This window comes from Bos taurus, chromosome 9, assembly GCF_002263795.3.
Source record: "Bos taurus isolate L1 Dominette 01449 registration number 42190680 breed Hereford chromosome 9, ARS-UCD2.0, whole genome shotgun sequence".
NCBI classification, from domain to species: Eukaryota; Metazoa; Chordata; class Mammalia; order Artiodactyla; family Bovidae; genus Bos; species Bos taurus.
The window spans coordinates 36491685-36635863 of record NC_037336.1 but is presented as its reverse complement, the minus strand read 5'-3'; the positions used below and the strand labels follow the sequence as shown (position 1 = coordinate 36635863).

Below are 144179 nucleotides of genomic sequence, written 5' to 3'. Positions count from 1 at the left end.
ACTGACAGTAGTATTTAGCTACAATTGGAGAAAAAAAAAATGCCTCTTAAAAGATAAATATGTAAAGTAAATGACCACTAGTTTCATTCCCCTGCCACAGAAACGACAGAGCTTGCCTATTTATCGCTCCTGTTTGATGGTAGGCTCCACCGACTACAATTAGTGAATGCAGTTACCCTGCTGGAAGAAAGGCACTCTCTTATCTGGTAGTGCTTGCACAATGAGTCCCAGGAGCAGGCACTGTGGTTCCACCAGAGGCATGCTGGTAATGTCAGCCACTCCAGAGCCAGGAACATATTTTCAGGCCTCATCCTGAGCTTGGTCAGCAAGCAGAAAGGTTTCCACACTCCTGCCATTATTATTTTCTCTCTGGTCCTGCTCCACTTGTGTTCAGCCTCACAGGTTTTCAAATACTAAAAGATTTCATTAATGAACATAACCATATTTCAAATCAAAAATCATATTTCAAAAGATATCAGTCCTCTCCAAAATCAAATGTTATTCAATGTCATTAATAATCCCGATGAAAATTCTCAGCCACAGAAAATTCATAGTTTAATCAAGACCTTAGAAGGGTTGTGTGTTAGTCACTCAGTCGTGTCCAACTCTCTGTGTGACCCCATGGACTGTAGCCCACGAGGCTCCTCTGCCTATGGAATTCTCCAGGCAAGAATACTGGAGTGAGTTGCCATTTCCTTCTCCAATTAGAAGGGTTAACATTTTCCAAAAAGCTTTTTTCCCCACAGGGTAAAATAATATCTTCTCTGCTTAGTTGCAAAGAAACATTATTTGAGACATACTCAAATATCTCTTTTGTTACTTATATTCATGACTTCCCACTGGCCCAACTTTTCATTGCACACCTGTGCTAAGAACATGGTTATATGCCCTCTTGGTGAAAAATTTTAGGCATATTCTATAACTTTGCTCAATCCGATTCTTCTGTCATGTTCCCCAAACCCATCCCTGTCTGCTAGTCATAACCTGACTTATCACATCAAATCTTCTCTTAGAGCTATCTGCCTACATATTATTCTCCCCTACAAGACTGACAACTCTTTAAGATAGAAACAGTCTTCCTTACCCTTGAACCTTCTAAGTCTTATATTAGTATACTGCCCTGCTGACCTTCAGGGATGCTGTGGAAATCATGGAAGATACAGATGTGAAAATATTTTGAAAATGGGAAGAAAATCTCACTCCAAAAGCAAGATACAATATTAATCTATAGATAATAAACAATGCAAACTGCTTTCTTGGAACAATTTTTAATTTTTAAGGATGATTTAAGTTAGTTATTATAGCTCTGTATTGATGACTTAAATATATTCATCAGTATACAAAACAGCATGAACATTTCTACAAACCTTTCTAAAAAACTATACATGTCACAGATTAAAGACACAGAACTGATATAGGATATTATGTCCTGGTTCATGTTATATGAATCTGAATAAACAAAATTAGTCAACTAGTAGCATGTTAGGTAGCCAACAGTTTTGTGATAATATGGAGAAACCAGCTGTGTGTGCATGCTCAAGTCACTTCAGTCTCGTCCGACTCTTTGCAACCCTGTGCACTGTGGCCTGCGAGACGCTTCTGTCCATGGGATGCTCCAGGCAAAAATATTGGAGTGGGCTACCATATCCTCCTCCAGGAGATCTTCCCGACCCAAGGATTAAACCTGGGTCTCCTGCATTACAGGTGGATTCTTTACTACTGAGCCACAGGGGAAGCCCAGAGAAACCAGCTGTGATGGTTAATTTTATGTGTCAACTTGCCTAGCCACAGGCTGCCCGAATTAAACATCATTTCAGGTATGTGTCTGAGGGTAGTTCCTGGATGAGAGCAGTATTTCAATTAATAGACTCAGTAAAGTTGATTATGCTCCCCAATGTGGGTGGGCATCATCCAATTCATCGGGGGCCAAAGGCAGAGGATAGAGGAATCACTCCTTTTTCCTGCCTTTGTGATTGAGCTGGGATACTTCATCTCATCTTCTCTAGCCCTTAGACTGGGCTTTATCCCATCTACTCCCCTGGTTCTCAGGACTTCAGATTCAGCTTAAATTATAACACTGACTTTCCAGGGTCTCCCGCTCACAGACAGTATAAATCACAGAGCTCCCCAGCCTCCATAATTATGTAAGCCAATTCCTCATAATAAAAACCTCTCTTCCTTCCTCTCTCTCTTGCTCTCTCTCCCAGTTTTTCAATCAACACTAAGCTAGGTGCTTCTATGAAGGGATTTTGCAAATACAATTAAAGTCCCAAGTCAGCTGACTTCAAATTAATCCAAAGAGAGATTACCCCTAGGGGACCTGGCTTCATCAGCTGGAAGGCCTTTAAAAGAAAACTTACGACTTCACTGAGCTGAAAGACTTCAAAACAGCAGCTGGCTGTCCAATTCCTCTCCCTTCCCCCAGATCTTCCTTCCTGAGTGCCTGCTGCCTACAGACAAGCTTCAGCCTGTGCTCGCAGGGCTCCAACTTGCTCATGACCTCTCCTTCCTGCCTGCTTGTATTGTGGACTTCAGGCTTGCTAGTGACCACCATGAGAGCATATGTAGGTCAGTTTTTCATAATAAACACATACACATATCTTATACATACATACACACATATATGTATGTGTATATATATATATGTATATATAAATATATATATATATATATACCCTTGTTTTCTGTTTCTCTGGGTCAACCCTGACATGTAGCAAGTGTTCAATGAATACTTGTCAAATGAAAAAAATAAACATAATAGAAAACTAGAAGAATATTCTACTACTTATCTACTGTATAATGAATCATGCTAAAACTTAAGGGCTTAAAAACAAAAATCATTTAGTATCTCTCACACTTTTTATAGGTCAGGAATTTGAAAGGAGCAGAGTTTGCAGTTCTTACCTAGGTTCTCTCATGAGGCTGTAAGCACATGTTAGCCAGGACTATAGTTATCTGACTGTTTGATTAGGGTTGGAGGAGCCACTGCCAAGGTGGCTCACTCATGTGGCTGGCAAGTTGATGTTGGCTGTTGGAGGAAGGGCTCAGTTCCTCCCACCCTGGGCCTCTCTAGGGATGCCTGAGTATCTCCAAACATGGTGGCTGGATTCCCAAGAGAATAAAACAGCAGCTGTGGTTTCTTTAATGGTATAGTCTCAGAATTCACACACAGTCACTTTCAAGTGATTTTAATGCTCATACTGACTAGTCTGATTCCACAGGGAAGGAGGCTACACAAGGATATGACTGTAATGAGGTGAGAATTGTTAGATGCCATCTTGAAGGCCAGGAACAAATATATAGCAAAACAATAACATCAGATATCTCTGGATATTAGGATAAAGTGTATGCTTTTCTTCTTTGTGCTTTTCTGTCTTTTTCCTAAAATCTCTACACTGAACAAAAATTTTTTAATTTATTTTTATTTTTGGCCAGGCTGGGCAGCTTGCAGGATCTTAGTTCCCTGACCAGGGATAGAACCCACGACCCCTTCAGTTGAAGCCCAGAGTCCTAACCACTGGACCAACAGGGAAGTCCCATACATATGTTATTTTTAAATCAGAGAAAAATATGTGCTTTATCTATGGGCTTCCCTTGTGGCTCAGCTGGTAAAGAATCCACCTGCAATGTGGGAGACCTGGGTTCAATCCCTGGGTTGGGAAGATCCCCTGGAGAAGGGGATGGCTACCCACTCCAGTATTCTGGCCTGGAGAATTCCATGGACTCTATAATTCATGGAGTCACAAAGAGTCAGACACGACTGAGCAACTTTCACTTTCACACTTCACATGTATATATGCACATACATATGTTTATTTGTGTGCAGGCACATTTATCTTGGAGAAACTCGTCACCATCAGGTCACCATCTATACTGAGAAGCCAGGTAAGATAAGTTTTCTAAATTCTTATATTTAGGACTGAATTTCTAGAGGTCTAAATGTAAATTTTCATTCATTATAATGTAATCAAATCAAGTCAATTGGAAGAGAATTTACCTGGTTGTGTTTTAGAAAATTAAATTGTTGAAATAAAAAAAAAGTTTCAAACATAAACTCATATTTTAAAGTATGGAGTATTTTAACAATAATATCATTGGTACTCACATAATTAGACAACAATATAATTAAGAAAATAATTGGGTAGTGATGTGGGAAATGGAGATGGAAACATTGATTTAGAAGCAAGACACTAATTTTCAAGTCTACAAAGACATTAAAAATAATCACGTTAAAATAAGCTACATGAAAATTTCTTTTACTTTGAGAACTTTATCTTGAATCAATTTTTTGAGTTTGAATTCATTTTAGAAATCATTTGTTATAGACTGATTTGTGTTCTCCAGAAATTCAATAGGTTCCCTGATGTTACTGCATTTGGAGAGAGGAACTTTAAGGAGGTAATTAAGGTTAAATGAGGTCTTCTGAGTGGGGTCCTAACACAACAGACTAGGGTCCCTATAAAATGAGGAAGAGACACAAGATGCTGCGACCACAGAGAGGAAAGACACAGCAAGAAACGGTGGTCTGCAAGCCATGGAAAGAAGCCACAAGAGACACCAAACTTGCTGACACCCGGATTTTGGACTTCCAACTCCAGAACTGTGAGAAACAAATTTCTGGGTTTAAGCCACCTAGTCTTTGGTATTTTGTATTAATCCTAGAAGATTTATATACTGTATAAATTAAGACTTACAGTAACTGAGCAATATCTTCAACAATAAAATATTTTGAGTACTGGTGTCAGTCACATTAGTCTTGCTCTGAAAATTTTGAAAATTGTGAAAACAGAAAAAAATGTTGAAGTCAAGTCATTTACAATCCACCATCTACTTCTCACTTTATAGTATTTCCTTCTTTCCTTTTCCCATGTATATACATTTAAAAAAAAAACGACTGGAGTCACCCCATTATGTATGTTTTTAAATTTTAGTTATACACATATATAAGCTTTGGATGGTCTTCCCAGGTGGCACTAGTGGTAAAGAACCCACCTGCCAATGCAGAAGACAGAAGAGACGCGGGTTTGATCCCTGAGTCTGGAAGATTCCCTGGAAGAGGGCACAGCAACTCATTCCAGTATTCTTGCCTAGAGAATCCCAAGCACAGAGGAGCCTGGCAGGCTATAGTTCAGAGTCACAGAGTCGGACATGCAACATAGCACACATGCATGCTTTGTATATTTGTGTATTTATATGCATATATGCATATGTATATATGTATATATACACATATATATAATGCCTATGTACGTAATGAGCATAAAATGATTCTTTCCTCTAGCTATACTCTTAAGAGAGGTGATTTAGTAGTTATGTAGTATTTCACAAATGTATGTACATATAGATTATCATTTTAAATGGCTGCTAAGTGTTCACTGTATAGATAAGCAGTAAGACATGCCATTTATTTATATGTATTTGATTGCACACACTTCTCTCCTACTACACTAGATCCTTTAAGGTAAAAATATGACTCTCTTCCTTTACCCCCAGCATATAAACTGTTTCTTTCCACAAGGATAGCACTTAATGAAGTCGATCTGAGCTGAATCAGATTATGGTTATCTTCTTAAGAATCAGTGTTTAGGGCCTTGCGATCAGGGGCTCAACCCTAATTTCTTCATCTCACTTTAAGGAGGTGCATCCTCAGCCCGCGAGACACACAGAGCACATGGGGCAGGGCCCTGCAATGGTGCTAAGAGAACTGAGACTAGAGGGCAAATCTGGTCACACAACTTCTGCCAGTTCCTCCCATGTTTCATCATACTTGTCCTCCAGAGAAGAGCTGAATTACTCTTCCAGATTCAGTTCAAAAATGCCCAAGAGCAAACTATGGGAAGGAGCAAGGTCCTTAGCTGAGACTAGGGAAGGACATTTACCAGGAAAAGGGGAGCTGATGCTAAAAGGGATGGAAGCTGGGCAGAATAAAGAGTATGTTCCCCTACAGGATATCTGGACAGGATGATACATGAGGGCCTCTTGTCCCTAAATGGTCTTTCAGTTCTCCTTCACATATTACCTGAAGTTCTTACCAACTTTCCAGTTCAGTAAATTGAGGATGGTTTAATGGTTTTTGACACTACTAAACTAAGAGCATCAAGCACAGAAGGAGAAGAGGGAAGGAAATTGATTTCGTTGACAGAGTGATTCCTCTGTGGAAAAAAATATGCTAAGATTTTTTCAATCTGGTTTTAAGTATAATTTTATTGATATTTACTTAATATTGAATCCAAAAGTTGGGCTCAGACCTTGACTGGTAATAGACAGTGGGATCAGGTACTGAAGTTGGTTTGTACCTGTTCTAAGAGCCAATTGTTAAACTTTGGCAAGAAATATGATGAGCCAGTCGTTAAACACAGGTATTATTAAAACTGAAAAACTACACAAACTTATCGTTAAACAAATGACATTAAAAACAAAGGTAACAAAATAAAAAGCTTGTTGATTTTCAGGAAAAATATCAAAGGTAGATAAAAAGGAGCTTGCCTGGTGGCTCAGTGGTAAAGAATCCACCTGTCAATGCAGGATACATGGGTTCAATCCCCGATCCAGAAAGATCCCACATGCCACAGAGCAACCAAGCCCGTGTGCCACAACTATTGAGCCTATGTTCTACAACCCAGAAGTTGCAATTACTGAGCCCAAAGTGCTGCAATTCCTGAAGCCTGCACACCCTAGAGCCAATGCTCTACAACAAGAGAAGCCACCATAATGAGAAGCCAGAGCACTCAGCTAGAGAGTAGTCCCAGCTCTCTGTGAGAGACACAGTGGATAAGAATCTGTGGGCTAATGCTGGGGACAAGGGTTTGACCCCTGGTCCGAGAAGATTCCACATGCCGCAGAGCAATTAAGCCCATGCAACACAACTACTGTGTCTGCACTCTAGAGCCCAGGAGGTGCAACTACTGAGCCCACGTGCCGTAACTACTGAAGCCAGTACTCTTAGAGCCTGTGCTCTGCAACAAGAGAAGCCACCACAGCGAGAAGCTGGTGCACCACGACGAAGAGTAGCCCCCACTCACTGGAACTAGAGGAAGCCCCTGTGAAGCAATGAAGACCCAGCACGGCCAAAAATAAATAAATAAAAATAAAGCTTCAAAAAACAAGAAAAAAAGAAAATCTATGAAGAAATTTGGGGTGGGGGGGCTAGAATGGCCTGCTGCTGCTGCTAAGTCGCTTCAGTCGTGTCCGACTCTGTGCGACCCCATAGACGGAAGCCCACCAGGTTCGCCCGTTCCTGGGATTCTCCAGGCAAGAACACTGGAGTGGGTTGCCATTTCCTTCTCCAATGCATCAAAGTGAAAAGTGAAAGTGGAGTCGCTCAGTCGTATCCGACTCCTAGCGACTCCATCGACTGCAGCCAACCAGGCCCCTCTGTCCATGGGATTTTCCAGGCAAGAGTACTGGAGTGGGGTGCCATTGACTTCTCCGAGAATGGCCTAAAACAATCTAAAATGATTCAAATTTATTACCTCTATTCTCCACTGGTCCAATTCAGGGCAATTTGAACTCTAAAATGTCCAAAGGAGATTATAACACATTAAATAAAACAATTGTTTAGAAAGAATCTACGGTACTAAAGTATAGAATAAAGAAAGAGATAAGATTATTATGCCAAAGAATGCAGCTAAAAAGCGTAAAAAAACAGGACAGAACTAGAACAACCTCCATTTTGTAACCATCACTGTAATAATTGAGTCTCAGGTACAGATCATTAATCAATGTTAAAACTATCACTTATTAGAGGACATTATATTCATATGATCATCCTACAGATTATTGTTTAGCTTCAAAGAGAGAGCGATCTGGTGAAAATATCTTAGCCAAGGGATCAAGCTTAACTTCACCAGTAAATGTACACAGTGATATTATATAATGCAACACATATAACTCATAGTATTTTTGCAAAAAATGTTTAACCTGAACCTAATTATGAGGACTTAATCAGAAAAATCTAGGCTAAGGAACATTCTATAAGACAATCATTTTAGATCTTTCAGAATATCAATGTTATGTCAAATAAAAAAAGGTAGACAGATTGTTCTTGAATAGATTAAAGGCAACTAAGGAAAGAGCTAAATGCATTATCTTTGGATCCTGAAACAACAACAAAAAGTATAAAGGAAAGTTTGAGACTCATTTGGAAAATTTGAGTAAGCACTCTATAATTAATATTATTGTATCATATTTTCTAAAGAGTAATCACTTTATTGTGATTTTGCAGAATTTTTCACATCTGAAAAACTGCTGAATGCTGAAGTAACATCTGCGACTTAAGAAAGTGTATGTGCCTACACACACACAATGCAAATGTTGCAAAACATTAAGAATTGGTGAATCTAGGTGAAAGGTATACAGATTTCATGATATTCATCATTCATCTTACTTCTCTGTAGAACTGAAGTATTTTTAAATTAAAAGGTAGTAAAATACACAAAGTGGGGGAGTTCCCTGGTGGACTAGTGGTTAGGACTCTGGGCTTTCAGTCATGGGTCAGGTTCAATTCCTAGTTGGGGAACTAAGATCCCACAAGCCATTTGGCATGCTCCCCCACCAAAAAAAAAAAAAACCTCCCACACACAAAGTGGGAGAGAAAGAGAAGAAGGATGAGGAGGAAGTAGGAAGGAGGGAAGGAGGCAAGCAGGGAAGGAGAAATGAAGGAAAGGAAGAGGGAAAGATTCAGTAAGGAATATCTAATGATGAAAGACCATTAACCTTCAAAACAAGATACTTAGAGATATAAGAAAATCTACTCATGATTATAAAATGTGAGATTAATCTTAATATTTATAGATTCAATATTGGTATATTCATTTCATGATATGTAATTTTATACATATCATGATACTTATACTTGCCTGGTGTATATTGTCACCCTGCTTATTTAACTTCTATGCAGAGTACATCATGAGAAATGCTGGACTGGAAGAAAGACAAGCTGGAATCAAGATTGCCGGGAGAAATATCAATAACCTCAGATATGCAGATGACACCACCCTTATCGTAGAAAGTGAAGAGGAACTAAAAAGCCTCTTGATGAAAGTGAAAGAGGAGAGTGAAAAAGTTGGCTTAAAGCTCAACATTCACAAAACGAAGATCATGGCATCCAGTCCCATCACTTCATGGGAAATAGATGGGGAAACAGTGGAAACAGTGTCAGACTTTATTTTTCTGGGCTCCAAAATCACTGTAGATGCTGACTGCAGCCATGAAATTAAAAGATGCTTACTCCTTGGAAGGAAAGTTATGACCAACCTAGACAGCATATTCAAAAGCAGAGACATTACTTTGCCAACAAAGGTCCACCTAGTCAAGGCTATGGTTTTTCCTGTGGTCATGTGTGGATGTGAGAGTTGGACTGTGAAGAAGGCTGAGTGCTGAAGAATTGATGCTTTTGAACTGTGGTGTTGGAGAAGACTCTTGAGAGTCCCTTGGACTGCAAGGAGATCCAACCAGTCTATTCTGAAGATCAGCCGTGGGATTTCTTTGGAGGGAATGATGCTAAAGCTGAAACTCCAGTACTTTGGCCACCTCATGGGAAGAGGTGACTCATTGGAAAAGACTCTGATGCTGGGAGGGATTGGCAGCAGGAGGAGAAGGGGACGACAGAGGATGAGATGGCTGGATGGCATCACTGACTCGATGGACCTGAGTCTGAGTGAACTCTGGGAGTTGGTGATGGACAGGGAGGCCTGGCATGCTGCGATTCATGGGGTCGCAAAGAGTCGGACACGACTGTGTGACTGAACTGAACTGAATATCCTGAAACAATATGTAGCCACCCAACACTTTCTTAAAAAGTAATATAAAGGAAATAGAATAACACAATGTAATTTTAGTCAAAAGAGCAGTAAATAAAATATTATATCATCTGCATTTACTACAGCTTTATTAATACAATAAAATGCACAGATCTTGGGTGTTCAGTTTTATGAGTTTTGGAAATTGCACACACTATTGTAACCATCCAAGACAAGAAATAGAGCATTTTCATCCACCCCCTAAGATTCTATCCTGCCCATTTCCAATCAATTCCTTTCCTCCATTGTCACCAGGCAACAATTTCCTTATTTCTATCTCTATAGATTAGTTTTGTCAGTTCTTAGATTTCATATAAATGAAATCATACAATGTTTATTCTTTCGTGTCTAGCTGCTTCTGCTTAATAATTAATTACATTTATAGTTACATTTTGAGATTCATATTAGGAGTTCATTCCTTTATATTGCTAAGTAATATTTAATTGTATAAATACACATTTTGTAAGAATTCCACTGTGTAAACTTGTTTTTCCTTCTGCCTGTTAACAGACATTGGGCTGTTTCCAGTTTTAAGTGTTTATGAATAAACTTAATATTCCCATGTCTAATGCTTTTTGTGAACATATATTTTACTTCTCTCAGGAAACTATTACAAGTGGAATGAGTTAAGTGTAAACTTTATAAGACACCACTAGGAAATTCATCAAAGTATGTGACTATTTTACACTCTTGCCAGCAATGATGAGAGCTCCAGTTGCTCTGCATCCTCTCCAATATTTGGTGTTGCCAATCTTTTTCATTTTAGCCCACCTAGTGGGTTGGAATAGTATTTGATAGTGGTTTTAATTTGCATTTATCTAACAATTAATGAAGCTGACCATTTTTGTCCCTATACTTACTGCTCATTTATATGTATCTTCTTTTGTGATGTGTCTGTAGTGATTTAAATTTGATACTCCTCCATTCAAAAAGTGAAGCCTAACTTCTTAAATCTTAAGTCCAGATTTATTGTCCAATTATTATTGCTTCTAATAAATTATGGTGGAACTGATGGCATGGATGTCTAAATTAGAACATAAAAGGCATGGTGACTTTCTCCTTGCTCTTTCTCTTGGATTGGTCACTCTGGGAGAAGACAGGTGCCATATCAGAAGGACATTAAGGCAACCTATAAAAAAGCCAACGCGGCATAAGAACTGAGGTCTTTTGCTAGAAGCCACATGAGTCATCTCTTGAAAATGAATCCTCCAGTTCCAATCAGACCTTCAGCTGACTACAGTCCCAACTAATACTTTAACTGCAGCCTCATAAGCAATCATCAATTAGAACCACCCAGCTAATTTGCCCCCAAATTCCTGATCTTCAGAAAGTATGAAATAATGTTTGTTGCTTTCAGCTCACTTTAGTGATTTGTTATACAGCAATAGTTACTGTATAGTATTATTTTATTATTGATTTGGGGGGTTCTTTATATATTCTGGGTGTAAATGTAAGTATTTTGTCATACCTATGTGCTGAGAATATTTTTGTCCCGGTTTATGGTTTGGTCATATCTGAATGATGACCTCTAACAAGCCAAGAAAATTTGCACAATTCAATTAAACATTATGTCTCTTGTGGTTAATGGTCTTAGTGGGTTTTTTTCCATGAAATTTTTGTCCCAAGATCATAGACTCCTTTTATTCTTCTCGAAGCTTTACGTTCCCGGGTTTTTGGTTTTAAGTTTAGTCTATGATCCATCTCAATTAATTTGTTGTGTATGGAGTGAGATATGGATCAAAGCTCATTTGTTTTCCTCTATATGGATACTCAGTTGTTCCAGCAGCATTGACACATTAGTTAATACTGATTTATTTTTTAAAAAGATAATATATATGTAAAAGTGTTAAAAGTAATCCTAAAAATTTTAACAATGGTTATTACTAAGTGGTAGAGTTAGAAGTGGTTTCTTGTCTTAGAGTTTTCTGTATTTCCTTAATTTTTGACCATGAACCTGTAATATTGTGTGTGTGTGTGTGTGTGTGTGTGCTCAGTCATGTCCAGCTCTTTGCAATCCCATGGACTGCAGCCTGCCAGGCTCCTCTGTCCATGGAACTTCCCAGGCAAGAATACTGGAGTGGGTTGCCATTTCCTACTCCAGGGAATCTTTCCAACCCAAGGATTGAAACTGAATGTCTTGCATCTCCTGCATAGGCAGATTCTTTACCACTGCACCACCTGGGAAGCCATTTGTAATACATTATACCTAAAAATAAATAAAACATTTAATTTTCATTTTTATATGTTTATTTTCCCTTCTTTAACTGTACCATAAAATATGTAAAATTATAGCTTAAATAATTTTAAGCTTCCCTGGCTCAGACGGTAAAAGCATCTGCTTACAATGCGGGAGACCTGGGTTTGATCCCTGGGTCGGTAAGATCCCCTGGAGAAGGAAACGGCAACCCACTCCAGTACTCTTGCCTGGAAAATCCCATGGACGGAGAAGCCTGGTAGGCTACAGTCCATGGGGTCACAAAGAGTCGGACATGACTGAGTGAGTTCACTTTCACTTTCTATAGCTTAAATGCATGTAAATAAGTGTATCTTTAGAAAATTTGTGTACAAATACAAATACAGTAATATCTTACAAATTCAGATAAAAGTTCAGCTGAATAAGTGAACACATTGTAAATAGTATTATAAAAGTTATTTGATATTTAAGTTAAATGTTTATTACTTTAATTTATATTGAATAATTCTGAATGTCTATAAAATTTGCCAAGTAAAAAACTTTGGACTCTGCTTTTAGATACGAATACTCTGTCCTTTTGATTTTGTAATTATTTATATTCAAATTATTTCTGTGCTGGTAAAGTGTTTTACAAAGGCCCAGAGATTCCTTTTCTCTTACAAGGGCTGAACATTTATCTCACAAGCTGATACACCATTCTTTGGAAACTCTTTCTTGTCAGTGCAAAATTAAACATCAACCTTTATGTGTCTGAGTATCACAAATGTAGTTAAAATGAAAGTGGTTTTATTGTAACATGGTATTACTCCTGAAGAGATAAATATATTCTGGTAAAAGAGGAAGACAAGCTAAGAATCAACAGTAAAAATGTGTAACTCATCAGTTTCCATCAAAGCAAAGTCACATAAAACTTTCTTCTTTCTGTTTTGAATCAGTTTTGGATTCTGTTTTACTTGAGGTTTAAATTTCAGCCTTAAATGATCAAACACCAGTTCTTTCAGCCTGGCTTTCTCACTTTTACAGCAATTCAAGCCAGCTAAGAAAATTTAACTTAACCAAAATATAGTAAAAAAAAAACTTGGAAAAGTCTCAACACCTGGCCTACATTTGAGCTGCATGACAACCTGGGTTTCAAGCTTCACTGCATTAATTTGTGGCACAACAGTTAACCACAAGCTTCTGAGACTGGGGGTGGGGGGTTGTATCATCCAAATGCTGAGAATGGGGGTACAGTGAGGGAGTATAACAGTAGTTCTTCTATGTAATTAAAACATTCATTGTTAAAGTTATTGTGCCAATTGAAATGATATTTATGTACTGATGAAACGGAATAGAATATTTAAAAACTACTGTATGGAAAGCAGGACTGTCAGAAATCTATCTAACAGGAGGACCCTTGCAACACGGAACAAACAGTTAACATGAATAAACACTGAGGGGAAAAAGAACCCTGGAAAAGCAATTATAAAACTGCAAAACGACTATTTAGGACTGAAAGATTTCATGTGGAAACTTTTCTGCAGCTGTGACCGTTTGTCAGTATTAACAACAGACCTGTTTTGTTTTGTTTGGGGATTTGACAAATTACAGTATCCTGTGCTGTTCTCCTGTCTTGTGGAAAAATAAAGGGAAATGTAGCTCTATAGTTTCTTCATCCTGTATTTTTCTGTTTTCCTCACTTTTCCTGAGCTCTCCCATATCTGTAGACTAGATGAGAAAGCCCTCGACCTTCAATTGCAAAGTCAGAGGAAAAGGTTTGATCTTGGCGGCTATAAGTCAGTCACTAATGGAAATGAAAGCTGTTTGCTCTGGAAACCCTGGCTTCAGTGCTGGGGGATCATGTGCAAACTGCAGAGTAAGTGCTGAGGCTGGAATCTGGACCAGCATTCCCAAGCCTTTGCCCAGTCTCCCACCCCCACAATTTCCATAACTGCTTATCCCAACCCTACTTCTTTCCTTGATCTCATCCAATACAAATTTATATTTTCATCAAAAGTATTTAAGTGTCTAATTGGTGAAGAAGGCCTGGTACTACTAAAAAAAAAAAAAAAAAGAAAGAAAGAAACAGTTCCTTCTCTTCCAGGACAAATGTAAATGAAAGAAAACAAAAATCAGTTCAGAAAGTGCTACCTTTTAAAGACTAATAGATGACAGCCTTGTGCTTTTTGTTGTTTTCTATTTTATTCTTTTGAAGCGTAAGGAGGATTTGGTATAATTTAGGCAGAAAGGAGAACATTAGTGCTTGACCCATGCCTCCTAAAACATATGCACACATACACGTGTCTTTTTTTTTTTAAGAAGAGTTTGTCTGTGGATGATAACCGGTTTACTAGAAACAGAGAATGCATGCCTACCACCTTCTATTCATTGTTATTAAATGGGATTCAGAGGGCAGAACAGGAGTTTCTGCCCCCTTCCTATTTCTGTTTATGAATACCAGCTTTATTTTTCCCATAGTCACTGAGGTGGGTTGAAGAGTGGCCCCCAACAGGCTACGTCTGTGTGTTTACCACCAGAACTTGTGACTGTGAACTTATTTGAAAAAAGATTCTTTGCAGATGAAATTAAGCTAACGGTCTCAAGAGGAGATCATCCTAGATAACCCATGTTGGCCCCAAAGGTAATGACAAACGTCCTTAGAAGAGAAAGAAGAGAAAAAGGGAAAATGGAGATGGGATGAAGTGACTCAGCCACAACCCAAGGAAAAGCTACAGGCCCCAGCATCTGGAAAGACAGAGGAAGCCTCCAGAGAGTGTGTGGCCCTACTAGCACCTTGATTTGAAACTTCTAGCCTCCAGGACTACAATAGACTAAGGTTCTGTTGTTTTAAGCCACCAAATTTATGGTAATTTGTTACAGCAGACTTAATATGCTAATACACTCACCCAACGTCTTTATCAGTCGCTGCTTCTTCAATCTGTTATTCATTTATTTGTTCAGGAAACAAACAAGAAACATGTCAGTTCAGTTGCTCAGTCATGTCCAATTCTTTGCGATCCATGGACTGCAGCAGGCCAGGCCTCCCTGTACATTATTAACTCCCAGAGCTTGCACAAACACACGTCCAAAGAGTCGGTGATGCCATCCAACCATCTCATCCTCTGTTGTCCCCTTCTCCTCCTGCCTTCAATCTTTCCCAGCATCAGAGTCTTTTCCAATGAGTCAGCTCTTCACATCAGGTAGCCAAAGTTATTAGAGCTTCAGCTTCAGCATCATTCCTTCCAGTGAATATTCAGGACTTATTTCCTTTAGGATTGACTAGTTATATCTCCTTGCAGTCCAAGGGACTCTCAAGAGTCTTCTCCAACACCACAGTTCAAAAGCATCAATTATTCAGTGTTCAGCTTTCTTTATGGTCCAACTCTCACATCCATACATGATTACTGGAAAAACCATAGCTTTGACTAGATGAACATTTGTCAGCAAAGTAATGTCTCTGATTTTTAATATGTCTAGGTTGGTCATAGCTCTTCTTCCAAGGGACAAGCATCTTTTAATTTCATGACTACAGTCACCATCTGCAGTGATTTTGGAGCCCAAGAAAATAAAGTCTGAGTTGGAAAAATAATAATTTTGTTCTCAAGAGGTGGTAATCTGATAAAGAGAATCAGACACATAAACTAAATAAATACAGTATAGCTGATGTCATTATAATGTGTGGCCACAAGAAGAAAGTGGTCACTACTTCCTGGGATGGTCATTAAGAGTTCAAAGAGGAGGGACATATGAAAGGTGAGAAGATGTCTGCTGGCTAAACAAATATGAGAAGGAGAGAATTCCTGGAAGAGAATGGAACATGAACAGAGATGCGGAGGCATGAAATCACACAGCCTCTACTGAAATTTGTTGTTTTTAAGTCTGTCTACTAAGATTCCAAGGAATAGCAAGGAGAGATAAGAAAGCCTTCCTCAGTGATCAGTGCAAAGAAATACAGGAAAACAAAAGAACGGGAACGACTAGAGAGCTCTTCAAGAAAATCACAGATACCAAGGGAATATTTCATGCAAAGATGGGCACAATAAAGGACAGAAATGGTATAGACCTAACAGAAGCAGAAGATATTAAGAAGAGGTGGCAAGAATACACAGAAGAACTATACAAAAAAGATCTTCATGGCCAAGATAATCACAATGGTGTGATCACTCACCTAGAGCCAGACATCCTGGAATGTGAAGTCAAGTGGGCCTTAGAAAGCATCACTACGAACAAAGCTAGTGGAGGTGATGGAATTCCAGTTGAGCTATTTCAAATCCTGAAAGATGATGCTGTGAAAGTGCTGCACTCAATATGCCAGCAGATTTGGAAAACTCAGCAGTGACCACAGGACTGGAAAGGTCAGTTTGCATTCCAATCCCAAAGAAAGGCAATGCCAAAGAATGTTCAAACTACTGCACAATTGCACTCATCTCACATACTAGTAAAGTAATGCTCAACATTCTCCAAGCCAGGCTTCAGCAATACGTGAACCATGAACTTCCAGATGTTCAAGCTGGTTTTAGAAAAGGCAGAGGAACCAGAGATCAAATTGCCAACATCTGCTGGATCATCGGAAAAGCAAGAGAGTTCCAGAAAAACATCTATTTCTGCTTTATTGACTATGCCAAAGCCTTTGACTGTGTGGATCACAATAAACTCTGGAAAATTCTGAAAGAGATGGGAATACCAGACCATCTGATCTGCCTCTTGAGAAATTTGTATGCAGGTCAGGAAGCAACAGTTAGAACTGGACATGGAACAACAGACTGGTTCCAAATAGGAAAAGGAGTACATCATGGCTGTATATTGTCACCCTGCTTATTTAACTTATATGCAGAATACATCATGAGAAACACTGGGCTGGAGGAAGCACAAGCTGGAATCAAGATTGCTGGGAGAAATATCAATAATCTCAGATATGTAGAGACCACCACCCTTATGGCAGAAAGTGAAGAAGAACTAAAGAGCTTCTTCATGAAAGTGAAAGAGAGAGTGAAAAAGTTGGCTTAAAACTCAACATTCAGAAAACGAAGATCATGGCATCTGGTCCCATCACTTCATGGGAAATAGATGGGGAAACAGTGGAAACAGTGTCAGACTTTATTTTTCTGGGCTCCAAAATCACTGCAGATGGTGACTGCAGCCATGAAATTAACAGTTATGACCAACCTAGATAGCATATTAAAAAGCAGAGACATTACTTTGCCAACAAAGATCTGTCTAGTCAAGGCTATGGTTTTTCCAATAGTTATGTATGGATGTGAGAGTTAGACTATAAAGAAAGCTGAGCACTGAAGAATTGACATTTTTGAACTATGGTGTTGGAGAACTCTTGAGAGTCCCTTGGAGATCCAACCAGTCCATCCTAAAGGAAATCAGTCCTGAATATTCACTGGAAGGACTGATGTGGAAGCTGAAATTACAATACTTTGGCCACCTGAGGCGAAGAACTGACTCACTGGAAAAGACTCTGTTGCTGGGAAAGATTGAAGGCAGGAGGAGAAGGGGACAACAGAGGATGAGATGATTAGATGGCATTACTGACTCAATGGACATGAGTTTCAGTAAACTCCAGGAGTTGGTGATGGACAGGGAGGCCTGGCGTGCTGCAGTTCAGAGGATCACAAAGACTTGGATATGACTGAGTGACTGAACTGAACTCAACTAAGATTCCAAAGTAGGCATGATATAAGTGGAAAGAGCAGATAAGAACTAGATTATAGAGAGCCACATTAGCCAAGCCAGAGTTTGGAATATATCCAAAGGGAACAATGGGAACAAATGGGAAGCTACTAAAGGATTTTAAGCACAGTAATAAATATCCCCACCCTTGTATTTTAGAAAGATCACTGGTAGAAGTGGGAAGGGAGACTAAGAGATTCGAGGCAGAAAGATTGGTTAGATGAGCCCTAATGTGGTCTAACGTAACATGATAAGAGGCTGAGGTCAGGCAGACTTTTGAGATTAGAGCATGGGGTGGATTAAAGAGAAACTTTTACAGGAATCCGAGACAGAATACAGTCTGAGTTAGAGAAGTAAGAAGGAAACAAAGAAAATACTGCTATCGTAACCAAGAGAGATGGCGGTATCAAGAGCAGAGTAACAAGTCAGAAGCCACTGAGAAGCCACGTAAGACTGAGAGAAGTCTATTGGATTTGTCAATGAAGAGACCACTGATGACTTTATCAGAGACATCTGAGGGCAATCGTAATCAGCAATATAAATTTCTGGCAAGTCTATGAGTATTAGCAAGATGAAGAGGTTGGTTAATAGATTAGTGGTTGTCAAAGTGTTTTTCCCTGCACTTTCCCCAGCATCATCTGACAACTTAGAAATGTAAATTCTTAGGCCCCACTCCCATTAACTCTGACACTCAGGTGTAAAAGCCAAAAATCTGTGTTCTAACAAGGCTTCCATTGATTCTGATACTCCCTAAAATGTGAGAACCACCTTCACACACCAAACAAGGCCTTACTACTGAAAATGTGAGCTGTAAATTGGCAGCATCGATGTCATTTGGAAGCCTGTTACACAAGTGTAACTTAGAACCCAACATCTGACCCCGTGAATCAAAATATGCATTTTTAACAAGATTCCTAGGGGTTTAGATGCACATGAAGTTCAGGAAGCACACTCAAGAATTTCAACTCAATAGTTTCCTTGCCCAACATCTCAGATTACTTATTACAGAAATACTGTAAATCACTAATCCAAAGAATGGGAAGAGAATTCAATATAACACAACAAAATATCCTCCTTTCAAATGGGATCATAAATAAGTGATAGAAAATGGGCTATAGTTTATATGAGACCAGGAGAATTCCAGGTGTAATCATAGTAATATAGGTATTTCTAGTTTTTTGGCATTCAATTCCAGATTATAGATATACATGTTGTTCTTTAAAAAGCTAAAAACCCTACTGAAGTTCATTATATCATTCTGATGGAAAACAACATCGGGCCACTAGGACTTCATTCAAAAAAAAAAAAAAATCTACTGGTATCTTTGAAGAGACAGTATATGGGAAAAGATAGATCTTTTTATGACCTAGTAGTGTGCAACTTCAGAGAAGGCAATGGCAACACATTCCAGTACTCTTGCCTGGAAAATCCCATGGATGGAGGAGCCTGGTAGGCTGCAGTCCATGGGGTCGCTAAGAGTCGGACACGACTGAGCGACTTTACTTTCACTTTTCACTTTTATGCACTGGAGAAGGAAATGGCAAACCCACTCCAGTGTTCTTGCCTGGAAAATCCCAGGGATGGCAGAGCCTGGTGGGCTGCCATCTATGGGGTCGCACAGAGTCGGACATGACTGAAGCGACTTAGCAGCAGCAGCAGCAGGGTGCAACTTACATTAGGAAACCAAGAACATCAATATCTGTGCTATTTACTATATATAAAATATAGCTTAAAAATGCGCTAAAAGCTATTTATTTTTTGTAAATACTGTTTAACGCAAAGGTTCTGTGTCCACAGACAAACAGCATCAGCACCACCTTTGGGCTTGTTAGAATCTGCATTACTGGGCTCCACTTTGAGCTCTTGGATCAGAATCTGCCAATGGGATCCAGCAAACTAGTTTAACAAGTCCTCCAGGTGATTCTAATGGACATTAAAGATTGAGAAGACAGGTTTAAGCATCAGAGACACTTCATATAAAACAGTCTCCTGTTTGTCTCTTAAAACTCTTTTCTCCATTTAAGTGTTTTCATTTATCTTTCATGTCCTTTCATGGCTCCTTTCTTCCTTCCTCTTTTTTCTTCCTCTATCTACCTATGTCTTTCCGTTCTACTTTTTCACTTCCTGTTTCTTTCCCAGCTCACTTTAGCTTTGAGCTGCCTCATTCTTGAAGATGTATACAAATCTAGCACTTCTGCTCACAAAGTTTGCCAACCTAAGCAATTCTATCAGATACCCACGCTCAGCATTATGAAAGAAACGAAACAGAACATCAGCTGCTTTGTTCTTCAAACAATGCAGCTTGCAGAAACGACAATATAGAATCACTGTACATTTCTTTGGTATTAATGAGACTTTAATTAGCAAGAGCACTCATGACAGTCATGTGCTGTCTACAAAATGTCTGGGGGCATGGAAGAAGACAAGACTTTCAGCCTTACCAGAACATTCGGCCCTTGTTTCAGGGTTATGTGTTCATCCCTTCACCACAGGAGGTAGCTAATAACCACAGCAGGAACAAATATTAGTATTAATAATTAAAATTTTTTAAATGTTAAGAAATACGTTTTTTTGTTTAACTGAAATAGCATGTCTTTATTATAAAGCCTGCTGCTCATAACAGTAATTTCTCATAATTATTTAGTGTTAAATATGGTCCAGGCCTTGTTCTACAGGCCTTACAGTTATTAATATATTTAACTCTTTCCACAACCTAGACAGTAAAGAATCTGCTTGCGATGCAGAAACCTGGGTTCGATCCCTGGGTTGGGACGATCCCCTGGAGAAGGCAATGGCTACCCACTCCAGTATTCTTGCCTGGAGAATTCCATAGATAGAGGAGCCTGATAGGCTACTGTCCATGGGGTCGCAAAGAGCTGGATACGACTGAACAACTAACTTTCACTTTTTCACAACCCTATGAGTTAATGGTATTACCTTCTGCATTTTACAGAGAAGCAAATAAAAGCATAGAAAGGTTAAATAACTTGTCAAGGGTCACACTGCTGGGAAATACTAGAGATGGGATTTGCATAAAGGCAATCTCGATACACATCCTAGATCAGATGCACTCTGTTAAGCTGCTTCTCAAGCGAGAATGAGTTGACTCATACAGGATGCATTTGAATTTCATACTCCTTCATAGTTCGCACTAAGGTATTTATTAAGCAGTTTCATGTCCTAGCACTTTCAGTTGGAAAGACTATAGTGTCGTGGAATTTAGCTTGATGATTATGGAGAAACTCACAGTTTTAATCTCAAAGGGTTACAATTTCTTCTCTTGTGAAAAGAGAGTGCTAGACTTCATTAGATTATATTTATGGTGCACTCCAGATCCAACATTCTATGAATTCTATGAATTCCCTCTTTAACATATAAGGACCCTTGTGATTAGATTTATGCACCTGGGTAATCCAGGATAACCTCTCCACCTCTACATAAATCCTTAATGTAATCGTATCTACAAAGTCTTTTTGTCATGGAAGGTAACACATTAACAAATTTCAGGGATTAGGACATGGGACATCTTAGGTTGGGGATATTACTCTGCCTACTCTGGGGATATTTTATAGTTCCCCAGGAAGACTTCTATTTCATATATTTAAAAACAAATGTGTTCATAACAAAAAGGAAAAAAATATTTAATTCTGAAATATTATAACATTAATGAAGTTTACATTAATTAAGCAACAAACTGCACAAGTCCCTTTACTATTTCCTAGAGTTGCTATTGTTTTGAGTACAAAAGAATGTTAGAGTCCCAAAAGACCACAGAGACAATCTAGGGAAGTCAAGCCTTCTTATTTTATGTACAAAGAAACAAGGGCTCAGAGAGGCTAGTGACTTGCTAGTGAGTGAGAAGTGACCCTAACTAATACTTCCTGGCTTGGTTCCCAGACCTAAGTCTCTTCCATGATACCTTTAGGCTGCTTTTCATTTTTTCAATATACCAATAATTTCTAAGACTTCTGCATAAAATTTCTTAGCTTAAGGAAAAATCCTAGCTAAATATTCTTTGGCATTTCAGGGAACTCAGACACTCTTTTGCAACTGATGCTAATGATTAGAACAGGCCTCACTCTTCCTTCTTCTTTGGGGAAGTATGCGCAAGAGTAAAATATTGCAGAAGGAAAAAGAGTGTTGGTCTTTTGATTGCCATGTGACGATAAAGAGTAGGTGGAAAGCTATGCTGTGGTAAGGAAAGTAGCTAAACCACAGATGAAGAGCTCATTGAAAAAACATTTTATAAATACATTTTCTTACCCCTAAAATGATGTCAAACCAAATACCTTAGATGTCATTGCTAGTAAGGAGATTTAATTCCACTTGGGCTTTGATAAAGCAAAAACTATATTAAACACAGAAAGTCTAAGAATAACAACAAACTTAGTTGACTCCTTAATATATGCTACAGTCTTCCTACGTCAAATCCTTGTTTTGAAAAGTAAAATCTTAACTTCTGCATTGCATAGAGCAAAGAGAGGGCAAACCCAGACCTAACACTGGCAGCGTGGACAGCACTGTCAGCCTTCCCACTCCAGTTTCCCCTTCCTTAAAAAGGAGAAACTTTTAGCTTCTCCTTGAAGAAAGACAACAAGGCCATTCTGAAACACTACTGTTAGAAACCCTACCATTCGGAAACTACATTAACAAATTAAAGGTTAAAGAGTATCTGATGATTTCAATAGATGCTAAGAAAGCATTGTTTAAATACAAAATCCATTCTTACTTTTTATTTCATCTTAGCCAACTAGTAATTGAAATAAATTTTCTTAAATAAATGTGCTGTATAGAACCTACCAGAATTCAACAACAAAAATTATCATGGTGAACCCCATGTTCCAGTCATTCCAGTTAGCTTTTTAGTGACTCATTCATAATACGAATGAAGAGTCAAGGATTCTTAGACATTTGACTAAAATCTCTAACAACAGCAAAATAAAAGCACACAGGGAAAAAATGCAGGGAGCAGAAGAACAATAAAAGGATTAAAAATAGAGAGAGAGAGAGAAGGAGGAGGAAAGAAAGAAGGAAGGAAGGAAAAAATAGGGAAGGAAGGAAGGGAGAACAACAACCTTCAGAGAACATAAAAGAGATTTGGAAATTTTAAAATATATATGAAAAGCAAAACCAATAGAAAGGTTGGAGGATAAAATTGAGAAAATATTCAAAAAATAAAGAAGAGAAAGATAAAGGGTTTGAAAATGGTAGAGAAAAGATAAAATTAATTAGAAGATAGGATCTGAATAACAGGAATTCTAAAGAGAGTGCAGAGAAAATGGTAGGGAAAACATTACTAAAGAAACAATATAAGAAAACTTCCAGAACTAATGTACATGGGTTTCCAGATTCAATGACAAAGCACAAAGGTATACCAAGGCATATCACTCTGAAATTTCAGAGCACTCAAGACAAAGAGAAGATTCTGAAAACTTCTAGAAAGGAAAACAGGTATGTTAAAATGTCAATGGACTTCAAATAATATCATTGTCAGCAAGTAATTAAAGAACTGTCTCCTAAATTTTGAAGGGGAAACATTGTTAACATAAATACCTGAATTCAGCCAAGTTATAAATCATATCTAGTGTGACATATTTCAACATTAGGGTCTCAAAAACTTTATTTTCCATGAGTTTTTATAAGGAAGCTACTGAAGAATATGTGCCACCAAAACAATGGAGTAAAATAAGAAAAAGACTTGAGATTCCAAAAAATAAGGATGCAAGAAAATGAAGAGATCAAAGGACTTCCTAGATTGATAGCAGAGGCAAAGCATGGGATGGCTGAAGTTCAGCTTGCAACAAAGCAGTTATTTTCAGCAAAGGAATACTGTTGACAGTCAGTACAGGGTAAGTTATGCTGCAGTAATACACAACCCGTCCCAAAATCTCAGTGAATTAAAACATCAGAGGTTAACTTCTCTTTCTACATGCCCATTGTAGATTAACTTGGTTAGCAGACAATCTCTGCTTAGGATGGAGATTTAGAAATTAGGCTAAAAGGGAAGATTTTTAAAAGAAAAAGTGAAATATACATATTACTTAAATTGAACATACTGAAATAAATTTTACAGCTTTGTTGAGAAGTCTGAGGCTTAATTAGTAATAGGTACACACACACACACAAAAATCAGCAAAAAAAAAAAAAAAAAAGATTGTACAAAAAGGAAATGTATTTAAAGTATACTGTTTAGCTTAGCTCTGAACAAAATTTTACAATCATGTCAATATTGACACCAAATGTTAAATATTATAACTTTTAAAAATTTACAAATTGGATTTCATTAAAAAGCATCAACCATAAAAAAATTTATAAATTAGACTTTATTAAAACTAAGAATTTCTGTTTATCAAAAGATAACACGTAGAGATAAAAGGGTAAGTAATAAACCAGAAGAAGAAACTACATGTCTAATAATTGTGGACTTGAATCCATAATATATAAAGAAATATGAATCAAAATCAGAAAGACTGACAATCCAAAAAAAAAACAACAACAACAGACAGAAGCACTTCATAAAAAGAAATTTATGAATAGTCATGAAGCCTACAAAAAGTTTTTCAACATCATTGGTCACCAAGATAATGAAAATTAAAGAGAAAAATGAGAATCTACTAGATTAAACCTATGAGAAGATGATTGCATACAGACCAATCTGATAAAATATGACTAAAATTCAAGGAATGACCATACCAAATATTGATGAGGACATAAAGCAGCTGAAACTCACATACTGTTATTCCAAGTAAATATCAATGTAACCACTTTGACAAACATTCTGGCTATATCTACTAAAGCCAAGCATACATACAACTATGTCCCAAAGTTCCACTCATGGCTATAAATCCAAGGATAGTAAGGGCTACTGTCTATCAAAGGGTAAGTACAGGAATGCTTATAGCAGAAACGTTTAATAGACTAACACAAGAACCCATATGTGCATCAACTGTAGAATGGAAAATTGTAAAATGGTCACATAGTAGAATGGTACATAGCAATGAAAAAGAACAATATTTTTACATACAATGTCTTGCTCATAGAATACGGGGTGAAGGAAGCCAGTTATAAAATAATATGTTTTATATGATTATTGTATGATACAAGTATATGACTGTTGAATTGTACAAAACATACTATATAATTTCATTCATTAAGATTTCAAAACAGGAAAAATCGATCCAGAGTGGTAGAGAAGAGAATACTGTGAACATTGGCCAAAAGTGAAAGGGATAGTCGCTCAGTCATGTCTGTCTCTTTGCAACCCCATGGACTGTAGCCTGCCAGGCTCCTCTGTCCATGGGATTTTCCAGAATAGTAGAGTGAGTTGCCATTCCCTTCTCCAGAGGAGCTTCCCAACCCAGGAATCGAACCCAGGTCTCCCTCACTGCAGGCAAATTCTTTACGTATGAGCCACCAGGGAAGCCTGAGCATGAGAAATGCAGTAACATTAACTAGAGACAAGGTATAAAGGGATTCTACTGCAGTTCTGGAGATGTTTTATATGTTGATCTAGGTGATGGCTATGTGTTTATGTAAATATATAATAATTTTGCATACTAAGTTAATTTACTTTGAGGATTTTAGATAAGACCCCCATAATATGTATGACAAAGGATACGAAAATATAAGTCTGAGAAAATATACTTGTAAAACATAATTGACAAAGAATTTTTATGCAAAATTCATGAAAATTTTCTATATATTTTAAGAATATAAATAACCCAACAGAAAAATAGGCATCATTGAAAAGAAAATAGGAATGTATCCAAAAAGTACAAAAAGATATTCAATCTTGTTAATTATCATGGAAATGCAAAATAATATCACAAATACCATTTCCATATACCGGAAAAGCAAAATTTTAAAGTTCATCAATATCAAGTGTTGGCAAGGTATGGAACAATCAGAACTTAAAACACTGCTGCTGCTGCTGCTGCTGCTAAGTCACTTCAGTCGTGTCCGACTCTGTGCGACCCCAGAGACGGCAGCCCACCAGGCTCCCCCGTCCCTGGGATTCTCCAGGCAAGAACACTGAACACTGCTGCTGCTGCTGCTAAGTCGCTTCAGTCGTGTCCGACTCTGTGCAACCCCAGAGACAGCAGCCCACCAGGCTCCCCCGTCCCTGGGATTCTCCAGGCAAGAACGCTGAACACTGCTGCTGCTGCTGCTAAGTCACTTCAGTCGTGTCCGACTCTGTGCGACCCCAGAGACGGCAGCCCACCAGGCTCCCCTGTCCCTGGGATTCTCCAGGCAAGAACACTGGAGTGGGTTGCCATTTCCTTCTCCAGTGGCACTTAATTATGATCCCTGTTTACATCAAGTTGAAAAAACACACAATACTAAACCACATACTGATCAGGATAATGTCTTATATTTTAAGCTAGACAGAGTACACATAAATTTGTTATTTTTCACAAATCTTTGCACTAAACATCTATATTATGTTTATAATAAGAAAAAATGTCTGATATTTTGTTTTGGTTCAGAGCAGAACTTAGTGGTCTCTAAAATCTCTTTTATTTCTAGTAAATCAAAGGATTTTGAAGTTTTCATTAAAACTGTACCTAGATTTAATATTCTGGTTATTTGTGCGTTCCCAAATTAGAAGCCTAAGAAGTATTATTATCCAGGACATGGGCTAACAGGCACTCTTTCTTTTGTAACACAGTACTTTCAAAAACATTATTTTGTATCTCTGCCTTTCTTCAAAGGATGTGAACAAAATGTTCAAGGTCAATGAAACAATTTACAAGTTTTACCAAACAGAGTAGGGCAGGGAGAAAGAAAAAAGAGAGATAAGGTTTGATTCCCGAGGACCTTTTGATGTATCGGAAGTCTGTTGGAAAATCAGTTTCTTTATAAAGTAAATAAACACTTTTGAAGTCAGTCCATTCTGCTGGTGTTTCCTAAGTGAAAGACAGATTTAAAGGGAGGGAGAAATGAAACTGACCAGCTGAAGCAGCACTGTCCTTTCAGATTGTCATTTTCTTCAGACATTACATATTTAGAAGACAAACTCTAAGAAAATAAAATTTAATGTCACAAAAATGTACTTTTCCACCAGCAGCTATAGAGACATTACCAAAAACTCATTTTACAAAACCTTTGGAATTATAAATACCTCTGACTTGAGCATAATATTAACCAATGGACTAAGAAAACATGCCACAAACAATAATTCAAAGTCTTACAAGGGCACTCTGATTGGTATATACACTTAATTTTTGTTTAAAGGCATAGTTTAGTATAGGGATCTTATAAAAATTGTCTGTTTCTGCAAGATTGTTTACCTTTGATATTTCATTGAATATTACTTATATCTATCATAACTCATTACATTGATAAGTCTTAATATAATGTATATTATTACTTTTCCCCCTCCTTCTATTCTTTTAGCCTCCAGACTAGAAACTCAGCTAAACTTGTAAATCAGATATTTATGTACATTTCACTTATAGATTTTACCTAAGATTTATTCCTTACACCTTGAGTTTCTGTTAAACATTTACTTGCTATGTTGTTTGAGAGAATCAGGAGAGTCAAAAATCTTACTGCTTTTTTAAAAAGTCCCATTAACTAGTCCCTTAATAGGATAATTCCTTCTCTCTCATACCTCATAAACCTGAAATCATGTTCCTTTCTCAATTGTTTTTCCCCTTGTTTTTTTCACTTCTGTAGCAATGAAGAGAAGAGGGTGGTGGCTGGTAAATATTTGTGAAGGCAAAGATAGCTTACGGACAACTTGACACTTCCTGGTTCCCAGCACAGAGCTGTGGCTCCCCCAGATCCGACTCACAAGGCCAGGCAAAGGAGCACGCTCACTGAAGGAGTTATCATCCGAGGATTTCATTAGCGTGGCCCAAACTATCATCTTGATCCAGCACATTTTCTATTACTTTATCTCATTTACAGTGTAAATGTGGCTTCTTGGTTAAATCATAGTCATTTTTCTGTCAATTTTGGTGCCCTTCTGCTTAGCCATTTTGACATTATACTTTAAAATGGAGAGTTCTCTGTAAACAAAAACGGAATTTGGAAGAACAGTGTCCTCGGTCTTTCTTGATACTTACTGAGAGGGAGAGAGAGCTAGTGGTGAGGCCCCCAATATAGCTGAACTGTATAGATGTTGAATAGAAAAAAGAAAAAATGCTTTTGATCTCCTTGAAAATATCTATCTAGGTGTGTATCACATTTATGCTTTATTATTAAATCTTTAATTTCAGTGTTTGTTCTAAAATCAATGGGGAATTTCAGCTATAGATTCATGTAAAATAAAATAATTAAAAAATAATTGTAAAAGGAAAATCAAAGTTGTAGAGTAAAACAAAGCTATTAAGTGTATTTTCTGAAATGCTAATTATGTTCTAGTATAAGTTAGACCTACCCTCACCTCCCTATGCCTTGGAAATTGCATTTTAAATTACACTATTTCGAAGTAGGCACCATAAGGGTAAGAAAGTGGGACTAAAAGGGTAAATGTAAAGGCAAAAGAGAAAAAAGCTGGATGGCCTGATTAATCCACTTTTGGTGCTCATTATATAGTAGACATCTAGTTCACACTACAGTTTTAAATAAAGTCATAGAGTTTATAAAATATTAAATACAGTATGATTCAATTTTAGTTTTAAAAATCTACATTTCCATGCACAGGAAAATATCTGAAAAAATTATACCCTAGATATTTTTGGTTATGGGATTATGTACATGTAATCTTTTTTTCAATTTTCCAAAGTATATAAATATATATATGTAAATATATACATAAATTATATACATGTGGTGGTGGTTTAGTTGCTAAGTTGTGTCCGACTCTTTGCAACCCCATGGACTGTAGCCCACCAGGCTCCTCTCTCCATGGGTTTTCCCAGGCAAAAATACTGGAGCAGGTAGTCATTTCCTTCTCCTGCGGATCTTCCTGACTCAGGGATCAAACTTGGGACTCCTGCGTTGCAGGCTGATTCTTTACAGACTGAGCCACTATATATATATATAGTTTTATAATATATATACATAATCACATATACTACATTTTGTACATATGCATATAATATATATATAATTATATATATAATGTCTGTCTATATTATATATACTATTATTACTAATAAAAATTATTTTTAGCTTAAAAATATATTATTTCATTGTGACCTAAGAGGTTCCTAAGTTAAATCTGGAGAAATCTGACAATTCACTTCATTTATTCGAACATTTAAAACAATATATTTTGAGCATTTACCATACATCAGACCCTCTTACAGGGGCAACTTAGCATCTAAACCACCACCACCATATGTATATAATTTATGTATATATTTATATACTTTTGAAAATTGAAGATTAAATGTATACTATATGTCATATTACATATGATAGTGACATATGACTGTTCTGTTCTCAGACAACTAAAAGTCAAGTTCCAAATCCAAGGAATTCAGCTGTCTCCCAACACTGTCTAGATTATTTCAACAAATATTTGTTGAGCCACTCTGAGATCCTCAGAGGATGAAAACAAAATTGATTAGGGAGACATATGCAACCTTAGACTATAATGTGCAGTGAAACACTGAATGGGGGTGAATGATAAGAGTGAATACATAAGCAGTGCTCACCCTGTTAAGCACTGCTTAACACTAAGCACTTCATGTGCATAAACTCCTCACGGCAGCCTTATTAAGTAAGGCCTGTTGTTATTATTCCCATGTTATATATGAAGAAACAGGAGCTGAAAGAGATTAAGTGTCTTCTACAACATAGATTAGCTAGTATATGGCAGAGATTGAACTGGAACCCAGGCAATCTGGCCCCAGCACCCAGGCTCTAAACCACTACCCAGCCTAGGTGCTGGTTTGGCAAAGAAAAAGAAGGAGTACATTCCGGAACAGAGAAAAAGATGTTTAACACATTTGGAAGTAAACCTGTGGAAGGAATGTGTCCAACAGTAGGTAAGGCTTTATAGAAAAGATACAAGCAGCACAATCAAGATATTTAAGTAGTGGGAATCTGGGAGCTTTGCCCTGAAAATTATGTATGGATAAATCAAAGATCAAGGTAAAGATGAGAAACAACTGATGAAAGATTCTGAAGCAGGTGGGCGCAAATATAACAGAGAGAAGAGAAATTTTTGTTATGAAACATTTTGCAGTGATAAGAGTTGAGAAAGCTCAGACCAGGAAACCAAGTAAAAATATCTAGGTGTGAGAGAACTAAGAATGGGAGGGTGCTGTCAGAGGCACAAAAAGGCTAGAGTTCTGGATCCACCAAGTGAGAACAGCTAAGCATTCTAAGAAAGGCAGCCAACTACAGGAACTGAGTAAAGTGAAGAACTTTCTGTGGAAAACAATTTGGACTGTGTAGACTGAACTGTCAGGCAGCTGTTATGCAGCAGAGGCCAGAAGTCTGATGGAGCAGGAATTAGAGAGATGGACAGATGTTTGGATGGTGCTGCAGTCACCAAACCAGGAGGATGACACTGCACAGTAAAGAAACTGTGCAAGGAACAGAACGTGGACTCACACTGGAACCTCATTCCATAAACGGGAGAATGTCTCCAAAAGAGGAGTCAGGGAGTCAAGAAGGGAAAAACAAAGAGAAACAGAAGGAGAAAAAAATCAATGCCATGACAGCTCAGATACAAAGACTTTAGAGAGCTTTTAAAAAATCAATACTTAACATTTGTTTTCACATATCTTCCATAAAATCTGAAATACGTCATTTCATTTTATTGTGATCTCAAACTATATGCATTGCCCATGCTAAAAGTGAGAAAAAGTTGAATTCTAAAGTAGATTGATTTTTTGAAAAAACTGTCATTGCAGTTATGTTAATCACAAAACAAAAGTATGACAGTAAATTATTCTTGGAGATTTTTGATGTCAAAATACACAAATAACATGACTGCTTTTTAGACTCATATGCAGATCTATTTATGAAACTGAACCCCACAGTTCAAAGGTATTAACATTAAGCTCCAAGATCATTTCTGCTCTGTGGAAATACCAAGCAGTAGACTTATTCTGATGCTTAACATGCTCCAGTTCTCACTTGTACAAATGGGTCTGTAGGAATGAATGTGACTGGGGAGCAAACACCTATTGGGAAGCATCCCCTGTACTCTTTGGGAACACAAAGAGCCATCACATTCAGGATAAGATAAAAGAGAATCCTTTGGGGATAACCATCTCATGGTCGAGCATCAGAAAAATTAGTTACTTAAGAAATTTTTATTTTTTAAAAAGCCTTACCCAACAAGAAAAGGCAGCAGGGAAGAACTCGTTTCATAGGTACAAACTTCAGTCTGTAGTCTTCCCTATCTTTAGGATTATCACAGGTACACAAAAAAGGTATCAAACTTTTAGTTGTTCCAAAGAGTGATCTTTCCTCCCTGCAGCAGTTTACTTACTGATCATCTATAAACAAGTCTGTAAAAGTGTTTATAAAAGGAAAAGAAGGTGTATTGACTCTCCTCTGGCACAGTTTCATTTCAAAAGATGCTGGTGACCCAGCAAACACCATCAACTATCCCTTTAACATTCCCCAAACAGACACCACAACCCTTTCACTCCCGAGAGACCATATTCTTTGTAGCCTCTGTTCTGTAGGACTTTGGATGTCTGCTAAATTGTTGTCTGTTACAAAGCATCCTTTTGCTGTGACAGATGCCCCCAACTCCTTCTCTCCGCTGAGCTCACAGAATCACAGCTGTGTTGTACCACAAGTACAGTGTTGTCAAATCTTCACTTTGTTTAATTATTCAAGTTGGTTCTACCACAGAATTAAATTGCCTGGGGATATTATGGAATTTTAGCACAAACAACACACATGACCCTATAGATGCCATCCTTTGCCAAGTATCTACACAGACCCCACTGCTCCCTCACAGTGGTAACTGACAGCACACCCCCTAACAACCAGAAGCAAAGCTAGATGGAGCAGTTTAATCCAAAGCCAGTTTACCTCCTTGCTGTATCACAGTCCTTCATGCTGTGAGCCCTTGCTTGTTCAACGCCAGTATAAATCAGAAATTCAGCCTGGAAGTGGTTACCTCCCCAGAATTCAAGTTCTGGCCAGTTTATGAACACTACTCCAAGGCTGTAGTTCCCTGAATTTAATAGAATCATCAGGATCAACTTCATCCTCTGAACTTTATTTTTTCTTTACTCGCTTCTGCCCAAAGTACTTTAAAAAGCATAAAGAAGTGTTTATCTGTGGAATAGGCATTGCCCAGTGCTCCAGTGGGATTATGACAAGACTAACTTGGAATGCTTATTTTCTTTCATCCCATAAAATTTTTAAAAACTACAGTATTAGGAGAGGAAATAGGCTTTAGAGATCATCTAGTTAGAGTTGCTCATTTTGTGAAGAGGAAATGGAGATAGAGTGGTAGAGTGATTTGTCAAGTATCTCACAGCCAGAAGGAGTAGACATCCTGTTGTGTCCTAATCCAGGGCTCTGCCACTGAAGGCTCTGTCACCAAAAGAAGGCCCTTCTCTACTATCCTATCCTCCTTCCTTTCTCTGCACTTCAGCCAGGGTGAGTGTCTCTCTCTTGAAAAGAGAAAGGACAGCTGCTGTCTCTTTGCTGTGTTATGGTGTAAACTGGAGGCTGGACTAGCACAAGGAGGGGCAACTCTGAGGAGGATATATTTATAGGGAAGAGGGCCTCCCAATCCCCATAACATCCTGGTGCCTCAGTGTCTACGGGCTAAGAAATCAGTGCATAGAAAGGGACTTTTCTTGGTCACCATGTAACTAGGAACGCAGCTGCACTGGCGGCCGCACAATTCTCCAGGGGCGACCAGGCATCAGTCCAGCACCTCTGAAAACTGATGGAGCTGGGAGAGCTGACTTCTTCCCTCCACGCTTGGAAAGATGCATGGCTTGAGCTCTCCTAGGCTGGGAGGGGAGAAGCAGATTAAGAAGCTACAGAAGCTGAAACCAAAAGTGCCCTTTCTCAAGGCTCAGCAATCACTTCTCAGCGCTGGATGAATTAATGAGGAAACATGGCAGCAGGGCGGGGGGGTGGCGGGCAGATGTTTGCTGTAATGGACTTTCAACATTCCAAGGATTAGTGTATTTATCTAAGCAGGTTTTTTTTTTTTCCATCTTACTTAGAGAAACATAGATTTCTGATAATTTAAGGAACCTGAGAAGTCAGCAAGTACAAAATACTAATTAACTGAGGGATCCAAACTGTAACTGGCTTAAAGCCTTTCAAGTTATTCTATATTTAATCAAATATAAACTAATTTGGTAACTTGCACTAATAAAATATTTCCCAGGAGACAGAAAAGACTGAGACTGTTTCCTGAGTAGACAACTCTATTGCATCTACATTTCCTAACCCTTGACCTCCCTCCTAAGCTCCAGTCCTGAGCTTTGAACAAGCTGCTTAACTCCCATGATCTCTGCATCCACACAGTCTAATGCGTTTCTCAAGCTGAAATGTATAAAGCTGAATGCATTATTTTCCCTCTAAAATTATTTTCTGATTTTTATAAATTTTTATAAATGGTATGACTGTTTTCAAACTCAAGACTTTGTAGTTAGTTTTTATTGCATCCTTTTCTTTATCCTCAATCACAATTGTCCTATTGATGATCCCTGCTTCATGCTCTGTGGAGTCCACTTCTCTGCTCTAGTCTCACTGCCTCATGCCTTTACATCTGTGCCCAGGTGCTCACATACTCTCACACACTCCTGTACTCATAACTAATTTGTCTAATTCCCCCTGGTTCTAGATGGTCTCACTACCTTGGATACCATACCTGAGGAATCTTTCTAAAACACCTCTCTGATCTTAAATATTTGAGTAGTATAGCCTTTGCTCTCAGAAGAATCTAATTGCCTTAGCTTGGCAACTGCAACGTCCTATCCTGTAGGGGCTACTGTCTATCATGTCCCCTGACTCCCCAAAGATGTATGGTTTCTATACACGGGTCAGTTGTTAATGCCTTTCCTCAACTTGGATTGCCTTTGCCCCATCTCTGACTGTTACCACCTTAACTTCTTCCAACTATTTCTCTGCTCATCAATTCACCTTAATTCCCTGAGCACTTATTAATATTACATGTAGCACCATATCCCCATATAACATTATATATTGTTTTATACTATTTCTGTTTTCCTATGTTTCCCATTACATATTTATCTGTGAAGAACAAGAGGATGTACTAGGCAGTTCAGGTGTTTAATTATATATAAGAATTATGTATTGGAAAGAAATATGTACACAAATAACATTAATATGTATCATTATATAGTAAGTACTAAAGTTAGAAAGCAGAAAATCAGAGCAAAAAAAGATTATCTGCAACTGAGAGTATCAGAAAAAAAATTCATGGAGCATTAGACCTGAACCCCCAAATTAGGATTACATTCTATGGTGTCTCAGACATACTGGGTTCTCCAAGAATATGTGCTGACTGAGTAACTATGGATTAACTAACTAATGAATAATGAAAATGAACACAAAAACAAGGTGATTTATCAAACTGTTGTTGTTGCTTAGTCACTAAGTCATGTCCAACTCTTTGTGACTCCATGGACTTGTAGCCCACCAAGCTCCTCTGTCCATGGGATTTCCCAGCCAAGAATACTAGAGTGGGTTGCCATTTCCTTCTCCAGGAAGATCTTCCCAACCTAGGGATTGAGCCCATGTCTCCTACATTAGCAGGCGGGTGGCTTAGAGGGTAAAGTTTCTGCCTGCAGGGCAGAATACCTGGGTTCGATCCCTGGGTCGGGACAATCCCCTGGAGAAGGAAATGTCAACCCACTCTGGTACCCTTGCCTGGAAAATCCCATGGATGAAGAAACCTGGTGCAGGTTACAGTCCATAGGGTCACAAAGAGTCAGACACAACTGAGCGACTTCACTTTCACTTACTTTCTTTACCACTGAGTCACCTGGGAATATCACCCGCTATGTCAATGACAAAGATTAGAAAAGTTTACACAAATGACTCATGAGCAGTTATCTATCCAATAGGCACTCCATCCCCTTGTGTTTCCTTAATCTTTAAGTTTGCCCAGATCTTGCATCATGATCTACTAGAGGTATGTGACATAGTTGTGTCACTCCCAAAGTGAGCAGTATCTAAGAACCCATGGAGTGATAGAAACAGACATGTCTTTCCAGAGCCTGTAATTCTACACTGCTCCAGGAAATCTCTTCACTCCAGGGGGAGGAAAACACTCTAGCCTTAACCTTTCTGAGAGCAGGAGGCCTTGAGAGTGGCTACGCAGACACACCATTTGTCCTATTGATAAAAGCCCCATCTAGGTACTTTTCATGTTACAGTTGCAGAAATAAAGGTTTCAAACATAAGGGAATTGCCCAAAGTCATAGAGAAAACCAGCAGCAAGCAAACATAGCAGCAAAGGGCTGGGATCTCCTGCCCCGAGTCCAGTGGGTCATGCCACCTCCAATTAGGAATACTTAAGAGCAGCCAGAACTAGTCCCAGGGCCTCCTTTGACAGTGGGACCTTTTGACGACCCCAGTCTCTTTAACTATTAACTGTATCAACTCTTCCACCTGCCATGTACTAAGCTTCCCATCCCCACAGGCAATGACATTACAGGTGCCTAAAGAGAAGGTTATAAATATTAATCAAGAGAGTGAAGTTCATGCTTGAGAATGTTATGACAGTCAAAGTAACACATAAGACAGAAATTACTTCCACTGAATAGGGAGACATCTTTTCATTGCGTGAAGCCTCTGCCTGCAAGGTAATTTCCTGTAGAGGCTGTAGTGTGAAGGAAAAGAGTAGAAAAGCTAACCTATATGGTTCTTTATAATGAATATGTTGAAGTCTTCTGAAAGTAAATAAAGTCCCTGTAAAACACTATGAAATTTCTTTGAAAATAGCCCATAAATTGGCTATAAAGTTTACTTCAGCCTGAAAGGCAGGCCATGAATATAATTAGGACTCACTACAAGAATCCAGACCAAGGGTGAGGACAGGTCTAAGTACTGCTCAATGTGAAGGGAAGAGTGGTCAGGTAGGAATGTTAATTGCCTCTCAAACAGACCCCTGAGGAGATTCTGCAGGCCCTCTCCATTTCTTTTGGGGGATGAGGCCCAGTGATGGGGAAGAGAAGTTATCCATAAAATTTCACTGCTAGACTAAGTCCCTAGTTCTGTACAGTCACAAGCAGTTATGATTATTCCCAGACCTGGGATATTTCTTGTCAGTGAGCCTAAAGAAATAGGAAAAGTACAGATAGCGGTTCCAAAAATCCTTGAATTTGTGTAAATCCAGTAATTAAGAATTTAAAATAATTATGTTGGCTCCTCTTAATGATATTTCCTTAAGGCAAGTTCGTATTAATAGCTCATGTTTCTATAGCTTTTAAGCATTTACAAATGATTTTTACCTATATTACCTCATCTGAACCTCCCATCAAGTATGTAAGGTATTATACTGTGTGAAAGTACAGGCTTAAGGAATGTTGATCTCTCACTTAAAAATCTTTGGGAACCTGCTTGTCTCTGGGGCTATACATTGAATGCATGGAATGTCTACAAGTTCTATTGGAAAACCATGTCTGTGCAGAGTGAAATAATAGACATAAGGTGATATTTATTTACACATATGGACATATATGCATACATACATACATATATATGCATAATTTCAGTATATGTGTATATATAAGATAAACCAGTTTCTTACGGTAAAATGGATATAGGAACTGTTAATATTTATGATCCAGAAAAATTTGTGAAATTCAGTAAACATATAAGTTTAATGTGGAAATAACTGAATATATATTAACAGTCTGCAGAAATGAAACAGACAGAAAATGAATTCACTAAGTTGTTGATGAGAGTATCATTTATATATATTTTTTTCCTTAAAAAAATAGATTTTCAGACTTTTCATGGAATGAAAGCATGATATATATATATATATATATATATATACATACATACATACATACATACATGGTATGGCTTAAACTTACAGAGATGACTACTAACTACTTTTATTTGTCCTTTGCTGCATTAAATGATCAATGGGGCACCCCCAGGGACTCCTGGGTACAGCTTGGAGGCAAGGTTACCAAAAGAAATAAGTGCAAAACCCACCTTTCTTACTAGTTAAGTGATTCCGAGTAAGATTCTTAACATGTATAGGCATCAGTCTACACCTATGAAATGAGGATAATGATCTAATACTTCTCCAAGAGGCTTGAAATATTTTTTTAAAAGATGTGAATGAAAATGAAAAGCAATATAGAAATGTTAGTGGATTTTCTTCTTTCTTAAATTCAGAAGAATTTAAAATTGGGATAAATTTTATATGCCTTATAAATTGATAGCTGTTTTGTTTCTTTTTTAAGTTTTATAGACTTAGCTTGTGGCAAATACTGCATGAATGTAGTAATTTTTGAAGCTATAGACAGTTTTGCTCACTGTTACAACCTCTTAACAAACATGTAGAATAATTTCTATGGTAACTGGCTGAGATCAATTTCAAAATGATCACAAACTTCTCTAAGCCCTCTATGCAAGCCCCTTTTGCTGTCTCTGCCATCAAGAAGGGAGAATCTGGGCTTTGCTGTATGATTTGCTTTGGCCAATGGGATATTAGAAAACATGACACAACAGACATTTGGAAAAGGCTCACCGGTGTTTGCGTTCTTTTCCTTCTAGGATCTTATGAACAAGTCCAGACCTGATAGCCTGCTGGATGATGCCACGTGGAGAAAGGCCTCAGGCATTTCAATCATCCCACATCATCCAGACGAGTCCCCACCATGTGAGTGAGTGAGGCCATCCTCAACCTTCCAACCTTAATCAGGCCAGCCCAACAAAACAGGAGAAGGAATAAATGTTGTTTTCTTAAACAAGTAGACTTTACAGTGGTTGGTTATGTAGCAAAAGATAACTGATGCCTTTGCCTAAAATGATTGCCACAGCTACAGAAATTTCTAGAAACTTCTCTTCAGTGACTTGTTCAAGGAATGATTATTCCTATGCTCAAAAGACCTCTTAGACTTTAAAACACTGAATTTGTGAGCAGTTATCATTTTACTTGAAGAAAGTTACTCAACTAATGGAACCAAGTGTGTTAGGGTTCGTTGCTCAGTTGTGTTCAACTCTTTGCGACCCTTAGACTGTAGATCACCAGGCTCCTCTGTCCATGGAGTTCATGCAACAACACTGGAGTGGGTTGCCATTCCCTTCTCTAGGGGATCTTCCTGATCCATGGATCCAACCCAGGTCTTCTGCAAAGCAGGCAGATTCTTTACTGACTGAGCCATTGGGACGAAGCAAATCCTTTAAGACTCAGAATCCCTAAAGATGACCCGGAAGTAAACAATAGTTTGGTTAAGTTTTTTAAAACCAACTGCAATACAGGGGAACAAAGTCATGAGGAAAGGAGTGCTTGGTGTGCTTCCACCTTCAGCTTCTGTGCCTTTCACAGAACTTCCAACAGGCTATTTTGGGACAGAGCATCTAGAGGTTCACAACCTCTGTGGTCTGTAGGAGGCACAATGAGGAGGCTTCAGGGAAGAATACACCATTTTCAGTGGAAAACAAGTGGAGGTTACTAGCTTTGATGACTTTATACTTTGGGTCTAGATTTGCTGCACCTTTATGTTAATAGTAAGACACAAACTGCTTAAAAAATAATCCATGAGGCAGATATGAAGAGCATTTTAAGAGGTGCAATCTCTTTGAAAAAAGGATCAAACTCTTGAACTCAGCATCCTGCTGCTGCTAAGTCACATCAGTCGTGTCCAACTCTGTGCGACCCCATAGAGGCAGCCCACCAGGCTTCTCCGTCCCTGGGATTTTCCAGGCAAGAACACTAGAGTGGGTTGCCATTGCCTTCTCCAATGCATGAAAGTGAAAAGTGAAAGTGAAGTCGCTCAGTTGTGTCCAACTCTTAGCGACCCAATGGACTGCAGCCCACCAGGCTCCTTCGTCCATGGGATTCTCCAGGCAAGAGTACTGGAGTGGCTTGCCATTGCCTTCTCCAAATAAACTTACAGCATAAATCCTTAAAAAAAATAAAACCAATTGCAAAAATTTTATCAGAGACCCCCTGACATTTCTTTTACTATACCCTGACACTGACATTTTACATCACCCTCTTTGCCCAACTCCTCACCTCCCCTTGCCCCTTGAATAGCAAAGTTCTGAGCAGTTCCCTCTAGCCTGTCTAGATATTCTTATTCTTGAATTGTGGATGATCCTGATTAATACACATTAATGAATGTAAATAAGAAATCCTTTTCAACAAAACAAAGCCTAAAGTATCTATAATCAGATCATATTCAGAATTATACCACAAAGTTGTAAGATTTTCTGAATAAATAAACAAGCCAAGCAACACAATAAACATGCCCCAGTGAAAACTCCATGAAAAACCAAGAAGAAATATAATAAACCATGGAATCAACAAAATAAAAAGGAATGTGGAAATATGGTTATGTTAGGATATCAAGTCTAGAGGAGTAGACTGAAAACAAACTGCTTTCTAAAGATGATGTAATTTAGATTACGCTGAAAAGAGACACATGGTGGGACTTTTTAATCACACACATACCAAAAAAAAAAAGTCTGTAAGTCATCTCCACAAAATAAAAAACAGGGAATAGATAAAGGTAGTAAAAAGAGTGAGTGAAAGAAAAAAGCATTAGTCACTCAGTTGTGTCCAACTCTGCAATCCCATGGACTAAAGCTCTCCAGGCTCCTCTGTCCATGGAATTCTCCAGGCATTCTACTGGATTGGGTAGACATTCCTTTCTCCAGGGGATCTTCCCAACCCAGAGATCAAACCGAGGTCTCCCACAATGCAGGCAGATTCTTTATGTCTAAGCTACCAGGGAAACTACATGACACATAATTTCAACTGGACATGGAGATATAATGTAATGAAATAAGGATACATAGTTATAACAGTACAGACTATACCCCTTGTCCAATTAGCAACCATCAAAAATCAAATTTATCTCAATTAAATATCAAGAAAATGAGTCAAATAACATTAATCAGATTGTAATGGTAATTAATAACCAAAGACCCATAATTGTAATATATGTCAATATTGTCAATACAGTTTTATTGTACTCTATGGAACTGTATACATTATTACGTTATCCTAAAGCTTCATATCAAAAGTAACTCTGTAATAACTGGACTACTGGATAAAAATATTTAGCCAGTATTTATTCAGCACCTACTATGTGTAAATCAACCATTATAAGGAGTTTCTTTGTACAATTTGGGTTCCAAATGTTTATTTTCATCCCATTGTTTTGAAGCTGGACCGGTGCTATAAACAGTAAGCAGTTTCCCAAACCAGTTCACAGACGTTCATTTATCACCTTGCTTTTGCTGCTGCTGCTGCTAAGTCACTTCAGTCGTGTCTGACTCTGTGCGACCCCATAGAGAGCAGCCCACCAGGCTCCCCCATCCCTGGGATTCTCCAGGCAAGAACACTGGAGTGGGTTGCCATTTCCTTCTCCAATGCATGAAAGTGAAAAGTGAAAGTGAAGTCATTCAGTCATGTCCGACTCCTAGCGACCCCATGGACTGCAGCCTTCCAGGCTCCTTCGCCCATGGGATTTTCCAGGCAAGAGTACTGGAGTGGTTGCCATTGCCTTCTCTGATTTATCCCCTTACTTAATTCTTGTTAGTACACCAGCTACCAGACAATGCATGACAGCATTTCAGTAGAATAAGAAATGCTGCGTTACATACTCAGGTCTCACCTCTTCCCACAACTCAAACCACATCAAGCTATCAAAGCTGTCATGAATATGCCACAATATAACACCTCCATCACTTCTGCACAGCCTATTTCTTTTACCTAAAATACCACTTCCAACCACCAATCCTCTCCTAAACACACACATATACAAACACATAAATGCCTTGCAATCTTCAAAACATACTGCAAGGCTAAACTCAGATATCATGCTGCCACTATGAAGCCTTAATGGTTCCCCAAAGCTGAATTAGACCACTATCTTAACCATTTTTTATAAATATGTATAAAATCATTCCATTATAGCCTCTAAAAAACTGACCAATAATTTATCTGTTTATGCATTTGTTTTTCACTAGACTGTAAGCTTTCCAACACATTCTATACGTTATTCTCCTTTATGTTCTCAAGGTTCAGCACAATACCAGGAACTTGAGGGGTACATGATAAATGGTGACTAAAGAATAAACAGATGCATAATGGAAAGAATACTGAAAAAGGATCAGTATGTCAAAATTATCTTTTTTGTTCTGCCACCAACTACCTAAGCAACCTAAGAGCAATAAGCCCTCTGAATCCAGTTTCTTCTTCTGTTAAATTAGAGAGTTGGATTCAATCAACTAAGATCAGATCAGATCAGATCAGTCGCTCAGTTGTGTCTGACTCTCTGCGACCCCATGAACCGCAGCACGCCAGGCCTCCCTGTCCATCACCAACTCCTGGAGTTCACTCAACTCATGTCCATTGAGTCAGTGATGCCATCCAGCCATCTCATCCTCTGTCGTCCCCTTCTCCTCTTGCCCCCAATCCCTCCCAGCATCAGAGACTTTTCCAATGAGTCAACTCTTCCCATGAAGTGGCCAAAGTACTGGAGTTTCAGCTTTAGCACCATTCCTTCCAAAGAAATCCTGGGGCTGATCTCCTTCAGAATGGACTGGTTGGATCTCCTTGCAGTCCAAGGGACTCTCAAGAGTCTTCTCCAACACCACAGTTCAAAAGCATCAATTCTTCAGTGCTCAGCCTTCTTCACAGTCCAACTCTCACATGCATACATTACCACAGGAAAAACCATAGCCTTGACTAGACGAACCTTTGTTGGCAAAGTAATGTCTCTGCTTTTGAATATGCTATCTACGTTGGTCATAACTTTCCTTCCAAGGAGTAAGCGTCTTTTAATTTCATGGCTGCAGTCACCATCTGCAGTGATTTTGGAGCCCTCCAAAATAAAGTCTGACACTGTTTCCACTGTTTCTCCATCTATTTCCCATGAAGTGATGGGACCGGATGCCATGATCTTCATTTTCTGAATGTTGAGCTTTAAGCCAACTTTTTCACTCTCCACTTTCACCTTTATCAAGAGGCTTTTGATATCTACATATCTGAGGTTATTGATATTTCTCCCGGCAACCTTGATTCCAGTTTGTGTTTCTTCCAGTCCAGCGTTTCTCATGATGTACTCTGCATATAAGTTAAATAAACAGGGTGACAATATACAGCCTTGACGAACTCCTTTTCCTATTTGGAACCAGTCTGTTGTTCCATGTCCAGTTCTAATTGTTGCTTCCTGACCTACATACAAATTTCTCAAGAGGCAGATCAGATGGTCTGGTATTCCCATCTCTTCCAGAATTTTCCACAGTTTATTGGGATCCACACAGTCAAAGGCTTTGGCATAATCAATAAAGCAGAAATAGATGTTTTTCTGGAACTCTCTTGCTTTTTCCATGATCCAGCAGATGTTGGCAATTTGATCTCTGGTTCCTCTGCCTTTTCTAAAACCAGCTTGCACATCAGGAAGTTCACAGTTCACATATTGCTGAAGCCTGGCTTGGAGAATTTTGAGCATTACTTTACTAGCATGTGAGATGAGTGCAATTGTGCGGTAGTCTGAGCATTCTTTAGCATTGCCTTTCTTTGGGATTGGGATGAAAACTGACCTTTTCAGTCTTGTGGCCACTGCTGAGTTTTCCAAATTTGCTGGCATATTGAGTGCAGCACTTTCACAGCATCATCTTTCAGGATTTGGAATAGCTCAACTGGAACTCCATCACCTCCACTAGCTTTGTTCGTAGTGATGCTTTCTAAGGCCCACTTGACTTCACATTCCAGGATGTCTGGCTCTGGGTCAGTGATCACACCATCGTGATTATTTTGGTCGTGAAGATCTTTTTTGTACAGTTCTTCTGTGTATTCTTGCCACCTCTTCTTAATATCTTCTGCTTCTGTTAGGTCCATACCATTTCCGTCCTTTATCGAGCCCATCTTTGAATGAAATGTTCCTTTGGTATCTCTGATTTTCTTGAAGAGATCTCTAGTCTTTCCCATTGTGTTGTTTCCCTCTATTTCTTTGCATTGATCGCTGAAGAAGGCTTTCTTATCTCTTCTTGCTATTCTTTGGAACTCTGCATTCAGATGTTTATATCTTTCCCTTTCTCCTTTGCTTTTTGCTTCTCTTCTTTTCACAGCTATTTGTAAGGCCTCCCCAGACAGCCATTTTGCTTTTTTGCATTTCTTTTCCACGGGGATGGTCTTGATCCCTGTCTTCTGTACAATGTCACGAACCTCCGTCCATAGCTCATCAGGCACTCTATCTATCAGATCTAGGCCCTTAAATCTATTTCTCACTTCCACTGTATAATCATAAGGGATTTGATTTAGGTCATACCTGAATGTTCTAGTGGATTTCCCTACTTTCTTCAATTTAAGTCTGAATTTGGCAATAAGGAGTTCATGGTCTGAGCCCCAGTCAGCTCCTGGTCTTGTTTTGCTGACTGTATAGAGCCTCTCCATCTTTGGCTGCAAAGAATATAATCAATGTGATTTCGGTGTTGACCATCTGGTGATGTCCATGTATAGAGTCTTCTCTTGTGTTGTTGGAACAAGGTGTTTGCTATGACCAGTGCATTTTCTTGGCAAAACTCTATTAGTCTTTGCCCTGCTTCATTCTGTATTCCAAGGCCAAATTTGCCTGTTACTCCAGGTGTTTCTTGACTTCCTACTTTTGCATTCCAGTCCCCTATAATGAAAAGGACATCTTTTTGGGGTGTTAGTTCTAAAAGGTCTTGTAGGTCTTCATAGAACTGTTCAGCTTCAGCTTCTTCAGTGTTACTGGTTGGGGCATAGACTTGGATTACTGTGATATTGAATGGTTTGCCTTGGAAACGAACAGAGATCATTCTGTCATTTTTGAGATTGCACCCAAGTACTGCATTTCGGACTCTTTTGTTGACCATGATGGCTACTCCATTTCTTCTGAGGGATTCCTGCCCGCAGTAGTAGATATAATGGTCATCTGAGTTAAATTCACCCATTCCAGTCCATTTCAGTTTGCTGATTCCTAGAATGTCGACATTCACTCTTGCCATCTCTTGTTTGACCACTTCCAATTTGCCTTGATTCATGGACCTGACATTCCAGGTTCCTATGCAATATTGCTCTTTACAGCATCAGACCTTGTTTCTATCACAAGTCATATCCACAGCTGGGTATTCTTTTTGCTTTGGCTCCATCCCTTCATTCTTTCTGGAGTTATTTCTCCACTGATCTCCAGTAGCATATTGGGCACCTACTGACCTGGGGAGTTTCTCTTTCAGTATCCTATCATTTTGCCTTTTCATACTGTTCATGGGGTTCTCAATCATCTAAAGATGTCCCAAATAGTAGCAATAAAAAAGAAATTATTTGCGCTCCTCCTAAGACACTTACTCATAATAGCACTAATCTTTACAACACTCCTACAAAGTGGGTACTGTTTATACCCATTTTGTAGATAAGAAAACCAAAACTCAGTTTAAGTAACTTATTGCTCCCCGTAGATAAAAACAATAACGTTAGGATTCATGCCCAGGTCTGTCTGGTCCCAAAGCCCATATGACACTAGTAATAAGAGTATGTTGGCATCTTGTAGGCATACTGTTAAGATTATCTACCCACTTTTGTGTACAAGTGGAGAATTATCTATCCACTTTTGTATACAAGATTTCCATGTCATCTAGGAATGATGGTAAGTCAGCCATTCTGTTCCAGACTGCTAGTGCATAAACCACACCAGTCAACACTGAAATCCACTTGAGATCCTGGAAATCAACTCTTCCCTACACTAAACTGGAGCTTAAAGGATTTTCTCAATTCCCAGCCAGATAAAATGTTTGCTAATATACTTTATGGATGGGAAAACCTCATTAAAATGTTGATGTCATCAAAGAAGTTGGGTATCTGCTTAGTCTCTCTGTGGAAGAGAGAAAAGATCCACTGAACTCAAGACAGAATAAATGTTCAAATAACAGAATTTCATCATATATGTGTATATGAAAGTTATTAGTTACACTGGGTCATTCTCTACTTTTTGGAAACAAAACAAAGCCAAAGATGTATGTCTTAAGATCAGGAAATAGGACTTTTTCATACCTTATTATCAGCATACTATAAGTTTAATGTGTAATTAGGTATTTATATCTAATAATACTTTGTCTTTATGTTCACAAAATTTGTCCCCAATTCTCTTTAAAACATACAAAATATCTATTCAGTGTATTTTTTCATTTGCTTTCCATAATAACATGGGGTGGAAAGTTTTGGAAAAATAACTACCAACATCTCTTCAAAAATTCTCTCTGGGAATTGGGATTATGGGAAACTTTCACTTTATATATTGTTAATTTCAGACATTAGTTTAATTTCTACAAAGATCATGTATTGGTTTTTTAATTAGAAAAAGCAGATAGATAATCACAATCTTTAATAACAGCCTCAAAACATTTTTACTACATAAATCTTACTAGAAACAATATGCATGATAAACCCGAATGTTTAGATTATTTTTGCCCCCGAATGACTTAACAACTCTTAGCATTAGAAGATAAAGTCTGTTCAGATGTTCAGAGTATTATCTAATATCTGGCCTTGAATGAGTATCTAGGGACTGACAACATCTCACCAGAATGCCATGTAGTATTAAATCACAAAATGCCTTTAATTTAAAATCATCTCAAAAGCATACTCAAACATTTCTCAAACATTTGGCATTAACAGTACTATGAGTCCATGAGGGAAATGCTCTAATCTTTCAACGTAAAGACTCCAGGTCATGTTCTTCATTTAAGCCTGCATCACCTCTTAATCTTGACAGCAAAATCCTCACCAAAATTTTGGCAAGCACACCGGGAATGATGCTGCCAAACAGGCATCACTGTTGATCAGTCTGGTTTCCTCTCTGCTGAAACATGAAGCTATCTAACAAAAGGTGCTTGATGTAAATCACAAACAGATTTTCTCAGAATTTGGTTCTTTTGTTTAAGCGCAGAAGGGAGAAAAATTACCCTATTGTCACCTCTGTCTGCTAGCCACTACTATATATCAGATGTTGGTGAACTATGGCATGTGGGTCAAATTTGGCTATCCTCACCCCCTGCCTGTTTTGATATAGCCAACAAAATGTCTTTTGAATTTTTGCATTAAAAATCAAAAGAACAATGTTTCAGGACATGTGTAAATTATATATAATTCAAATTTCAGTGTCTATAAATTAAATGTTATTGGGACACAGCCCACTCATTTGTTTATGTATTATCTATGGTTGCTCTTCTGTGACAACAAAGTTGGTCCTCTGTAATGGGTTCAACAGAAACAGAATCTCTCATAAATTCATGTCAGCCTGAACCCTCACAATGCAATCTTATGTGGAAATAGGGTCTTAGTAGATGAAATTAAGATGAAGTCATATTAGAATAGCTTGCTCGTGCGGAGACCCTAATCAGTGACTTGTGTCCTTATTAGAAAAAAAGATACAGAGACACACAGAAGGAAGGAATCTTGTGGAGACAGAAGTTGAGACTGGAGTGAGGCATTTACTAGCCCAGGAACACCAAGGTTTGCCAGCAATCACCAGAAACTCGAAAAGACGCAGTTTCTTCCTCAGAGCTTCCGAAATCATAAGAGAATTAATTTCTGTTGTTTTCAAACATGAACAGAAATGAATTTCTGTTGTTTAGTCGTATGTTTAGTGGCAGCTTAGGAAACTAATATATCAGAACCTTTTCATAAAAATGTTGCTAACTCTTGGTATAGAAGATTGTGCTCTGGAAGAAAACTTCCACAGGGTAAGTTACCAAAGGCCAACCAGTGAGGGCAATACTAGGCTTATAAAGAGCATAAAAGCACTTAAAGACAGCAGGGCAATTAGAAGAGAAGCAGTTCTTACCACATATGCTCATATTTAACTTACAGTTTTTCTTAATCTCACAGAAGTAATCATTTATTTCAGTTGTAGATCACACACTGTTATATCACATTGCATGAATTTCAATAATGGCACTTCAACTTAAAAGTTCATGAGCACCTCATGGGTTCTATTTTCTGTGAGTACAACAAGAAGTCAACGTTTTAGTGTGTGAGGTTAGTGATCGATGATAGAGGGGAGGGTTGGTTAGCTAACTCTCACTAAAAAATGATCCACTATCCAGTACAGTGAGAATGCCATCACTTCCAGGTTCTAGGAAGCTCTATTGTCATCACAGAAAAGTCTGATAGCAGCACTTTAAAATCTTTAAACTCAGAAGCACTAAATAAATATGTGTTGACTGATTTATTGAATATCCATCTTTATTTTTTTCCAGGATACCTTAACTCATTTATTTTACTATATTTTCTTTTCAATGCATAACAAATGATATGTAATAAGAAACTATGTCTGTATAAGTAAGAAAGCTGTTTTGATATGTGCAGTTCAATCAAATGCTAAGGAATAAGAGAATATTGTGTCAAAATTTAACCGGTAATATTCTTTCAATCTTAATGGTACATAAAATAATGGTTTGGCTTATAACGAGTAGCATCTTAGATTCAATGAATGAAGGTAAAAACAACTCCCTAGCTTGTTACAAGACATAAATGCGACAGTGTATGGAAGAACACCTGGCATGCAGCAATCATCCAACACATACTAACTGAATCTCATTCAGAATTAAATCTCATTAGAATTAGTCAGAGACTCTTAGAGATAGAAGTGACCTCAAAGGTCATTCTCCTGGAATGATTATTTTCTTCTGCCAGTTACACTGGTGCCAAGTGTGTCCACACAACACATTGAGAAGCTTCTCAAATGCAGACATCACACGACAACAATCCCTTGGTCACATTTGCTTGGGGCAGAGTCTGGAACAACTACTAAACCAGGATAACCATCAATCTCTATGCTGGTGCTAATCTGGTGCTAGGGCTTGGTCCAACAGACATACTCTATGGGTAGTGACTGACCTGCCAGAAGGTTCCCTGACTTGGGGCATTTGAGATGCACAGACTTAACAGCAGAGTGAAGAGAAACCCTGGGGACACACCGGACAGTAAAAGCTATGAGCAAGAAGAATCGTAAAAAAGCAGTGCTCGAAAGAAAACCTGAATAAATATTTTTCCAAAGAAGATATATAAACACCAATGGGCATCTGAAAAGATGCTGAATATCACCAACATTAGAGAAATGCAAATCAAAAACCACAGCAAGATGTCACCCCATGCTTGTCAGAATGGACATCATAAAAAGACCACAAACAACAAGTGCTGGCAAAGATATGGAGAAAAGGGAATCCCCGTATACTGCTAGTGAGAAGGCAAATTGGTACAGCCCCATGGAAAAGAGCATGAAGGCTCCTCAAAAAATTGAAAATAGGCAGTTTTCATATGACCAGCAATCCCAATCCTGGGCATATATCTGAAGAAAAAGAAAGTGCGAATTCAGAAAGATACATGCACACCAATGCCCACAGCAGCATTATCCACAACAGCAAAGACATGGAAGCAACCCAAGCATGCATCAACAGGTGAATGGATAGTGAAGATGCGGTATACAAACACACACACATATACACACACTCTCGCACGCACAATGGAATATCACTTAGCCATAAAAAAGAATGAAATTCTGCATCTGCAACAACACAGATGGACCTGGAGGGTATCACACCTAATGAAATATATCAGAGTAAGAATAATACACTATCACCTATATGTGGAATCCAAAGAAATAAATGAATGAGTATAATAAAACACAAAACAGTCTCACACAGAACAAACTGGTCACCAGGGGGAGAGAGAAGAGAGATGGGGAAGATACAGGATTAAGAAGCACAAACTACTATTACAAACCAAATAAGCTATAAGAATATATTATACCCCACAGAGAATATAGCCAATATTTTATAGTAACTTTAAATAGAATATCCATTTCCATTAATTGGTAATGTCTATAGAAGATTCACATTTTTAGTGAATTTCTATTATATTTGATTAAACTCCATTGCTGGTGCTTTACTGGATATAAAAATACAGCATGATAATAAAATGGTTCACAATAATTTCAATTTTTGTGTAACTTCAATTTCTTCAACTCAAGACTAAATTTGTATTCTCTAGGCCTAATTATTCAAATAAAGGATGAAATATACCTAGTGAGAGAAAGAAGAAACAAAATGTATAATTTTAATATAAAAATACCCATGATGGTGGTTATAGAAGTCTGGGAACTCTGTGCTAAGGATACGAAACAACTCAAAAGGAAACTTACATTTCAGCTAAGAAGCAAATTATAATTTGTCTTGCATGCTAGAGAACTTCAAAGACTTTGCTGATTCTTACACCAACCACCATGATTTTTCAAGTGGAGCTGAAGGTTCAAATTTGGTTTGATGAACCCCTTGCTTCTTGGCTAGGAAAGAAACAAAATTGCCAACCAGGCAAGTTACAGACAAAGATCCCTTCCAAATGTTCTTTAGGAGAGAAAATATGGGTCAGCCAACAAAGCATCAATTCTTCAGTGAAAAGCTGGGACAGTGATATCCTGAGAGAGCTATCTGTAACTCCTGTCTATCAGGTATCAGGTAATAAGTGTTCTCATTCCATGTGTGGTTGCCTCATGAAAGAGTGGAGGTTTGCCTGATTGAGCTTGAGGGTTTCACATGAACAGCAATGAGAACAAGGAACACATAGTAGAGATATTGAAGCTGACACACAATTATTGTAAACATTTTCAATTTAAAAATGAAATACTTCATTTTTAAAAATAATGAATTTCCTGTCAAGAGTACCTAGATAAAGACACCAAAACAAAGCAGAAATGGTATTTAATGTACTGGATCACCTTCTGCACCATGACTTCCCATTATCAATTTCACCAGAGAAGACCCACAGACACCAAAAGCAGGAGTCAGAATATCCTGTGAGACCTCTGTGTAGAGTGATGTAAGGATTTCACTAAAATTCAATACTTAATTTAAGTCCCATCAATCACTTGTGGGACACTCCCTTGGCTTCTGTACAACAGATATTATGGAAGGTTCATAACTGGCTCATTATTAAGGTAAGATCAACCCCCTTGAAAAAACAAGCATGTCAGAACCTTCCTTCTCACAGATGGCTTCAAGAAGATATCCCAACCTTCTCCAGCATTTGATGACTGTCTCCACAAGGACTAGAAATTCAGGTACCTCCTGAGTCAAGACAATATTTTTTCTATTTTGTGATCTTCACTTCTTCAACTGGCCTCCATTCTGGGCAACCTGGTTCCTCTCATCTTTGATTCCTTCAGACAAGGTCTTTCCTAAACTTTATTTAGAACAAGTCACATTTACATTATCTACTAAATCTGGTTTTGGGCTTCCCTGGTGGCTCAATCAGTAAAAAATCTGCTTACAATGCAGGAGACCTAGGTTCAATCCCTGGATCAGGAAGATTCTTTGGAGAAGGATACGGCAACCCACTCCAATCCATGCCTGGAGAATTCCATGGACAGAGGAGCCTGGTGGGCTACAGCCCATGAGTTCGCAAGAATCAGACACAATTAAGCAACTAAGCCACCACCAAATCTGTTTTTGACTGGATCAACATTTACATGTGCTGACTACACTACACACTTGAAATTTTTACTGTTATATTTGTTCTAATCTAACAGGCATAACTGCATTTTACTTGAGGTCCTGTGCTTAAAAATAGGGGAAAATGATACAAAGGTAGTTAAATCTTTCAGTGTTCTTCTTTTTATGATATGGAATTAGCACACACACCTACTTATTCTAGAGAAAGTGCTGGAGATCTTTGTATAATGAAGGGACACAATGCATCAGGCTTGCTTCTTGACTAGCCACCTGTAGAAGCTGTTAGGATGCATCATTAAGTCAGAATCTACTTCCATATAAGTTTTTGATAAGAGATCCCTAGTATCATATTTTCTGGAGAAGGCAATGGCACCCCACTCCAGTACTCTTGCCTGGAAAGTCCCATGGATGGAGGAGTCTGGTGGGCTGCAGTCCATGGGGTGGCTAAGAGTCAAACACGACTGAGCGACTTCACTTTCACTTTTCACTTTCATGCATTGGAGAAGGAAATGGCAACCCACTCCAGTGTTCTTGCCTGGAGAATCCCAGGGACGGCGGAGCCTGGTGGGCTGCTATCTATGGGGTCGCACAGAGTCGGACATGACTGAATCGACTTAGCAGCAGCAGCAGCAGCAGTTTCATATTTATTTACTGAAATTTGCAGATTTATTCTAGTGTCAAAGCACTTGATGATAAGAGTCACACTGTACTGATAATTGCTAAAACTCCATCTTTTTGTCAAGTGTTGACGGTGATCAAACAATTCTGTTTTGCAACAACACTAAATGCAAGACAAATGCTAAGCTTAATTATAATGTCTCTCAATTTTATGAATGTGATGACATTTTATAGTTTTATTTTGTACATGAAGTTTGAGACAAATATTTAAGAAGTTTTGCTGAGGTTTCACTTATGTGAGGCCTTTAAAGAAATATTAGGTTAAAAATAAATTCCAAAATTCTGTCAACCTAAGTATTACTTGAATTTGAGAAATTTTAACCTTATAAGAGTCTACTGTTCATTTCTTAAGATTCAGAGACTTATGAGCTTATGCTATATTTCCTTCAATCAGATTCATTATTCAACATGAAGGTAGGTTTAAAAAGAGAGATAGCACCAAGAATGGGCACGAAGAAGAAGCTGCCTTATGGTGGGGTAACACCAGTCAGAAGACTTGGATTCTAATCTTTATTCTGTTAGTTGAACTTAGGCAAATATTCTGTTACTAAGTAGTTGAACTTACGCAAATATTAACTAGTTGAATTTAAGCAAATTGGAAGGAAATACAGGAGAATACGTATGTACTTTTAAGGCAACAAAGTCCTTTCTAAACAAGACAGAAAACCCAGAAGACATAAGGGAAAAAACAACATAAAAAGTTAAAAGAGAAGACAGACTGGAAGAAAATATTTGCAACACATAACAGAAAGAGCTAGTTGCTATAATACGTAGAGAACAAAAGGCTCCTTCAAATCAATAACATACAATCCAATACAATAAGGTAAAAGAATAATAATGAGCAAAAGAAAAAGTGATCAAAGAACATGAAAAGTGGCTAATATTTTGAGTAATTTCTCATCATATAAGAAAAAAAAAAACAAACAATTGGTGCTATGCAGTTTTGACAAAGGAATGGGGAAATAGGCATTTTTTATCACTATACATCTGAAAACAAACAAGGAAAACATTTTCATAGGTCAATTTGGCAACATCTACCAATATGTTAAGGATTATGACAACTAATCATAACCTTTGATAAACAATATTAATTCTAACAATCCATCCTACAGAAATACTTACAGATGTGGACAAATCTATATATATATTTTAATGTTGCTCAGTCATGTCCAACTCTTTGCAACCCCATGGACTGTAGCCTGCCAGGCTCCTCTGTCCATGGAATTTTCCAGGCAAGAATACTGGAATGGGTAGCCATTCCCTTCTCCAGGGGATCTTCCTGACCCAGGAATCGAACCTGGGTCTTCTGCATTGTAGGCAGATTCTTTACCATCTGAGCCACCAGGGAAGCCAATGATATTATAGAGACAAATTTAAATATTTGTCTAAATATTCACAAATAAGAATGACTAAATACATTTTAATACTTCCATATGAACTATGAAACACAATGTGCCTCTTGAAAAGAATGAGGTTTTTCTATATGGACTCTTAAGGGCATTCTTGAAGATATGAAGTTTTAGAAAGTCACAGAATAGAATAGATTATAGAAAATAATTTCATTCATTCCATTTGTAAAACTCATGTACATATTGGTCTGTGAGCATGAAAAGGAATAGGAAAACAACTCAAAAAGAAATATTACAAGCAACTAACAGAGAGTAAAGAATTCCTAAAAGAAGGAAAAGTGAAAGGGAATTTTTTTCAGTTACTTTATATTCTCCTATCGCATTTTAAAAATTGCAATACGAACATATATCTTTTCTCATTAAAAATTTCTATGGAAAAAAACAGAATTAGCAGTGTGCAGTATTTTTATTAACATAGCTCCCACCTTATACAAAACTATTTGGTCAGGTAACTAACTGGCAGAGTTACAAAGTCTTAAGTCTAGAGCTATGTTTTGTTACTCACTCATTTCTTTTCCTTATTTTTCATATTTATCTAAATAGCTCTAGTTTTTATAAAGATCAGGCTAAAACAAAAGCACTGAAAATTTTATAAGAGTAAAATGCTGAACTGTGTGAGTCTGCTAATACCCCTGTTCTTTACAATGAATATATTAATACAGTTGGCTCTCAGGTATTCTGCTTCATTGACTATGCTAAAGCCTTTGACTGTGTGGATCACAACAAACTGTGGAAAATTCTTAAAGAGATGGGACTACCAGACCACTTTGCCTGACTTCTGAAAAACCTGTTTGCAGATCTAGAAACAACAATTAGAACTGGACATGAACAATGGACTGGTTCCAAAGTTGGGAAAGAAGTACATCAAGGCTGTATATTGCCACCCTGCTTATTTAACTTATATGCAGAGTACATCATATGAAATGCCAGGTTGGATGAATCACAAGCTGGAATCAAGACTGCCAAGAAAAATATCAACAACCTCAGATATGCACATGATACCACTCTTAATGGCACAAAGAAAAGAGGAACCAAAGAGTCTCTTGATGAAGATGAAAGAGAGAGTAGATGGCTTAAAACACAACACTCAAAAAACTAAGATGATGGCATCCAATCCCATCAATTCATGGCAAATAGATGGGGAAAAACTGGAAACAGTGGCAGATTTTATTTTCTTGGGCTCCAAAATCTCTGTAGATGGTGACTGTAGCCACAAAATTAAAAGATGCTTGCTCAAAAGCTATGGCCAACCTAGACAGCATATTAAAAAGCAGAGATATCACCTTGCTGACAAATGTCCATATAGTCAGAGCTATGGTTTTTAAAGTAGTCATGTTCAAATGTGAGAGCTGCACTTCATAAAGGTTGAGTGCTGAAGAACTGATGCTTTCGAACTGTGGGGCTGGAGAAGACTTGAGAGTCCCTTGGACTGTAAGGAGATCAAACCAGTCAATCCTAAAGGAAATCAACACTGAATATTCATTGGAAGGGCTGATGCTGAACCAGAAGCTGAAGCTCCAATACTTTGGCTACCTGATGGGAAAAACCAACATACTGTAAAAGATCCTGATGCTGTGAAAGACTGAGGGCAAGAGGAGAAGGGGATGACAGAGGATGAGATGGTTGGATGATGTCATCGACTCAACAGACATGAGTTTGAGCAAACTCTAGGAGATAGTGATGGACAGGGAAGCCTGGCATGCTGCAGTCCATGGGGTCACAACACAACTTAGCAACTGAACAACAATGACAGTTGGCTCTCAGGTATTCATGTGTGTTCCCCATCCATGAATTTAACCAACCAGGGATCACACACTAAGTTTAAGATCTGCAGTTGGCTGAGTCCACAGATGAGGAATCCTCAGATACAGGAGGGCAGACTGTGGAACTACAGCCTCAAGGGATTTTGATATCCAAGGCTGGTCCTGGATACAAACTCAGGCATACACTATGGGAGGACTGTATACACAAATCCAACCTTTAAAGCTGACCTTGGATATAGACATGATCTATTAATAAAAGTCCATAATTTTTCCATGAGGATGCAATAACTCCAGAGAGCTACCACTGCCACATGATGCTCTGGTGCAGTGATGCTCTGGGGCAGACATCAACTCTGAATCACATGATACTGGTGGCTCTGCATAGCAAGAACACAATTTGAACCTGATGTCCAATCTTCCATGAAGTTCTAACGTTCTTGCTCTGAAAGGGAAAGGGCATTTTTAAACTCAGTTTCCAGGCCCCTGGAGCACATTCGCTGCTTATTTTCAGAGTGATCTAAGCAAAATCGGGTCAAGCTTTCCATGCCTTGGTATCTATTCTATTGCTGAAATGATACCAGTGCTTGTCTCACAGAGCCTGGACCCAAAGCTAATTTTATGTGATTGTAAAATTATTAACTGCTACACCAGAGAGAGTTTATGATGCTTCCTACCTCCTGGTATACACATTTTACATTTTGAAATCATGATGATGATGATAATTACAGCAAGGACCGTAGTTTGTTACAAATTATCTCTTTTTAATATTTTCTCAAAACTGGAGGAAAAAGCAAAACTTCAGAAATTAAATTTGCATATGGATAAGAAGAAAAACCCAGGACATAAATAAATTATTAAGAGATTGCTGATAACAAAATTTTTAATTAGCACTCAGGGAAAAAAGAAAGAGAGAAAACCCGGAAAAACTCATTATTCTATCTGTACTTTCTATAAGAAGGGTGGGATTAAAAAAAAATCTAATGCGAATTTTTCAAATTGCTGTTTATTCTGGCATCTCTCTGCTGTCTCTCCCAGCTAGGTCTCAGATAAAGAGACGTCCCAGAGAAGAGGGCAAAACGATGACTTACATTAAACAGCGCTGGTTTGCAGGATATTTCAGGAAAAGCATAGATTAAGAAAAGATAGTTATAAAAAAAAGAAAATGTGGAGATACAGTATTTGCTTAATCATGTAAAAGTCTAAATGCTAATTAAAATTAATATTAATTGAGAAATACAATCTCACCTCCCTCATGAGAGCACCTGACGTGCTGGAAGAAAAAGACAACTACCAATTCTATTGCCTTCCAGCACCTTCTCTAGTCTCTAAAGTCAGCTTCTCTCAGAATTCCTGAAGGAATTCTGCACAAGGGAAAAGTGAAGATATGGGTTAACTACAAGTCCTTATTTAAACAAGTTCTTAATAACAGCTCTGTGATTCCCCCTTATTCCAAGATGAAAAAGAATCCCCACATTTACCATTTATCTAGTGCTTACTAAGTCCCAGACTATTAAATGTACTACCTCAATACATTGCTCTTATCTCCTGCCTATTTTCATTCTGATGCCAACAAAAAACCTCTTACAAAGTACAATTTAAAACAGTAATACATTAACAATTCTTTCAGTTCAGTTCAGTCACTCAGTCATGTCCGACTCTTTTGCGACCCAATGGACTGCAGCACGCCAGGCCTCCCTGTCCATTACCAACTCCTGGAGCTTACTCAAACTCATGTCCATTGAGTCTGTGATGCCATCCAACCATCACATCCTCTGTTGTCCCCTTCTCTTCCTGCCCTTAATCTTTTCCAGCATCAGGGTCTTCTCAAATTAGTCAGTTCTTCACATCAGGTGGCCAAAGTCTTGGAGTTTCAGCTTCAACATCAGTCCTTCCAGTGAATATTCAGGACTGATTTCCTTTAGGATAGACTAGTTGGATCTCCTTGAAGTCCAAGGGACTCTTAGGAGTCTTCTCCAACACCACAGTCCAAAAGCATCAATTCTTCAGCACTCAGCTTTCTTTATAGTCCAGCTCTCACATCAATACATGACTACTGAAACAACCACAGCCTTGACTAGACGGACCTTTGTTGGCAAAGTAATATTTCTGCTTTTTAATACACTGTCTAGATTGGCCATAACTTTTCTTCCAAGGAGTAAGCGTCTTTTAATTCCATGGCTGCAATCACCATCTGCAGGGATTTTGGAGCCCAAATAATTAAAGTCTGCCACTGTTTCCACGGTTTCTCCACTATTTGCCATGAGTGATGAGACCAGATGCCTTGATCTTTGTTTTCTGAATGTTGAGTTTTAAGCCAACTTTTTCACTCTCCTCTTTCATCAAGAGGCCCTTTAGTTCTTCACTTTCTGCCATGAGGGTGGTGTCCTCTGCATATCTGAGGTTATTTATATTTCTCCCAGCAATCTTGATTCCAGCTTGTGCTTCCTCCAGCCCAGCGTTTCTCATGATGTACTCTGCATAGAAGTTAAATAAGCACAGTGACAATATACAGCCTTGACGTACTCCTTTTCCTATTTGGAACCAGTCTGTTGTTCCAACAACTCTTTAAGATACAAATTTTTATCCCTTTCTTGCGAAGGGCTCAGAGAACCTATCAACTGTTGAAGGTCATTACATAGCTACTAATTGATTGCACCTGAAACTGAACCCATGTCCTGAAATACTGGAGTTCCACTATACCACAGCGAATTCATCCCAAGAGTGGCATACTCTCTGAAGACAAGTATTAATTTTACAGACAACCAAAAGATATTAAGAAGTGGCAAGAGTACATAGAAGAACTGTACAAAAAAGATCTTCATGACTCAGATAATCATGGTGTGATCACTCACACTCACCTAGAGCCAGACATCCTGGAATGTGAGGTCAAGTGGGCCTCAGGAAGCCTCACTACAAACAAAGCTAGTGGAGATAATGGAATTCCAGGTGAGCTATTTCAAATCCTGAAAGATGATGCTGTGAAAGTGCTGCACTCAATATGCCAGCAAATTTGGAAAACTCAGCAGTGGCCACAGGACTGAAAAAGGTCAGTTTTCATCCCAATCCCAAAGAAAGGCAATGCCAAAGAATGCTCAAACTACTGCACAATTGTACTCATCTCACACGCTAGTAAAGTAATGCTCAAAATTCTCCAAGCCAGGCTTCAGCAATACATGTACTGTGAACTTCCAGATGTTCAAGCTGGTTTTAGATAAGGCAGAGGAACCAGAGATCAAATTGCCAACATCCGCTGGATGATCGGAAAAGAGAGTTCCAGAAAAACATCTATTTCTGCTTTATTGACTATGCCAAAGCCTTTGACTGTGTGGATCACAATAAACTGTGGAAAATTCTGAAAGAGATGGGAGTACCAGACCACCTGACCTGCCTCCTGAGGAATCTATATGCAGGTCAGGAAGCAACAGTTAGAACTGGACATGGAACAACAGACCAGTTCCAAATTGGGAAAGGGTACATCAAGGCTGTATATTGCCACCCTGCTTATTTAACTTATATGCAGAGTACATCATATGAAATGCCAGGTTGGATGAATCACAAGCTGGAATCAAGACTGCCAAGAAAAATATCAACAACCTCAGATATGCACATGATACCACTCTTAATGGCACAAAGAAAAGAGGAACCAAAGAGTCTCTTGATGAAGATGAAAGAGAGAGTAGATGGCTTAAAACACAACACTCAAAAAACTAAGATGATGGCATCCAATCCCATCAATTCATGGCAAATAGATGGGGAAAAACTGGAAACAGTGGCAGATTTTATTTTCTTGGGCTCCAAAATCTCTGTAGATGGTGACTGTAGCCACAAAATTAAAAGATGCTTGCTCAAAAGCTATGGCCAACCTAGACAGCATATTAAAAAGCAGAGATATCACCTTGCTGACAAATGTCCATATAGTCAGAGCTATGGTTTTTAAAGTAGTCATGTTCAAATGTGAGAGCTGCACTTCATAAAGGTTGAGTGCTGAAGAACTGATGCTTTCGAACTGTGGGGCTGGAGAAGACTTGAGAGTCCCTTGGACTGTAAGGAGATCAAACCAGTCAATCCTAAAGGAAATCAACACTGAATATTCATTGGAAGGGCTGATGCTGAACCAGAAGCTGAAGCTCCAATACTTTGGCTACCTGATGGGAAAAACCAACATACTGTAAAAGATCCTGATGCTGTGAAAGACTGAGGGCAAGAGGAGAAGGGGATGACAGAGGATGAGATGGTTGGATGATGTCATCGACTCAACAGACATGAGTTTGAGCAAACTCTAGGAGATAGTGATGGACAGGGAAGCCTGGCATGCTGCAGTCCATGGGGTCACAACACAACTTAGCAACTGAACAACAATGACAGTTGGCTCTCAGGTATTCATGTGTGTTCCCCATCCATGAATTTAACCAACCAGGGATCACACACTAAGTTTAAGATCTGCAGTTGGCTGAGTCCACAGATGAGGAATCCTCAGATACAGGAGGGCAGACTGTGGAACTACAGCCTCAAGGGATTTTGATATCCAAGGCTGGTCCTGGATACAAACTCAGGCATACACTATGGGAGGACTGTATACACAAATCCAACCTTTAAAGCTGACCTTGGATATAGACATGATCTATTAATAAAAGTCCATAATTTTTCCATGAGGATGCAATAACTCCAGAGAGCTACCACTGCCACATGATGCTCTGGTGCAGTGATGCTCTGGGGCAGACATCAACTCTGAATCACATGATACTGGTGGCTCTGCATAGCAAGAACACAATTTGAACCTGATGTCCAATCTTCCATGAAGTTCTAACGTTCTTGCTCTGAAAGGGAAAGGGCATTTTTAAACTCAGTTTCCAGGCCCCTGGAGCACATTCGCTGCTTATTTTCAGAGTGATCTAAGCAAAATCGGGTCAAGCTTTCCATGCCTTGGTATCTATTCTATTGCTGAAATGATACCAGTGCTTGTCTCACAGAGCCTGGACCCAAAGCTAATTTTATGTGATTGTAAAATTATTAACTGCTACACCAGAGAGAGTTTATGATGCTTCCTACCTCCTGGTATACACATTTTACATTTTGAAATCATGATGATGATGATAATTACAGCAAGGACCGTAGTTTGTTACAAATTATCTCTTTTTAATATTTTCTCAAAACTGGAGGAAAAAGCAAAACTTCAGAAATTAAATTTGCATATGGATAAGAAGAAAAACCCAGGACATAAATAAATTATTAAGAGATTGCTGATAACAAAATTTTTAATTAGCACTCAGGGAAAAAAGAAAGAGAGAAAACCCGGAAAAACTCATTATTCTATCTGTACTTTCTATAAGAAGGGTGGGATTAAAAAAAAATCTAATGCGAATTTTTCAAATTGCTGTTTATTCTGGCATCTCTCTGCTGTCTCTCCCAGCTAGGTCTCAGATAAAGAGACGTCCCAGAGAAGAGGGCAAAACGATGACTTACATTAAACAGCGCTGGTTTGCAGGATATTTCAGGAAAAGCATAGATTAAGAAAAGATAGTTATAAAAAAAAGAAAATGTGGAGATACAGTATTTGCTTAATCATGTAAAAGTCTAAATGCTAATTAAAATTAATATTAATTGAGAAATACAATCTCACCTCCCTCATGAGAGCACCTGACGTGCTGGAAGAAAAAGACAACTACCAATTCTATTGCCTTCCAGCACCTTCTCTAGTCTCTAAAGTCAGCTTCTCTCAGAATTCCTGAAGGAATTCTGCACAAGGGAAAAGTGAAGATATGGGTTAACTACAAGTCCTTATTTAAACAAGTTCTTAATAACAGCTCTGTGATTCCCCCTTATTCCAAGATGAAAAAGAATCCCCACATTTACCATTTATCTAGTGCTTACTAAGTCCCAGACTATTAAATGTACTACCTCAATACATTGCTCTTATCTCCTGCCTATTTTCATTCTGATGCCAACAAAAAACCTCTTACAAAGTACAATTTAAAACAGTAATACATTAACAATTCTTTCAGTTCAGTTCAGTCACTCAGTCATGTCCGACTCTTTTGCGACCCAATGGACTGCAGCACGCCAGGCCTCCCTGTCCATTACCAACTCCTGGAGCTTACTCAAACTCATGTCCATTGAGTCTGTGATGCCATCCAACCATCACATCCTCTGTTGTCCCCTTCTCTTCCTGCCCTTAATCTTTTCCAGCATCAGGGTCTTCTCAAATTAGTCAGTTCTTCACATCAGGTGGCCAAAGTCTTGGAGTTTCAGCTTCAACATCAGTCCTTCCAGTGAATATTCAGGACTGATTTCCTTTAGGATAGACTAGTTGGATCTCCTTGAAGTCCAAGGGACTCTTAGGAGTCTTCTCCAACACCACAGTCCAAAAGCATCAATTCTTCAGCACTCAGCTTTCTTTATAGTCCAGCTCTCACATCAATACATGACTACTGAAACAACCACAGCCTTGACTAGACGGACCTTTGTTGGCAAAGTAATATTTCTGCTTTTTAATACACTGTCTAGATTGGCCATAACTTTTCTTCCAAGGAGTAAGCGTCTTTTAATTCCATGGCTGCAATCACCATCTGCAGGGATTTTGGAGCCCAAATAATTAAAGTCTGCCACTGTTTCCACGGTTTCTCCACTATTTGCCATGAGTGATGAGACCAGATGCCTTGATCTTTGTTTTCTGAATGTTGAGTTTTAAGCCAACTTTTTCACTCTCCTCTTTCATCAAGAGGCCCTTTAGTTCTTCACTTTCTGCCATGAGGGTGGTGTCCTCTGCATATCTGAGGTTATTTATATTTCTCCCAGCAATCTTGATTCCAGCTTGTGCTTCCTCCAGCCCAGCGTTTCTCATGATGTACTCTGCATAGAAGTTAAATAAGCACAGTGACAATATACAGCCTTGACGTACTCCTTTTCCTATTTGGAACCAGTCTGTTGTTCCAACAACTCTTTAAGATACAAATTTTTATCCCTTTCTTGCGAAGGGCTCAGAGAACCTATCAACTGTTGAAGGTCATTACATAGCTACTAATTGATTGCACCTGAAACTGAACCCATGTCCTGAAATACTGGAGTTCCACTATACCACAGCGAATTCATCCCAAGAGTGGCATACTCTCTGAAGACAAGTATTAATTTTACAGACAACCAAAAGATATTAAGAAGTGGCAAGAGTACATAGAAGAACTGTACAAAAAAGATCTTCATGACTCAGATAATCATGGTGTGATCACTCACACTCACCTAGAGCCAGACATCCTGGAATGTGAGGTCAAGTGGGCCTCAGGAAGCCTCACTACAAACAAAGCTAGTGGAGATAATGGAATTCCAGGTGAGCTATTTCAAATCCTGAAAGATGATGCTGTGAAAGTGCTGCACTCAATATGCCAGCAAATTTGGAAAACTCAGCAGTGGCCACAGGACTGAAAAAGGTCAGTTTTCATCCCAATCCCAAAGAAAGGCAATGCCAAAGAATGCTCAAACTACTGCACAATTGTACTCATCTCACACGCTAGTAAAGTAATGCTCAAAATTCTCCAAGCCAGGCTTCAGCAATACATGTACTGTGAACTTCCAGATGTTCAAGCTGGTTTTAGATAAGGCAGAGGAACCAGAGATCAAATTGCCAACATCCGCTGGATGATCGGAAAAGAGAGTTCCAGAAAAACATCTATTTCTGCTTTATTGACTATGCCAAAGCCTTTGACTGTGTGGATCACAATAAACTGTGGAAAATTCTGAAAGAGATGGGAGTACCAGACCACCTGACCTGCCTCTTGAGAAACCTATATGCAGGTCAGGAAGCAACAATTAGAACTGGACATGGAACAACAGACTGGTTCCAAATAGGAAAAGGAGTACGTCAAGGCTGTTTATTGTTACCTTGCTTATTTAACTTCTATGCAGAGTACATCATGAGAAACGCTGGGCTGGAGGAAGCACAAGCTGGAATCAAGATTGCTGGGAGAAGTATGAATAATCTCAGATATGCAGATGACACCACCTTTACAGCAGAAAGTGAAGAAGAACTAAAGAGCCTCTTGATGAAAGTGAAAGAGAAGAGTGAAAAAGTTGGCTTAAAGCTCAACATTCAGAAAACTAAGATTATGGCAGCTGGTCCCATCACTTCATGGCAATTAGATGGGGAAACAGTGGAAACAGTGGCAGACTATTTTTTTAGACTCCAAAATCATGGTAGATAGTGATTGCAGCCATGGAATTAAAAGACGCTTACTCCTTGGAAGGAAAGTTATTACCAACCTAGACAGCATATTAAGAAGCAGAGACATTACTTTGTCAACAAAGGTCCAGAAACCAAAACCAGAAACCACTGGTTTCTCCAGTGGTCATGTATGGATGTCAGAGAAGGCAATGGCAACCCACTCCAGTACTCCTGCCTGGAAAATCCCATGGATGGAGGAGCCTGGTAGGCTTCAGTCCATGGGGTCACTAGGAGTCAGACTGAGCTACTTCATTTTCACTTTTTACTTTCATGCATTGGAAAAGGAAATAGCAACCCACTCCAGTATTCTTGCCTGGAGAATCCCAAGGACCAGGGAGCCTGGTGGGCTGCCTTCTATGGAGTCGCACAGAGTCGGACACGACTGAAGCGCTTAGCAGCAGCAGCATGTATGGATGTCAGAGTTGGACTATAAAGAAAACTGAGCGCCAAAGAATTGGTGCTTTTGAACTATGGCGTTGGAGAAGACTCTTGAGAGTCCCTTGGACTGCAAGGATATCCAACTTGTCCATCCCAAAGGAAATCAGTCCTGAATATTCACTGGAAGGACTGATGTTGAAGATGAAACTCCAATACTTTGGCCACCTGACGCGAAGGGATGACTCATTCAAAAAGACCCTGATGCTGGGAAAGATTGAGGGCAGGAGAAGGGGACAACAGAGGATGAGATGGTTGGATGGCATCACCGACTCAATGGACATGGGTATAGGTGGAACTCCGGGAGTTGGTGATGGACAGGGAGCCTGGCGTGCTGTGATTCATGGGGTTGCAAAGAGTCAGACACGACTGAGTGACTGAAGTGAACTGAACTGAAAAGCACAGTGAATAAAATTATACTTTACAAGTTAACTGAACACATTTTCAGGTACCTACAAGATGTTAGTATTATTAAAGTGAGTGATCAAAGTGGGTAACACAGTTTATAATAATAAAAATTATCATAATAAAACACAATTATAAAGTACTGAAGCAGTTTCTTGTGTGGTTCATGAGGCCCAACCAAAGAGGAATGTTCCCCAAATTGATCTGAAGATTGGCATTTGTCTGATGGGTGTTCTGATAAAGTGATCATTTCAAAGTACAGTTGCTTGTTTCTATAAGTGTGGATATGGTGGCAATGAAAATCAATGTTCTCAACTTCCTATTTTACCCCATGCATAGTCACTCACTATAATAGTTATATGTGATACATAATATATAATTCAAATTTAAATAATATATGATGTAACATATATATTTATACAGTGACATAAACTACATCTTAATGTGTTTCAGAGTCATTCTCAAGACTCATTAACAACTTAAAAAAATAAGTTGAAAGATACAGACATAATAATATTTACCTATCTGGTGTCAAATAATTTTTCACTGTTTTCTCCCATTAAATTGAATGAATCAAATAAATATCAAATTATTATTAAAAAAACAACGTCTAAAATATAATAATAGTTTTTTGCTTATTATGAGATACTCTCAAGACACCACATTATAACAACATGAATTTTGTCAACTCAAAATTGCAGATATCTTTTCCCTTCTAATGAAAAGAATACAAATATAGGGAGAGAAAAGCCAGCCTTCAGAATGGGAGAAAATGATAGCAAGCAAAGCAACTGACAAAGAATTCATGTCAAAAATGTTCAAGCAGCTCCTGCAGCTCAATTCCAGAAAAATAAATGACTCAGTCAAAAAATGGGCCGAAGAACTAAACAGACATTTCTCCAAAGAAGACATACAGATGGCTAACAAACATGAAAAGATGCTCAACATCACTCATTTTCAGAGAAATGCAAATCAAAACCACAATGAGGTACCATCTCACGCCAGTCAGAATGGCTGCTATCCAAAAGTCTACAAGCCATAAATGCTGGAGAGGGTATGGAGAAAAGGGAACCCTCTTACACTGTTGGTGGGAATGCAAACTAGTACACCCACTATGGAGAACAATGTGGAGATTTCTTAAAAAACTGGAAATAGAACTGCCATACGACCCAGCAACCCCACTCCTGGGCATACACACCGAGGAAACCAGAATTGAAAGAGACACGTGTACCCTAATGTTCATCGCAGCACTGTTTACAACAGCCAGGACATGGAAGCAACCTAGATGTCCATCAGCAGATGAATGGATAAGAAAACTGTGGTACATATACACAATGGAATATTACTCAGCCATTAAAAAGAATACATTTGAATCAGTTCTAATGAGGTGGATGAAACTGGAGCCTATTATACAGAGTGACATAAGTCAGAAAGAAAAACACCAGTATACTAATGCATATATATTGAATTTAGGAAGATGGTAATGATGATCCTATATTCGAGACAGCAAAAGAGACACAGATGTAAAGAACAGTCTTTTAGACTCTGTGGGAGAAGGCAAGGGTGGGATGATTTGAGAGAATACCATTGAAATATGTGTATTATCATATGTGAAACAGATCTCCAGTCCAGGTTCGATGCATGAGACAAGGTGCTCAGGCCCAGTGCACTGGGGTGACCCTGAGGGATGGGATGGGGAGGGAGAGGGGAGAGGGGTTCAGGATGAGGAACACATGTACACCCATGGCGGATTCATGTCAATGTATGGCAAAACCACACAATACTGTAAAGTAATTAGCCTCCAATTAAAAATATAGGGAGAATTATTACCTGTTTTAGTCAATTAATGGACATTGTATAGTTTAAATTCACTAAAAGTACTTAGGACATTTAAAAAACAATGCAGATAAAAAAAAAAAAAAGAGATCCAGCCAAGGAAATTAAGTGTCAGTGTGAGAAAAAGAAATGTTACATACAAAATTTTTTCATGAAGAAGGAAAAACTGGTCTTGTCCACATAATCAGAAGGCAATGTCTATGATTTTTTTTTAGCTGCTGTTTTCTCTTCTCCTCCTCTCAGGGGGACATTTTACCCCTTCTGGTGGCATATGCTTGCCCTAGGCATATGGTCTATGCTTGCCCTACAAAGGGGAGAAACTAGCAATGAGGTAATTTAGGCAGATGCCTTAAATATCTTGACATCAGTTTTACCACATATTGAGAAAATATGAAAGATGTTTGAAAGGAAAAAAAATCAACATAACTTGAGAAAGATGATCTATGGAGTATTCTGAGTTTCAATAAATTATACAATGAAAATCCCAGTACTTTCCTTGTTATAGAATTATTTTTATAAAGTCTAATGAATAGTAATTTATTAATAGTAAATAATAGTAATAGTCAACATAAGAAAACTGTGTTCAAAATGTTAAAGAAAGATAGTAGAGATGGAAAGAGAAGTTTATGGGCTGACTAAACACGTAAAAGCTTCAGGTTTTGTTTTAGATGGTTAGTTTGTTTTAGTTTTTTCTTTTTTTTATTTTAACTTTTTATTTTGTATTGTGGTATAGCCAATTACAACGTTGTGATAATTTCAGGTGAACAGGAAAGGGACTCAGACATACATACATACATAACATGGAACCAGTAGTTTTAGTTTTTAATTCTAATTGGTAGCAGACTAGTTTGGTCATACTGAATCTTGAAGAAGGTCTTACATATGGTTCTATTCTTAGCCTGGAAAGTCAAGGAGAGGAATAAGTCAAAATGTCAAGAAAACCAAAGAAATCCTTTCATAATGTGATGCTGGTTTAGGTGGGAAAATGATAACCTGAGTTTGAGGGAGTGGTGAGAAATACCCACAGCAACGCCCAGATCAGTAATGATATAGCAGAAAATACAGATCTGGAATGTGGGGTAGCAGTTAGGACAGGAATTTCTGATTTTAACATCACTAGCATAGAAGTAATATTTGAAGCAATGAGAATAAAACTCAAAATCAATTGAAATGTGGCATGATTCTCTTTTTATTAAGTTATTAAGGTGGAATGGGAGCGGAAAAATGCTACACAAGGGCAGAGACAGCAGGAAGAGCCACTGAGACAGTCCCTGCCTGTCCCAGCCGACCACAAGATACTGGCGGGTGTGAGCAGCCATATGTAGAACTTCAGGCAAATTATTCAGCTCTCTTATAACTGGGAATTAACTGATGCCTGAATTTACTGTGAGTATCAAATGAAATATACGTAATACTGCTTTACATTTTAAAACCTATTGTACAACCCAAGAGGCTTCCCAGGTGACACAATGGAAAGAATCTGCCTGCCAATGCAGGAGATACAGGACACATGGGTAGGATCCCTGGGTCAGGAAGATCCCCTGGAGGAGGAAATGCAACCCATTCCAGTATTCTTGCCTGGAAAATTCCATGGACAGAGGGGCCTGGCGGGGGGCCACAGTCCATGGGATCGCAAGCAGTCAGACACAACTGAGCTACGCAGCACATACAACCAAAATGTACATCAAATTTCAACTGCAGACTTAATGGAAGAATACCCCATTCTTATCACCCCTACATTCTCTGTTACAATTTTCTTTCTTCCCAGGAATGCTCACAGACTTCCCACAGTGGTGCTGTGAAGGTCTGCACCTTCTCATCTCTGGTCTCAGCTCCCAGACACATCTCATATCTTGATTTCCTTCCCAAAAGTAACTTCCTCTCTTGAGTTCTACATTCTATTTTACCTACATTCCAACGGCTTCACTCTGCCCTCACCCAGACTCACATTTTTGTCTCCAGAAAAGATAAAGGTAAGTTCTGAGTGCAACTTAACCATGTTTTAATTTAATTATACCAGTATCTACTCTGCAATAACTATATTATGGATAAAGTTTCTAAGGATGGTGCCAGGTTCAAGAATCTGATCTTTCAGATTCTGAGTGAGTGAGTGTGTGTGTGTGTGTGTGTGTGTGTGTGTGTGTGTGTCATTTTTTGAATACTAATTCTCATTTTATACCTGGCCCTAAGTATTTCTCTCACAATGGATAAATGAACTTGAATGCCTTTTAGTTAATTTTTAGTGTCTCTTGGGCATTTTTATAACTTCCAGGAGAACTGGAAACATCCCATAAAATTCTTACTCTAATACAGCATGGTATCCAGGGAAACAGTGCCAGAAGCTTTGGAACCACCAAGAGCTGGATTCACAACCCAATCCAGCCCAGACCACTTATAAGCAACAAAAATCTGAGCGTATTACGTAACCTCTGGGGATTCGGTGAGCTATCATAGGCAGAGTGCTATTATCCAGTGCCTGGTGTAAAGTAGAAACTTAATAAATACCAGCTGAGCAAATGAATGTCAGCATCCTTCCCAATCATTCCATCAGAAAGCCCAACAGAGCACTGAAGACACTGAAATGTCCATTACACAGAGGGGGTCTTACAGAGGTCTGGTTTAGTAGTAGCTTACTAAAAATTTGTCAATTTATTGATTGCAACAAGTGATTTCTAAAGGTTAACATATCATTTTTTAAAGATGCCATTATTATTTGTAATAAAGATATTTAATATAATTTTATAATTTAATTTCTTGAGCCATAGAATAGTTTAAGTATCTCATTCTAGCCAGGGATTTAATCTACTTTTTAATATCAGAAAGTATTTATGTCTTTAAAATAACAATGAAAAACTAACCTTTACATGGTTCCTATGCTATCACACTGAAGAGTCAACTTTTTTCCATGTGAATTTTCTACTGTCCCTTCTGGCTAACTAGTTAATTAGATAACTCTGTAAGACTAGGAACCTGATCCTTTTAATGTTAACTTTGATTGCTTTTCTTTATTTACTTGCCTGTTTCTCTCTCCCTTTTAACTCAGGTCTTTCAAAAGCTGACATGGAAAGTTTTCAGCCTGTCCCTTGAAGGGTAAATACTGCAACTTTTAGGGAATGCTACTGTAGATAAGCTTTGATTCAAAATTTCTGGCAAAAACTTTTTTCTTTAAAATTTTGTTTTCTTCCTTTTTTTTCTTTAATCTTTCTATCACCTAGAATGTATCTTACCCTTCGGTAAGTTTTTCAAATATAAAAAATCTTGCTAAGTTAATCAATATGCCTGAAGAGCAGTAATCAGAAACATACTCAAGCTTCCAGCGGTTTTGTAGTAATCACCTAAGTATCTGGAGGGGATCTAACATTCCAGAAACTTCATTCCTTTTGTAGGTGTGTTAATCCTTGAGTCTTCAGATCAGATAACCAGTGATGCTGATATTTCCCAACCATGAAAGAAATCTTTCTATTTGAGTGTTATTGGATAGTTAATAAAGAACACAAAAGCAAAGTTTAACGTTTCAGTACACGCTGGTAAGCTGGTAAGTCGCTTCAGTCGTGTCCGACTCTGTGCGACCCCATAGATGACAGCCCACGAGGCTCCGCTGTCCCTGGGATTCTCCAGGCAAGAACACTGGAGTAGGTTGCCATTTCCTTCTCCAATGCATGAAAGTGAAAAGTGAAAGTGACCAGGCTCCTCCGTCCATGGGATTTTCCAGGCAAGGGTACTGGAATGGGATGCCATCACCTTCTCCATTCAGTACATGGTACCTATTAAAAAATTAATGAAGCCCCTACTATGAGATTCCATTGTGCTATTACTATCATTTGAAATTTTATTAGATTCCTAAAATCATATAGCCCTCAACAGACAATGGTTAACATAGTAGTTGAATTTCACTTTCCAAATCTTACTGAACATCAATTTCCAAATCTGTAAAATGGGGATAATTATTCAAGTCCATGGGTCTGCTGTACGGGTGAAATAGAAGCTTAGCACAAGCTCACACAGTACAGTACCTAGTGCCTAGTAGGTTCTCTTCCCTACTCCATTCTGTTTATACATATCTGTACAAAACCATACAGGATTAACTGAAATAGAGCTTTATAAAAGCAGTCAGTTTAATCTATATTTTTGTGCAGATACTGATGGTATAGGCATCATACAATTAGTAGCAGCACTATTCCCAATGGCCAAGACGTGGAAACAACATAAATGCCCATCAACAGATGAATGGATAGTGATGTGGTACATATATACAACGGGATACTATTCAACCATAAAAAGTACGAAATAATGCCATTTGCAGCAACCTGGATGCAACTAGAGAATATCATACTAAGTAAAGTTAAGTCAGAAAGACAAATGCCACATGATATCACTTATATGTGCAATCTAAACTATGACACAAATGAACCTATCTATGAAACAGAAACAGAATCAGGGACACAGAGAATAGACTCGTGTTTGCCAAGGGGGTGGCAAGGCTGGAGAGGGTTGCATTGTGAGTTTGACATTAGAAGATGCAAACTGGTACATACAGAATGGATAAACAACAAGGGGCTATACCATACAGCACAGGAGACTATATTCAATAGCCTGTGATAAACCATACAAGAAAGAATACGAAAAAGGCTGTGTGTGTGTGTGTGTGTATAACAGAGTCACTTTGCTATAGAGCAGTAAGTGACACAGCACTGTAAATCAACTATAATTTTGAAAAATTGGGTATAAGCTGGGAAAGTGAATAGCTGGTAATCTTAAAGAGGATTGTAATAAATATGACTATTCAGTTAAGAGTTTGTATGAGGGCTTCCTTGGTGGCTCAGTGGTACAGAATGCCAATGCAAGAGACAGAGATTTGATCCCTGATCTAGGAAGTTACCACATGCCACAGAGCAGCTAAGCCCGTGTGCCACAACTATTGAGCCTACGCTGTAGACTCCAGGAGTCTCAACTACTGAAGCCCACACGCCCTAGAGCCTGTGCTCTGCAACAAAAGAAGCCACCACAACAAGAAGCCCGCTTACCACAACTAGAGTAGCCCCTGCTCGTTGCAACTAGGCAGAGTCTGCACGCAGCAACAAAGACCCAGTACAGCCAAAATTAAATAATTTTAAGAGTTTATACCAAGAGAGAAACTCTGATATACTGAGTAATCATCATCGGGATTTATCAACATCAAATGGGCACTCATTATTGCTTTAAAATCTTACTATACCCAAAAGTCTCTTACTATACCCAAAAGTCTCTTACTATACCCTGTGCTTCCCAATTACTATTTCCTACCTTCTGTAACATAATCAAACTCAAACTTCTCTTCTTCACCCTTAGCTGATGAATTTCAAAGGCAAGTAAAAACCATCAGAAGGAAAACCTCTCATCTTCCTGGGAGTCAGTCTTGACCATCCTCTTCTGTCACAGGAAAGGAGCAAAGTCTTTCAAAATTCAGTATTTCAGCATGTGCCCTACATCTCCATCCCCTCCTTCATTCTTAGAGGTCTCATTCCATTCATTATTCCTTTTCAATGTTATACTGGTTACATTTCCCTTTTACTGGATTAATTTTCAGAGCAGTCAACTTTGCTCTATTATCTTCCATCCAAGTCAACCCAAATCCAAACAAAAAATATTCTATCATCCCATTACAGCTACTTCCCTGTCTATCTACACCCTCTACCCAGTCAAACTTCATAAAGAAGGGACTATTTATATTGTCATCTTCTTTACCTCCTATTAACTGTTCAACATATTAAATCTGGATTCCACTTTCAACGTAAGATAAAAACTGCTCTGCAGCCCGTAACTAGTAACTTCTATATTCTGCATACAGAACACTGTTTCGTAACCAGCAACAACCAATGGAAACGTTTCAGTCTTTTATTTGACTTCTCAACAGCATTTGACAAAACTAACCACTCCCTGAGACACTGTCTTCACTGATTTCCCAGACCCCACACTCTTCTGGTTTTCTGTCTCCTTAGAGGTTCCTTCTCAATCTTCTTTGCCAGCTAGCCTCCTTTTCTACCCAGCCTCACTCTTTTTGTTTTTACTGTTCAATTATTTTATTACTTTGTTAAATTACGCTATGCTTTATTAAGGTATAACTGACACATACCTACCCAGCCTCTTAAGGCAGAAGGTATTTAGGGTGTGCTTCTGCACTCTCTTGGTGTACTTTCATGACTTGGCTTCAGGAAGTATTTACATATGGAATGATCACATATCTCTATTTACATTCCAAACCAAACTCTGAGCTCCAGACTCTTACATCTGCACACTTAACTCTTCCACTAGGATATTTTAAAGGCATCCAAAAACATGTCCAAACCAATCTCTTGACCTTCCCCCCAAATCCATTTGAACTCTTCCCTCCTCGGGGGCTTTCCTCCGTCTGAACACAACCCTCCACCTCTTTACCAGGCTAAAGCCTACTTATACCTAAAGGTTTCCTCTTTAGGTTTCCTACTTTAAAGTGGCCTTCTTAAACCCAAATTTTCCTTCAGAGCACATGTTATTATTTATAATTACTTACCTATTTGTGATCTTTTTGTTTCATTTTTACTTCTCTTGTTAGGTTAGAAGCACCTTATCAATTCCCTCACTTCTTCAAATCTGCTCACAGTTTATCTTCTCAGCAAGCAAGGCCTTTCCTGCCCTCCTATATAGAATTCAAACCCTGCACTCACATCCCCCTTACTTTGTTCCAGACCCACCCCCTTCCCAACACTTAATGTACTGCTAGTTTTCCATATAATCTGCTTGTTGTTATTGTTCAGTTGCTAAGTCATGTCCAACTCTTTGCAACCCCATGGACTGCAGCACATCAGGCTTCCCTGTTCTTCACTACCTCCCAGTTTGCTCACTGATACCATCCAACAATCTCATCCTCTGTCACCCTCTTACTGCCCTCACTCTTTCCCAGCATTAGGGTCTTTTCCAATGAGTCAGCCCTTCCCATCAGGTGACCAGAGAATTGGAGCTTCAGCCTCAGTCCTTCCAATGAATATTCAGGTTGATTTCTTTTAGGATTGACTGGTTTGATCTCCTTGCTCTCCAAGGGACTCTCAAAAGTACTCCATAGCACCACAATTTGAAGGTATCAATTCTTCAGTGCCCAGCCTTCTTTATGATCCAACTCTCACATCTGTATATGACTACTGGGAAAAAACCTAGCTTTGACTATGTAGACCTTTGTTAGCAAAGTGAAGTCTCTGTCTTATAGTAACACTGTCTAGGGTTGTCACAGCTTTTCTTTCAGGAGCAAGTGTCTTTTAATTTCATGACTGCAGTCACCATCTGCAGTGATTTTGAAGTCCAAGAAAATAAAATGTGTCATTGTTTCCACTTTTCCCCCCATCTATTTGCCGTGAAGTGATGGAACAGGCTGCCATGATGTTAGTTTTCTGAATGCTGAGTATCAACCTAGCTTTTTCACTCTTTTCTTTCACTGGAGAGTGAGTGAGTGAGTGAGTGAAGTTGCTCAGTCGTGTCCGACTCTGCGACCCCATGGACTGTAGCCTACCATGTTAGTTTTCTGAATGCTGAGTATCAACCTAGCTTTTTCACTCTTTTCTTTCACTGGAGAGTGAGTGAGTGAGTGAGTGAAGTTGCTCAGTCGTGTCCGACTCTGCGACCCCATGGACTGTAGCCTACCAGGCTCCTCCCTCCACTCTGCGACCCCATGGACTGTAGCCTACCAGGCTCCTCCCTCCATGGGATTCTCCGGGCAAAAGAGTACTGGAGTGGGTAGCCATTTCCTTCTCCAGGGGATCTTCCTGACCCAGGGATCGAACCCGGGTCTCCCGCATTCCAGGCAGATGCTTTAACCTCTGAGCCACCAGGGAAGCCCACTGGAGAAGGGAATGGCAAACCATTCCAGTATTCTTGCTTCAAGAACCCAATGAACAGTGTGAAAAGGTAAAAAGATAAACTGCTTATTTATATTTGTTAAATTTTGTTTTTCTCCTTTGTCTAAAATGTAAGCTCCATAAAGATTTCTTGTCTCTTTTGTTCACTGATGTTTCACATGCCTAGCACGTGATAGGAATTCAAAAAATACCTATTGAATGAATGAGAGGCTGTGTCTGCTCTGCTCCATGCTATACTCCAAACTAATCAACTTATGTGGAATTAAAGTTCAGATAATATAAAATCTGAGATGAAAAATGGAGCATAACACCATAAATACAGTGGGATCTTGTATTTTCTGAATGAATGAATGCTGAATGAATGTCAAATGAAAAAGGTATATTTAATTTGGAATCTAGAAAGTGCCCCTCATCTTTTTTTTTTTTTTAACCACACATAATCCCATCCTTTGTTCTCTTTCTTCATATTCTAAGAAGTTTTAAGACACAATAATGTGAAATGGAAGTTACAAGTGAGGACAGACATGTTCATCCTCTTCCCTGGCGTCAGGGGTGTCAGCTGAATGTCTAGCACCTTCCAGGTACTCAGCAGGAGCTGAATTAAGTAATTCGGGAATGAATAAGCAACCTACCAATAAATCTGTGCCATCAAAAGAAGGTAAGCACCAGAAGTAATGGAAGAAGCTGGAGACTTGGAATCATCAAGGCAGTGAACTCTATTCCTGGTTCTGCCAACTGACAATATCTGGTAAGAGAAGAGATGAAACTAGATAATCCACTTCCTCTAAAGCAGACTATCTACTAAAATGCAAGCTCCTTGGGAATTCCTTGGCAGTACAGAGTCAGATTATAAAGAAAGCTGAGTGCCAAAGGATTAATGCTTTCCGACTGTGGTGCTAGTGAACTCTTGAAAGTCTCTTGGAGAGCAAGAAGATCAAACCAGTCAATCCCAAAGGAAATAAACCCTGAATATTCATTGGAAGGACTGATGCTGAAGCTGAAGCTCTAATACTTTGGCCACCTGATGCGAAGAACTGACTCACTGGAAAAGACCCTGATGCTGGGAAAGACTGAGGGCAGGAGAAGTGGCCTACAGAGAATGAGATGCTTGGATGGCATCATGGACACAATGGACATGAGTTTGAGCAAACTCAGGGAAATAGTGAAGGACAGGGAAGCCTAGCGTTCCACAGTCCATGGGGTCACAAAGAGTTGGAAATGACTTAGCAACTCAACAACAACAAAACCAGTGGTTAGGACTCTGTCCTTCCACTACAGGGAGCAAGGGAACAAGGATTCAGTAAGTTGTGAGGAACAAGAACCTGCAAGCAGCGACGGCATGGGAAGTAAGCACCTTGAGGCTAGGAACTTCGTCTCTCTTGTTCACTAGTGAGAAAACAAGGCCTACATCAATATGTGCGGCATACAGTAGTCCCTCAAGAATCTGTGGAACCATTTCTAAAAATTCCTTCTACTGCTAACATAAGGGGAAAAAATAACTTTGAGATATCTTAAATAAAATAAAGCGTTCTTCTTCTAGAGAAAACTATATACAGATCGTTAACATCTTAGAAATATCCTAGTGTGTGCTTTAAAAATGCAAATAAAGAATTTGTACTCCTGGTGAGTTGGTTACCAGTTTTACATTTTCACTATGACCACTTGGGTTCCTTAGTCTTATTTATATAAATAATCTTTTTTTTTTTTTTTTAACTTAAAGGTGTTTTTGAAACATTTAGCTCTGGGTGTGTGAACACCGAACTCCTGAGGAACTGTGTACTTACATTGTACAACTTCCTACCGGTTTCAGTCTTGTTTGGCAGTCCTTCCCAGCCATTATGTAGTTTCCGAGACAGAGCGACCTCTTCCCATTTTCCAGCCCTTCCTTCCCCACCCATCCTCCGCCTTCACCCCCTCGAGCATTCTGAGCTTCCCCCCCACCCTACCCCCCGTCTGGCCCAATGCCGGGGGAGTCTGAGGCGACACTGGCGCAGCCCTCAGCAACCGCCACCCCCGGCAGCGTCCCGCAAGCTGCCTCCCCCGCCAGTTACTGGGGCCTGTCGGCTTTCCAACCTGCGCTAGAAATGCGCTTTCCTATCTAAAGAAAACTCTTTTCCACACTAAGTTACCCGACCGCTCCAGGCGAGGGAATCTACGTGTTTACACTTGTTTTCTAGCCCCGGTGCAGCTGAGGGAATTGATTGGCTCCGTCGCACTCGCTACGCTCGGGGTCCCCGCACGCCCCGCCTGGGCCCCGCCCCCTCGCGCGGCCATCTGCTTCGCTGTCTGTCTCCCTGTCTCTCGCTCAGCACCTCTTTCCCTTCTACCACCTCCCTGCCCACCCTCTCGCCGGCTCCGCCCCTTCCCCCTCCCCCCGCCCTGGGCTCCGAATCTTCCCCGGCCGTTGTCAAGGAGACAAGCAGATACTAGGCAAATAGGCATTCGAGAAAGAAAAGGGGGGAAAGCTACACGGCAGCCTGGTAACAAAGGAGCAATAAAAGCAGCCCCCAAATGGAGGGCTAAGAACGCGTCTGGAAAAAATTCGACAGCTAGCTAGCAACACCCCAAGTTTAACCAGGAGGGGGATGCAGAAGAAAGGGGCACGATTCACGATGGGGGTGGGTGGATATCAACGGTTTAAAAGAGCTATTGAGAATCGCCTGGATGGTGGTTTTTGAATCAACCAGTTTGCTTTTCGAGTTGGAACTCCGCTATTACAAGGGATTCGTATCCATCGCGGCAGCTGAGGTCCTGGGTCAGGCCAGCGGGCTCCCTTAAGGGTGATAACATGTTTGGCAAGATACACCTCGACGGAAACGCCTTAACGTCGGCTCTGGGGAGTATGACTTCGTGATGGAATAATGATGCATCTGAAGTAGTGGACAGTGAGAAGACTAAGCTTGTAAAGATCTGCAACTTGGTGACTTTCAAAGCAATACTTGAACAAAGAGTTATTGGCTTGAACCAACCGTCTTTTTCACTCTAGAGTGTGACCCATTTCCCTACAATGAGCAGAAAAATAAAACTGTTTGAGAATTCAGAGCCAGCACCAGGAGAAATGAACCATTCTTTCGACTGCTTCTCACCTCCATAAACGAAAGGTTATTCTTTTCAGGATCACTAAATGTAAACGAAAAAAGGTAGTCTGATTTGGACACGAGTGAAAACTTTGGGAACAAAAATGTAGGTGGTAGGAGAATGCTTATAAGAGTATGTGTAAGTGTGTGTATCCTTGATTTTTGCCCCTACCTTCTCCCCCTCCATTATTTAAATCAGCGCGCTGTCTTTCACGCACAAATAGCGTCTGGTATTTCCGCGACAAGAGATGCAGTTGGAGATACCCTGGGTTTCCTTATAGAAGCTTTTTCTCTAACCCAAGTTAGGCTTGGAGCGTTCATGGATCTTGGTATTTCTCAATATGTAATTTCTCCTTAGAAATTGTAATAATCAATCCGGTTTTTCAGAATTTTATCGCTGCTGCCTCCTTCATTCTAGGATCCCACTCGCTTGCTTGCACATTCACACACGTTCAGAAAAAAGAGAGTCCATCTGATCCTGGCAGCAGACTGAAAAAGATTCATAGCGACGCGAATCGCATCCCGACTGTAAATATGGATTCGCACACTCTAGACTGTCTCATTTCACCATAGAGGAAAACCGTCATTTCATACAGTGATAAAATGCAAGCCTTTTCGATCTTTTGTTCATGATTCTCACTTTATAATGTTGTGTGTGCCGGGGGGTGGGGGGGGTGGTGGTAATCACTAATAAGGGATGGGGGAGGGGCGAGGGTTGATGAGCGCAGAGGCCAATCTCAAAATATTTTATTTCATGTCAATGTGGAATAGAGAAGGGAGTGTGGCTTCGTCTGCTTGCTGGTTTTGCGTTTTCCACATCTGGCCTACAGACCTAATTCTAACTCGCAATCTCTTTTGATGAAATTCGATCTTCTTGGTTTAAATACCTTTGGATTTGGGGCGAATTCACATTTGCAACAGTTAGAAGAACAAACCCTGTGCAAGATCTGTGAAACCTATATAGAACAGACATAGAAAACATGCTGCACCCAAATCCCAACCATTGTCTAAAAAACTTGCGTACATACACACACATACACATAAACACACGGAAAGATGGGGGAGGGGAGGGAGTGGAAGGAGACAGACACGGTTATAGACCGACTAGAGCCAAAGCGAGTCAAGTTAACGCTTTCTCCGCCCTCATCCACAAGTACCCGCCCCCCCGCGTTAATTAATTACAAACAAAGCAAGCCAATCCAGTACTGCATTATTATTTTCAAGCAGAAGGAGGCGAAAGGCAGGTATTTTTTAATTGATTTATTTATTTGAAGGACATTAATTCTCGGTCTGAGGCTGATTTTCAAACCGTTTGCAAAGCGCGGCTCCATTGTTCGCCGGGAGCGCAGGCCCCACCCCCTGCTTTGTGTGCGGCGCGCGGATTGGCCGGCGAGCGCGGGGGCCGCGTCAGCGCCCGCGAGCCCATTCATCTGTGCACTTGGGCGTTGGACCCCGCATCTTATTAGCAACCAGGGAGATTTCTCCATTTTCCTCTTGTCTACAGTGCGGCTACAAATCTGGGATTTTTTTATTACTTCTTTTTTTTTTAAAAACTACACTTGGGCTCCTTTTTTTGTGCTCGACTTTTCCACCCTTTTCCCCTCCCTCCTGCGCTGCTGCTTTTTGATCTCTACGACTAAAATTTTTTTATCCGGCGTGTATTTAATCGGTTCTGTTCTGTCCTCTTCACCACCCCCACTCCCCCCTCCCTCCGGTGTGTGTGCTGCTGCCGCCGCTGCTGCTGCCGCTGCTGCTGCCGCTTGCCCCGTCGTTACACCAACCCGAAGCTCTTTGTTCCCTCCTTGGATCTGTTGAGTTTCTTTGTTGAAGACCAGCATGGGTGCCCAGTTCTCCAAGACCGCCGCGAAGGGAGAAGCCACCGCGGAGAGGCCCGGGGAGGCGGCTGTGGCCTCGTCGCCTTCTAAAGCGAATGGGCAGGTAAATTCTACCTATGGTTCTGGTCATTTATTTGGTGTCTTTCTCTAGTCCCGGCCCTTCCCCTTCCCTCCTTGGTCGTGCCCGAGGCGCATTCGGCGGAGAGAAGCGTGGCCAGATTCCAGTCTGAAAGTTGAATGGAAAGCGATAGCCAAATTGTCAATTTCTCATAGGTGGGGTCTCCTCTGACTCCCAAAGTAATGGTTCCCAGAGAATCCTGGCGAATTCTTGTGTAGACGGGAGGAAAGAAGTGATAAATCGTTTAAAATGGCGTGTTTGGAGCTTGGCAGAACCTGACTAGCTAGGTGCTACCCCCACCCCCACCCCCAGCCAGGTTGCATTTGTGCTTGGTGGGCACAAATGTGTTTTGGTGGCTCTCTGTTGTCGAGACTGGGTCGCCTTCAGGATTTCTGGTGTGATTGTATGTGTGTGGGTAGAGAAGGGTGGGGGGAGCGCAGTAGGGATGGCGGTGAAGAAAGGCTGAGGAGGGAAGGAGAGCTGTCTTATTGTAAACCGAGGTGGCGTGACCTGGGTTCTTGGAAAGGTTGCTGGGTGGCTGGAGGTGGGCAGGTTTCACTACCTTTCGATGGGCTTTTCTCACTGTTCTAAGTCTTTATTCGTAGTTGTCTGTGGAATTACACACCCATCTGACTTTTAAATGGTCTCCCTAGGGTGGGAAGACTGTGGGTCCTTGAAGAACCTGTCCAGATGGTCAACAGGAGGCAGTTCGTGTGTTTCAGTCGAGATTGTTGGTGTGCGTGGCGCCTGGACCACTGCGGGGGCTGCCCCGGCGCTGCCCGAATCCAGGCAGATGGCCACAGTTGGGTGGGCGCGAGAGGTCGGCCAAGGGTGGCTGCTTCACAAACACCGGGCAATCACCACGCCTCTTTTCCTAGAGCAGAGACCGTGTTGCTTCGCCTGCCCTAACCTAATAGGAAAGGCAGGCTCTGCCAAGAGGCTTTGAACCCGTTAAAAATGCAAAATGAGCCGCCGGGGCGCGCCCGGGCTTCTCAGAATCACAGGCAAAGGTGGGCGTGGAAGCAGAGACAAGACCTCTGAAATAATGGTTTTCCCCCTGCCTTGTTGGTTTTATGCCGACCAGGATGCCACCTGAGCTTTGTTTGCGGACTCTGGGCTGCGCTATCCGGGCTCGGGGGCGCCTCGGCCAGCGGGCAGGGCCCGACCGGGTAGGGCGGGGTGGCCGGGCGGCCCCGCCCCTCCGCGCCTGCCTGCGCCAAGGTCAGCTGGTGGAGGCGCAGCGCCCCCTGCCGACCCCAGGTCTTGGGGCGTAGGGCCTTCGCGCGCGCAGTCCATGCGCTTCGGGCTGGAACGCTGGGATCCCCCCTGGGAGTTCTTGGTGTTTTGAAGAGGCCTTTGGAGTTTAGGGAGAAAAGGGGACGTGTAACCTAGGCACAGATCACTGGCTCTGGTACTGTGTCTGTGTCTCCTTCCAACGGGCGTTTGGTGTATCATTTATTATAGGACTCTTATCCTAAAGCCCATGAGGCGAAGGTTGGAATGTGTTACCCTTTGCTTTCCACGTTTCAGTCTCTGCCCTCTTAAGGCCTCGGAATTTGTTGCGTGGTCAAGGCCCCCGCAGTGCCTTTAGGCACCCCAAACACCACTGCCCCAGGTCTTCGAGGAACTCTCGTCGGGGCATCCAACCCCGCCTCCCCATAAGGGAGAGGATCTGCAAAACCTGAGGGGCCCGGAGGGACGGTGGACCCTCCCGGTCCAGAAGTGGGGGCGGGGATGACAGGCCCGGGCCCCCTCAGTGACCTCCCGCTTTCTCTGCCCCGCAGGAAAATGGCCACGTGAAGGTAAACGGCGATGCTTCTCCCGCGGCCGCCGAGCCCGGCGCCAAGGAGGAGCTGCAGGCCAACGGCAGCGCCCCGGCGGCCGACAAGGAGGAGCCCGCGGCCGCCGGGAGTGGGGCAGCGTCGCCTGCCGCGGCCGAGAAAGATGAGCCGGCCGCCGCTGCCCCCGACGCCGGGGCCAGCCCCGTGGAGAAGGAGGCCCCCGTGGAGGGCGAGGCCGCCGAGCCCGGCTCACCCACGGCCGCCGAGGGGGAGGCCGCCTCTGCCGCCTCCTCGACGTCTTCGCCGAAGGCTGAGGACGGGGCCACGCCCTCGCCCAGCAACGAGACGCCGAAAAAAAAAAAGAAGCGCTTTTCCTTCAAGAAGTCTTTCAAGCTGAGCGGCTTCTCCTTCAAGAAGAACAAGAAGGAGGCAGGAGAGGGCGGTGAGGCCGAAGGGGCCGCCGGCGCCTCCGCCGAAGGCGGCAAGGACGAGGCCTCTGGGGGCGCCGCTGCGGCCGCCGGCGAGGCGGGTGCGGCCCCCGGGGAGCCGACAGCGGCGCCAGGCGAGGAGGCGGCCGCGGGCGAGGAGGGGGCGGCGGGGGGCGACCCGCAGGAGGCCAAGCCCGAGGAGGCTGCCGTCGCGCCCGAGAAGCCGCCCGCCAGCGAGGAGGCTAAGGCCGTCGAGGAGCCCAGCAAGGCTGAAGAGAAGGCAGAAGAGGCCGGGGTCAGCGCGGCCGGCTGCGAGGCGCCCTCGGCCGCCGGGCCCGGCGTGCCCCCAGAGCAGGAGGCGGCCCCCGCTGAGGAGGCAGCGGCCGCCCCGGCGTCGTCAGCCTGCGCAGCCCCCTCACAGGAGGCCCAGCCCGAGTGCAGTCCAGAAGCGCCCCCAGCGGAGGCAGCCGAGTAAAAGGGCAAGATTTTTTGAGATAATCGAAGAACTTTTCTCCCCCCGTTTGTTTGTTGGAGTGGTGCCAGGTACTGGTTTTGGAGAACTTGTCTACAACCAGGGATTGATTTTAAAGATGTCTTTTTTTATTTTACTTTTTTTTAAACAACAAATTTTGTTTTTAACCCACTCCCCACAGATCCCATCTCAGATCATTCTGTTACCACCATTCCAACAGGTCGAGGAGAGCTTAAATACCTTCCTCTGCCTTGTTTCTCTTTTATTTTTATTTTTTGCATCAGTATTAATGTTTTTTGCATACTTTGCATCTTTATTCAAAATTGTAAACTTTCTTTGTCAATCTATGGACATGCCCATATATGAAGGAGATGGGTGGGTCAAAAAGGGATATCAGATGAAGTGATAGGGGCCACCATGGAGAAATTTAAGTGGTGCATAACATTGCCAAGATAATGTACCACTAGAAATGATGGTGTAAAGGCTTAGTCTTTTTTTTTTTTTTTTAAGAAAAGTTATTACGATGTATTTTGTGAGGCAGGTTTACAACACTACAAGTCTTGACTAAGAAGGAAAGAGGAAAAAAAAAAAACACCGATACCCAGATTTTTAAAAAGATCATAGTCTTAGGAGTTCATTTAAACCATAGGAACTTTTCACTTATCTCATGTTAGCTGTACCAGTCAGTGATTAAGTAGAACTACAAGTTGTATAGGCTTTATTGTTTATTGCTGGTTTATGACCTTAATAAAGTGTAATTATGTATTACCAGCAGGGTGTTTTTAACTGTGACTATTGTATAAAAACAAATCTTGATATCCAGAAGCACATGAAGTTTGCAACTTTCCACCCTGCCCATTTTTGTAAAACTGCAGTCATCTTGGACCTTTTAAACACAAATTTTAAACTCAACCAAGCTGTGATAAGTGGAATGGTTACTGTTTATACTGTGGTATGTTTTTGATTACAGCAGACAATGCTTTCTTTTCCAGTCGTCTTTGAGAATAAGGAAAAAATCTTCAGATGCAATGGTTTTGTGTAGCATCTTGTCTATCATGTTTTGTAAATACTGGAGAAGCTTTGACCAATTTGACTTAGAGATGGAATGTAACTTTGCTTACAAAAATTGCTATTAAACTCCTGCTTAAGGTGTTCTAATTTTCTGTGAGCACACTAAAAGCGAAAAATAAATGTGAATAAAATGTACAAATTTGTTGTGTTTCTTTATGTTCTGATAAAATACTGAGACTTTGAGGTCCTGGTTTCATTTTGAAAAAGATCTTGCATGCCATCAAGAGTAAATTTTTCTTGTGGTTTTTAATCTGAAGTTTTTCAAACTCGTAAATTTATAATCAGTAGTATCAGATTACGTACAGGAATATCTTACAACATTCCATGTCAAATCTGTTAACATCTGCATTTAGTTTTCTTTAAAAATTGGTTATTTTTATTGTAGTTATATATAGCATGTCAGGATGAATCATTTAATACAAAAGTGGTATGAACTGAAGACTATTTAAATGTCTTATGTGAAAATGTCATAAAATTACATTTTTTTTTGTCATGCGGATCCCAAAACAAATTTATACTGAGAATATATTCAATTCAAACTGGAGGTGGGTCATGAAAAGTGACCGAAAGTGTTTTAAAAACTGATGGTGTATTACCTGCCATTGTAATTGCTTAGTGCTTGGCTAATTTCCAAGTTATAGCTTAGAGTATGCATTATACTTTAGGAGAACAAGCTTAATGTAAAGAAGTAATGGTGATGAATGGACGATACTGTTGGTTTATGGGCCTTTGTACTTGCTTCAGTTAAATAGTTGCAAGCATTTTTTTTTTTTTTTAATGAAAATAGTGTGTTAGTATCTTGTTATTCAAAGGAAAAGATAGAGAATAAAATTTCTTTGTATAGAAATAATTTACTAGTTAACTTTCTTTGCTCTTTACCACCCCATAACTGGATTTATTTTCTTCACTGAACCTTAAAAAACTGAATTTTAAGATAAATATGGCTATCAAATATTACTTCACTAAATGCAAAGAAAAGCATTTATGCATACCTGCTTTGCTGTTTTTGAGCAGTGTGCCTTGTAGGGTGAACCACGTTGGTAATAACTGAATGCCAGATCTTAAACTCATTAGAAAAATAACAAATTAGTTTCTGACATGTGCTTTTAATTGGAATAATGGATTATAAATAATAGTTCATGACCTCTTTACCAACACCCTCCCCACTAATAAAATCAAATAACACTTGGAAGAGTGTGTACTTTTAGTTGGGGTTCCTTGATCTTGGAGGACGTTTAAAAGTTAAAAGTCAAATACGGTAACCAAAGGACTGCTTTATGGGGTCTTCTACCTTACCAACTTTTCCTCAAATACCTACTTGGACAAGTACAGCACTTGGTATGTGGTAGGACTCAGAAAAAAAAATGGATTTTAAAAAGTAACCCTGAGTAGTCAAAAATACTATGTAGCCAACTATATTGCTAGGTCTGTTTTTTTTTTAACAGCTGGAGTTTATTAAGATGCTTACTTTGATTTTAATCATTGCCTAAAACACTTTGGGTGGTATCGATGAAGTGGTGGATTTTCCACCAAATGATTAAGTGAAATTTGACATATATCTTTTCATCCAAAGTTTTGTACATCACATTGTTTTCTAATGGAGAAATGTTAATATGGCTTTTTGTATTACTAAAATAGCTTTGAGATTAAGGAAAAATAAATAACTTCTTGTACAGTTCAGTATTGTCTATTAAATCTGTATTGGCAGTGTGTATAATGGCATTTGCTATGGTTATAAAATAATTCCTCTGGATTATAATAATTATTTGATCCAATTCCTATTGCTTGTAAAATAAAGTTTTAACAGTTGATATAATCAAGCTTGCTAAAATAGGATTTTTTACAGATTTAACTATAAAATGCAAGTTTTAGAGAAAAATTTTACATCTTCAGTGTTGATGGTAAGTATAACTTATTCAGTTTAAGGAATTTAGAAGGTATGCTTGACATCATACGTAGGATATAAAATTAAATCCATTGAAAGTGAGTTACAATGCTCACAAGTCAAAAACTAATGATAGAACTTAATGTATTTGAGAAACAATATAATTTATTTACATTTCCCCTTCATGGATATAAACAATAAACTTTTGCAATTAAGGTTAAGGATTTGGAGGAAGGGTTCCTTTTTGCTTTTCTATATATCAGGTAGATCCAACTGGGAGGGGCATGTAGTTGAACATAGCCCAGTTAGCTTTGAAAATTAAAAAATTGGTTAAGTAACAGGACTATTAGCTTTTATCTTTCCTTTAATTATTCACTGTGCAAACTGAGCATTTTTCCCCCTGTCCACTTTCCAGCTATATGAAAGAGCTTAAACCATGGTATAGCAAACAGAAATTTTAAAATGCTTTCAGTCTGTAAATGTGCCGGTCCCTGTTGGGGATTCAAGTTCTAGCACTTCTTTAAATTACACCCAACAATGCTATTTTAAAAATGGAAAATAAATACTTCTAAAAGGTGTGAATGCTAACCATATTTTATGTTCCTAAAAAAGTGATAAATTCTTGATCTTCAAATACTATCTGTGGTTTTTCCTCTCAACTCATCAACATTTTAAAAAACAAACCAAAACACATATCCCACCATAGGATCTAGCAGCTGCGTGTACATAAAATAATCACTTTAAAATTTTTAGAAACCCTAATAATCTCAGTTCTAGTGTTTTGGTGAAATTAGAACATAAGACTTCTTAGTACTACTAGTAAGTGAGAAGTGAGAGTATATTTATCAACTACTCTTATTCTCTCAGGGGAAAGATGAAAGGCAATAGGATTACTCATCACTTGGAATTTCAATAAATATAACATTTCAGTTGAATTTGTTAGCATTACAGATTGTCTTCCCAACAAATGGCAAGTGTCTCTTAGGTTTGAAATATGTGTTATGGACTGGATAAAGTGCTAGAATTCTGTCCCTGGGTAGATTAGTGGGGATGCAGAAAGAGAAGGGATTTGTGATGAATTATAAATTGGAAGTCTAAGAAAGACTCAAAGCAAGTCTTAATTCAGATGATACATACCTGCATTTGGGAAAGCACCAACCAATAAAATACAATTCTAGCCACAATGTCATTTTAAACTTTTTTAGTAACCATAATTTTAAATAAGAAACATTAAATTATTTTAATAATTACAAATCCAAAATATTTGCACTTGTAATCAATAAAAAAATTACTTAGTTGACTTGTTTTTTCCTTAATAACACTTTGAAATTCAGTGATTTAGACTGACATCTCAGTTTGGACCATTCATTCCAAGTGTACATAAAAATCACTTTATGGCCACATGTGGCTGCCATATTGGAGGGCTCATGTCTGGAGAATTAGGGTATGAGAGTCAATGATTAGAAATGTTTGGCTACAGACTATTTGCAAAGTGTAGCTTTGTAATTAATTGCATGAGCTTCAAGGGCTTAGCTTTTACATCAACACTGAAGTTTTTTCTAGATTTCAAACCATTTTAAGCAGTTAACATGGCTTCCCAGGTGGTATTCGTGGTAAAGAACCTGCCTGCCAATGCAGGAGACATAAGAGATGTGGGTTTGATCCCTGGGTCAGGAAGATCCCCTGGAGGAGGAAATGGCAACCCACTCTGGTACACTTGCCTGGAGAATCCTACGGACAGAGGAGCCTGGCAGGCTGCAGTCCATAGGATTGCAGAGCCAGACACAACTGAAGTGACTTAGCTCACATGCACATGGCATTGATATTACAAATGAACATGGTGAGATTTTGAAAGGCCTTGTTATCAGCTGAATCATCCCTGCAAAATTCATGTTGAATATGACTTAGAATGTGACTTATTAGAGACAGAATCTTAAAGAGGTGATTAAGTTCAAATAAGGGTGTCAGGGTCATCCCTAATTTAATGTGACTGATGTCTTTATAAGAAGAAAAAAAATTGGACATGCAGAGAGATACCCAGAACACATGTGTTTAGAGAAAAAGAGCATGTGAGGACACAGGAAAAAAGTGGCCATTTGCAAAACAAGGAGATTTGCAGATCTCCTTCAGAAGACTCCAGACCCGTCAGCACCTTGATTTTGGACTTCTAGTCTCCAGAACTTGAGAAAATAAATGTCTACTGTTAAAGCCAACCCAGTCTACTATTTGTTATTGCAGCCCTAGCAAACTCCAGGGTAAGAATGGAAAGGCTGTCTGTCCTTAGGTCAGGATGTAAAGAATTCTACATGATTACTTTTTCTCTTCCTTCAAAGAAAGAGAGACTGGTTTCTAGCTTGAGGTTTTTATTATTAATATTACCCTAGAAAAAAGAAATGATAGTTTAAAAATTAGAAAAATAGATATCTCTATCTTAAATCTTTATTAATGAGTTGATAGGAAGTATCTCTTTTGACATTCTGGAGTGTGAAGTCAAGTGGGCCTTAAGAAGTACTGCTGTTAATAAAGCTAGTAGATGTGATGAAATTCCAGCAGAACTATTCAAATTCCTAAAGGATGATGCCATCAAGGTTTTACGTTCATTATGTCAGCAAATCTGGAAGACCCAGCAGTGGTCACAGGACTGGAAAAGGCCAACCTTCACCCCAATTCCCAAGAAGGGTAGTACCAAAGAATGTGCTAGCCATCGGACAATTGCACACATCTCCATGCTAGAAAAGTCATGCTTAAAATTTTCCATGCTAGGCTTCAGCATGACATGAATCAAGATGTCCAACCTGGGTTTAGAAAAGGAAGAGGAACTAGAGATCAAATTGCCAACATTCGCTGGATTATAGAGAAAGCAAGGGAATTTCTGAAAAACATCTATCTTTGTTTTATCGACTACGCTAAAGCCTTTGACTACGTGCATCATGACTCTTAGAGTGATGGGAATACCAGACCATCTTACCTGTCTCCTGAGAAACCTGTATGCAGGTCAAGGAACAACAGTTAGAACCCCGTATGGAACAACTGATTGGTTCAAGATCGAGAAAGGAGTATGACAGGGCTGTCTGCTGTCACCCTGTTTGTTTAACCTATATGCTGAGCACATCACGAGACATACCAGGCTGGACAAGTTTCAAGCTGGAATCAAGATAGGCGGGAAAAACATCAACAACCTTAGATATGCAGATGATCCCACTCTAATGGCAGAAAGCAAAGAAGTACTAAATAGCCTCTTGATGAGGGTGAAGGAGGAGAGTGAAAGAGCCAGCTTAAAACTAAATATTAAAAAAAACTAAGATCATGACATCCGGCCCCATTACTGCATGGCAAATAGAAGGGGAAAAGGTGGAAGCAGTGACAGATTTCCTCTTCTTGGGCTCCAAAATCACTGTGGATGGTGACTGCAGCCATGAAATCAGAAGATGATTGCCTCTTGGCAGGAAAGTGATGACAAATCTAGGCAGTGTGTTGAAAAACAGAGATGTTACTTTGCCGACAAAGGTCTGTATATTCAAGGCTATGGTCTTCCCAGCTGCCACGTACAGTTTTGAGAGCTGGACCATAAAGAAGGCAGAATGCCAAAGAATTGATGCCATCAAACCGTGGTGCTGGAAAGGACTCCTGAGTGTCCCTTGGACAGCAAGATCAAACCAGTCAATCTTAAGGGATATGAATCCTGAATGTTCACTGGAAGGACTGATGCTGAAGTTGAAGCTCCAGTATTTTGGTCACCTGATGTGAACGGACGACTCATTGGAAAAGTCCTTGATTATGGGAAAGATTGAGGGCAGAAGGATAAGAGGGCGTCAGAGGATGTGCTGGCTGGACGGCATCACCAATGCAATGAACATGAACTTGGGCAAACTCTGGGAGATGGCAAGGGACAGGGAGGCCTGGCGTGCTGCAGTTCATGGGGTCACAAAGAGTCAGACACTAATCGACTGAACAACAACAGGAACAATCTCTAAAACACAAATAGTTAAAAAAAAAAGAAAAAGACATTGTCTAGGGACTTCCCTGGTGGTTCAGTTGTTGGGAATCATGCCAATGCAGGGGACATGGATTCAATCTCCAGTCTAGAAATATTCCACATGCCAGAACTAAGCCCATGGGCTACTGATACTGAACCCATGCTTTACAGCCTGTGAGCCATAACTACTGAGCCTGTGTTCTGCAACAAGAGAAGCCAACACAAGGAGAACCCTGTGCACAGCAGCAAGAGAACAGCACCCACTCGCCACAACTATAGGGAAAGCCTGTACACAGCAGCAAAGACCCCATGCAGCCATAAATAAATAACTAAAATTTTAAAATATTGTCACCCATAAATAAATAAAAATTAAAAATATTGTCAGCCATAATAAAAAAATGTCTAAAAATACTATGTAATGTTATGTCTGAATTTATCCATCACTGTTTATTTTCCTTGCAATTTATTTGTGCAAGAAACTGAGTTGTTTGTCCTATAATTTCCACAGTGTGAATTTTGCCAACCCTACTTCTTGTTGTCATTTAACATATTCCTTCATCTTTTCTGTATTTTCTGTATTTCTTGTATTTTCTATAAATTGATCAATAGATCAAGAGGCTTGATCAGATTCAGGTTCAAAGGACTACGTCATAGGCAATGGTGTGTATGTCTATCAGAAGGCAACCTGACTTTTTGTGATTTTTGAAGTAATTTATCTTTGCTTAAATCCATTAACTAATTTAGAGTGATAAAATGGCATTATTCTTATTGAGTTTCCTTTTTATATGATTTGAGCAGCTAATTATATAAAAAGAAACTTTCCTTCGTCAACCATTTGGTTGTCCTGAGGCACATTTGTTTATGGAAAGGCAGAATAAGTGTTTGATTTCTTCCCTCTAATTACTGATTTTCAGAATAAAGCTTTGGTTCCCTAATATCCTCCAAAGATGACCAATGATAGTATTTTTTGTTTAGTATCATTATACATTCATAGAATTAAACTTATTTGATATAAACAATGTAAATGATGCTCCAATGGACTCATGGTAGATTATCTTTTAAAGTTATAGAACCAATAAATGAAATCAGTTTAAATTTTATTAAGATACTGGGGAATGTGCTTAAAAAATAAACATAACTCGATATTTACTTTACTCAAACTAAATGAATTTACATATTTAAGTGTTGGAACATCCCTTACTAAATTTTAGTTGAGGTGTCATGTCAAGAAGGCTTCTGTTTATACAATTTCAAAGAAACGGGAGACAGTGCAGTCTTTTTTTCTTTTACCCAATAATTACTGCTGGGTAATCAGTTTAAATGTCGTCAAAATCTATCAACTTAACACCTTACTCCACGTAGTAAGAACAATGTCTGGCATGAGGAGACTCAGCAGTCACTAGTGATAGAGACATACATGTTAGCACTCGATGAAGTGGTACACTAAATAGAACATATTGCCCAGTAGGCATCACTAATTTCCCTGGCAAAATACTAGAACTTCTGTGATGGAGTATGGGTCAATGATATTGCAATTTTTAAAGAAAAACTATACTCACTGTAGAGCCCAGAGGCTCTTATGGCAAGATTAATTGGTTGCTTTTATAAAGAAGTTTGAGAAAGTTGAATTTAAGTGACCATAAAGTAATATTCTCTTTTAAACAAACTACAGCCTAGAGCTACTTATTTTAGTGCTTTTTAGAAATTGGCAAGCACTGGACGAGGCAATAGATAATTTAAAATATATAACATTTTTATAGATTAGAGAACACAGTGAAACGATAAAGAAAAAAAGCATATGGACTTGGTCAGGTCATGTTATAAAATATTGATTTTTAACTAGAAAAATTAATTATCTTAACAATGTTATTTTCCTTCCATCTCTGGGACACTATATAGTTCTAGTATTGAGATACACTAGTACAAATAAATGTCTGATTTTCTTTTTATCGTATATGTCTCAATATTTTAAAAACGTAAACTATTGGTAGATATTTTGGAATGAGAATAAAAAATTTTTAATTAGAATTTTAAAAACTATATTGGTACATACCTTCTAAATTTAAAATTCCATTTGATCCAAAAATGAAATGTATGAGCACTCCAATGATGTATTTATTTAAAACAAACACGGAACTTCTCTGGTGGTCCAGTGGTTAAGGCTCAGCACTTCTTGTACAGGGGGTGTGAGTTTGAGCCCTGATTGGGGAACTTAAGATCCCACATACTGTACCATGTGGCCAAAAAAAAAAAAGACATTAAAATAAACAAAAAATATACTAGCATTTGTTTTTTTTTTTCCTTTTTTTTTTTTTTTCCTTTTATTAAACTTCAGTCTTCTGGTTCTTTTTTTTTTTTTTTTTTTAATTTTATTTTATTTTTAAACTTTACATAATTGTATTAGTTTTGCCAAATATCAAAATGAATCCACCACAGGTATACATGTGTTCCCCATCCTGAACCCTCCTCCCTCCTCCCTCCCCATACCATCCCTCTGGGTCGTCCCAGTGCACTAGCCCCAAGCATCCAGTATCGTGCATTGAACCTGGACTGGCATCTCGTTTCATACATGATATTTTACATGTTTCAATGCCATTCTCCCAAATCTTCCCACCCTCTCCCTCTCCCACAAAGTCCATAAGACTGTTCTATACGTCAGTGTCTCTTTTGCTGTCTCGTATACAGGGTTATCGTTACCATCTTTCTAAATTCCATATATATGTGTTAGTATACTGTATTGGTGTTTTTCCTTCTGGCTTACTTCACTCTGTATAATAGGCTCCAGTTTCATCCACCTCATTAGAACTGATTCAAATGTATTCTTTTTAATGGCTGAGTAATACTCCATTGTGTATATGTACCACAGCTTTCTTATCCATTCATCTGCTGATGGACATCTAGGTTGCTTCCATGTCCTGGCTTTTGTTTTATTTTCAAGACTATAGTGAAAGTTGTTATTCATCTCTCTTGAGAAAATCTACATTTTTCAACATTCTTATATAGAACATAATGATTCTTCATGCTTATTAATGTTTAGTGGGCAAAGAACCAGTACAATTAATTTAAAAAATACAGTCACAGTAATAGAAAGTGAATAGTTCCTATGAAACATTTCTGCCATAAGTTAAAACACAGAATAAACATATGTAATGAGAAAATGAAGAGTTTTGATACTTTTCTGTTTAGATCAAGAAGACTCATTAAAACTAGCCGTTTGTAAAGCATGTGCTCTGTTACTTAGTCATGTCCAACTCTTTGCGGCCCCACAGACTGTAGCCCACCAGGGTCCTCTGTCCAGGCAAGAATATTGGAGTGGGTTGCCACATTCTACTCCAAAAAGCATGCTTCCTCATAAAGCATGCTTCCTCCCTAATTTCTTATTGACCTGTATACCAATTTTGTTATCAAAACTATATTTACAAGTTATATATATATAATTAATACAGAAATTTATGTATGTATACTAAATTAATATAGCAAGCATACAAATATTTTATAAATCTATCTCTCTCTCTCTATATATATATATAAAATCAGGCATAAATCTGAATGTGCTCACTACTATTAATATTAAAAATTTTTTTTAAAATTTCCCCTCTAGTTTTAATTTTTCACCTCTTTCATTTGCTACCTGAAGTCTTTGGAATATACTATCATATCTTCTGAATCCTTAAAATTATAGAGTAGAAAACAATGATGGAATGAGGTTTAAGATTTGGTTAAAGGAAGTTTTTTTTGGATCAGAAGTTGATTTCTCTGAAAATTCTTTGTATGAGAATCTTTAATTTGGTTTTAACCACTGATTAGTCTTTTATAACAGGCAGGTATAATAACCATCATACAAATGTGGCCCACAATAAAGAAGAAATGGGCAGAATAAAGATTACTGACTTTTCTTACTTTTGTGTTCTTTAGGTCCTATTCTTCATGGTCAATGTGGTCAAATTGTGTTATTTTATTTAGAAAATAAAGTTAATTTATTGACATTTTATATTAATTTGTTTAGTAAATAATGTTATTGTGTAAAACAGTCTAAGAATGAAGCAGTATTAGGCACTTAGGTGCTGAAGTCACATGAAAACTTTTTACAATATCAGGTATATTATTTTTCTGAGCCTCACTGTTGTTCTTGTGTGTAAAATTGAGAATAAAAAGAATGTCAGTTAGTAGGAAGGAATGCATCAACTCTAATGTCTGGCATTTAGGAGGCATTCATCAGTGTCCACTGTTATTATATATCTGAATTTTTGGTTTAATATTGAATACCTCAGATGCACTCTGCTGGTGCACTGCAACTCTTTGCAACATGTTTTAGGATGTCCAAGATAAAGATATTAAAACAAAAGGAGAGTTTTCTACTTAAGTATTTATCTCATACTTCATTTCTTATTTTAGTAAACATTTGTTAAACACCTACTGTGGTCTAGTGAAAGGACTGGGATCTGGGAACATATGAGTGAATATACTGCATGCTTCAAATCTGTTCTGGTGGGAAAGTCACTCATCTTAAAAACAATACCAACACTACTACTACTAATCCATAATATGATTTCTCCTAAGTCAAACATTCAATGACCTTATAGTCTTAATCACATAGACATTAAAACAAATTGAATATTATTTAAAAAACTATTTGATATATCTTTTAAGTTTATATGTTGTCTATGTTTATATTTTTAATTTTACTAAATAAAAGCATTTGTCACTCACTTGTGTCTGACTCTTTGTGACCCCATGAACTATAGCCCACCAGACTCCTCTGTATGGGGAATTCTCCAGACAAGAATGCTGGAGTGGGTTGCCATTTCCTTCTCCAGGGGATCTTCCCGACCCAGTGATTGAAGCCAGGTCTCCCGCGCTGCAGGCAGACTCTACCAACTGAGTCACCAGGGAAACCTCAAACATAAAATATAGAAGATGCATGTTCATTTATCTATTATCAGATCATAAACCACCTGAAAACTCAGTGGTATATAGCAACAATAATCTAAATTTTTTCTTTTCCAATAGCTTTTTTGCTATATAATGGATAAATAATAAACCATCTATTTTTAAAGAGCAAAATTTTATATACACAAATATATACACACCTGTGAAACTCTTACTATGTCCATGATGCCTATGATTCTGTGGGTCAGGGATTAGAGCCAGCACAGCAGGGACAGCTTGAGAGTCTGATACATGACGTTTGTGGCCACAGCTGGGGTTGCTTGAATAGCTGGGAGCTGCTGGGATGGCTAGACTGAGGCCGTATGTCTGGGATCTTCATTTTTCTTCTTGGCATGTTTGCTGGGATTAGGAGGCCTAACATGGCTCCTTGACTACTGGTCTTGGTGCCCAGGTTGGGATGGCTGGGCCAGCAAAGACTTAGCACGTAGTCTTCACCCATGGCTGTGTCAGTATAGTCAGGCTTCACGCACAGCAGCTAACTCCTCCCTGAGGTGAAGATTCAAGATACGCTCCAAGAGACAGGGTGTAAAAGCGGCCAGTCTTTTACAGCCTTGTCTCAGAAACTGGCACAACTCACTTCTGCTATTCTGTTTCGGTTAAAAGAGTCACAGAGTATATCCCGACTCTAGGAAACAAGGACATGGACACAACTTCTTAGTGGGAGGAGTGTCAAAGCAATTTTAGCCATCTTAAAGCACTAAATACCTGTTACAGATGCGATATTCCTGAGTAAAAGATGACTCCAAATTGAGGTCATGAACAATTTCTTGTGGATGGTAAGAGCAGTGGTAGGGGAAAGAAGGTGGAAGTAATGTCAGAATTTCCATCAACTCCTCAGTTTTCACTGCTCTTTATTAAGCAGTGTCCTTCAAAGAACCTGGAGTTATGCCTTGATATATTATAAATGGATATAAACACAAAAGTCATATAGTAAGCACCATTACTGTATATTATAGAAAATTATACCATTTAATGATATATTTTAGCCACATTAATTAATGATATAATTAGCCACATTTAATTAGTTATAACCCAGGTTCAGTCCCTGGGTGGGGACGATCCTCTGGAGGAGGGAATGTCAGTCCACTCCAGTATTCTTGCCTGGAGACTTCCACAGACAGAGAAGCCTGGTGGGCTACAGTCCATGGGGTCACAGAGTCAGACACAACTGAGTGACTAACATTTTCCCCACTTTTATTGATATATTAGCCACATCAATGATCAAGATTCCAAAATCAGCAGGACATAATTCAGTAACACCATCTGAAATAGATACATCAGATTCTATTAGGTTGGTGCAAATGTAATTGTGATTTCAGAACGTGAGTTTTAAATCATTATAACTAGGCTCAAACACGTCTTTATTAATCAAAATAGGAACCATTATAATCAACACATTTTTTTGCCCATGAGAAATGGGTTGGTTTATTCTTGTAGTGTAAAATTCTGTACTTCGGGATTCGACAAACTCTAAACATTTTCTGCCTCCTGCCGGTTGTGGAAGCATTTTCCTTGCAAAAAGTTATTGAGATCCTTGAAGAATTTTTTGATGCAAGTTTGGTTTTGGGAAGTGCTTTGAGGCTTCTTCTCTGTCTAACCACTGAGCTGGTTGTTGGTGGTTGAATATAAAATCCACTTTTCATTGTATGTCATAAAACAATCAAGAAATGGTTTGTTGCTATTGCATAGAATAAGAGAAAATGACACTTCAAAATGATGATTTTTAAAATTTTTGTCAGCTCATGATGCACCCACTTATCGAGCTTTTTCACCTTTCCACTTTGCTTCAAATGCTGAATAACCATAGAATGGTTGAGGTTGAGTTCTTCGGCAATTTCTCATGTAGTTCTAAGAGGATCAGCTTCAATGAGCCTCTCAGTTGATCGTTGTCAGCTTCCTATGGTCAGCTACTATGCTTCTCATCTTCAAGGCTCTCATCTCCTTTGCAAAACTTCTTAAACCATTACTGCATTGTACATTCATTAGCAGTTCCTGGGCCAAATGTGTTGTTGATGTTGCGAGTTGTCTCCACTGCTTTATGACCCATTTTGAACTCAAATAAGAAAATTGCTTGAATTTGCTTTTTGTCTAATATTATTTCCCTAGACTAAAATAAATATAAAATACACAGCAAGTAATAAGTCATTAGCAAAAAAAAAAATAGAGAAATGCACATTAAAATATATTTAAGAATGTATTCCAATATCAAACGTCAAAGTTCACCAAAACCACAATTATTTTTGCAGCCTAACATTTGTTATTTTCCTAGGGCATTACCCTATTGGGAATCTACTAAACTTCATAAGAATTCCACTTTTTTTTTCACTTGGCTCAGACAGAGGTGGAGGGTGAGGGGTGGGGAGTATTGAAGCTTGACAAACGGATCTGTTGTATTTTAACAAACTTTACTGGAAATAATTTCAAATAGGCAACTTCATAGTTTCTGAATAAATTATTGTTGTTTAGTCACTAAATCATGTCTGACTCTTCAGGACCCCGTGGACTGCAGCCCACCGCCCAGGCTCCTCTGTCCATGGGATTTCTCAAGCAAGAAAACTTCACTGGGTTGTCATTTCCTTCTCCAGGTTGATTTTCCAGACCCAAGGATGGAATCCATGTCTCCTGCACTCAGGGAGTCTCCTGCATTGCAGGCAGATTCTTTATCACTGAGCCACCTGGGAAGCCCTTCTGAATAAATACAATCTGCTATAGGGATAGCCATGTCATCAAGTCATCAAAGATAAAGATATATCTTTATTACATGTTCAACCACTATGTGAAGTATGTACAACTAACACAAAAAGCAGCAAAAATAATAATAATAAAGTAAACCTCTACGGAGAATGTTTTTATTGTAGTCTTTTGAGAAACACAAGGAAAAGACAGTATATAACACAGTTTACCCATGGAAGAGAGGTACTTGATTCATTTAAGGGGAATTAAGTAAATGCATTCATCATTATTTGGCCATACTTGGAAAGAAAGAACTACTCTTGTTATCTTTTTGGGTTCCCCTCAACCACAGCTCATCACAGTGATATCAGTGGTTTCTCAAATTTCTCATTATATCTTCATTCCTAAAACATTTCCTCTTCTGACCAAAACACACAGGAATGAAAAGAAAGAAGAAAGAATATTTTTGAATGCACATGTGCTTGCATACATTATCATATCAGAGCAATTACAAGGAACCATTAAAAATGTTAATCACTTGGAAGTCTAGAGTGGAGACCAGGTGGTAAAAAGTTTTGATAATTAGGTAAATTTGAAGGTGATTTCCAGACTTCTATTAGAGGTCTGTATCTGGACTTCCCTGGTGGTGCAGTGGATAAGAATCCACCTGCCAATTCATGGGACACAGGTTCAGTACATGATCTGGGAAGATCCCACACGCTACCGAGCAACTAAGCCCGTGCACCACAATTACTGAGCCCTTGCTTTACAGCCTATAAGCCACAACTATTGAGCCCATGTACCTAGAGCCTGTGCTCTGCAACAAAAGAAGCCTCGGCAATGAGCAGCCCATGCACCACAACTAGAGAGTAGCCCCTGCTCGCCACAACTAGAGACAACCCGTGCAAAGCAATGAAGACCTAGTGCTGCCAAAAATACATAAATCTAAATAAATATTTTTTTGTAAAAGAGGTCTGTGTGCAAGGTAATAAGACTTTGGCATTTGAGGCATTGAGTTAATAATCAGCATTAAGAGAAAGAGCAGTTATACCTAATAGATAGGAAATACAGTCAGCCCTCCTGTATCTGTGGGTTTCATATCCTCAGATTCAACCAACCACAGAGAGAAAATACTCAGAAAAAAATTCCAGGAAGTTACAAAAGGCAAAACTCGAATTGGCCTTATAGTCAACTATTTACGTAGTGTTTACATTACATAAGTAACATAGAGATAAGTATATGGGAGGATGTGAGTAAGTTATAGGCCAATATTGTGCCATTTTATATAAGGGACTTAAGGATCTGAGGGATTTTGGTTTCTTCAGTGGTCCTGGAACCTATCACAAAGGACATGGAGCAACACTGTATATCCAGATAAAAATGAGACTGAAGTATTCCTACATCACTGAGACTTGAGTCCTAGAGTTTCCAATGTGCTTGTTAACAGTCTTATGGACTCTACGGGAGAGGGAGAGGGTGGGAAGATTTGGGAGAATGGCATTGAAACATGTAAAATACCATGTATGAAACGAGTTGCCAGTCCAGGTTCGATGCATGATACTGGATGCTTGGGGCTAGTGCACTGGGACGACCCAGAGGGATGGTATGGGGAGGGAGGAGGGAGGAGGGTTCAGGATGGGGAACACATGTATACCTGTGGCGGATTCATTTTGATATTTGGCAAAACTAATACAATTATGTAAAGTTTAAAAATAAAATAAAAATTAAAAAAAAAAAAAACAACATAGCATCCAGGTACGTCCTTGGCAGTCCAGTGGTTAAGACTTGACTTTCCAATGCAGGGCGTGCAGGCACAATCCTTTGTTGGGGAGCTAAGATGCCACATGCCTCAGGGCCATAAACAACAGAAGCAATATTGTAACAAATTCAATAAATTCTTTAAAAAAAATGCATTGTTTAAAATAATTTTCTTTTAAGTAGCATATTTGTTCTCTCTCAACAAACTCTGCCCAGATAATGTCAACAAGAGTGGTTTTATCTGTGGAACTAGGGCTGGATGAAAATTTCTTTCATATGGTTATCAGTACTTACCAACAGTCTGTTATAGATGAGCCATTGTGCTAGGCATTTAGGACATGTCCATAAAGAGTCAAGGTTCTTGCCCTTGAGGAGATCAAGAGGTATAAGGAAGACTTGTAAATAGATTAGGAAATACAACAGAAAGCCAACTGGAAAACAAATTTAGATTCATGCTTTAGAAAAGATTTAAATGAAATAAACAATTAAAACGAAAATATGAAGAGGAATCCAAGGTACAATTTCAAACTCTTAGAATGGGAAAGACCCCATTCTGATGATTTGACCCATAAAAACAAAAAGCTATACATAGCAAGAGGTACTCTAAGCAAAGTCAAAAGAAAGAGGACAAATTGGGGAGAAAATATTTACAGCTTATATTATAAATAAAGGATTAAATTCCCTGAAGAGTTTTTATAAATTAAAAAAAATCCTAATATAATCTGAGCAAAGGACATGGACCTTTCACTTAACAGAAAATATAATGGCTCTGAAATATATTAAAATATATTCAACTTCACTTAGAACTACAAATTAAAATGATATCATTTCCTATCTATTAGATTAGCAAAAATCAAAAAATCTGATAACACAGTGTTATTGAGAGTTATGGGAGAATTTTCAAGTATTATTGCTACCGAGTCCAAGCTTGTACTACTTGCTGCATGACAGGCTAATCAATGGAGAGACAGGTTGCTGGAGCAAGGAATAATGACTTTATTTAGAAGCCAGCAGACTGAGAAGATGGTAGACAAGAATTCCAAAGAACTTTCTTCCCAGAGGTAGAGTTCAGGCTTCTTTTATACTAAAAGTGAAAGTTTTAGTTGCTCAGTCATGTCCAACTGTTTGCCACCCCATGGACTGTAGCCCACCAATCTGCTCTGTCCACAGAATTCTCCAGGCAAGAATACTGGAGTGGTTTGCCATTCCCTTCTCCAGGGGATCTTCCCAACCCAAGGATCAATCCTGGGTCTCCCACACTGTGGGCAGATTCTTTACCATCTGAGCCAAAGGGAGTAGGCAAAGTCCTGGTTCTGGTCAGACTCTGGAGGGGATACGCTAGTTTCATCTTTACAACAGCCAGTCCCAGGTGAGCCTGGTCAGGATATTTGTTGTGAGCTACACAAAGGCATTTTAGCTTAATGTTCATTATTAGAGGGGCAGGTTTCCCAAAGAAGGGTCACCATGTATGTATAATTTGAGCTTAACGGCAGCATCCCCTTAGTGATTAACTTGTAACAGAATACAAAGTTTCTTTACTATTACATTTTTGATAGTAGTGTAAGTCAGCAAAATCTCTGATAACAATTTATAATATCCATCAAAACTATAGACACATACTTCCTTGTATCCAGAAATTCTACTTCTAGAAATTCATCCCACAATTATATCCATACATGTAAAATGACACATATACATTATTATTAATTGTAGCATTGTTTGTAGTAGCAAAAAGGTAACAAGAGTAGAAACAACCTGAATGTCCATCAGTAAAAGTTGAGTAAAGTAGGGGTATATATATATGATGGAATACTTGGCTTTGGGGTTATTTATTGCTATTCACAAACCACCCTAAAACACAGTGGCTTAAAACAATAATAATTATTGATTTCTTCTCAAAATTCGACGGGTGACTATGCTTAGCTGGGGAAGTTCTGTTCTATGTGATATGAGCTGGGGTTGCAGTCATCTGGAGCCTCAATGAGGCTGTATTGTCCAAAATGGCTCATTCAGATGGCTGGCAGTTGGTGCTGGTTGTTGGGCTGAAAGTAAGCTGAGACTGTTGATCATAGTGTATTAGCATTAGCTCTTCTCCATGTGTCCTCTCCTTATGGCTTGGGCTTATTCCAGCAAGATGGCTTACTTCCAAGAGGGAGTGTGGCCAGAGCATAAAGCTGTAGCTCTCTTTAAGGGTCAGCCTTAGAAATTATCACTTCTAACTCATTCTATTGACAAAACGAGTGATAAGGCCAGGCCAGATTCAAAGCAAGGGAAATAGACTCTTTCTCTTAAGTAAAAGTATGGCAAAGAACTTGTGGCCATCTTTAATCTACCAAAAAGAAAAAACGTAATACTTTATATACTGATCTGATAATTTCCGGTATGCACTGTTAATTAATGGGTATATAACTGTGTATATAATATGATAGTACTGTCAATACAAAAAGTGTGGATGAGGAGAATACTTAATTGTTTACATGCACCCAGAAGCGTCTTTAGAGAATACACAAGAAACTGGGTAGCTAGACCCAGAGGAAGAATGTTCAGTGATTTCTCTTTTTACCTTTTGAATGTTTCATAATATGAAGGTAGTATTTATTTTAAAATGTTAAACTATAAAAATGATAACATAGTAATTATTACAGGCTACATTTCCTAAAGATACGTGATGAAACAATCAATAGTCAATTCGGAAAGAAATGGAAAATTTTATTTAAGCCAACCTGAGGATTATAACCCAGGAAACAGTCTTTCTGATAGCTCAAAGGACTATTCCAAAAAGGTAAGGGGAGAGGCCAGTATGTTCGTGATTTTAGAGAAGGGGCACATGTACGTAATCAATCACATATCTTGCTCCTTGTGAGGAATAGGTATCTTAGTTAATAACTTTAGAGTTTTTCTGCATACAGGAAGATGCAAGACACTGAGTTCACAAAGTTTTCTCCTGCAAACCTCTGACTATCTGAGGGCCGGTTCTGTCAGTTTTCCCAGAGCACAACGTGCTCAGATCTTCACCCTGAATTCATTTCCGGGTGTATTATATGTCAGCATCTGTAGTGGATAATGACTTGATTCTTATAGAACTTGATAGTGGGCAAAATTCTTATAATCCCCCCTTTTCAGCCTTAACTTAAATGAGGATTTGGGAGGCATTTCATGACCAACTTGTCCCACGTTGCTCATTCCCAGGTCAGCGAAGGGGTTCACTGACAGGTAATGTGCTATTACTGAACTAGGTCTTGTTAACAGTAGCCAAAAGCCTTTGGACTATTTGTCTTAACTTATTATGTCTGTTATGGTTCAGGAAATGTTTCTCTTTTGTTGCTTCTTCCCATATCTCAAGTTTTACTAACACAGCCATTGATTTCATAAAATTATACATTTGGTCAATCATTTCAAGTCATCTAATCATCATTAATTTTATCAGCAGCTCAGTCACACATCTAGTAGTACAAGAAACAATAATTTCATAAATAAGCAGAATATAAGTAATATAGCAAGTAACATTAATAAGGATATAAGTAATAGGTTAAGCTAAGAACTTCTGTTAGGTAAGGCCTAATATCTCCCCAGGTCATCTGACCTAGTCTATTCTCTAGCAGTTGCTATCTTTAAGCAAAATAATATTTTGGCATTGTACATAAAATTCACCAAAAGTATCTACATGCACGGGCTTCCCAGGTGATACTAGTGGTAAAGAACCCACCTGCCAATGCAGGAGATATGAGACGTGGGTCTGATCCCTGGGTCAGGAATACCTCCTGGAGGAGGGCATGGCAACCATTCCAGTATTCTTGCCTGGAGAATCCCATGGACAGAGGAGCCTGGTGGGCTGCAATCTATGGGGTGGCAAAGAGTAGGACACGACTGAAGTGACTTAGCATACACGCATGCATGTGCATAAACAAGGCAAGTAGTAGGTCATTATGACCCTTTATAGGATTGAGAAAAGAAGGTCACCTTTTAAGGAGTGGCAGGGCTGGCACCAGGAGGAGAAAATTTGATCTTCATGGTTGAGCAAGCATCTCTGCCATTGGACAGATCCAGGTTATGCATAATACAGATGCCCGATGGCAACCCAGTCCAGTATTCTTGCCTGAAGAATCCCATGGACAGAGGAGCCTGGTTGGATACAGTCCATGGGGTCACAAAGAGTCAGACACTACTGAGTGACTGAGATGATGCATCCTAGAAGGGAGGAAGGAGGTCCAAAGGGCCAGATGTTTCAACTTTTCCTGTCTTGCCTTAAAATATGAATTGTTATCTCATTAGGTATATTTAATAGACAGTAGGAAATTTAAGATATATTCCTAAAAATCCATCATTTTTATAGGATTTATATTCATAACATTATTGGAGCTCAGAAAACAGAACTGACAATTTGTACTGAGAGAGAATGATTCAGAGTAGCTTTTATGCTAGGGCTTGAAGGGTGAAAAGCCTGAAAATATTGGTAAATTATAGTGAGAAGAAATCGAGATGGGTCAATCCTAATGGTTTCTGTTTTTTATGTGAAAGAGGAGGCAAGGTCATCCCTTGAATATGAGTTTTTCAGGATAAGAGGGAAGGCTTAGACAGAATGAAAAAGTTTGGCAGCATTTCTATAGGAAATGAGTAAGAGAAGCAAGAACAAGAAGACGAGCCAGGTCAAAAAATATCTGCGCTTGCAATCCTGCCATCAACAGCAATGAGATTTTTCTCCACTGACTCAGATACAGAGAAAACAAATAATGAACTGATCCACAGTTGACAATGGACAGGACAGGTATGGGAGAAAGTTAAAAGAATGTGGAAGGACCCTAGTATGAGGGGTATAAAAGTGATGGGCCCTGCAATCCTAGACAGGAATTCAGTAGAAATGGGAGACAATGAGAAATGAGCAGATGGAGAGGACCCAGAATGGGAATAAGGGCAGGGAAGTTAGACAAGGAGAAGACAACTTGATTCTTGGTTTGAAGTCAAAGATTTCAAACACAGGATGATTCTGGGTGCAGGTACAATCCAAGGAATGACTGACTGGGGTTCGGCTTCTAGTGTTGGTTATTAGAAATGTATTGCCGAGGTTTTATTTGACTGATAAGCGTAAATTGGGTAAGTCCACTCATAACACTCAGGCATGGGTCAAATGACTGTATTTTTTATATTCAACTCTAAACACATGGTTTAACAACAGCTCCTACTTTTTGGCGACTTGTTAGTATATTTACATGAAAAGACAGCATAATATACTACCTACACAGTATTCTGGCACCATGTTAGAAAACCTGGGAATCATAATTTATGTAGACACTACAGATATAACTTTTAAAGTTGACAAATGATGATGGAAGAAAGCTAAGCACTTTCAAACATGTTTAAAATGCAAAATTTTGAGTTAAACTGTAAAAACTTCTTGAGAGAAGAGACCCTTTTATTAACTCAGTGTACTCTGATACTCCTTTTGAAACCTTGCTCCCCTCAAGCTCTACCAATGTGTAGAACTATATGGGTCAGTAGTAAGAGATAAATAGTACTTCTTGTTTAAGTTACTGGTTGGTAATTTTATTTGTATCTTTTGGGGAAATGGATCCCAGCTACAATAATACCCACTACTCTCCCCACACCCCAGAAAGATGGGTGTATTCTTTCTTGTTCTATGTCTAAAGAACAAGGCTACTTCCCTGATCAAATTCCAAATTTCTTAGGAAAACAGAAGCTGCAACTAAACCACACCAGTAACTTCCACTCACATGTCAGTTTAAAAACAAGTTGGGAAAGGTCAGCCTATTCAACTTCCTTCTATTGTTGAGTTCACCCAGTTCCTGATTATATTACAGTGTGGTGGTGATTTTTAGAGGCGATTCCTTTATCTGTTTCAGCTTTCTAAGCAACATAAATTAGCCAGGAGAGTTCTTTTCATCCTGAATCCTATATGTCTTGGGAAAAGATTGTCTGTGATAAAAGCCATGATCTCCAGTGGCCTTTGCAAGAAAGTCTGTGGCACTTAAGTGGAAACACGTTCAAGAATGGGGCCTAGGAAAGCTCAACAGTGACACAAAGAGGCCACTGGTGTGCAGTGACTTTCAATTCAAAGGGCAAAGACACTCCTGGGCAGTTTAAACACTAACAGTTAGACTTACTGAAAATAGGGTTTTAGCTTTCAAACTATGGCTCCCGTTTGTTTAGGCTTTTATCATTTTGAAGTCATTAGCTTCGCCCCAATTATCTGAAAATATACATTTGTCCCATGTAATGGTTGAATAAGAATGACGTATAGAAAATTGTTTCTGAGGAAGTTTTTTAGCCTATCGTATGAAAAATTCAGAATACTATATTTTGTTTATATTGTAATTTTATCGACTTTCTTTTTTACTTTTCGACTACCAATTCTAGTCTGTTTTCTATGCAATCTCTATATTTTAGTTCCCTTAAAAATTCTGCACGGACAATATCTCAGAGTTAAAGTGAAATTCAATGTATTCAACACGAAAAAGGAATATCAAAGGCACCATCTGCAAAACAGACAATCAAAAAAAAAAAAAGAAAACAGGTGGAAGAAGTCTGGGAGGAGCCAGCGCCAGGCTAGGCACGCTTAGAGCATCATTTTTTTCACTGATGAGTGTGTACTGTTAGCAAGCTTGTAATAACACTATAATAAACCTGTAATAATATTGCTTACCAGAAGTGTTCCGAAGGCAATAAGTTACATGCATCGTCAGTGTTTAGAAATTTGGCTACCAAATAAGTAAGCTCAAAGCGGGGATGGGGAGTGGGGACTGGTGGTAAAGAGCAAGGTTCTGCTCTGCTGAATTCTAATGATGTGACCTTGGGTAACCTACTTAGCCTCTTCAGGTTTTTCACCTATAAAATAACAATAATGGAATTACCTCTTAGGGTTGTTGTGAGGATTAAATGAGGTAATAACATATGTAATAGAACAATATCACAAACAGTGCCTGGTACGGAGCAAGCACTGAGATATCATGGGGAATTCTCTACTCAGTTTTTAAGTTAGGTTTGGTTTCCAGGAGAGTCCTTAAAATGGTGAAAGTTTTTTTTTTTTTTTTAAATATCCTTTTCTAGAGGTGAAAAAAATAAGACCAAAGAATCTTTAATGCTGTGAAAGGATACTGAAAGAGGAGAGTCATCATTAAGTATTTTGCTTATACCAGTAAGGAAACAGGTTTAATTTATAGCGGGAAACGCTAGGCTTCAAGTTTGTAGACTTCCTGCACATTGAACTGTAAGATCTTGCTGAATTGGAAATTACAAAGCAAAGCTACCTGATGTCATTTAACAAGGTATTAATAAACTTTGAAGCTTCTCTGTGTCCTTCTAATTGGATATGGAGTGTAGTGATTTGACATAAACATATTACTATCTATAGGAAAAGAACTGGATTCTGACACTATTAGGGCTGCTTAACAGGGAGAATCAGTTCATCAAGGGAGTTCTATCAGCAATTCAGCACCTAAGCTCCCTTGATTAGATTCCAAGACCAATGATAAAGATAGGTTTGCTTTAGAGCAAAGTGTCTATAGTGATGTTTAAGGCCCAACTGTATTCCATTCAAATTACAGTGGAAAGCAACAGTGTTAAACACCTAATAATCCATTTAATTTGTTAGCAATCTCAGTTTAAATCATTGTGTAGAAGACCTCCGTGGCAAGCTATTTTTATTATGTATTTTTGGGTTTTGTGAAATCTGTAAAGTTTTAAAACACTAAAATTTTTAATATTTACTATTTCATTCTTTTACAGAAAATAGTACAAAACTTAAAACTATTTTCTAAACCAAATTTAGTCCAGAACATATGTTTGAAAGCATTGGTTTAAAAAAAAATGATATTTTAAAAAGTAAATGTGAAGAAAATCTAGAGAAAAGTTGGAATACCACCTTGTCATAATGATTAAATTTTAGCTCAAAGGGATTGAAAGATGATTTAATTTGCTCACCTATCTTCCTGTTACAGACAGACCGCTTTGTTGTTCAGTTACGATGTGAACAGTCTCCTTGAAATTGTATGACACTTGTATACAGACTTGTATGGCCATAGTAGTGCCCTGGTGACAGATGAGAAAACAGAGGTGAAAGCACCTGCCCACAGTTCTGCAGAAGCTTGGTTTCTTACTGGCTTCTGGGACACTTTCCAAACTCTAGAGTGTTGAAACGAGATCTGCTGCTGCTGCTGCTGCTAAGTCACTTCAGTCGTGTCTGACTCTGTGCGACCCCATAGACGGCAGCCCACCAGGCTCCCCCATCCCTGGGATTCTCCAGGCAAGAACACTGGAGTGGGTTGCCATTTCCTTCTCCAGAAATGAGATCTACTAACTCTAAATTCATATCATATATCAGGATACACCACTTGGTTAAAATTAACAGAGACAACAAAACTGATATAAATCTTTACAAACTCATGCTTCACAAGGGACTGAACTTCTTGTAACAGTTGAAAAGTGCACCCACAGGAAGAAGATAGTACAGAGTACATTAGAGTGTACGACTGTATTAAACCTATTTTTAAAAATTAGCAGTCCCCTCTGGGTAGAAGGTGGGCAGGGAATCACATGGCAGAAGCCCAGGCCTGGGCCCCTTTGGCAACACAAAGTTCCGCTCAGCTGCCAGGTGTGTGGTGCTTTCTGTGGTTTTCCATCTCATCATTTTAATTTTATGGGATCATAGTTTAGGTGGCCTCACAGAAGCAGAGTCTCTGGAGATCCTGTAAAGTACAAATAAGAGAAGTCATTGAGGGAGAGTTACAGGAGGCATTGGGGGAAATTGGATGACTATGTAACCCAAGCAAGAATAAGACAAAGACGTTCACTTCGGTACTGGGGGAATTGCATCTAACTGAGATGTTATGTCACTCACATCTTTTGGACGTCAAAAGAGATAGAATCACATGTAAATAGATACTTTCAGCTTAATATTTTTATGTCCTGGTAAATGATTCAAACCACAGTCATTGTGATTCAACCTTCTTATATTTGCCCTTGAAGGACAGGAAGTATAACTCACTTCTTTGGTATTCCTCACAACATATAGCATATGAAGACAGAGGGGGAAAGAGAGTTTGATTACATTTGTCCTAGGTTATTAAGGGAAAGGAAGGGAGAAAAAGATCCCTAGTTTTCTAGGTTGTTGTTCATTCTTGCAAATAAACCATGTATGTCCCTTCTGATGCGTCAAAACTAGTTAATTGGGTGTGAGCCTATATTTTCATTTACGGTCCACAAACACTCATTCTAAATCACAACCTACTCCAATAGAAAAACAAACAAACAAACAAACAAACAAAACAAAACAAGCCCCAAGGCTGGCTGGCATTGAAAGTGCTGGCAGACAGAAGTGGTAGTCTGTTGGTAATTTTATAAGGTTTCTGTGCTGATCACCATTTGGGCAGTGTCTGCAATCGCTGATGAGGCGTTCACACACTCACAGCTGCCCTGGGCGCAAGACAACATCTGCACAAAAACAGACAAGGATTCTTCTGACAATTAAAAGAGCTGGTTACTGCTAATGCTATTGTTGTGCTTTACTACAAGAATTTCAATTAAATGAAAATCAAATGTGGTTCTCAGAGGCCATATGGTGCAGTGAGGGAAGGGCCCCACTCCCGCAGTCAAGGAGCCCCCCGTTCCTGCCCTGGCATTGCCAACGCCTCACTGTGAAAGACAATGCTCGGCTGACACGTGCCCAGGCCTAAGCCCGGGTCTTTAGACTTGAAAAGAAAGGACCTGTGGTTCAGGAACATGCAAAGAAACTGAGAAAGATGAAGCCCATCTTAGAGAAGAACAGACATACCAGAAAGAACAGAAAGGAAGGATCAGGCTCAAAGAGAAAACTACTGAGGATGGTGCCAAGTAAGGTAATAATAACTCGTTATTTAGTGCCTAGACTATGCCAGGCCCTTAAAAATGTTCTTAATATACTTACTGGAATTGAAATGAGCAGACCACAATCCTTCAAAACTTCATTCATGTACGTCACTCAGCAGTTGCATTGCAATGCCAAGGGACCAAGTACTTTTCAAATATTATTTCTAACTTACAAAACAAGCTTTAACCAGAAAGTATAGTTGTGTTAGTTGAAGAAACTGAGACTTGCAGAGGTTGAGTTCCCTGGGACCACACAGCTGGTGCATGGCACCATTTCTCTTTCCCTGTTATGAGAGATTTGGGCAAAGCCTACAGATGACTCAAACTGCCCAGGGTAATGGAGGCCTGGGAACTGGGGGGATTCCTGTCCTGCATTAGAGCCTAAGATGTTCTCACTCCCTGGCAAACTGCTCTCTAGACTTTAAATGGTTCACAGTGAGAAGAGGGCTAAAACAGGAAAGAAGAGAGGATGAAAAGCTGGACTCTGAGAGAAGAAAGGTAGTGAAGAAGGGAAAAGGTAGAAAGAAAAGTATAAGAAAGTGAGAAACGAAAGGGAAAAACTAAGTCATCATAATAAAAGGGATCTGGATAAGGATTCTGTTTTTTCCTGCAAATTAATAAAACACCTATTCCCTATGTTTTGACCCCAGATGCTGGGGCCTGTTTGCTCCAGATGCGACAACTGCTTCAAAGAGAGGCTTAGACTCAGAGCAAGTGACTTTGCCAAGTTGAGGAAAATCAAAATGGACAGGCCACATGGCAGAGAGCATTTTTTTTAAAAAAGAGACAGATATACTCTATACATTTATTTTGACAAGTTCATATCATATATCATATCAAGTTTATATCATAACATTATTATAACCTTGACACCAGATGTATTATAAAATTGCACATAAAACAGGTGTTTAATCACAAGGGGGCCAGAGAACAATTCTAGGATATTAAATTATTTGCAGAGAAGTGGGATGAGCGTGGTTGTGGTGACGGTGTGTGTCTGATAATCTTCTGTTTGCCACCAACCGTGTCAAATTCGTCCATCTACTCACAAAGACTTGCAAATGGGGTAAGTGAATGTAGAATAATAGATTATGATAATAATAACAACTAATATTTAGGAAAGCCATTCTTTCTTAGCATCGTCTTCCCTAGTCAATGTACTTAAAATTGTGCCCCAGACATTCTCCTCTCTCTCTCCATTGATTTTTTTCAGTAGCACTTACCTTATCTGTTATTTCCTGTCTCCCTTCAGAGAAGGTAAACTCCCTGGGGCTGGGGTTGCTGTTCTGTTCACTGCTGTCTCTCCGGGGCTGGGTTCGAGGCCTGCACATAACAGGTAAGTATTAGTTGAATGTATGCGTGAACAAATCAGTGCAGTGTTTCAAGAAGTATACTTTCGCTTTAAATTCATAATCTTACTTGATTGTCATATAATTCTAAGGTAGGAAGTGAGTCTTCAGAGAGTTTGAGTTAGTTGCCCAAAGTCTCCCAGGTAGGAAGGATGAGGACAGAGCTTGAGCAAGGCACCCTGATTCCAGAATCCTTAAACAACTACGCTAAGGAATGACAGCACATGTATGCGTGTGTTTAATCCCTGCAGTTAGATTGTTAAGATTTTCTCAATTAAAAACTCACTTGTATTCAACCAAAAGATGATGACAAGACAAAATGGAACACTTAAATGATATAAATAAATGTTTGGTTTTCTCCAGTTTCTGCTAAAATGGTAATTGCTTGTGGGAGTGAAAAAAAACCCATAAATTTCAACATCAGTGAAATTCTATTTTCTTCACATTTTTTCATAATATGTTACACATGTAAAAATCCAACTTACCATTTTGCCTTAAACTAAATACGTAGGCATCATATTTTTTCAGAGTGCTATATAGCATGTCTTGCATCTTACATTATTAATTCTTGTTCACAGTGCCCTTTAGAATAAGAGAATATTTGATTTTCATTTCCCATTCAGACCAACTATTTTCTGCTCTCTGCTCTTAACTCCTTTCAAAGTCAGGAGACACTATAAATATGTCCACTTTGGATTCTGAGATGGTGATGAGCATTCCTGGGCAGCACACTGGAGACCTAGGAGTAGAGAAACGGAAACAAGTTTTTCATTTTCCTTTCTAGTCTTCCAAGCCGAATTTAAATGTATGAATTTTACCCTGAAATTAGAGAAAACATTAAGGCACCATTCAGAGCCAAGAGAACTGGATTCAAATCCTAGTTCTGCCACTGGCTTGCTCTGTGGCCTTGAACAAGTCAGAACTCATTTCCTCAGCTGCAAAGTAAAGAATTGTGCCAGGCTGCTTCTGTGAACATCGTAATTAGGCAGAGCATGTGAAGGACTCTGCAAACTTGAAAGCACTTTGCAAATGTTAATATTTCACTCAAGAAATTTTTATTACACACTGGATGGAATAAGAAAGGAAAGCTGAAGTGACATTTTAAAAAATCTATTGCCTTATACTATAATGCAGATACAGTATAATTCATATTTATGGCCATTTCAGTAAAAAGAAAAACTTATTTGTCAAAACTAATATACTTAAAACAAAATAGACCTATTATTTTCTCTATGGAAAAGTGAGATCTGAGTAGCAATAAGTAATTTTTTTCTAGATATATTTCTTATTTATTTTTGTATTATACTTTAATTGACTAGATAATGTATATGGCTCAAAAACTAGCAGTTCAAAAATATATGCAACAAAAGGTATCCTTCCCATCTTTTTCCCCAAATTGTCCAGTTTCTACACACATCCAATAGGTAATCTCTACTTAAGTGCCTCATATGTCCTTTTAGACTCTTTATGAATATGAAAGCTTTAGATTTTTTTTTTTTTGCAACAGCATGAGCTTCTTTTGGTTTAGGATGGGAAGAAAGATGATAGGAACTAACCCTTCTAGCAATGACGTAACATTCCCAGGGTGGCATGTGCCTTAGTGTATCAGACAGGAGAGGGCTGGAGTTAGAGATCACAGAAAAACAAAGTGAAAGAGGAAAATGAAAAGGATAACAGGAAGAAGGCAGGAATCTCTTTTGTTTCTATCCAGGGAAAGGGTCCCAGCCCAGGGGTGTCAGGAAGTGACTGATGGATGTGCTTACCTGCAGAGAGGCTCCCGCCTTAGCCCAAGCTGAGGCATTACATGTCTTAGGCACCCTAAACATGCGTCACGTGGCTCGCAATGAAGGCCCAAGGTCAGCAGGGTGGTGTGAGCCTACTGGACCATGTTCATTCACCTGAGGGCCAGGAGAGCAAGCGCTGCAGAAATTTTTCTTCTCGGTGGAACTCAGTAGACCATCTGTGGCCTGAGACTGGAGAAAGGTTTATAACAACCCCTAAATGAGAGGTTATATCCGCTACAGTTGCATTTTTGAGGAGCCTGCTGAGGGTGAACACCCGGAGGAGTGCAGAACTCGGGTGTTCAGGCGTCCATTTCCATCACTTTGCAATGTGCAGTTGGAAACACTTGGCCTAATGAGTATCCTCTGAGGTCAGCCTTCAGCTAATTAACTTGGTCTTTGACATTCTGAGTTGACATACTTTGTCAGAAAATTCTTGGAATTTAGGAAGATTTGTTTATAAATGGTTGGCCTGATTTTTTTTTTTTAACATTGTATTTTATACACCCACACCCACACCCACACACACACACAAACTATCTCTTACAAAACGGCAGTGAATTGGAAGGCAGATTTGTGTCTGAAGTGTGTGGTTCTTCGCATCAGTCCTCAGCTATTCCAAAATAATTCAAGAAATCTAGTTTGAATTTCAAAGATGTTTCTAAACCTATGTTTTTGCTTCATTTAGTTAACCTAAAAATTCTCTTAACTTTCCTTGATTTTTTCCTGTGTAATTGTTTTCATGTACTTCTATTTCTTAAATCTGCAAAGTAATACTCAGAAAGCTCTATGTAGTTGATCAGTCCCACAAGAGCCACTCAACAGTAAATGCATTAGAGTCATGGCTTTTTGTTTTCTCTTCTTTTCTTTCTTCATTAATTTTATGCTGAGCTTCACTGTGTGTCCTCACCAAAAAAACTGGATGAAGGGACAGATGCCACTGACGTTCAACTTGTTTGTATGTATCAAAGCTATTTTAGGATTTAAATAATTAGTTCTATGAGTCAGACATATGCAGAAGAAGAAAGAAAAATGCTAAAAGGTGTGCTACATAGTGAGAATTTAAAAGTTTATGATGTTTCAGCAAAACATAAAACTTGAACAGAATCTCAAATGTGATTCTTCCTTGTCTCTGAATTGTTGATCAAATACTCTATTCATGTGCAAAGTGATGTCAACATAACAAAAGTCATTGCAGCATGAATTTTCTAGCAAAATATCAGAAAAACTTAAACACCTCTAGGAGACTGTTTAACAAACTATGGTACATCAGTAAAACAAAATAGATTAGATGGTTGAAAAAAAACATAATCATGTCCAAAATACATTGTTGAGAGAAAATTCCAGGTATCTACTATGCTCCAGATATTCTGCAGGATCTTGAAGAAGTGGAAGAAAGGTTTTTGTGATCTAGAGGATGTCATGGTTTACTGGAGAGATGCAAAATCAGGGTGAGTGAGATATGAGGGTGATGCAATGGAATTAGTAACTTCTGGGAAAAGGGAAAAGGCTGGGTCACTGTCTTAGTCAGTTCAAGCTGCCATAACAAAAATACCATAGACTGTATGACTTAAACAAATTGATATTTTCTTGGTTCTGCAGGCTGAGAAGTCAAAGCACCAGTGGATTGGGTTCTGGTGAGAGCCTTCTTAATGGTTTCCTCACTTGGTGGAGGGGAAGAAGAAAGCTTGCTGGCGTCTCTTCTTATAGAAGTGCTAATCTCATTCGTGAGGGCTCTACTCTCATGACCTAATCACCTGTCAAAGATTCCACCTCCTCAGGAGTTAGGATTTCAACATAGGAATTTTGGAGGGACACAAACACTCTGTCCACAAGGTTTCATGAAGCAGAGGATCCTTGAGTTGGATCTGGAGGAGTGAGAGGCACACCAGGTTGGCAAGGTGAGGAAGGACTTGGTCACAGAGGTGCTGAATGGCAGGTCTGGTGGATCTGTGGGCTGCAGGCGCACACATGGTCCGAGAGCGTGCTGGTCAGTGGAGCTCTCTGTTGCCTCAGCGGTTCAAAGCTGCAGAGCAAAGCCGCAGGTGCCTATAACCCCTGTCCTAGACCAGCTGTGAAGGATGGGATAGCTCATTCATCAAGGTTTTTTGCATTAATTTCTGTTTTATAGAATTCCACTAAGATATTACTTTTATTCTGATTACTGCACTTTAGGGGTGCCTCATTAAATTTCGTGCAGAGGGGAGTGCCTCCTTCTCCTCACCCATCTAGCTCCAGGGTATGTTTTACCTTAAGCTCTATACTAATGATTATATAACAACAGGACCCGCTTCTCCTTAACAGGAAGGAACCTTCTGACCAATCTTGTTATCTTAAGACTCAAGCTGTGGGAGTGGGTCTGGTAAGACCTTTCTATTGTTAGTAACCAGTTGAAAAAGTATATAAAGCCCCACCCAAACTAGTGAGTGGGGCACTCTCTGCCCCCTTCTGGTGTCTATGTCAGAGGCTTTCTCTATTCCTTTTTTCACTGGAGAAGGCAATGGCACCCCACTCCAATACTCTTGCCTGGCAAATCCCATGGACGTAGGAGCCTGGTAGGCTGCAATCCATGGGGTCACTAAGAGTCAGACACAACTGAGCGACTTCACTTTCACTTTTCACTTTCATGCATTGGAGAAGGAAATGGCAGCCCACTCCAGTGTTCTTGCCTGGAGAATCCCAGGGACGGGGGATCCTGGTGGGCTGCTGTCTATGGGGTCCTACAGAGTCGCCAACGACTGAAGCGACTTAGCAGCAGCAGCAGCAGCAGCAGCAAGACTCTGCTACACAAAAGCTCTGAGCGATCAAGCCTTGTCTCTGGCCCTGGATTGAAATTCTCTCCTCGGAGGCCATGAATACATCCTTGACTGTAAATTATCAGCCCCGCCTCTGAGACAATAACCGGGAGGGGAGGCCCCTACTCCTCACTGGATGGGAACTTCCTCCTTCTAATCCCTTCTCCCTTCAGGCTACACTCAGTAACTGACGGAGGGGGTGCTAAGGAGAGAAAAGCCAGCTAGGCTTGCCCACCTCATTCCCTGGAGGCTTCTAAGTTTACAGCAGGACTTAGCCAAAGGAGGGGTAAAACCCTAAGTGTGAACTGTCACTGTTGTTCAGTCACTAAGCCGTGTCTCACTCTTTGTGATCCCAGGGACTATACCATGCCAGGCTTTCCTGTCCTTCACTATCTCCTGGAGTTTGCTCAAACTCATGTCCGTTGAATCAGTGATGCCATCCAACCATCTCATCTTCTGTCGTCCCCTTCCCCTCCTACCTACAGTCTTTCCCAGCGTCAGAGTCTTTTCCAATGAGTTGACTCTTTGCATCCGGTGGCCAAAGTATTGGAGCTTCAGCTTCAGCATCAGTCCTTCCAATGAATAAATAAAAAGAAAAAGCCAGGATTTTTTTTTTTTTTCTTTTCCTCTTTCTTTCTCTTCCCATGTCCATGAGAAACCTGGATATTTTACTTATTGAAAGGAGGCTCTGCTTGTGTCTCTATGTGAGCTTCCAGAAAGACCTCAAGCTCAGCTGTGGGGAGTAGGCTGCCTGGACAGCCTCTCACTGCTGAGCTGACAGGCTCCATCTCAGCCTTCTAGACTCTTCTCAGTGGTCCCATCAGGGACTAAGGCGGTGGCCAGGGACTTGATCATTTTCCACTCACCCCGACCACTTTAACAAGCAGTCTTTGCTGCTGCCGAGCTCCCAGTGGGGGTGGAAAGACCTTTCAGACCTCTTTCCTGGTCTGACCACTTTGCTTCCATCTCTTTCCCCTGCTCTCTCTGCTCCTGACCCATGGCCCCCTTGGTGTCCTCTAGCACCTCAGGGATGCTGTTATCTCAGTGCCTGGGACTCACTGTTCTCTGCGTGGCATTCTGTCCCCGAATGTCTGCGTGTTGACAGAATCATAAGTGTCCTTAGCCAGGCCCCTTTTCCAAGCTCTCTTTATAAAATGACAACTGTTCCTCCATCTACCCGCCCACTCCTGTACTTCCTGCTCAGCCCTGTTTACTTTGTTCCTCAACACATACATCTCTATTATGTTGATCATTTTTTCCATTAGAATATAAGCTTCATGAAGGCAAGAACTTGCTCATTTTGCTTCTGGGTTTTCCGGTTCCCGGAGTGGGGCCTGGGGCAGTATAAGTATCCAGTAAACACTAGAAGTACTGCAAAGTACCCAAAGTTCAGATGTTCAGGAACACTAAAATTGATTATTATAAGTTAAACTTTCCATCAGGTATTTGTTATTATGTAAACACTCTCATAAGCCCCAGTTCTTCATAAACTCTGTGTTTATGGAATCACTCAACATAAATACTTGTATTAAACACATGGCTTGTGTGCACACCAGGCGAGCCCACTTACAGCACCCGCCACGTGACTGCTCAGCCGTGGTTCTCCAGTCGGTAAGTAGTATTGTTTGCCTTGTATCTACAATCTCAGTTCAGAGTGTTTTCATTTCTCCATGGACACCAAATGTTCAAGTTGGCTCTAAAAACACTTTTGTTTATTTTCCTTCCAAATTAGTTAAACAACTGAGATGTTACAAGTTTTTCTTTCCTTCTCTTAGTTATCTAATTTTTTTCAAGAACATGACCCTCAAGGATAGTACACATAAAATATTGTTATAAAGACCATTGAATTGACTCATTAAATCACATTGGCATTTCATTCAGAGGGTTGAAAACACTGTTGAAGGACTGTTGTGGCAGAATTCTTATTCTGTGGGTTGAATTCATCTGTCATTCACATTCTGATTCTAAGCACACCAGAAAGTCATATAATAGTTTATATATTTTATATTAAATATATTATATATTACATGCCGTATATACATATATATTTAGATATATTATTCTATATATCATATGATAGTTTAAAAAGTGTTTTATTATGGAAAGTGTCAAATATATATAAAGTGGACAAAATTGTATAAGGAATGCCACAGAGGATGATGATGGTTGGATGGCATCATTGACTCAATGGGCATGAGTTTGAGCAAACTCGGAAGATAGTGAAGGACAGGGAAGCCTGGCATGCTGCAGTCCATGGGGTCTCAAAGATTCGGACACAACTGAGCAACTGAACAGCAACAACAATGTACTTGTCACCTAGCTTTCATAATTATCAACTCCAATTCCTATTTCAACATAATTGTCAACTCCATAATCCTATTTCATCCATACATTCATGTACTTTCTCTTCTCCAGATTATTTTGAAGAAAATTCTAAGCGTCACATTATTTGATATGTAAATACTTTAAAAGACAAGGCCTCTTATAAGATAATTTAAAACCTTTAAACAAATTTAATTCCTGAAGACCAAAGGGAAATTATTGATGATCAAATTTTAACATTGGGAAAATCACAGTTTTTCTGGATTTTTTTTTTGTTCATTATCTATATTAAGTTTCAAAAAAATTGGACAAGCATCATTTTGGACAAACCATGTAATGTCTGACTGGAAGTGTCTAAACAGGGGTAATAATCATGACTTCCTTCTATGAAAATAAAAACATAGAAGCATCAGAGAAATATTTAAGCATCAGATTAGAATTTCTTTAATCTTCTGATTTTATCTTAGGATGAAAATATATCTTACATTCCCTATATGTATTCCTACTTCATTATGCACAGGCTTGAGAAAAGATTCGGTAAACAAAACAGCCACAACAAGCCTTCCTTGGCTTACTGCTGTTTACCTAGCTCTGACATATGCCATACATCTGGCATGTAGTAGAGGCTCAGTAGATAACTATTGAAAGAATAAATTACTTTAGCAATGTAAGTTAAGGATTGCACAGCATAGTTGAAACTCTTTAATAAAAAGTCCAAACCACTGGAGGGTGGCAGTATTGCTAGGTCTAAGTGGGTGTCTACTCCAGCAAATGCCAGCCTAGACGCCTTCCTCTCTTTTTTCCTCCTTTCTCTTTATTCTCTCCTCTTTTTTCTTCCAGCAATTTCATATGATCTAGCTCCTCATTTACATTGTCTTACTCTTTGAAATCTTTAATGTATTGCCTGACTTGGTATTTCACATTCATTTTCTTTTTTAAAAAAATTTTATTTCTTTATTTTTGGCTGTGCCAGGTTTTTGTTGCTGATGAGAACTTTCCCTGGTTGTGGAGAGTGGGGGCTACCCTCTAGTTGCAGTGTGCAGGCTTCTCGTTGCAGTGGCTTCTCTTGTTGCAGAGCACAGGCTCAACAGTTGTAGTGCATGGGCTTATTAGCTGCTCTGTGGCACATGGGATCCTTCTGGACCAGGGATAGAACCCATGCCTCCTGCATTGGCAGGCAGACTTCTCACCACTGAGCCACCAGAGAAGACCTTACATTCATTTTCTTATTTAAAAACAGTTGACAATAAAAAAGTTGAAAATAGAAATTGTCACCAGTTTCTTCCTATCAAAAGTGGAGGCAACAGTTTGGTATAATTTTCTCTCAGAATAATGAATTGGAAATCCATGAACTTGAGCTGGCTAGTTACTTTCCCTTCCTAACTGCTTATCCTGTGGACCTGGGCTTGTTTAGTTAGCCCCCACAGCTGAGTAAACCAATTCTCTTTCTGTATACACACATATCCTAAGAATATTCTATATACCTTCTCCTTTTTTCTTTTTTAATTTTTATTTCTTTGGCCGCCTCAGGTCTTAGTTACTGCACTTGGGATATTTGCTGTGTCATGTGATTCCTTTCTTTGTGTCGCACAGACTCTCTAGTTGTGGCTCACTCGGCTTCAGTAGCTGCTCCGTGGCATGTGGCAGTTTAGTTTCCAACCAGGGATCAAACCCACATCCCCTGCATTGCAAGGCAGATTCTTAACCACTGAACCACCATGCAAGTCTCCTCTTCTCCTTTTCAACCTCTAACTATCCAATGACCTTCTGTAGTATAGCTCTAATATACCCTGTTCATACTGTTAAGTCTAAAAATAATGGAAATTTAGCCCAAGTGATTTAGTTGTCCCAATATCAGCATCTTCATAACTAATATTTTCTAGCAAATGGGATTTCTATTCGTTCTTTAAATAATTCCCTTGCAGGCAGCAGTCTCACTTGTAAGATCCCCTCTTCTTTAATCTCCAGTCCTAACTGCTGCCAGTTGGGTTTTTCTAACATGCACTTGACCATGTCACCCTCTGGCTTAAAAAACCATCAGTGATTTTCCAGAACCCATTAAGCACAAGCAAGACCTCCTGACATGGTACATACATTCACTCTGTTTTTGTTTTAATCTCCCCATGTCACTGTTCATCTACTTTGCTTCTTGTGCCCTCATATCCCAGCTCTTGCACTTCTTAAAGTGTGCCTTCCCAGAGCCAAGGAAGTGATTCTTTGGAAGAAATTACCAGCTGCTAAAAGACACATTTGTGAGCCAAACTGCTGTCACTAAGGTAAAGATCAAAATAAACATCTTTCTGAGAAGTCTTTTACATTATCTACGTAATCTTAATGAATCAAATAACTACGATGGTGTGCTCAGTCACCCAGAGCTAGATATTCTGGAGTGTGAAGTCAAGTGGGCCTTAAGAAGCACTGCTGTTAATAAAACTAGTGGATGTGATGGAATTCCAGTAGAACTATTCAAAACCCTAAAGGATGATGCCCACCAAGCTCCCCCATCCCTGGGATTCTCCAGGCAAGAACACTGGAGTGGGTTGCCATTTCCTTCTCCAATGCATGAAAGTGAAAAGTGAAAGTGAATTTGCTCAGTCATGTCCGACCCTCAGGGACCCCATGGACTGCAGCCTTCCCGGCTCCTCCATCCATGGGATTTTCCAGGCAAGAGTACTGGAGTGGGGTGCCATTGCCTTCTCCAAAAGGATGATGATATCAAAGTGTTGCACTCAATATGTCCACAAATCTGTAAGACCCAGCAGTGGCCACAGGACTAGTAAAGGTCAATCCTCATCCCAATCCCCAAGAAAGGTAGTACCAAAGAATGTGCTAATCATCAGACAATTGCACTCATCTCCCATGCTAGTAAGGTCACACTTATAATCTTGAATGCTAGGCTTCAGCATTATGTGAAGCAAGAACTTGTAGACATCAACTGGTTTTAGAAAAGGCAAAGGAACCATAGATCAAATTGCCAGCATTTGCTGGATCATAAAGAAAGCAAGGGAATTCCAAAAAAACACCTACCTCTGTTTCATTGACTAAGCTAAGGCCTTTGACTGTGTGGATCATGACAAACTTTGGAAAGCTCTTAAGGAGATGGGAATACCAGACCATCTTACCTGTCTCCTGAGAAACCTATATGTGGGTTAAGAAGCAACAGTTAAAACCCTGCATGGAACAATGATTGGTTCAGGACTGAGAAAGGAGTACAACAGGGCTGTCTGCTGTCACCCTGTTTGTTTAACCTAGACGCTGAGCACATTATGAGAAATGCCCAGCTGGACAAGTTACAAGCTGGAATCAAGACAGGAGGGAGAAACACCAATGATCTCACATATGCAGATGATACCACGCTAATGGCAGAAAGTGAAGAGGAACTAAAGAGCCTCTTGATGAGGGTGAAGGAGGAGAGTGAAAGAGCCAGCTTAAAACTAAATATTAAAAAAAACTAAGATCATGACATCTGGCCCCATTACTGCATGGCAAATGGGCAAAGGAGGAAGGAGAAAAGGTAGAAGCAGTGACAGATTTCCTCTTCTTGGGCTCCAAAATCACTGTGGATGGTGACTGCAGCCACAAAATCAGAAGATGATTGCTTCTTGGCAGGAAAGTGATGACAAACCTAGACAGTGTGTTGAAAAGCAGAGACATTACTCTGCTGACAAAGGTGTGTATAGTCAAGGCTATGGTGTTCCCCATGGTCACATACAGTTGTGAGAGCTGGACCATAAAGAAGGCAGAACACCAAAGAATTGATGCCTTCAAGCTGTGGTGCTGGAGAAGACTCCTGAAAGTCCCTTGAATAGCAAGGAAGTCAAACCAGTCAATCTTAAGAACTGATGCTGAAACTGAAACTCCAGTATTTTGGTCACCTGATACGAACAGCTGACTCATTGGAAAAATCCCTGATGCTGGGAAAGACTGAGAGCAGAAGGAGAAGAAGGCTGAGAAAGAGATGGCTGGATGGCATCACCAATGCAATGAACATGAACTTGGGCAAAGTTAGGGAGATGGGTAGGGTTAGGGAGGCCTGGCGTGCTGCAGTCAATGGGGTCTCAAAGATTCAGACATGACTGGGTAACTGAACAGCAATAATAACAACATAAAATTTAAACATGGCCATTTAGACATCAACAAAATGTTTTATGTACCACAACTTTCTGCTAACTTTACCTCTCAAGAAGTTGTTACGTGCCATACTCTACACCTACTGATCATTCTTTTTACTGCAGCAGTTCCTCTTTCTTTCCACTTCCTCCATTGTCATTGGTGGCATTACTTTACCTTGGGTTTCCCTTCAACCACAGTGTTTCTTAGCCTCATCTCTAATCCTGGAGTCACTCTCACAGTAATTCTTTCCTTCACGTACAATACTTTGATCTGTTCTCTTGCTACACACCTGACTCAAGTCATGGCTCTTTAGGCCCCACTGTAGATTATTCAACCTTTTCTACAGTTCATTCCTCTAGATTCTCCCATAGGGATTAAGAATAATCTTTCTCATGCCTCTTTTTCATGACATTATCCCTCACTCAGAATTTTTTAATTTTTTATTTTGTATTGGGGTATAGCCAATTAACAAAAAATGTTGTGATAGTTTTAGATGGACAGTGAAGGGACTAAAACATACATATACATGCACCTATTCTCCTCCAAACTCCCCTCCCATCCAGGCTGCCACATAACATCGAGCTGAGTTCCATGTGCTACACAGTAGGTCCTCGGTTATCTGTTTTAACTATAGCACCTCACTGAGAAATTTACCAACAGCTAACATTCAATCATTTCATGAATCTAAGTTGCTAACCTACTTCTTTAAATTAGAGATCATAACCATTAGTTTAAGGTTCATGCCAAACACCACTTCATTGCAACCCTTTGCTTAACTCGACAGAGGTCTCAGTTCTAGCCAATCGGTTCCACTCATCCCACCCCATCACATGACGCCCACTCCTGCAATACCAAGCTCTTTGCCCCCTTCCAAACTCCCCCTGGCTTCTCTTCTCCACCTGTCTGTCCTTTTCCTTCATCAAACATTTCTCATACACCATCTTTCTTATAAAGTTTTCCCAAGATACAGCCATTTCAGCAATCTCCTCACCACCTTGTGTCAATATGAACCATTTGTAGACATGAGAAATTGGCTCTGCTCAGTTTCAGAAAATCATGTATAACCACTGTGAGTTTAGTGGGGAAATAAGACAGAATTTCAATTCCCAAACACCTTTGACAGAATCAAACATGCAGACCAGAATGGCATTCCAGAAGCCTGTTCTTGAGACTCAGGTTCCAGTATAATAATAATGCACAGCACTAAACATAGGTCAAATTGTGTATATTAGATAATAAAAATGTTTATTTTTCTGTACTTTCTCTCTCCCTGTAGAGGATAAGGAATCTATACACTTTCCTTAAGTCCGTGTTCAGCTCCCTTCTGCTTTTGTCTAGGATGAGGTCTGCTGTTGAAGAGTTTATTTTCATTAGGGAGTTGAGTAGGTATATATACCTGGAGAGAGGAAAAGAGGGATTGATGGTGGGGTTCAGATTTACCAATAAATGAGACCAGGTAGCAAAAAGGAAATTCTACCATAATGCTTCCCCCAGCTCCCAAATCTCCAGGATTAAAACCCCGTGATTCACTGCTTTCTCCCAAGCATGCAACATCAAGAATACCACAAGGGTTAGGATGAAGCTGACCAGAATGCTGGCTCCCAAAAAGATTTTCACTTTTTGCATTTCAGGCCTTTGTTGTTAACTAAAGTTGGCAAGAAGTTTTGGAGTCATGGTTACCCCTCTGCACAGCTGTTCCTTATTTTTTTTATTACCAGCATAGATTCAATCACAAGAGAAAAAGGAAGTTTATTATTTCAAATAGTTTCTTTAAATCTGAAAAACCAGGAAATAAGCCTGCAGTCATAAAAACATATAAATTCAATCATAGCACCTCAGTCAGGAAAAACATCAGGCCTCATGAGCCAAGCAACCTTAGGCCCAGTCCCTGCTCAAACACCCCTACCAAACACTCCATCCTAACTACGATTTAAAACCAAACCAAGCTCAGTCACTTATTTGTCTCTGAGCACAAGAGTGGCATTGGGATGTAGAGGGTTTCAACTGAGAGCAAAAATCCCTTCTCACATCTGAACCCCAGCAAGATGGCTGCAGAAAATCTCAGTTTTCAGACAAATATTCTACTTGAAATAAAAAAGCAGGAAAATATTTTTGTTTCTAATAAAATTGCTTGATTTTAATAATAAAGCTCTATACTTAGATTTTTCTCCAATAATATGAGAATGTCAGGGTAACTGACTTCCATTTCCCTGATATTAATGTTCCTAATTCTAATTTCCAGGTCAAAGCATCAAGAGTGAGAGCACATGGAGAGGAATGTCTCATGGTTGCCTGTTCTCCATTAGTCCTCACTGGAACACCATCATGTATCCAGGTGGAAACACATCATCCATATGTATGATAGAAACAGTGAAGAGTCAAAACAGATCTCAAAATCTTCCACCGTACAAGCTCTAAGTATGTCACATGAAGTGACCTTTTCGTACGACATTAGAACACAACACTGTTGGCTGAGCCCAGGTGAAGAGTCAGTCTCCTGTTGGAAGCTCAGTCCAAATAATCTGCTACTGAGACAACCAGAAGGCAGTTATCAGCCCTTATTACTAATGGTGGTTGAATTTGGGTAACTTAAACGGACATTTTATGAGATTCCAATGCAGTCAAATATAGGCATTTTTATTGTTGCAGCTGTTATACTTAAATAATCACAACAGTGAACTCTTCATTTCTCAGCTTCTTGTAAGCCAATCACAGGGCAATAGTTACAACTTCTTTAGACTATCTGCTTTAAGCACACAATCAAACATAGCAAAGTTGCAGGAGAGAAAGAGGAAAGTTTTATTATTATGTTGGGGAGGGAAAAGCAGTCCCATTTGATACATTAAAACTGCATCTTTCTTATGCAGCTGTCTTAGATATGAATATATATGCAGATATATTTAACTGTATTAAATTTCAGTTGTAACTTCTACCATTTTGAAAAAGCACTGCCTGGACCAACATCTATGCAACAGAGGCCTGGACCACAAACAGTTCACTGGATTCCCCATGAATCATTCCAGGGCATTCCATTTGAGACACATTCCTGGGACTTCCCTGGTGGTTCAGGCGTTAGGGCTCCACACTTGCACTGCAGAGACGGCAGGTTTGATCCCTGGTCGGGGAATGAAGATCCCTCGAGCTGCATGCTGCTGTAGAATAAAATAATATACACATTTCTACCGGTGTGAGAACCCAGCTGTGTCTAGTGACGCCTCACTGACATCTAGGGTGAATCTTCACCAGGTGATTGTTTCCAGAGAAAAAGTTTAAGTGGAAAAAAAAAAAAATGTAAAGGAAAACGTTAAGACCAGCAGGCCCAGGTCAGGGCCCTCTCTGTGGCATGTGCGAGGAGCCTGCAAAGAAATGTCTTGTTGCATCTTAGACCCAGAAGCAGCCTGTACATTTCCCTGGGATACAAAATCATCTGATTAATGTGGCCAGCTGCCCATTCCCTTTGCTTTCCCATTCTGGGTCCATTGTTGCACCAAGGTGTCCCCACCTTTCCCTCTATGTGACTTGTGAGCTCACAAGGCTGGTGTGACTTGTCATAACCCAGAGTAGAAAGTGTCAGAAAAGATAGCAGTTATCAGGTGAAAGCAGCCGGATCCACTTAAAAGTCCTTAGGAGAGATTTTTTTTTTATCTGAGCATTTGCTCTCCCCACCCCCACTTTTAAGTTAATCAATTCTGCCTATTTGGAGTTCTGGAAAATATGAACAGAATGAGTTAAGTCAAAAGAAAGGTACCACCTTTTGTAAAAGAGTGGGAAGTACCACCCAAGAGTGAAGGAATCTCTATTTGTTGAAAGACGGTGAGCTACTGACCTTTCTGGATTCTTGACCTATGCCTTCTTTTCTTTGTAATACCTAAACTCATTCATTTTTTGGTACAGAATACTGTGTGATAGGCCATGCTGATACTCTTTCACACCCCAAAGCTCCTCAAGCTGTCTCTAGAAACACATGCTGAGCAAAACAGTCCATGAGAAAGTTATTATATATTGTTCACCCCAAAGTAACATCACGCAGGGAGTTGACGATCAAAGGCCATAAAGGAAAAGCGCATCACTGAAGAAGTCACTGAAGAAGTGACTCCAAAACGTCAGTACGATCTATTGAGGGAAAGGCATTTTCATGAAAAGGTAACTCGTTGAATGCATCTAGGAATTTGCAAACATACTCGGAGTGGATCACAAAAGTTCTCCTAGGAACTCTCATTACCTTCCAGTGCCCCCACCCCTCCTCCCTGGGGCAACTTCCCAGGAAAGCAACTCTTGGTGTTGAACTTCGGTTAGTTTCTTAATGACCCTAAGGGACTTGGCAACTGCTCTGCAAGCAGGCTGGTTGCTCTACAATGCGTGCAGGCAGGCTGCTCCTCCCTGCGCCCCAAATCTGGAGCTCTGACTTAATTGCGCAGGTATGCACTATTGCCCCTCCCCCCCCACCCCAAAATAAATGACCTCACTCGGATCTTCTTATTTCCTGCACTGAAGCGGGTTGCCCATGAGCTTAGCCACTGATTCCTTTGGAGTTGCCTAGCTGGCTTTTCGTCCTTTTCTCTTGTGCGTTTGTTTTCTCAGAGTGAACACTTGTGGGGGCCCCGACTCCACTGATTGAATGACAGGAAACTGGCCATGGCATTCTCTCTTCTGTTCCTAGAGAGTTAGGAAGTCTGGGAATGGGTTTGGCAAGAAGGTCCCTCATACCCTCAACCCTATTGCTTCTAGTGCTGCCCACTTCTTTCCAGTTACAAGCGCAAAACCCTGTATTTATTGCTCTCTGGGCAGCTTCAGAGTCTCCCACGTCCCTCAGGCCAGAGGGTGTCCCCAGGAGCCTTCTTTCTGAAAGAGGGACCCAAAAGTTGTTGAAGAAGAGACCCAGGGATTGCCAGCCTAGGCTTCTCTTCCAATTGTCCCTGCTAGTTTCGTAGGCCTGCCAGCCCCCTCCTCTGAGCTTCAGCTTCCTTCCTGCCAATGCCTTTGTTTATCTGAAGCACCAAGTTTCCACTGGGAAGCCTGAAAGAGTGACCAGTGGTTCGAGACTTTTTTCCCCCCTAACTATCTCATCTTCTTGACCAGAAGTCTTCCCGTTTTCTTTTCTCTAAGGATGTCATCTTCTTTCCTTAACTGGATGCTTGTTTGTTACTACTTTTCTGGGAATGTTCGACTGTGCTGCAGAGACACAAGCAGCAGAGCAGCAGGACTAAAGGCGTCGGTGTGGGACCCTGGCGCCAGTGCCCCTCCAATCATAACTTCCCCAAACATGCCCAAACGGTTTCCTTCCAGGCTTTTCACACCTACAGCGCCCATGGCAAGTCTTTAACTTTTAAGTGAAATGATCTTTAAAGAAATAAAGAGTTTCACAAAATGGATTAAAGACCTAAATGTGAGACTGGACACTATAAATCTCCTAGAGGAAATCATAGGCAGAACACTCTGTCAGAAATCACGGCAACATCTTTTTTGATCCATCTCCCAGGAAATTGGAAATAAAATCAAAAATAAACAAATAGGACCTACTCAAACTCAGAAGTTTTTGCTCAGCAACGGAAACAATAAATAGAATGAAAGCACAACCCACAGATTGGGAGGAAATATTTGCAAATGATGTGACCGATAGGGGATTAACTTCTAAAATATACAAACAGCTCATGATGCTTAACAGCATCAAAACAAATAACCCACTCAAAAAATGGGCAGCGGACCTAAATAGACATTTCTCCAAAGAAGACACACAGATGGCCAATGGGCACATAAAAAGATCTTCAGCTTCACTAATTAATCAGAAATGCAAATAAAAACTACAAAGAGATATCACTTCACACCAGCCAGAATAGCTATCATCAAAAAAATCCACAAACAAATTCTGGAGAGGGTGTAGAGAGAAGGGAACCTTCCTATACTATTGGTGGGAATGTAAATTCCTACAGGCATTATGGAGAACAGTATTGAGGTTCCTTAAAAAGCTAAAAGTAGAGCTACCATATGACCCTGCAATCCCACTCCTGGATATATATCCAGAGAATATCTGAAAGGATAGATGCACCCCAATGTTCGGGCAGCACTGTTTACAATAGCCAAGACATGGAAGCAACTTAATGTCCATCGACAGAGGAATGGATAAAAAAGATGTGGTTCACATATACAAAAGAATATTACTCAGCCATTAAAAAGAATGAAATAATGCCATTAGAAGTAACACAGACGGACCTAGAGAATGTCATACTGATAGAAGTAAGTCAGACAGAGAAGAAGAAATAATCCATGACATCACTTATATGTAGAATATAAAAAGAAATGATACAAATAAACTTACAAAATGGAAAGAGACTCACAGACTTAGAATATGAACTTATGGTTGCCAGAGGGAAGGGATAATGAGGGCATTTGGGATGATCATGTACACACTGCTATATTTAAAATGGATAATCAACAAGGACATTTTGTATAGCACATGGAACTGTGCTTAATGTTATGTAGCAGCCTGGATGGGAATGGGGTTTAGGGGAAGAATGGATACATGTATATGTATGGCTGGGTCCCTTCACTGTTCAACTGAAACTATCACAACATTGTTAATCAGCTATACCTCAATACAAAAGTTCAAAAACACACACACAAAAAAAAAAAAGAAAAGAAAAGAGAAAAGAGTTTCAAAGGGTGAACTAAAGGAAAGAACAGTACACTAAACACTTAGCCTAAAATAGGAGGGAAAAAGCAGCTGGTCCAAAGTTATTTGATGGATATTCTGTATCCTTCCTTCTGTAACTTTATTCTTGCCCATGCCAAGTCCTAATTCAGCCTTCAATTTTGTCTTAAGAAGGTCTTTACGGTTACAAAATCATTTCTCTATCCAAATCCCGTGACCCTCTCCTAAGCATCTGAGAATTTAAACATCCCTCCAGAGAGAGGATATCGGGAATTCCCAGCCTGCACTTTATATGACATCTAAATAATGACCGTATGTACAATATCCCATGTGAACTGTATTGGGCTTCCTCACAACATAGCAGCCTCAGGAAGGTAGGTTGCTTATATAGAAGCTGAAGGTAACAAGAGCATGTATTCCAACAGGCAAGTTAGAAATATCGTGACTGCCTTTTTTGAACTTTCCTTGGAAGTTACATAGCATCACAGTCAGAAAAGCCAGTCCAGTTTTGGAGGGAGGAAACATAACCCCCATCTCTCGATGGGGAGAATGTAAAAGGATCTATGGACATACTAAACAATATTGACTGACCCTCCCTTTTGTCTTGCAATTAAGTTTTCATCACCCTGATCTTCTCAGTTCTTCTGACTGGTCTATCTTCAGGTGATTTCCATATTGAAAATGTTGGCACGTGAGGGAGCTAGTCTCCAAAGATGGCCCCTTAACAACCAGTCCTCCCAGTACAGGGCTCCTGTGCAGTCCCCTCCCACACTGAGTCTGGACCGGCACTGTGGAGGAGGTGATCCCATGTGACGTCCAAGAAGCCTTGCTGCTCATACTAGGGTCTTTTGAAATGGCCGTTCAGGGGAAAGTCAGCCGCCATGTAAGAAGTCTAATCTGAGACCACCATGCTGTGAGGAATCCTATGTGGTTCACATGGAAGAACTGCATGAAGAGAACAAAATGCTTGGTGAGCCCCTAGAGATTTCTGCCCTCTCAGCCTGGATGGCAGATGCGTAAGTGAGGAAGCTATCTTGGATGTCCAGCCTGGTTGAGCATTCAAATGACTCCAGCCCAGCCACGATCTGACTGCAAACACACTTGAGACATCAAGCAAGAATGATCCAGCTGGGTCTAGACAATCCCCAGAATCTTGAGAGATAATATCAAATTGTTACTTTAAACCAATAATTGTGTGATGGCTTGATAGCAATAGAACACCAGGTTCTATCCATGCCGCCTCTGAATGTCTCCCCAGTCTGGTCCTCTTAGGCAGAACTTTGGCTTCAAACATTTGCTAAGGCAAATCTTGCTGTCTGGTCAGAGGAAGGACTCATACATTTAGAGAAGTTGCTCTTGGATATTACACTAGACATGCTCGCTGCTGCTGCTAAGTCGCTTCAGTCGTGTCCGACTCTGTGTGACCCCATAGACGGCAGCCCACCAGGTTTCCCCGTCCCTGGGATTCTCCAGGCAAGAACACTGCCATTTCCTTCTCCAATGCATGAAAGTGAAGAGTGAAAGTGAAGTCGCTCAGTCATGTCTGACTCTTAGCGACCTCATGGACTTCAGCCTACCAGGCTCCTCCGTCCATGGGGTTTTCCAAGCAAGAGTACTGGAGTGGGGTGCCATCGCCTTCTCTGAGACATGCTCACAAGGAACCATAAAATAAAGGTCAATACTTCCCTGGTGGCACAGATGGTAAAGAATCCGCCTATAATGCAGGAGACCTGGGCTTGATCCCAGGGTTGGGAAGATCCCCTGGAGAAGAGAATGGATACCCACTCCAGTATTTTTGCATGGAGAATTCTATAGACAGAGTAGCTTGGCAGCCTACAATCCATGGGGTTTCAAAGAGTTGGACATGACTAATAGACTAACACTTCCACTTTCACAGAGAAAAAGTACCATGAGAACTTGGGGGAAAAAAAAAAAAAGAACTTGAGGAAAATAGAGGATTAATCCAGCCCGAAGCTCGTGGGCCTGAAGAGGAGGTGATATCGAATTGGATCTTAAATGCCAAGAAGGAATTTGTGGCTTTGTTTTATAGAAATAGGGAATTACTATGGGTTTCTGAGCAGAAAGGTGAGTGATAAAAAACTTTTTTCAGGAAAACTAGTCTGAGAGCAGTGTATAAATACAGTCAATTGCATTTGGGAGACACTAGGCAGGAGTCGTCTATGACGGAGAGGAGGCCAATAAAAAAGTGTTACGACCATCTGGGGAGAACAAGCTCTTGCACTTGGTGTGGCAGTAAGAAGAGGGTAAAACTAGATTTAGGAGGTTCATTCCAGAGGTTCATATGACCCTGAAACACTATATATTTCACACACGTATTGTATGTGAAATAGTAAAATTATGATACCAATTCTCCCATCCGTGAAAAAAATGAAAACAAATAATTCTAAAACTTTTACTTTTGAATAAATGTTGTATTTAAAAGAAAGTACCTTTAAAAAAACAGTTTATGTTCTGGAAAAAAAGAGAAAGTAATTTATATCTGTAACTGTATGTGCCATCAGAGATTACCCTTTTGAACATTGCTAGAAAACATTTCTAATATATTCATATTGATTTACAATTTTTGTCACTTATCCATCCCTTTGGAACGTTAATAATGAAAGAAGCTGCAAAAAAAAAAAAAATTCAGGGCACCGTCATTACTAATTTTAAAACCCACATTGGCAGCTGGTGGCACAGTGTGGTCCCTACAAATATTTTTTAAAGTATGAGCTCCCTCTAGTGGCCAAAATAGTCCTTATCACCTGATCAAATCTGTGCCACCTATTCATATTTAACTAATTTTAATGGTAAAAAAGTTTAACTTCTAGAACTGAATTTGTACTTTAAAATATTTCTTTGCCATCTGAATATGCCCAATAATATTCACAGTAAATTTAAACATCTACTATTATTGTTATGATTTGTAATTATCAGTTTTCAATAACGTGTTTATTGAGTTTCAGATCACACCAAAATGCAATTATCACTTAATTAATGTACAAGCTAATTTCCTAGATATATCCCCAAGAAGTGAGGTCATCATTTGTCACTCTATAAAATGTCCTCATCGATGAACCTATATCCTCTTAAAACTAGTTCAGTTTGAAACTATTCCAAAAATATACATTTCCCAACCAAATCCCATCATCCCTTGCAGTGAGGGATCACTCTGAGTGGATTCCATTGAATCACTTCTCCCCGCGGGACAGAGTCAGACAAAAGCGGGATTTGGAGGAGTTAGGGGAGTGAACGCAAGACTAATACTGTCTACTGTGTCTACTGTGCGTCAGCTGTTAGGTTTTATGCTTTACATCCACTATCTCATTTGAAGCCCTAGAGGGATGATATTCGGTTCCTCTACTATTTAACACAAATTTTCCAGACTCTTACAAGTCATAATAAGGCTTAGAAGAAAAGTAGCCATCTTCTCTGCATCTCTGGGTTAGGGTACACAGAGCCAAGCGGGGAGACCAATAAGGACGCAGATGAGTGTCCTCACTGGGCAGGTGGAAACCCAGGTGCTGGGAAACCCCCATGAGGGGCTCTTCAGCCCAACTGCAGAGGAGGAGGGTGGCAAGCAGCAGGGAGAGTTGCCTTGAAGAGCAGGGGATATAAGTGGAGTCTTTAAGGATGCTGAGGAGTTGGCCTGGCAGAGGGACAGTATGTGCAAAGGCCTGGATGGAGTCAGAAGAGAGCGTTAATGCGTGTTGGCTGACACTTAGGGAAGGGTGAATGGTTAACATTCCATTGTCAAGAGACCAAGTCGACACCAGAGAAGTTAACACAGAATCCTGCCAAGATAAAAGTGAGGCCTGGGTGATTGCATAGCTGCTAGCTGTTCACCTCCGCCTTATGTATTGGGGGAACGTGACAGCCCTGATCAAGGTGATGCCAGGAGAAGCTGATGCCAACATAAGTAATTACAAGGCCAGCTCTGCAAACACCTCCCTCTTGGAAGCTAACAACTGCTGCAGTTGTGTGTCTGAAGCAACAGTGTGAACACCCGAAGTGATGTGGTAGCCAGTTATGATGAACGCAATACGGCTCGCTTTGGGAGTGAGCCTTGGGAATGGGTGGAGAGGGCGGCTTTCTCTTTCGAAGGCTATTTGTCCAGCCTTAGATCCTGACCTTAAAATCCAACCCAGCTGCCCCATCCCAGCACTATGACTGTGGACCTGCGTCTTCTAGCCCGATGGGACCTGAAGTGAACAGGAAACACAAACGTGTGTAGTCAAAGTTACTCTTGAAAATACCTTAAATTATCCAAGAAGTGATCCACAGAAACATGGTTTTGTATATACAACCCAGTACAGTGAATTTCACAAACCCCGCAGTGGGAGACCCGCGGAACTAAACTAGGAGAAGCCTCTATGACATGTCTGGGTGTTCAAACCAATCTTCCTTTAAAGTCATCTGAACAGACCCCTTCCTCTCAATTTTCATAATGCTTATTCCTCTCACATTGTCTTTAAAGCTACTTTGTTTTCCTCCACTTGTATTAAGGTATACTTTACACATAATAAAATTCACCCATTTTATATGTATAGTTGATGAATGTTGAAATTGTACAGTCTTATAGTCACCACCATAAGATATTAATATAAAAACATGTCTGCCATCCTGGAAATTTTTCTTGTGTCCTTCCTTTGAAGTCAGCCCCCTCCTCCAAACTCTGGCCAAAGGCAACCTCTGGTCTTTTTATTGCTATAGTTTTGCCATTTCTAGAATTTTATAAGTAGAACCATATACCGTCTTTTAATTAGAATAAAGGTGTTGAGGTTTATCCATGTTGTCTGTGTGTATCAGCAGTTTGTTCCTTTTTTGTACTTAGTGTTGATTGCTGCCCAGATTCACAGGACAAATTACAATAAAATTTCAAAGACTTCTCTGCAGTCAATGAAAACGCAAGATGTAATAGACCTCAATGGCCTTAACAAGGAGGCCTGAGATGAACTTAATTACTGGGCCGTGCAACGCCTACCCCAAATGCTGTTAGATTCACAGCTTGTAAGAGTCAATGTGGATATAGATACCTGTTGGACATGACATCAGTAAGACATGTCGAAGCTATTCATCACTCTCAAGTTTTGTTAAATCTGTAAAGAAACGACCCCTCTCTCGCGACGGGTCGGGAATCTTGCTGTGCTCCCGAGAAGGCAGCTTCTGCTGACCTTGAAGAGCACGTGAGAGAGGGGCAGTGCCTCTTTTTCCCTCTCCCCTTAGCAACCTGGCTGCCAGGATCACCGCCTGGGCCATCCGTGGACTGACAGTGGCACTGTTCTCCAGGAGGCTGGGCCCGGGGACTTCCTTGGAATGAAGTGGATGGAGGTGACTAAGGAGGTGACTAAGGAGGAAACAGGGCTTGAGGAGTGGGTCTAGGAGGAAGGGTGGGGTTCATTTGTGTAGAAAGTATGGATGGTAAAGTCATTATTAATGATTCTGAGAGGCAGCCAGAGAGAAACTACTGCAAGCCGACCACCCTGGACAACCCAGGACCTACGTTCTGGAGGGTGCCCTCCGCAAGAACAGTGCATTTGTCAGTAGGAAACTTTGTGCAAAGGTCCCAAAGCAATTCCTGAAAAGTACTATTTTATCTTGTGTTTAGAAAGATCTAGACAAGGATATCTGGCAATGACTATAGTAGGTATAATGCAGCCCATTGCGAGCGAGGCCTGGGTCTTAGCTCCCTGCAACAGTGTTTCTCAAGAAGACTTGAGCAATTTTCTCTCCGCTTCAGTGTTTATAGTTATTACAAAAGTATGGATAATAATAACTTGCACAGTACAGAACAGTGAAAGATGATCATAAGTTGTATACTGCTGTAATTCAAAGCCCAAGATTGGTAAAAATCTCAGTTCTGTAGCTTCTTACCTTTAAGGTGATGATCAAGTCACTTAATCACTTTGTACCTCAATCTCCTGATCTGAAAAATGGACATAATAATGATAATATTAATATTTATCTCTATAATGCTGTGGAGAAGAAACAATGTAAGTATATGACATGCTAAGGCTGATGCTTGGCAATAGGAACCTTTCAATTAACTATAGTTGTTGTAATTATCATTAATGTTGCTATTATTATTGTTGTTGTTATAATGACTCTAGCCTTATCTTCCACTTCTAATATTTCCTCTGTTAACAAATCCTTTAGTATAAAATCTAATCTCTTCCTTGACCCAGACCTTTTCATGTTGATTGAATATATGTACACCTGTCGGTCCCCAGTCTCATCATTATGCAATCCCAGACCTTTGACCAAGTGTATCCAAAGCAAGTAAGTTTACAGTAAATACATTTGTCATTTACATTGTCAGATGGCATATTTTTCCCTAGAATCCTAATATTAAAAACATACAGCATTGCTAAAAGCATTAAATGAAATGAAGCTCAATATAGCTACACTAATCTGTGCTTTCTAAATTTACTGACAGAAGTGAAGAAAGTAGGTTGGCATGGCTTTTGTACAATTTCTGTATCACACTAACCTAAATTCAAACAGTGTGTTTAGATAAAAATATTGTTCCCTCCAAGGAAGCTCCTGACTTTGCAGAGAAAAACACTTCTATGTGGAACATTACTTACACAATGAGCACCTTGCTTCCTGGAGGAGAAACGCTGCAAGCACATCACCACCACATTCTCCAGAAGTAAAGATTCTCTGGTGCCCAGTCACCACCAAGGAGGGGTGTCCAAACTGGGGAACAAATGGCACCAACAGTTTAGCACCACCGGGCACCTTTGAGGGGTCAGAAGTGGTAGGGTTCTTGTCAGATCAGTGCTGACCTCCTGTTGTGGCCAGGCTGACTGAGAGGGACTGGGAGGAGGCAGGAAAGAAACCAGAACCGCAACTAACGTGGCTGGCCAAACCTCCAGGGACAAAGTAACCACCCTAGAACTTCAAAGAAAATAATCACCTGGGAGGTTCTTCCTTAGAGAGATAGAGGGTTGTTAAATTTATCCAGATGTGAGGGAAACTAATTTTATTTTTCTCTTATTCAGAAAGAACAACCAAGAAGAAAAGGAGGGACTTCCCTCGTGGTCCAGTGGCTAAGCCTGCACTCCCAGTGCAGGGGGCCCAGGTTGGATCCCTGGTCAGGGAACTAGATCCCACATGCCACAACCAAGAGTTCAAATGCTGCAATAAAGATCAAAGATCTTGAGTGCTGCAACTAAGACCCAGCACAGCCAAATAACTAAAAAAAACTTTTTTAAAGAAAGAAAAGCAGTGTTCTTAAGAAGAAGTATATTTTATCAATTAAAACATTAGAAAACATACTTCTTTCCCAAATTTACATTGAACTTACTTCCTAACTTACTTTCTCATTCCGTATGCAACCCTGTGGACTTAAGGTGGCGATTCCTCAGGGTCAACTGTACACCTCCCTGTCTGTTCCCCCTGCTCGGGAGGAAGATAGTTGAAGCCACATTTGTGTCTGCTTCACTTCTGGAGTGCATAGGCCAGCATCACACACTTTCTAGATAACTGAGGAGATTCTGATTGGATTCATGCTTCATAAAATGAAACCATCAGCTCTGCTTAAAAGAAACCATCATTCTTTTTTAAAGTTAATTTTTATTGGAGTATAGTTGGAGGAGGAAATGGCAACCCACTCTAGTATTCTTGCCTGGGAAAGCCCATGGACAGAGAAGCCTGGCAGGCTGCAGTCCATTGGATCACAGAGAGTTGAACATGACTGAGTGAGTGAGCAGCAGCAGCAGGGGCATGGCTGCTTTACAATGTTGTGCTACTTTCTGCTGCACAGCAAAGTGAGCCCGTTATGTGTCTTCATATATCCCCTCTCTTTTTGTTATCATAATTTTCATTTCAATCCACTTACCTTTACACCAAGGTAAAACTGGCAGAAATCTATGTAAGACTGGGAGAAACTAAATCTTACAATAAGCTACAGTTAGCAAGAATAGTCTCTACATGTATCTTGTGTTTTCAATCCCAGGTCCCAGAAGATTTTAGAAGGATATGTTACATTTTTTTCTGTTTAGTGGAAAAATAAAAATCATGAAAAATGAGTACAATTTCTGTGGTGGTTTAGTCACCAAGTTGTGCCCGACCCTTGCAGCCCCATGGACTATAGCCTGCCAGGCTCCTCTGTCCATGGGATTCCCCAGGCAAGAATACTGGAGTGGATTGTTGTTTCCTTCTCCAAGTACAATTTATATACTAGTCAACAAGAAGTTAGTAAATAAATTATGGAAATTGATAAAATGGCATACTATGTGGTCATTAAAATTACGAGAGAGCTCTATACTTACTAACAATGCTCTCCTTGGAAAAAATTTTTATTAAAAAAAAGCAGTTTAAAGTATGTATGATAGAATACCTGTTTTGGTAAAAATATGTATGACTGTTAGTGGAAAAATATGTATGAATGTATGTTTGTAAATAGGAAGATAATTTCCTCTCAGGTTGGCAGATATGTATATATATTTGGCTGATCTGCATAGCATGTAGGATCTCAGTTCCCCAACCAGGGTCCAACCTGTGCCTCCTCCATTGGGAGCATAGACTCTTGACCACTGGACCTCCACGGAAGTCCCATGGAAGTCCCTAGATATTTGTTTTGATATTTTATATATTACTGTATCTTCTGTTTTTAAAATGATGGAAAAGTATTACTTTATAGTCAAAAACACTAGTTTAAAAGAATATGTAGTGTCGCTCTTAAAGAAAATATTTTTAAATTACTCAAAATCTCATCACCTGTAACTATGTAAATACCTTTTTATATCATTTGTATTGGTTAGTTAGTTTTATTATAAACTACTTAAAAATTTAGTGCCTTAAAATGCTAATTTATTATTATAGCTCCTGAGTCTGTTGGGCTGCTTGATCTAGACTAAGTTTGGCCGACATTATGGGTTGAATCATGTCCTCCAAAACTTCATAGTTTGAAATCCTAATCCCTAGTACCTCAAAATGTGACTGTATTTGGAGACAGTGCCTTTAAAGAATTAATCAAGTTAAAATTAGGTCATTATGGCAGGCCCTATTCCAATTCCATTGGTGTTCTAACAAGAAGAATTTGGACATAGACATACATAGAGAGAGAACACCATGTCATCTTGAAGACTCATCTGAAAGACCAGAAGAGAGACCAGAAGAAACCAACCCTACCAGCCCCTGATTGCAGACTTCCAGCCCCTAGAACTCTGGGAAAATACATTTACGTTGTTTACACAGCCTGGCCCGTGGTACTTTGTTGTGACAGTCCTAAAAAGTAACATAGCAGATATGAGCTGGGCTCCGGGTCCAAGTGAACTGGAAGCTCTGCTCTGGGCTGTGTTTGACAAGTTGCCTGGGGCAACTCACCCTCCATGTCTACATTCCTACTTCTGGGACCTGTTGCTAGCCCCCGGCATGTCGCACCCAGGGATGGGAGGAGCACAAGAGATAAAGTGGAAAAATCTTTTGAGGCCTAGTCTTGGAGCTAGCAAAGTACTGACTGCTTCCTTCTATTAACCAAAGCAATTCGAATGACTAAGCCCAGGGTAGAGAATGAACTCAATCTAAGTCAGTCAGTTAGAGGCATGCCTGCTGTGGGAGAGAATGGAAAAGACATCCAGCAAAGTGTGGACATGGAGAAGAGCAAGTGGGGGAGGAGCGACGAGGGCCAATAACATACTATCTTAGATGTCCACACAAGCTTATATTGCAAGTCTTACACCATATGCGCTTAGTCGCCCAGTCGTGTCCGACTCTTTGCTACCCCATGGACTGTAGCCCGCCAGGCTCCTCTGTCCATGGGGATTCTCCAGGGAAGAATACTAGAGTGGGTTGCCCTGACCTCTTCCAGGGGATCTTCCCAACCCAGTGATCGAACCCAGGTCTCCCGCATTGCAGGCTAGTTCTTTACCGTCTGAACCATTATGGAAGCCCTGACACCATATGCTTACTATATGCTATATATTTCTAATTTTACTTACATTTAATCTTCTTTTAATCTTCTTCTACCTTTTTAATAGGACTGATAATTTAAAATTTCACTGAATGCAAAATATATCACATTAAATTTTTTTAATTAAAAAATTAAGAATTAGTCAATAAAATTAACACATATATGAACCAATATAAAAGTCTAATCCAAATGGAAAGCTAACAGCACAGTATAATTTTTCATACTTTGGGAATACTCAATATACATTTGTTGAATAGAGTCTATATAAATTTATTTTGAATGTGAGAACTGTTGCTAAAACCACACATTCAAAATGTGAGAACTGTCGTTTGCTGAAACAAACAAAAATAACAAAACAAAAAAATACATGCAAAAATACTGAGACAATATTGACTAAAAGTTTACAATTTGGTATCCACCATCATCTTTCTAGTTAGAAACATGTGGGAGTATTTTATGGATTTAAAACTTTTTGATTCACTTGGATGGAAGGTTGGCTAAAAGTTAGCTATTGAAAAAAACTATGATTCTGTTTTTGCACTTCAAATACACTTCTATGTTTGTGTAAAAGGAATGCAAGAAAACATCAAGAATTTTGTTTTCTAAAGAGTGATAAACCTCATTTTCCTAAGAGGATCAAAAGATGAAAAATCTTTATGGAAGTTTCCTTCCTAAGAGAAAGTAAATCTTGGCTCCAAGTTCATTTTCCAAATCAGGAAGAAGTTTTTTCTTAGGATAGCAATGAACTTGAGAAGTAGAAAAAAATACATTTCCCAATTGTTAATTATTCTTATAATTTGGTTCTAAAAACATTACCATTATACGTATTTCTAAAAAGATTTTAGTGTCTCATGTAATCAGTAATGCAGTCACTTAAAAAACATGTGGAAATTGCAGAGCTAAATAGCGGACATATATTTATTACATTTGGTACATGCCCATACTCCAGGGATAGCTAAATGTGTGTATAGTACTCCTTTGTCTCCTCTTAGAAACCCTTCCAGAGCTCTGTTATGAATTATATTGTGTAAATATGTCCACATTCAGTTTCAGGAGAGTTATTCCCAAGTCGATTTCAAACTGAACACATGTTGCATCTGTTTTCTGTTTGTGAATACTCAATGCTTGGCACTTTAATTGGGATATTTTTCTTTGGAATGAAATAATTTCAAATATTTGCTTAATCAAAACATCAGTTTCCTTTTGCAGTTTCCATCCTGGATTGTTGGTAGGTTTCCCAGACCAGGTCTCCTGTGTGATGGAGAGGGACCCACCTCCCCTTGGTGGGGTGGGGAACAGAGGAGAGAGCAGGCCGATACGCAGACCACTGGCTCGTCCCTTCAGCACGTCCTGTGCCTCTCCAGATCCCACCTGACCTGAGGGCTATCCCACCTGACCTCAAGTACTCTGGAAGGTTTTAACTGTCTCATTTTCTTCTAATAATTTATCATCTTTCTTTCCTCTGAAAACTTTAATGGGTGCAGAAAAATTTTCCCTTCAGCTAAAGTTCTATGAATCCAGTGGAACCTCAGCTCTCTCCTCTGCCAGATTCAATCAGAAGTTTTTTGGGACCTTGATTTTGGGGGTATATGTGTTTAAGAGACATTAACCTGGCGGCAGGGTAGAGTGTGGGACAGTGTGGATTGAAGCAGAGAGGATGGAGGGAAGTAAGGCAAACCAGGAGGCCGTTGCTGTTGTTCATAGGGAAAATGAGGAAGTTACGGCAATAGAATGGAAAGAAAATAGCCTGTGCTCCTGGGAAAACCACAGCCTTCAGAGTTAAAAAGGACTGGCTTTGAATCAGAGCTCAATCATGTATGAGCTCTGTGACCCCAAGCAAAATATCCAACCTCGCTAAATCTCAGTTTCTCTGCTTAGAAAATGAATGTGAAATAACATATATAATTCTTGTGAGGACTAAATTATAGTTTTTAAGATGCCTAGTATATAATGTTAACATATGATTTTTAAATAGACACAAGTGAAAGTTATTATGAAGGAAGAAACAAAGGCCAACGGATTGAATATAGGAAACGGAAAGAGGAATATATTCAAAGATCAGAAAGTGTTCAGCCAATCAACACATTTCTCTAATTTACTGACCACAGGACATCTTTTTCTCCCTACAAGATAATTAATTAGCCAATGAACTGATTAATTATGGAATAACAACAGTAAATAACTTACCTTAAATTAAGTACTAATAGTGGCAGAGACAAGACTCCAATTTTGATCTTTTGCTCCCCTTCTTTCTTTTCTTTACCTTCTCTTTCTGAAAAAAATTGATTTGAAAAATTTATTAGACAGGGCAGAGTCAAGGAAATTACCCACACCTCCAGGAGACTTGAAGTGGATTGTCAGAGTCTGAGCAGACTGAAGGGTGTCCACACAGCGCTGAGCAACTCTTGTGCCCCTCAAGGGACTGACTGAGGTCACTCAGGGCACTCACTGGGCCCGAGCTGGGCCACTCTTTGCATTTCTCACATGTACGAGCTCTTTTCTGCTGCAGGACACTAGGCATGCTGCCTTCTCTGTCTGGAGTCTGTAATACCTAACTCCTCACTAGGACACTTTCTATTCATTCTTTATTTTTAAATTCAATTTAATTTTCATTTTATACTGAAGTATATTTGATTTACAAAGCTGTTTCTTCCTTCCTTTTTTGGGGGGTGGGGGCTGCTCTGGGTCTTCTTTGCAGCATGCAGGCTTCTCTAGTTGTGGTACAAGGGCTTAATTGCCCTGCAGCATGTGGCATCTTAGTTCCCTGATTAGGGATTGAACCTGCTTCCCCTGCCTTCGGAGGCAGATTCTTCACCACCAGGTAAGACCCTCTTAATCATTCTTTAGCTCTCAATTGAAAAGTTACTTTCTTAGATAGACGTTCCTGACAGCCTCTATCCCTTACTTCTCAATCTAACTCAATTTCTTCATATTCTTCTTATGCCACACCTTTTTCTGTTGTATATAGCACTGACCACAATCATAACCACATAATTGTCTACTTGTTGGCTTATCTAATGCTGCCTCTTTCATGAGACTAGAAGGTAGATTAGATTAGATTTAGGGCCAGTACTGTGAACGCTATAAGAAATATTCAGAAGAGAGCCTAACAGAAATGTAGATTTTTTTTTTTTTTGAGGCAAAATTCACATAACATAGAATTGAGCATTTTAAAGCAAACAATTTAGTGGCATTTAGTGCATTTGCAATGTTGTACCACCATCACTTCTATCCAGTTCTAGAACATTTTCATCACCTCCAAAGGAAATCTCATACCCATTAAGCACTTACTTCCAAATTCCCCCTCTACTCTAGTAACCACTAGTTTGCATTATCTAACAATTTACCTATTCTTGATATTTCATATAAATGGAATCATATGATCTGTGATCCTGTGTATCAGGCTTCTTTCACTCACTGTAATGTTTTCAGGGTTCATCCACATTGTATTAGTACTGCATTCCTATAACATTTCACTATATATATATACACACACACACAATACTGACTAATATATAATTATATAATTATATAATATATATATAACTAACACACACACACACTTTATATATATATATATATTTGTTTGTAGTTTTTTCTTATATTTTCATCTGGCTTTGGTATCAGAGAAAGACTGGGTTCAAGGATGAGATAGTGTGCTCCTTCCTCTTCTACTTTTTGAGAAGCATTGGCATTAATTCTTCTTTAAACGTTTGGTGGGATTCGCCAGTGAAGTCATCTGGTCCTGGACTTTTCTTTGTAGGGAGGTGGGGTTGTTGTTGTTGTTGAACTGATTCAATCCCCTTTATTTGCTATATCTATTGAGATTTTCTGTCTAAGTCAGATTTGATAATTTGTGTATTTCTAGGAATTTATCCATACCTTCTAGTTTACTAAATTGTTGGCATATGATTCTTCATAGTATTCTCTTATAATCCTCTTTTTTTTCTGTAAGTTTGCTAGCAATGTCTGCACTTACATTGCTGATTTTAATTATTTATGCATTCTCTTTCTCTTAGTCAGCTGAGTTAAAACTGTCAGTTTTGTTGGCCTTTTCAAATTTGCTGAAATACATGAATCTACAAACAAATCTAATAAGCTCAATGCTCTCCAAGAATTATAAGCATGAGGAGATCTATACTGAGACACAGCGGGTCTCACAGTTTAGCATTAAGGCTTTTATTTTTTCAGGGTGTCACCTCAGGTCTTCTGTTTCTCAGCCCAGAGCCAATCTGGTCCAGCTTTTGTAGAGGGCAAACCTCTTCTGTTGGGTGGAGGACAGGGGTGCCTGTTGGGCTTCTCAGGCTAGGGAGATCAAGCTGATCCTCTTGAAGACATCACAGTTTTCCCGTTTTCATTCTCATTCAGCACTGCAGCTTTCAGTGATGCTTCCCATTCTAAGCCTTTCTGGAGTTCACTGCTTCCTGACTTTCATCCTTGTAGGAGTTGGTTCCAGTCACCACTTTCCGTAACTTTTCAAAATGATCATTTTTCTTTTTTTGCTGTGGTATCCACTTCCATTCTCCTTTTGGACTTAGTTTTTGCTCCTTTTTATATTTTATTGGGCTTTCCAGGTGGTGCTAGTGATAAAGAATCTGCCTGCCAACGCAGGAGATATAAGAGATGCGGGTTCAATCCCTAAATCAGGAAGATCCCTTGGAGGAGGAAATGGCACCCCACTCCAGTATTCTTACTTGCTGAATCCCAAGGACAGGGGAGCCAGGCAGGCTACAGTCCATGGGCTTGCAGAGTGGGACATGATTGAGAATCTGAGAAACAAAAAAAATATATTAGTGGTTTTAAGAAGGACCAGAGACAATCTCCTATTTAACCTTTATATCTATCCGAAATTAATATTATTTCCATTTTATAAATGAGAAAACTGAGGCTCAGAGCTTGGGAAACTTGTCCAAGGCCAAAAAAACAGTAAGTAGTGATCTTTATACTACCTTATACAGCTTTACTAAGCATTAAGTAGTTACAGCTACTCCAATGTTACCTGGCTTCAGCAAGTGTTCTAAAACAAGTTTTGTTACCACTCCATTACAAAGAATAGCTCTTGCCAGGGTCCTTTGGGAAGAAGATCAGGCCAGTTATGAGTTTATTTCCTCTCAGTTCCAAATAGATCCTTTATTGGCTGCACCACAATGCTAGAGTTGATTTTTAAATACTTCTACTTTGCCAGCTGGCACAATACCAAGTGTCAATAAAAGGCGCTGGAGGAGGAGCTTCTCTGGTTCCAGTGTGCTCTTCTCCGCAGGTTCTTGCAGCGTGAATGGCTTCTCTGGCACCTGGCTTCTGCATCACCAATCAGTTCTCTGGCACGTGGACCCATCACACAATGGGCAGCAGCATCTCCCTACCACCTTAGGAGAATTTCTAGCAACTGTTGGAGGGTGGATTCCCAGCAAGTTCCATCCATGCAATCCCCAGTGACTTCTCTGCCAGCCAGAGAGCCATAGATGTGTCCTCTCCAGAATCTGGGTCTCAGTCTTGGGTCAGGTGGTGGGCTCATCTTGGGATACTCTCAGGGCCAATGGCCTCTCCTTATATCTGTTCTTTTTTACCTTTTTTTTTTTTTTTTTAAGTTTCCCTAGTTTTCAGTGGAGAATCCTTCATTAGTCTAATTTTGTTATAATTAATGATTATATAAAACTTCGGAGAAGGCAATGGCACCCCACTCCAGTACTCTTGCCTGGAAAATCCCATGGATGGAGGAGCCTGGTAGGCTGCAGTCCATGGGGTCTCTAAGAGTAGGACACGACTGAGCGACTTCACTTTCACTTTTCACTTTCATGCATTGGAGAAGGAAATGGCAATCCACTCCAGTGTTCTTGCCTGGAGAATCCCAGGGACAGGGTGCCTGGTAGGCTGCCGTCTAAGGGGTCACACAGAGTCGGACACGACTGAAGTGACTTAGCATAGCATAGCATAGCATATAAAACTTGTCATGTTCAAATCACATTGTGGTTTTCTCTCATGATTAGACTCTGGCACAGGCAATCTTTGGTCTCTGTAACTTTTTTGAGAGGGGCATAAATTGTATGTGACTTAAAAAAAAAATTAGTTTGTGCTGGGTCTTCATTGCTGCGCAGGCTTTTCTCTAGTTGAGGCAAGTGGGAGCTGCTCTCTAGCTGTGGAGCTTGGGCTTCTCATTGAGGTGGCTTCTTTTGTTATGGAGCTCAGGTTCTAGGGTGCACAGGTTTCAGTAACTGTGGCACGTGGGCTCAGCAGTTGCACCTCCTGGGCTCTAGATCATAGGCTCAATAGTTGTGGTGCACAGGCTTGTGCTCTGAAGCACATGGGATCTTCCCAGGTCAGGGATCAAACCCATGTCTCCTGCATTGGCAGGCGGATTCTCTACCACTGAGCCACCAGGGAAGCCGTTTTTGTGACTTTTATATTTTTCCAATAGCAATTTTTGGAATAATGAATTGATATAAGAATTTAAAAATTAACCTCTATGGGTAAATGTTTAGGTATGAAGGAAAGGCTGCTGTTAAAAAAGAATTGATAGTAAGTATATTATATTCAACAACCAATAAATATATTGCATACCTATTATTTAAAAAAACAAAAAGATACAGATGGCTAACAAACACATGAAAAGATGCTCAACATCACTCATTATCAGAGAAATGCAAATCAAAACCACTATGAGATACCATTTCACACCAGTCAGAATGGCTGCGATCCAAAAGTCTACAAATAATAAATGCTGGAGAGGGTGTGGAGAAAAGGGAACCCTCTTACACTGTTGGTGGGAATGCAAACTAGTACAGCCACTATGGAGAACAGTGTGGAGATTCCTTAAAAAACTGGAAATAGAACTGCCTTATGATCCAGCAATCCCACTGCTGGGCATACACAGTGAGGAAACCAGAAGGGAAAGAGACACGTGTACCCCAATGTTCATCGCAGCACTGTTTATAATAGCCAGGACATGGAAGCAACCTAGATGTCCATCAGCAGATGAATGGATAAAAAAGCTGTGGTACATATACACAATGGAGTATTACTCAGCCATTAAAAAGAATACATTTGAATCAGTTCTAATGAGGTGGATGAAACTGGAGCCTATTATACAGAGTGAAGTAAGCCAGAAGGAAAAACACCAATACAGTATAGTAACGCATATATATGGAATTTAGAAAGATGGTAACGATAACCCTGTATATGAGACAGCAAAAGAGACACTGATGTATAGAACAGGCTTATGGACTCTGTGGGAGAGGGAGAGGGTGGGAAGATTTGGGAGAATGGCATTGAAACATGTGAAATGTCATGTATGAAACGAGATGCCAGTCCAGGTTCAATGCACGATGCTGGATGCTTGGGGCTGGTGCACTGGGACGACCCAGAGGGATGGTATGGGGAGGGAGGAGGGAGGAGGGTTAAAAAGAAAAAAAAAAAGATAAAAAAAAAAAAAGAAAACATATTAATATTTGATTTCTCATTGATAAAAAAAGACATCATGTCTAATTTTAATCAGGACTTCTGTTCTATTTTGAAGTTTAAAAAGTTTGTATTTTAGGAATATATAGCTATGGGATGTGAGACTGTGTATTCGTATGTGTACATGATTGCTAGGACTGATTATTGTTAAAAAAAATTAAAAAAAAATAAAAAACAAACAAACAAACAAAACCACAAAGGAACAGCAACAGCACCACAAACCCACCTCAGTGCTACTAAAGATTGGGAAGACTGACAAATCATCCGCATTGATTCGCTACTGGAATGAGACCAGACAGCAGCAAACACAGCTGTTTTTACATAATATCTATAATTACCAGGCTTTGAGAAACTTCTCTAGGAAAGCAGGGAATCCTTAAACTTTTTAAGTGACAGGGCTGCCCTGTGAACACAGGTGTGGTGCTGGCTCTACAAAACCAGAATATTTCCCTACACATTCAAAAAAAAAAAAAAAAGACATACTATTAATTTTGGACTTGAAAGATCTTTCAGCCAGAGATGGCAAAAGCATTTCATATTTAATGCCATCTCTGATTAACTGTAATGGCTATCTGGGTTGAGAAGGATTTTAAGGCCAGAAAACAAAGATCAATTTGTAATGTCTACCCCAAGTAAAAGAAGAGACATGATGGAAAAGCAAAGTATTTGTCAACTGTTACCTGACCAGTTTCATAGATTAGTAAAGCGAGGCATAGCAATTTAAATGACGAGGCCAAAACAATAAAGTAAATAATATTTCAATAAATAATGTAAAGCTGGGGCCTACTCCACATTTGTGATTTCTAGAGCACTGCTCTTTACCTGCTGCTGCTCTAAGTGGTGCTGGTGCTTTTAACAGGCCAAGTAAGAAGCACAAAAAAGGCTAGAGATGAGGCTGTTCACCATGAAATAACTTTTAGGATCTGTGGTGCATACCTGGAAGTTCAGATTTATTGCCCATCATATTTAGAAATAGATCTGAGATAAAATGAACTTACAATGTTTTCTAACTCTAGAAATACGATGGCATTGAGTCATTAAGAAACCCCAATGCTTTACCATTTACTTCAAGGTAT

The 144179-nt window shown here is 39.5% G+C and overlaps 1 protein-coding gene, 1 long non-coding RNA gene and 1 pseudogene across 3 annotated transcripts; 2 read left to right on the top strand and 1 right to left on the bottom strand.

Moving 5' to 3' along the window:
* The first annotated feature begins 37345 nt into the window (after positions 1–37345).
* LOC132346189 (cytochrome c oxidase subunit 7C, mitochondrial-like) lies at positions 37346–38289 on the top strand (annotated as a pseudogene).
* Positions 38290–77349: 39060 nt separating this feature from the next.
* MARCKS (myristoylated alanine rich protein kinase C substrate) lies at positions 77350–83436 on the top strand. Its single transcript, NM_001076276.2, has 2 exons — positions 77350–77853; positions 79653–83436. The coding sequence occupies exons 1-2, from the start codon at positions 77752–77754 to the stop codon at positions 80550–80552; spliced, it is 1002 nt and encodes a 333-aa protein (NP_001069744.2). The 5' UTR covers positions 77350–77751; the 3' UTR covers positions 80553–83436.
* Positions 83437–93265: 9829 nt separating this feature from the next.
* On the bottom strand, positions 93266–138242 carry LOC101905407 (uncharacterized). Of its 2 annotated transcripts, XR_009496009.1 has the most exons (10): positions 137836–138242; positions 132317–132428; positions 131604–131655; positions 108555–108808; positions 107944–108043; positions 104798–105561; positions 100823–101050; positions 100569–100701; positions 97157–97228; positions 93266–96952 (listed from the first exon to the last, which is right to left on the bottom strand). It is a non-coding gene; the product is annotated as an uncharacterized lncRNA (long non-coding RNA). The 2 variants fall into 2 exon arrangements; XR_009496010.1 differs by lacking the exons at positions 131604–131655; positions 132317–132428; positions 137836–138242 and adding an exon at positions 109833–115128 and having other exon boundaries at positions 93266–97228.
* Between the last annotated feature and the right edge of the window lie 5937 nt (positions 138243–144179).

Bases quoted from the DNA above. Each gene is read 5' to 3' on its own strand.
- MARCKS (NM_001076276.2), top strand. From the start codon at position 77,752: ATGGGTGCCCAGTTCTCCAAGACCGCCGCGAAGGGAGAAGCCACCGCG. The intron at 77,854-79,652 runs GTAAATTCTACC...TCTGCCCCGCAG, and splicing joins CTTCTAAAGCGAATGGGCAG to GAAAATGGCCACGTGAAGGT.